The sequence below is a fragment of the Mesoplodon mirus genome (genome assembly GCF_964341445.2).
Source record: "Mesoplodon mirus genome assembly, contig: HAP1_SCAFFOLD_631, whole genome shotgun sequence".
Lineage (NCBI taxonomy): Eukaryota > Metazoa > Chordata > Mammalia > Artiodactyla > Ziphiidae > Mesoplodon > Mesoplodon mirus.
The window spans coordinates 156769-271726 of NW_028295395.1; the positions used below are offsets into that span (position 1 = coordinate 156769).

Sequence of the window (114958 nt, forward strand, 5' to 3'; positions counted from 1 at the left end):
CTGTGCTGTTCCACCTCCTACCATGGGTGTCATCTGTAATACTAAAGACACCATTTTTTTTCCTCTGGTGTGTCTTATTTCAGTCAAAAGTGTAACCTTCTAGACACTGTTTTTTTGTGAGAGCTCATCCACACTCATGCTTCCAAATCTATATCCAGATAATATATCTATCCTAACAGCCAGAGCCAGATTTCTAACTCTGTATATCTCAGTATATCTGGATATCTATAACAAGATATCAAATACAATGTGCTGCAAACTGAACTTATGCTAACTATGTGGTAGTTAAGAACATGCCTTCTAGAGCGTGATTCTTCCACTTACTAGTTGTGACATTGGGCAAGTTATTTAATGACCCATGTTTCATATTCTTACTGAGTAAAGTAGAGATGATTATATTACCTTCCCCATAGTGTGACATGACTAATCCTAGTCCAGCCAGGTCTTTTTTCTTTAGTTTTTCTGAATCTGCTGAATCCCAGCCATGTCCCATGACATCATGCTTCTGAAAGTTCACTATGCTGGATCAGAATTGAGAGACTCATTGCCAAAATTTCACCATGTCTATCTGCACATTATCAAATATTGATCTTAGGTATGAAGGTCTATCAGTTGAATTTTTCTGGCACCATTAAGTACTTTTCCTAATTTGTTACTCAATATATCCATAAAATGTTAAAATTTAAGGAAGTTTAATGTTTTGGTGCATGTGCAACAAAATGTCTGCTGTAGCTGCCTGTTACCTGAGAAGAGCTTCGCTCTGTGCTGTAATGCACCTGTGAAAGAATATAACCTCTAGATTATGAAGAACATTCTTCCTATTTTCCTGAAGAAGACCAAGTTTAAACAAGTTCAAAGTGCTACACACACACAAACACACACAGACTTTCCTCTAGTCAGGGTAAGTCAGTGAGTGAGTCATTGAGTTTATGCTACTTTACGGGACTAACAAAGTTGCTACCCACCCAAATGTGTAATTGAACCATTTCATGCTTAATAAAGTGAACCTATATTTGCACTGATCATTCACTGCACTTACACTACTTCTTTTCTCATTTGATACTTCCCTGTTCATACTTCAAAATCCTTTCCAATATCTCATTTTAATAGTGTCTCTCCTGATCCACTCTGCACAATTATAGCAATTTATATATAATAATAATAATAATAATAATAATATATTCCATAATAACATCAAGTCCTGTGTGCCTAGTGAGGACCAAATCCTTATGACAAGCTTGTTAAGTAGGATCTTTGTTTTACAGATGAGGAAATAGGCATTCAGTGAAACTGAGTAACTTGTGCAAAGCATACAGTTACATGCACAGAACTAAAATTTAAACCCAGTCTCTCTCCCATTAACTCACACATCCTCTTTCACTGCCATTCTTCCCACACGTTCTAATAAGTATTTCTCTCCTTGTCTATTTCACTTTATATTATGTAACCCCAATACCAGGCATCATTTTTTAAATTTCCATTTTTCCCACACAGTATCTATTATATAAAAAGAGTTTTAAAAATATTTATTGAATGAATGAGTCAACGAAATAGTAATCAAATGTCGCATTTGTATTGAGCGTATTTTGACAGTAAAGAATTAATGCCAAGAAAATGTGCTCTCAATTTCTAGTAGCTTACACTCTTCCAATTTAGTAGCAATATGGACCAGTGTAAAGTCACAGGAATAGATATTGGTACATTCAAATTTGTAATTCTGACTTTGCTAATACCAGGGTTGAAAAAGTCATGCAATTTCCTGCTGCATGACTTCATGGCTTCTCGAAAGCCAAAAGGTTACACTATGTAATCAAAAAGCCAAGTTCCCACTCTAACAATCTATAATGCCCTCTAGAAAGTCACTCTTTGATTACAATACACAGTTCATATGTGTAAATCACTGGCATTTAGCAAAAAGTGGCTTAAAGGCTTAAACAGATTCCACTACAGGAAGCACAGGTTTATGAATCTGTTAAAATTTTTGAATGATTATGAGTAGCAGAAGGGATGATCTAGGCATTTTACTTCTGTTATTTTATTTCATCTTGAACCCTGAGCTTCAATATCCTCTCCTTATAATGGAGATTATGTGAAGATGTAAAAAAGTCCTGAGCAGGAATGGAAACATAGTAGGTGCTAGGAAAATGTCATTTTCTTTTCCTTTTCTGCCTCTAACCATTTCTCTTCCCACCTACAAACCTTTAATGTCTTTCTTGTTCATCTAGTCCATTACACACAGAACTGATCTTCAAAACACATTTACATTTAATAGAGCACCAGAAGTGATCAATCAAAACAGGTCTCTGCTTCATTATCAGGGTTATCTAACCATCTGCAGAACCTAGACAGGTGTGTTCTGGTAGATTATTAAGGCTGGTCCAGATTATTTGATTCTCACAGTCAGAAGTGCAGCAACCTGCATTATTCAATGCTATTCACTGCTAGAAAATATGAAAACAAGTGGAAAAAAAGAACCCTCAGAATCAGTAGTTTGATTCTACTGTAGTAAAATAAGAAATGTTAGCATCTACAAATTAAGATTGAGATGTAATTTCGTGAAATGAAATAGCTGTTAATGGTTCCCAATAACTTTAAGTATAGATTATCCAAATTTTGACTAACATCTCCAAGATTTGAAGTAAGACTTAACTTCTTAAGATTTTTTTTTTTTTTTTAGCTACAACATTGTCAAGTAGGTTCTTAAACAGTGTAGATTATAATCCTCTTGATTGGTTGGAGATCGTATGTATGTGGCTCCTTAGATTTTAGTGTCATCCCACAAGATATTGTTTCAAAATATTTAGACCAATTTGTCCAGGATATTTTTGTCCTGCTACTCCATCCAATAATGTAAAAACTAAGAGTATAGTTAAAGAACTCATCCAAAGACCATTTCTGATTATAACTCGAAGATATTTCACATTTCTTGAGTAAAGAAATGATAGGGAAAATTAGTCACTAGTTGATCATAACCTGGCAGAAAATTGCTAAGTATACCAAAACTATATAAGAACAGAGAAAAAAATCTTATTAATGAAATATCACAAAATATCATGGTTCATTAGTCCTAACTTCTTCATGCATACTGAACTGAAGGTTTTTACATAAATGTTTCCTTTTATGCACACTTTTTTTTTTTTTTTTTTTGCGTTACCCAGGCCTCTCACTGTTGTGACCTCTCCTATTGCGGAGCACAGGCTCCGGACGCGCAGGCTCAGCGGCCATGGCTCACGGGCCCAGCCGCTCCGCGGCATGTGGGATCTTCCCGGACCGGGGCACAAATCCGTGTCCCCTGCATCGAGAGCCGGACTCTCAACCACTGCACCACCAGGGAAGCCCAATGCGCACATTTTTTAAAAAAATACCAAAAATCTTAATCAACAAATTCACTAAATACAATTAGCAACTATTGAAAAAGTAATTTTAAAATATATAAACTCCTTACTTGAAGATTACAATGTACAGAATATATAAATTCAACCAAATTAATTACTATGTAACAATTTTAAGCTTTAATTTTAATTCTTGAATTTACTGAACTCAAGAAAGTATTTAGCAACCTGTTTATGTGTTATGTATGTTGTAATTAAAGCTGTAAATGTATTCATAAGCACATTTATAAAAATTATAATGGCATGTGTTTAGCATTTTTCATTTTGTTAATCTTAAAGTTGCAAAAAGTAAAGAACTCTTGAAAGTGCAGTGTCTTTATATCTTAATTTTATCTTTCATTTCCTTGTTGTACTTAAGTAAGGATTTTTTTGGTTAAGTGATATCAAGATTTTCTTATTGCACAAGCTCCCATATGGGTGAGACCTTCTTAACTCCCTAAGTTTAGCTGTCATACACTTACTTAAACTATTAGCTTTCTGATGTTGACATTAAAATTAAGTAAACAGTGGAATTTGTGTGTGAAAATATCCAGGTCTGGTCACACCAGCATCATTTTCTTAATTTGCTCAAAAACAATAAGAGGAAAATAATTTATTAGATTCCCTTATTTTGTATGTCTCTTTCTAATATTCTGTGTGTCTAAGTCATCTGAAATGAAATCAAATAAACAGTAAGTATTCTTCTAGCTACAACATCAAAATTAATTATTGATTTTTATAAATTATTTTGAAATCAACTCCAACAACATTATTCTCATTTTAACATATGTTTGAGAACTAAAACATACTGGGAATAATAATATTTCCTTTGAGGATCTTTCTGCATCTAATTTTTTAAATTAATTGTTAGTGGAGTATAGTTCTTTTACAATGCTGTGTTAGTTTCTCCTGTACAGCAAAGTGAATCAGTTATACATATAAATATACCCACACTTTTTTAGATTTCCTTTCCATTTAGGTCACCACAGAGCACTGAATAGGTTCTTGTTAGTTACCTGTTTTATATATAGTAGTGTATATGTGTCAATCCCAATCTCTCAGTTCTTCCCACCCTCCTCTTTCCCCCTTGACTCTGCATCTACTTTTCATAATGATTTTCTCATATATATCTCTAGAGACCATCCTGCATATAAAGATTACAATTATAAGCGTTTGCTTATAAATATTATATTTTAAAGACTTAAGTCATGCCTATATCTCTTCTTAGGCCATTTAAATATACTTATTCTTGTATATTGATATCACACTTTATAGGTTGATCACTTAACTAGAATATTTTTGTTTAAAACAGCACAAAATCACATATTCAGAACTTGGGCCTGAGTTACTATATCTCAATGTACAATTTAACTAGTAGAATTCAAACTTTTCATTTTATTTTAATGGGAAAGCTGTTTTGTGGTCTATAGTACAGCATTTGCTTAGCAACAGAACCTGCTTCCATTTCATTTTATAATGCCTGATCTAGCTTAAACATTATATATGTATTGCAACTTCAGAAGTATATCAGATAATGTAGATCATTAAATTTTTTCCTTTGTATTATATTCAGATGAAAATCATTCTACCGTGTGAACATAAGAACCGGAGTCTTAAGGGAAAATTGAGAAGTTTTTAGGAAAAGAGCCTCACAAATTCAGGTTTGGCTCAGAAGGTAACTGAGGCTAGACCAAATAATGAGTTACCAAAAATCAGATATCAATGATCTGAAAAAGTAATGTTTACCAAGAAATCCCAGGGGACAGGCTGTATTAGTAGGTGCTCAACATTTGTCTGTTGAATAAAGGGGCAAATAAATACTCAGGGTCAAAGCAGGTAAAGTTTGATTTATAGAGGGTACCTGTCCCTACTCTCTCTTCATACCCTCACTATTGGAAGGACGTAGTACCCAGAGGTGGATAAATGTAGCAAAGAGAGAAGTCACAGACTCACAAAGCTCCTAACTGTTCAAAGGCAGGGGGGCTAAAAATTACCAGAGATTTGTATGTGCACGTTCAGTACCTAAAACTGATATTTTTATAAAGGCAAAAGAAAGTTGTTCAAAAATTCTCCACTGAATACCATGCTACAAAAATGAAAATGATTGTGGAAGTCTGATAGAAAATCGTGGGTGGCAGGATAAACGTTGCCAACTGTTATCTCGCCTCTGGGAAGTTTGATATTTACCATGAGACCAAAAAAAAAAAATGTGTAGACATCTTACATAACTTTGCACAACCAGATCAAGGCAGCCAGAAACAGAATTAAAATGAAGAATAATTACATTTTCAAATAAATAACAATTTTCTTTACAGTTGGGAATTTGCTGTGGAGTTGAATGCTGAATAAGACAATATGTTAGAAAGTGAGTTTGCAGGAAGGTGAAAACCAAAAGAAAAGGATATATTTATAAGTGTATAAATTTAGAGCACAAAATCTAGGCAAACATGAAAAAAATGTACTGGCTGAGTCTTTTTTTCAGTTCAAAACTTCACACTTACTATGAAAGGAACAAAGTGAGTGTTTTGATTTAAGCTAAGAAATAAAGTCACATAAGAATAGTTATCAAACACTGAAACAACACTACGCAGGAATCTGAGTCACGAAGTGAAGAAGAGGAATGTATTCAGCTGAAACTTTAGGGGGAACTGAGGTTATAGAAAATAATTATACAAATTGGAGTCTATCAAGAATACTAAGGCTGGAAAAGAAGTCATGTGGAGTTCATCACGTGGAGTTTGGAGAAAATATATACAGAGCCTACGTGTGGGATCACGGAGTGAAACACACATGTATAAGTGGTTAGGAAAAGCCAACATTCTGTGTACTTCCATATGAGGAAGTGACGCTGCAGTCAATTATATTTTGACTCAGAAGCTAAAAGATAGGCAATAATAGTCCCAATCACTATTCAGTAACTAAAGAGTCATCTAATAGTGACTGCCCCTAATAAAATAAAACTTTATTTCTTAGCTTAAATAATCAAAATGCTCACTTTGTTCCTTTCATAATGTGTGAAGTTTTGAACTGAAAAAAGACAGCCAGTACATTTTTTTCATGTTTGCACAGATTTTGCACACCAAAATTATACATTTGCACCAAAGTTATATATTGACTCTCTTATAAAAGTCACCAGATATTTTTTTTGAGAGATCAAATTTTCTTACTAAATATCAAGTTCAGCCTCAAGCTGATTTCTCTTTGGATAAGCAGTCAGACCATATAAGGGGAAAAATAGAAGTATTAAAATAAAATGTTCTTAAAAGAACAGATTTCTTTTTCAATTTTGCATTTAGATACTTCATTAAAAATGAAATATAAAATAAGATTTATTTGTGTTTTTCAAATTTTCAACATATTCAGCAATTTTATGAAGACAAAAACTTTGTAATTTTTCTTCAGTTTACCAGAAGATGTTTTGATGTATGGGATTCACTTCTCATGTTCTCATTTTGAAATCAAATCTGTTAAGTCATTTTAGTATGACATAGGAAAAAAACCTAAGTGCTTTAGGGTCAGGCATCCTGAGCTTGCATTCTAGCTTTGCCAATCACAGATAAGCAATTTAACCTCTTTGACCTTTAGTTCCATTATCAAGAGTATTGAAATAATAGTATTTAACCCCATAGTATTACCTTGAGAATGAGCCAGCTTGTGGTAGTTGCTCCATTAATGCTGTCTGGTGTACTGAATCAACAAATTATCACTGGGCTATCTCCTGGGAACAAAACGTAAAAATACATAACTTCCTTGTCCTTGTGGGGCCCACTTTAGCAAAAAACATACAGACCAGTGGTTATAACACAGTGTAATAAATTCACTAACACAGCCTTTAGTCCTAAGCCCTTACCAAGTGCTTAGGTGGCCTGGATTCTACAGGCAAAGAAAATTGTAAAAACTGTCCCATCATAGAATATTCCACTTTTCCAACTTTCTTGTCTAAAGTACTGCAGTGATCACACTGGTAAAGAGATGGTAAAAGTCAAGCAAGCCAAAGCAAATCCCAGCTTCTTTGAAGGTATGAGGACATGGAAAATCTCCATTCCCAAGAAGCTGTGAGATAATGTATGATTTAAGTCCCAATCCTAAAGAAGCCAGCCTCATGCTGGGTTTCATGTGTAGAGTTTCATGTGTAATCCCTGTAACAAGGTGATAAGGCCTGTGTCACAGTTAGTCAGTAGCAGGCGATGGCAATTAATAGGATTGCACTAACCTGGAGATATGCCAAGCTGTCAAAAGAAGGATTAGAAAGTAAATGAAGTGAACAACCATGAACCAGCAAATAGGGCTTAATGGACAGTACAAGTCAGTGAGGCAAAGATGGGCCAATTTGCTCTCATTGATTTTCACTGCCCATTGAGCTGCATTCCTCTTTTGCTTTCTAATGCATTTATCTTCACCTAGGCAAGTTCTCTGGCTGTCATCCTGAGGACAATTCCATTGACCACAGCAACTCCATGAATGACTGGACTGGACTGAAGTACCATTTCACCTACAGAGCTCTCTTTTAGGCATCTTGATGTGATGCTCTAATGACCTGGAGAGGTCTTATACCCATGAAATCACTGAGGAGACTTATGAGAGGAATGGAAGTAAATACTGCAGAGTTTCATTTGACTTGTGTGTTCTACTTTATTTATAAATAATTCATCAAAGTAACTGAAAACACTCTAACCTGCCATTTTCCACTAGTTCTGAATCATCTCCAGTGGAAGTGCCAAATGACTTCTGCTATCCAGAATGCATAAACCTTGATGACTGTTTGTTGTTCACTAATTATCATAAGAGGAAAGCCATGAAGCTACTTAAACTCTGAAAATAGGAAATTGTAAGTGTCAGCTCACCTAGGATACTAAGCAGTGTTTCCACCTGAAATCATCCCTTCCTCTCCTCCTCTCCTCTATTCTTTCACGTCTTCTTGTCTCCTGGCCTTTTTTCCTCTTTATTTCTTTCTTTGGCTATATCTCTCCTCTCTCTTCTTCTTCCTGTCCACTAGATGCTCTCTTTTTTCTTAGTCTCCCTACTCCAAAAAATGAATTTACTGCCTAAAATATCAAAAGTCTATCAGAAAATTTCACATTTGTCCATTGGATTATCCAACAATCATGTTCCAGATAATTTCTCCATTGTCCTACCATTTACTCTCAATCTGAGAGTGAAGTGGCTCCTGAGATTTTGAAATTCCATCAGTTGTTTATGGAAAAAACCTCTCTGTCCACTTTCTGGTGAAACTGAATATCTTGCCATGAACCTGAGTCAAGTTTTTCTTTCTTCAAAAGAAACTCAGACAAGACAGAAAATATTTATCTGCCTTTATTGGAATGATCGTATTGTGTTAGGAAGTAACAAACAACGTGCACAGAGAATTGTGGCTATTTGCCTCAGAATGAACCTCACAATGAAAGAGCCCACGCTGGTATCTTCAGCAATTCAGAGTCCTTCATGGTTACAGAGCACAAGGACTGCAACTGGTCACCCATACACCGTGAAGAAGCCTCTGAGTTCTCCCGGGCTGCTCTGGGAGGTCAGACCCCACTTAGCTCAGGAGAACTAATGAGATTCCAACGTGACAAGGAATAGCTCCAGGTTTGAAAAATACATTTTTTCAAGCTAATTAACAGGTATTTTTTAAATGAGTCCAGTAATAATTTATTTCTCTAGTTGCCATTATAAACAATGCCTCATTTGATTATTTGGTAGTAGGACACATGTACCAAAAAATTATCAGGAATAGCTGGTGAGTCTACTAACTTGGCCATAAATATGTAATTCTTTTGTTTTTTGTTTGCTTGTTTGTTTGTTTTGTTCTAAACTATTAGCAAACTAAAAAAAAAAACAGAGGGAGAGAGGGGTATGGGTAAGTCTTGGATGTCACAGGTATTATTGCCTTCTGTTATTGGTTCTCTCTTAACCTATGCGTTGCTTCCCAATGGACCATTTCCCCCTTTCCATCAACTAACTTTACATTCCTTAGATGCACCTTGGGAATTACACAACAGCTGCTATGGTGTTTTCCTGCGGCTGCTACTACAGCAAACGGTAGAGATACCGGGGGCATTTCAAACTCCACAGTGTTAACTGCAGCTGCTAAGCAGAAGGAAAAAAGTCGTCTTCTAAGCTACACAGTGCATGACACGTGCATTTGATGTTTCTTCATATGTTTCCAAAGCAGCATGTGCAGCACATCACACTCAAACTGTCACCATCTGAAACACAGAACAGCACATAGGCAAAATGTTCCAGTAAGAGTCTAGTGCATGCTTGCATCCCACCTGGGGCCCCTGGAAATAACTAAACTTCCAAACACAGTGTAGCTTTGCTTTAACAGAATAGGAAGCTTCTGTTTTGAAATGAATTTAATTTTAGCTGTATTAATTTATTCTTATATGGCACTTTCCGAATATTTTATCTTTCCTGTGGACTACTCCTAATATTCTCTGAATTGATCTCCATTTCTCTATTTCTTTCTTATCTCCTACCTATTCTATCAGATTTCTTCCTAAAAATGCACATTTTTCCATACCACTCTTCTACTTCAAAAACCACCAATGGTTTTCTCGATGCCAAAAATAAAGTTCAAATGCCTTAGCTTGACATTTAAAGTTCTCTACCATCTGGTTTCAACTTGCCTATGGTTTTTGCCTGGTTCCCTGTACATCTATATATAATTCGGCTTCAAAGTGGTCTAATCACTGTTAGCTCATCACCCTATTTCCACAACCCCCAGTAAAAATCTCATGAGTTATTTGAATACAAATTTCTTTCTCCTTGCTTGAAATGACCTCCTCTTTCCTCTCTATCTGCCTTAATTCTTTCCAAATTCCACTTGCTCTGAAAGAATTCTTCCACATCCGCATAGCTCTTGAGGATAGTGGAGTCCACTGGGGAGAGTGTGCTTGAGCGGAAAACAGAGAAATCTAGGAAACTAGGATGAAGGACTGGGTTTTAGTTCCAGGCCCAAGACATAGCAATAACATGACCTCGAATGAGTCCCTAAACCCTCTGGTCCTCATTTTCTTCATTCATACAATGGGCTTACTAACTGCTTTCAATAACTCAGTTTCAAAATCCTATAAAAACATGTCTGAAAAAGTATTTTGGACATAATAAAGTCCTCTTTGACTATAACGTATGATGGCAATTATCTTCTAAACTACTAGCATTTCCTGGCTACTTATAATATGCCAGGCACTGTTCTTCCTAACCCATAACAACACCATGGTTGGTACTATTATTATTCATATTTTATAGATAATAAAGCAGAAAGGTTAAATGATTTGTCCAAGCTAAAACAATGGATAAGAAGAAGAACTGGGATTCAAACCAAGGTAACTGGACACGAGAGCCTGCTTTGATTACTACATTTTACTTCCTCTTATGCTACCATGTAATTAATTATTAACATGCATTAATTTTATGAACTCCTTGACACCAATTACCCCAGCTCCTCTTCCTCATATCTTCCATATGACCTTCACACTGACTGTTCCTTTTGCCTAGAATGTTCCTCACATTGTTCACTCCCTCATCTCTTTCAGATCTTTGCTCAAATCATACCTTCTTGATGAGGAATTCTCTGACCACCATATTTAAAATGATAACCCTCCAGCCTTCTCAATCTACCCCATTCACTTTACTTTCTCCATATCACTTATCATTTGGCATCTTACATGTTTTATGTATTGTATTGTATTGTATTGCTCCACTAGAATGTAAGCTCCACAAAGACTTCTTGTCGAGAGCAGAGTCTGAAACATATTAGCTACCCAATAAATACTAATAATTAATTAATTATTTAGCATAATATGTGGTTGACCAAGTGACTTGGGAGTTTTTTTAACTAAAAACTATTAAAATTTGTATTTGTTTATGTAGAATAAGAATGTAGGCAATGCCTAAAATTAGAGCATTATCTTTAAATGAATCCTTGGATGGTGTCATTTGCATTAAGAGGTTCAATTAATGCACTTTGAGTCGAATAGGCATGTAAGGATTGCAGTTCATTTTTCTTTTTTAACTTGAGCAAGTTTCTATTGTGTTTTAATTTACAAATAAATGTTTAGTAAGAGAAAAATATCTGCATAGGATAAACTTCTATCTTCTGTAAAGATTTTGCCCATTATAACAGCAAATATATCTAGGTTAATTACAGGATAAAGTCTAAATCCCTAATCATGAGCTAAAAGTTCTAGGGTATAGTCTCCATCTACATGTCTTCTCTCACCTCTTATAATTCCCCATTTCACAGGCAGAATAACCCAGTAGCTTCTTTCCCAGCTCTGGAGGCAAGCTACTTGGGAATGAATCCCAGGTCCACCACCAACCTTGGACACCTAATTTCTTTAAGCCTCAAGTTCCTCCTCAGTGAAATAAGGATAGTAAATATTAACTAATTCCTAGAGTTGTGATGGAGAAAAATGAAATGATCCACACAAAACACTTAGCAAACTATCCAGCAAAAGTAAGGTTCATATTATTGCTATTCATATTAATTAACTTTAGTTTACAATCCAACTACTTGCAGTTACCCACCCTCCCCCAAAGAGACTCTCCCATGCATTTATGCTTTGAACATCAGATTCTTATGTGTAAAATACTTTTACTTAACTTATCCAACTGGCAAATTTCTTCTTACCTTTCAGGTCTCAACTCAGGGCTGCTTTCTATAAGTCTTCCATGACTTTGCAATTCAGGCTAAAGAACTACCCCTCTGAAGTCTCAACTTCATATTGTACATATTTTGACTTTGAAAACATTATACTCCATGGTTTGCTCGAAAGTCTGTCTTCCTACTGGATTATAAATTCCTTGAAAGCAGAAAACATGAATTTCGCTTTTGTATCACCAGTGCCTAACACATAGTTATCACTCAATAAAAGTGTATTAACTGCATGAATTAATGGTTTAAATTTTTGTTTGTTTTCAAGTGAGATTCAACCCTGGAAATACATCTACTTTTACCCTATTTATTTGAAGATTAAACGATTATTTAGGTTTTTAGTAGACACTTTTTTTAGTATCCTTTGTTAAGAGGAAACATCCCCCCCATCCTAATGTTTTTCTGTGTGTGCCTGTGGTTTTTGTTTGTTTGTTTGTTTTATGTGAAACAAGTCCTACTTATGCAAATTCCTTGCCTCTCCACTTTATCTTTTATTCCTCCTCATATGTGAGTTCTTAATCAGATGGAAACATTTGGAATGAAAACTGGTTCTGCTAAACCAAGTCCTGTTCCTTCTCTTTCAAGAGCAGACCTACCCACAAAGAGTACGGGTTCTCAATTGCTGTGATCAAATAGTCAACTTAGCCATGAAGATCCTGTTTTCATGGTGGAAGTTTTTGACTGCTCGAAATTCTACCGAGCTTTGAGTTTTAATATGAGGAAGCTGGTCTATATCCCGTTAGAAGCCACAATGGTCAATAAAAGTAATATTAATAATAAAGCAGATATTTTTGTTTTCCACTTTCCTTCCGCTTTTGTCTTATTTTTTTTTCAATTGGTTTAGAATTGAGGTTGGAACAATTAGTCTTATTAACAGATGCTTGAAACCCCATACATTTTTCGAATTTAATTATGTTTGCACTATGACATAAATAAAAATATATTTCCCATCATAATTACCATGCCTGTAACACTGAATCGTGTATCTCAAAGAATCTTGGGTGTATATAAGAGTCTGCACATGGAAGATGTCCACTCTGATTATGAAAAATAAATAAATAAATAAACCTTTTCAATCTGTTGTGATACCAAGGGGAAATATGATCTCCCCCACCAATGAACATCACTGTGGTGGTACTCAAATAATCTGTAGGAGAGAGGAAGTATAAGACTTAGTCACTTAAGTGGCACCTTACTGGAATCTTCAGATTCTTCAGGCAATCTCTTGCTCATAAATTTCATTTCCACAGATTCTAGCATGCTATTTATCTAGTGTGACTTTCATATTTATGCATGTTTCATGGCTCCACTTACTCTACTTTCCATTGAAAATAAGTCTCTAATGAATAAAATGTTGTTTCCACTCTATTAAGTAAAACATTAACACAGTGAAAAGCAACTTTAAGTTGAAGTATCATATCAGATTGTGTCTATTCACTAATCAAACATGATTATAAGTGACAGAAGTGGTTTGTATTTTCATTTTATAACATTATAATAGTATAAAAAATAAGAGGTTAAACAAATTACAGTCATATTAAGATCTATTTTCAAGGAGAGTGGGGAAAATAGTTCCTCATTGCTATCTAATTGCAGTTCTAAGATTTCACTAAGGAAATATCCCAGGGTATCAACTTTTATTTGGCAGTTTACATTTTCCTAGCTGGTTTCTGTATTTCTGTTACTTTTCAGTTTATTTTATCTGGAAAAGCACGAGCCAGCCATAAATGGCACATTATTACTCATTTCTTTAGTCTTTTACATTCAACTAAAATATTTTTCACTCGTGAGGGTTGTTAGTTCAACATTTTTACAGATATCCATTAATATCTCATATATAAATTATTTTTTTCTTAAATCTAAAGCAGGTAATGCAACTGGTGAAATATTTGTAAATGTAAAGCATATAGAATTACTCAAAATATATTGGGTGATATTTCTTCAAGGTATTGTCTTACATTTTGTGAAATTCCATGAACCAAGAACCAAATATTTAGATTCCATCCAAATTTTCTCAACACCCTCAGAAACTTTATTAACTCATCCAGTTAAGTAAGATATTGTAGAGACACCTTTACAGTAATCAGTATGCTACTCTAGTATATATTAATGATTTATATCCTTCATGCTGTGTGTGTACCAGACGATGTCTTTGTACTAAATAAAATGCCTCAAACATCTCTCTTGCTCACACTCTTTCTCTCTATGTATGTTTCTACATACAAAATGTATACATCATCTATTGTGTTTTATTTTTTTTTTGGTTGTGTCATATTTTTATAAACTTCAATAAAAAGGTTATTGCACTCATCTTTGTATTTATTATAGTACATTCTCAATCTAATGTTACTAAAAGTACAGCAATCATATGGGCATCTAAATTTTTAAAATTGAGATATAGTCGATTTATATTAGTTTCAGATATACAACATAGTGATTCAATATTTTTATAGATTATACTTCATTTTAAGTTATTATAAAATTTTGGCTATATTCCCTGTGTTGTACAATATATCCTTGTAGCTTATTTATTTTATACATAGTATTTGGTGTCTCTTAATCACCTACATCTATCTTGCCTCTCCCCCTTTACTTCTCCTCACTGGTAACCACAAGTTTATTCCTTATATCTGTGAGTCTGTTTCTGTTTTGTTATATTCATTTGTTTGTTTTATTTTTCAGATTCCACATATAAAGGATAACATACTGTATTTGTCTTTCTCTGTCTGACATATTTCACTAAGCATAATACCCTCTAGGTCCATCTATGTTTTTGCAAATGGCAGAATTTCATTCTTTCTTATAGCTGAGTAATAGTCATCTATATCTATATCTATATCTATATGTGTGTGTGTGTGTGTGTGTGTGTGTGTGTAATAAAACCGTCTTTATTTTTTAAACTTTTTTATCCATTCATTTGTTGATGGACACTCAGGTAGCTTCCATATCTTGGCTATTGTAACTAATGCTGCTATGACTATTCGTGTGCATGTATCTTTTTGAATTAGTGTTTTCATTTTCTTGGGTTGTATACCCAGCAGTGAAGTTGCTGGATCATATGGTAATTATATTTTTAGTTTCTTGAGGAACCTCCCTACTGTTATCCATAGTGGCTGCACCAGTTTACTTTCCCACCAACAGTGTACTAGGATTCTTTTCTCCACATCCTCACCAACATTTGTTATTTGTAGACTTTTGGATGATAGCCATCTGACAGGTGTGAGGTGATGTCTCACTGTGGTTTTGATTTGCATTTCTCTGCTGACCCACTGATGTCTACATCTCCTTTGGAAAAATGTCTATTCAGGTATTCTGCTCATGTTTTAATCAAGTTGTTTGCTTTTTGATATTGTGTTGTATGAGCTGTTTATATATTTTGGATATTAACCCCTTATCCATCATATCATTGGCAAATATTTTCTTCCATTCAGTAGGTTAATTTGTCTTTTGTTTTGTTGATGGTTTCCTTTGCTCTGCAAAAGCTTTTAAGTTTTATGAGGTCCCATCTGTTTATTTTTGCTTTTGTTTCCTTTGCCTTAGGAGATAGATCATATATATAGCTACAATTTATGTCAAAGAGTGTCCTGCCTATGTTTTCTTTTAGGAGTTTTATGGTTTCTGGTCTTAAATTTAGGTCTTTAGTCCATTTTGAGTTTATTTTTGTAAATGTAAGAAAATGTATTAATTTCATTCTTTTACATGTAGCTGTCCAGTTTTCCCACTTACTGAAGAGACTGTCATTTTTCCCACTTATTGAAGAGACTGCCTTTTTTTCCATTGTATATTCTTTCCTCTTTTGTCATAGATTAATTGGCCATAGGTGTGAGGGTTTATTTCTGAGCTCTCTACTCTGTTCCATTCATCTATGTGTCTATTTTTGTGCCAATACCACAATGTTTTGCTTACAGTAGCTTGGTGGTATAGTCTTAAGTCAGGGAGCATGATATCTCCAGCTTTGTTCTGTTTTCTCAGCATTGCTTTGGCTATTCAGGGTCTTTCATGGTTGTATATAACTTTTAGGACTATTCATTCTAGCTCTGTGAAATATGTCATGGGTACTTTGAGAAGGATTACATTAAATCCATAGATTTCCTTGGGTAGCATGAACATTTTAACAATACTAATTATAATTTTTTAAGGTGTAAAAGGTGTTATATTGGGAAAAGTATGACAAAAATGATATAGAACAATAAACACCTTTAAAAATGACACTAAATGTTTAACCTACCTATCACATTTCTTGCCTTAGGAGAATTGGTAAAAAAAAAAAACTCAGAACTTTGAAATATCTCAATTTATAACTGGAGAAAAAGAAAATGTCATAGACAGAAATAAAAACATCCTCTTTCAATGAACAATCTCAACAAATATTTATTCAAGGACTTATGATGTGTCTGGTACAGTATTTTAGGATACTAATGCCAGATAATTCCTGAATGTTTTTTTTTCTGTTTTGCAGAATTGTTTGCACTGGGTTATACTGTTTGAAATTCCATCATTTAGAAATTCACCTAAGTTAACCAGAGTCTTCTATATTAATCAAGAATCTTTTGACTACAAGTGAATGAAACCCTCCTCAATTCCAACCCTGGATATAGCCTAGGTTATAGATTCCCTGTCAGGACAATTCTTCTGTGTTCTGAAAGTCTTTTTCCTAGAGGCTCAATCCTCTGGGATTTCCAATCATTTTATAAGCATTTAATTCACTATTTAAATTTTTTTCTGCTTAAAATATCTTGTGGTTTCCACTTCCTGCAATGAACCTTAATCGATATATTGGCTTATGCTACACTGAGCTGTAAAGAGAACTTGGATGATGTAACCAAAACACCCAGGCATAAGTATGACCTTAGACAGGATAGATCCAGGAGCACATCGATGTCAACATAACACAGTGCAGCTCTCTGCTTTGCCATTTTATATCTTGGCTGAATTCTCAAGTGTGGTGGAAGATGGCTGTTACAACCCAGCTTCTCATCTTCCCAGATTTGAGTCCAGTGGTTAAAGACCATCTGCCACTTTAGTAACCACAGTAAAAGTTTCAGTGGGTGCTATTGGCTTTGGTTTGTTCACATGCTCATCTCTGATCTAATCATTAGGACAAAAGGAATTTTTTTTAAAAGTCACAGTTACCATATTTGTGCATTATTCACTACCCTTGGGACCGAAACAATAGGAATGGGCTCCACTCAAAAGGAATAGTCAATGAAAATTGGGATTTCCCCAAGGAAATTTGGATGCCATGACCACAAGAGAGAAAACCACGTACTTCAAAGCCAAACAAGAAATGTCCACTGTAGTTTTCCTTTAAAATGCAAGCACTCCTGTAAAGACTACCATTTTTTGAATCATTTATATATTAGTGAAATTTTACTTTCTTTTCAATTTTAATAGAGCATTGTTAAATGGAAATAATTTAAAAATATTCATTAAATTCCTATGAGTCTGTAGACTATATTCTCTGGGACTCCATAGAAACTTCCTGTAAGAATCTTAAAAGCCGGGCTTCCCTGGTGGTGCAGTGGTTGGGAGTCCTCCTGCCAAAGCAGGGGACACGGGTTCGGGCCCTGGTCTGGGAAGATCCCACATGCCGTGGAGCGACTAGGCCCGTGCGCCAAAACTACTGAGCCTGCGCTCTGGAGCCTGTGAGCCACAACTACTGAGCCCACGTGCAACAACTACTGAAGCCCGGACGCCTAGAGCCCGTGCTCTGCAACAAGAGAGGCCACCGCAATGAGTAGCCCCCGCTCGCCACAACCAGAGAAAAGCCTGCGCACAGCAACAAAGACCAAACACAGCAAAAAATAAAATTAAAAAAAAAAAAAAAGAATCTTAAAAGCCAATAGTAAGTTAAATTGCATAGTTTATTACAAGTAGGAAGACAAAACCACCATGACATAAGTAGAGATATTGACACTCAGAGGAAGGAAGAACTACCTCAGTTGGGGAAATTGAGGAAAGCTTCATGGAAACAGTGATGTCTTAAAGAAAACTCACATGTTCAATTGTATTGGGTTCATGGAGATGGAAAGTGGTCAACAGAGGTATATTAAAAATGGGATGAGAAGAAGAATCTACTGAGAATTTGAGAATTTGTAAGGAAGAGTTTTCTGAGAACTGTAATAATTTCTTTATAATTCCCACATTTATACAGTACATAGAGTGATAGCATAGGAATAGAAAAAAAACAGGGTCTTCAGAATATTGGAGAGGATGATTCAACAAGATTTGGTGATTTGATGTTGTCTATTTGGTTTTGTAATTTATTTATACCTAATTTCATTGCAGAAAGGATTGGAGATTGCTGACTTGGCAACCGATTGTATATGTGGGACAAGCGAGAAGGAAGAAACAATGATGACATTCAATAAATATTTGTTGAGAAATAAATTAATTTACTGAGTTTTGGTGAATGGAAGGTAGAAATGCCACAACAGGAATTAGACAAGTCAGGAAGGAGTTGATTTGTAGAGATAATAGAAATTGACAAAAGCATATTAGAGCAGACACTTCTTGTGTTTGTAACTATGTGCACTTATTATACAAAAAATAACACAAGTTACTCGCTTGTGGCAGTCTTCACAAGCTGTGAAAAATGCCCTCGTTGAACTTCAGTTGTGGACAGAAAGCCCAGGATCCTAAGGCAGAGCTTTTCTCTCCCTAAGTGGACAGACAGCAGGCAGAACTGATTTTGCTCATGGTGTAGTAGGACTCCCAAGTAATCCACCTTTTGCAGCTATAATTGGAAAATTGCTTTGAGCTACTTGGAATCAGGAGGCTTATACTGCATTCTGTAAGAAGTACCTCATTGTCCCTTCTTTTTCTTCTCTCAAAACATGTGTGAATGACCACTTTTTATGACTACAGACATCCTGATGACATCATTGCTGACTGTCCCAGGGAGAAGCATTGGACTCCATTTGAGAAGCAACGGTTTCAATATAGTCAAAGCAATTGGTCATTATGTTCTTTAAATGCAAATAAAATATTTTTAATATGCTTATAGCATACATAGAAGGTAGATATCATCTTGAATTTGTAGATTAAAAACAAAGACAGGAAAGAAGTTTAGGAGATTTGCTCACATTAGTGGGACCACTGTAATTTGAGGCATAAATCAGACCTGGGTGCTGACTAAAATCAATGTTTCCTGCTTTGCCCACCACACTTTATGCCCACGCTTTGCACATAAGCAGTGCTGCAGAAAAGATATACCTTTCCTGCCCTCCTATAAACAAAACACTTACCAAACTGGTAATTCAGTTTGGCTAGGTTAGAGCAGGCATTACATATCTAAACTCAAGTTTATAGGATCCAGACATCCCTGACTGTATAGTTAGATAGGTGGCTTAAATCTCAGTTTTCTCACCTGTAAAACAGAGACAACAATAATACCTTCTTCATAAGACAACTATTACTTTCAGAGAACACGCTGGGTTAAGTGTTTAGCATTACGTCTTGACCTATCATGTCCTCTGAAACCATTACTTATTATTCCCAAATTCCTTTTACTGATAAAAGACATTTCTTTTTCTGTAAAAGATAAGGCTTTAGTTTTTCATGCGCTCTTTGCTTGGAAATACTTAGCATGTTTGTAGTGCTCAGTATTATTCGTTTTAGAAAGAGTAGGAAGAAGAGAATTTAGCCCTCTGCAACCATTTCAAGACTAGTCTCTTTAATAAAAACAACAACACTCTGTGGTTTAAATCTTTCATTATTCACATGTGCCTGGTGAATTGAGAAGGATACTTCATCCCCCTTAGATCTGAAAACCAAAATGTGCTCAGCTGCAGGTCAATTATGATATTCAAGTATTTTCAAGATTGCTGAATGGGAAACACTGAACTAACTATACTTGTGTGATTAGCTTCATTGATTTCTATAGAAATGCAGTACTTAACTTCAATCAGTATTGTAATTCAGTAGTTCAAGGAAGTTTACACTTCCTTTGAAATATATAGTACAAAGCCAGCCGTATAAGGGTCCCATTGATGATTTACCAAAACTAGACGTCTAGGGATCATCTGTAATTTGTCCCCTATTTGAACAGATTAGACCATCTCTTAACTCAGACGTGTGTTTTCAGTCTTACCTTACTTACAGAATATACTGTGCAATTACTTGCAAACAACTATTGATTACTTTAAAAATAAATAGGGATCCATTACATGGGAGTCTCCACTGTTTCTTTGGTTCAGAAATGTTTTACTCTCTTCTGGTTGAAATAGTGATGTCTCGGGCCAGGAAGATGATAGCTATTCACTAAAAAAGCATGGAGGCTTTTAACACAATGAAAATGCTTAAGTAGAAAACTGGTGGTTAAGGAATCCTCAACAATAATAGACATGGAACTTGGTGAACCTTAACTTAATCTATTTTCCATCTATCCATTTAATTATTCTCTGGCACCTATTATCAAAATTATGTAGGCCAGCTGACAGAGATTTAGAAGTTGAACACAATAAATGAAGGAAAGAAGTTTTTCCCTGTTTCTTTTTGACTGGAGCTGTATTTGGGGGTATATTAGGGTTAATGACACAATGTCTATAATGTACCTTGAGCCTGGAAGGGAATCAGTTCAAAATTTTAAAGTCTACATATTTATGCTTAACTTACCTTCACCTCAGGGTGAGTCTTTCCTTGCCAACTCAGGAGGTATTTTGTAAATCGGCTGCTCTCAACAACTTAATGGTCATGATGGTCAAAGTCTGGAAGATATTTCTAATTATACAGAAGAACAGTAGTCTGAGGATTGTTCTTCATCCTCCCAGTGTCAAAGCAAAGCTATTCATGGAGAAAAAAACAGAAGCAGTCTGTACACTTCCTCTTCTCATGAAGGTCGTTCTCTAAAGCAGACTCATATCCAAAATAGCCAGCTCATCTGTCCTTCCAACAAATCCCAAATTATAGAGCCAATGATCAATAGTGTGGTGAGTAATTAATAGTTCTAATATATTTTGAAATATTGTTTTCAAACATTTGCACAGATCAGAGTTGAAAATAAATTTTTTTTCCTCAGTGTTATTCTCAAAACTCTTCTGATAAAATGTGGATTTAGTTTTGTTGTGGTATCAGAAGAACTAAGAATTTTAAAGTAAATTTCAACCATCTCCTCTATTTTCTTGCTGGGATTCTACTTCCTCTACTTTTGCTTTTGTAAGATAATATTTATTGAAAGTCTCCAAGACAGTGTTCAAACAGCCAGTTGTTGACCCTTCTGCCTTCTGCCCTGTGAACTGAACTCAATCTGCAGCCAATTGTACCATCCATGTAAGAATGAAGGCCAAAGGATAGTCAAATGTAGCAGATTCTAGGGTTGGTGAATTCTGGGGTTTATTTTCACCTTGGTCATTGTTATAGAAGTAGTAAAGAATAGTCATCAAATTTAATCTTTCAACATTCTTTATGTAGAAATCAGGAAAGCTTCCACAGGCTTCTGTAAGGTTCCATCAAGTTGAATAAACACAATATTATATAAGTAGTCATTTCATAGGGGACTAGCCACTTGGAGATTTAGGACAACATTGTTCTGATGTTCCATTTGAGAATAATAAAATCGTCCTTGCTTGAATAGTGTAGATTATGTTCATAGGAATATGAGTAAGTTATCTAATTCATTCAGTCACTCATGCATTCAATCAACACATATATTTGCATTCAACAAATACATTACATATTGATCTATTCTGATAACAGAAGATTCTTTCATTCCAAAAGGAGACTGAATTTTCATGACAAGCTTATATTTTTTTCTTTTGTCTGCTACTTTAGATTTTAGATAATCAGAGTTAACCTATAAAAAATATTGCAATTTTTTAAAATTTTATAATTTTCATGGGCTTAGAAGTCCTAAATTTTATTTCTATCAAAGAACTGCTTTTAATTTAACTTGACTGTCTTTTTTTTTTCTTTTTGCTTGTCACTGTAATGACACATCGGAGGGTTATTGTAGGTAAACACCACAAAAAACAAACTATTTCACTTTTGAGCTCATCAGTGTTTTTTCAGATCTTTAAATTACTGATAGTATTTTGTCATGTATTCATTGCAATAGCACATTAAATATTCATACACACAAAGTAGATACTTTGGTTTCAGATCTCCTCCCATTTGCTTGAGCTGTCAAATACAAATCTATGTACTAGTACATGTTTTTGAATGGTAGTAGCAAAATTTCTTCAAACTCTCTAGCATCAAGCCATGGCCAGAGGACAAATGTCACAGCATGACCATAAATACAATGTAAATAATGCTCATAAGAATATCTGTTTTGATATAAGAAGATTATGTTTCACAATCTGTTGACTCTGGCAATTCTCTCCTGCAATAAAAGACAATCCTCAAGATCTACCTCAAAGTATCCCTCAGTTATATCTGGAAGGTGTGAGAAATACTCATAGATATTGTAAAATTTTTCATCTTGGTTTCAACTCACCTCAGGTGCCAACTGTAAAACTGCTTTCTGATCATTCTCTGCTCTTTTTGGTTTGTAACTGGTACAATCAATTTATCACAGATGAAAATCCTTCCATTGTATAAATTCAAGAAGGTCAAAATATTGGCTTTAGGCCCAAAATAAAGAAAGAAACCTAATTCTTGAATAAAAAAATTAAGTAGGCACTGCAGAATGTTAGAAGAAAAATTGCTCATGGACCTCTGCTTTGCAACTTGTCTTTTGAGGGATTTGAAAGAAAAATGTAAATGGAGAATTAGCTACGCCAACAGGCCCAAGTGGCGATGACTATAAATGTTGATTGTTTTCTTGCAAAGGAAATGGAACTTGATGTTTAGAAAGCTTTGCCTTTCTATGGAAAAATCAATAAAAATCACTGTATTGTGTACTGCTTTGGTGAAAGGGGCTAAAATCTAGGTGAAATTAAAAGTGAATCAATTTTCTTTTACAAAATTGTGGATGACACTAAAAAGCAAAGTTCATCCTGTTCTTTAGTCAAGAGGTCTGGGGGAACTCTGGAGTATAAGGTTGTTCAAAAACATCTGCAATTGCCAGCAGCTAACTTATGGGAATAAAACCTTTTTTTGTACAAGTGATTAGATTTCTCTGGGCTTCAAAGAGACTTGCGGCATCTTAATTACTTGGAACATAACTACTCCAGTTAAAAACAAAAATTCAAGGTGAAAACACAGTAGAATTAAGCAGTATTATTTCAACCTTGAAATTGAAGTTTTATCTTATCACTGTATTACTCTGTAATGGAAAACTGAACTTGTGTTAATCAGTATTCCTGATTACAAATGGGGAAATTGTGGGGATTTTTCAGAGACTTACTTTTATTTTAAATGAAATGTCATGACCATGATTTAGATACAAATATTTTGCCGGGGATAAAAGGTTTTTAAAATTCCGATAAACACAAGCTAACTTCTGAGATTTATAACTTATTGAACTTTTTAATGCATAAAAACATTTAGGTTAATTCATTTCAATAAATGGTTGGATTGTTCTGCTGTCAATACTTCAGATGTGCCTGCCTGGGCTCTCTTTTCTATGAAGTGCATTTAGTGATTAGCTGAGTACATTTAAATACAGTTTGTCTTGAATAAGAAAAATCTGAAGATAAAGTAGCTGTAAACAAGTAACTAAAGCTATAACAATGCAAAGGAGAGACAAAAAGCTGAGAATTGAATAGATAGGAGAGTTGCAAGCTTTGAATATTGATTCAGGACTCAAGTTCACAGTAAGTGTATCTGCCTATCTTACTTGTTTGCTTCATAGTTTTAACCAGGCTGAAAACAAAACAAAATTTTTAAATGAATATCATTATCATTTTAGTGTATTTTAGTGCATTTAGCCCCCATGTCATTCTAGCAACCCTTGTTGAGTGATGATGACAACCCAGGCTCAGGGCAAAAGACAAAGGAGAGTTTCTAGACCATTTCAATACATACAAGACAAAATGGGAGACTTCCGGGTAAGATGGCGGAAGAGTAAGACGCGGAGATCACCTTCCTCCCCACGGATACACCAGAAATACAGCTACACGTGGAACAACTCCTACAGAACACCTACTGAACGCTGGCAGAAGACCCCAGACCTCCCAAAAGGCAAGAAACTCCCCACATACCTGGGTAGGGCAAAGCGGAGAGATTCCTGCACAGAGGATCGGTGCCGAGCGGCACTCACCAGCCCGAGAGGCTTGTCTGCTCGCCCGCCGGGGCACGCAGTGCTGGAAGCTGAGGCTCGGGCTTCGGTCAGAGCGCAGGGAGAGGACTGGGGCTGGTGGCGAGAACTCAGCCTGAAGGGGGCTAATGTGCCACAGCTAGCCGGGAGGGAGTCCGGGAAAACTCTGGAGCTGCCGAAGAGGCAAGAGACTTTTTCTTCCCTCTTGGTTTCCTGGTGCGCGAGGAGAGGGGATTAAGAGCGCTGCTTAAAGGGGCTCCACGGACGGGCGCGAGTCGCGACTGAAAGCGCGGAGCCCAGTGACAGGCGCGGGACGCTGGGGCTGCTGCTGCCGCCGCCAAGAAGCCTGTGTACGAGCGCAGGTCACTGCCCACACCGCCCTTCCGGGAGCCTGTGCAGCCCGCCACTGCCGGGGTCCTGGGATCCAGGGGCGGCTTCCCTGGGAGAACGCACGGCGCACCTCGGGCTGGTGCAACGTCACGCCGACCTCTGCCGCTGCAGGCTTGCCCCGCACTCCGTGCCCCTCCCTCCCTCCTGGCCTGAGTGAGCCAGAGTCCCCGAAGAGGCTGCTCCTTTAACCCTGTCCTATCTGAGCGAAGAACAGACGCCCTCCGGCGACCTACACGCAGAGGCGGGGCCAAATCCAAAGCTGAGACCTAGGAGCTGTGAGAACAAAGAAGAGAAAGGGAAACCTCTCCCAGCAGCCTCAGAAGCAGCGGATTAAAGCTCCACAATCAACTTGATGTACCCTGCATCTGTGGAATACATGAATAGACAACACATCATCCCAAATTGAGGAGCCCGGAGTCAGTGCTGTGCCTCTGAGGTGGGAGAGCCAACTTCAGGACACTGGTCCACAAGAGACCTCCCAGCTCCACATAATATCAAACGGTGAAAATCTTCCAGAGATCTCCATCTCAACACCAGCACCCAGTTTCACTCAACGACCAGCAGGCTACAGTGCTGGACACCCTAAGCCAAACAACTAGCAAGACAGGAACACAACGCCACCCATTAGCAGAGAGGTGGCCTAAAATCATAAAAAGTCCACAGACACCCCAAAACACACCACCAGACGTGGACCTGCCCACCAGAAAGACAAGATCCAGCCTCATCCACCAGAACACAGGCACTAGTCCCCTCCACCAGGAAGCCTACACAACCCACTAAACCAACCTTAGCCACTGGGGACAGACACCAAAAACAACAGGAACTACGAACCTGCAGCCTGCAAAAAGGAGACCCCAAACACAGTAAGATAAGCAAAATGAGAAGACAGAAAAACACACAGCAGGAGAAGGAGCAAGATAAAAACCCACCAGACCTAACAAATGAAGAGGTAATAGGCACTCTACCTGAAAAAGAATTCAGAATAATGATGGTAAAGATGATCCAAGATTCTATTTCCCAGATACAAAATCTTGGAAATAGAATAGACAAAATGCAAGAAACAGTTAACAAGGACCTAGAAGAACTAAAGATGAATCAAGCATCGATTAAAAACACAATACATGAAATAAAAAATACTCTAGATGGGATCAATAGCAGAATAACTGAGGCAGAAGAACGGATAAGTGAGGTGGAAGATAAAATAGTGGAAATAACTGCTGCAGAGCAAAATAAAGAAAAAAGAATGAAACGAACAGAGGACAGTCTCAGAGACCTCTGGGACAACATTAAACGCACCAACATTCGAATTATAGGGGTTCCAGAAGAAGAAGAGAAAAAGAAAGGGACTGAGAAAATATTTGAAGAAATTATAGTTGAAAACTTCCCTAATATGGGAAAGGAAATAGTTAATCAAGTCCAGGAGGCACAGAGAGTCCCATACAGAATAAATCCAAGGAGAAATACGCCAAGACACATATTAATCAAACTGTCAAAAATTAAACACAAAGAAATCATATTAAAAGCAGCAAGGCAAAAACAACAAATAACACACAAGGGAATCCCCATCAGGATAACAGCTGATCTCTCAGCAGAAACTCTACAAGCCAGAAGGGAGTGGCAGGACATACTTAAAGTGATGAAGGAGAAAAACCTGCAACCAAGATTACTCTACCCAGCAAGGATCTCATTCAGATTTGATGGAGAAATTAAAACGTTTACAGACAAGCAAAAGCTGAGAGAGTTCAGCACCACCAAACCAGCTTTACAACAAATGCTAAAGGAACTTCTCTAGGCAAGAAACACAACAGAAGTAAAAGACCTACAATAATGAACCCAAAACAATTAAGAAAATGGGAATAGGAACATACATATCGATAATTACCTTAAATGTAAATGGACTAAATGCTCCCACCAAAAGACACAGATTGGCTGAATGGATACAAAAACAAGACCCATCTATATGCTGTCTACAAGAGACCCACTTCAGACCAAGAGACACATACAGACTGAAAGTAAGGGGATGGAAAAAGATATTCCATGCAAATGGAAACCAAAAGAAAGCTGGAGTAGCAATTCTCATATCAGACAAAATAGACTTTAAAATAAGGACTACTAGAAGAGACAAAGAAGGACACTACATAATGATCAAGGGATCGATCCAAGAAGAAGATATAACAATTGTAAATATTTATGCACCCAACATAGGAGCACCTCAATACATAAGGCAAATACTAACAGCCATAAAAGGAGAAATCGACAGTAACACACTCATAGTAGGGGACTTTAACACCCCACTTTCACCAATGGACAGATCATCCAAAATGAAAATAAATAAGGAAACACAAGCTTTAAATGATACATTAAACAAGATGGACTTAATTGATATTTATAGGACATTCCATCCCAAAACAACAGAATACACATTTTTCTCAAGTGCTCATGGAACATTCTCCAGGATAGATCATATCTTGGGTCACAAATCAAGCCTTGGTAAATTTAAGAAAATTGAAATTGTATCAAGTATCTTTTCCGACCACAATGCTATGAGACTAGATATCAATTACAGGAAAAGATCTGTAAAAAATACAAACACATGGAGGCTAAACAATACACTACTTAATAACGAAGTGATCACTGAAGAAATCAAAGAGGAAATTAAAAAATACCTAGAAACAAATGACAATGGAGACACGACGACCCAAAACCTATGGGATGCAGCAAAAGCAGTTCTAAGAGGGAAGTTTATAGCAATACAATCCCACCTTAAGAAACAGGAAACATCTCGAATAAACAACCTAACCTTGCACCTAAAGCAATTAGAGAAAGAAGAACAAAAACATCCCAAAGTTAGCAGAAGGAAAGAAATCATAAAAATCAGATCAGAAATAAATGAAAAAGAAATGAAGGAAACGATAGCAAAGATCAATAAAACTAAAAGCTGGTTCTTTGAGAAGATAAACAAAATTGATAAACCATTAGCCAGACTCATCAAGAAAAAAAGGGAGAAGACTCAAATCAATAGAATTAGAAATGAAAAAGGAGAAGTAACAACTGACACTACAGAAATACAAAAGATCATGAGAGATTACTATAAGCAACTCTATGCCAATAAAATGGACAACCTGGAAGAAATGGACAAATTCTTAGAAATGCACAACCTGCCAAGACTGAATCAGGAAGAAATAGAAAATATGAACAGACCAATCACAAGCACTGAAATTGAAACTGTGATAAAAAATCTTCCAACAAACAAAAGCCCAGGACCAGATGGCTTCACAGGCGAATTCTATCAAGCATTTAGAGAAGAGCTAACACCTGTCCTTCTGAAACTCTTCCAAAATATAGCAGAGGGAGGAACACTCCCAAACTCATTCTACGAGGCCACCATCACCTTGATACCAAAACCAGGCAAGGATGTCACAAAGAAAGAAAACTACAGGCCAATATCACTGATGAACATAGATGCAAAAATCCTCAACAAAATCCTAGCAAACAGAATCCAACAGCACATTAAAAGGATCATACACCATGATCAAGTGGGGTTTATTCCAGGAATGCAAGGATTCTTCAATATACGCAAATCAATCAACGTGATACACCATATTAACAAACTGAAGGAGAAAAACCATATGATCATCTCAATAGATGCAGAGAAAGCTTTCGACAAAATTCAACACCCATTTATGATAAAAACCCTGCAGAAAGTAGGCATAGAGGGAACTTTCCTCAACATAATAAAGGCCATATATGACAAACCCACAGCCAGCATCGTCCTCAATGGTGAAAAACTGAAACCATTTCCACTAAGATCAGGAACTAGACAAGGTTGCCCACTTTCACCACTCTTATTCAACCTAGTTTTGGAAGTTTTAGCCACAGCAATCAGAGAAGAAAAGGAAATAAAAGGAATCCAAATTGGAAAAGAAGAAGTAAAGCTGTCACTGTTTGCAGATGACATGATACTATACATAGAGAATCCTAAAGATGCTACCAGAAAACTACTAGAGTTAATCAATGAATTTGGTCAAGTTGCAGGATACAAAATTAATGCACAGAAATCTCTGGCATTCCTATATACTGATGATGAAAAATCTGAAAGAGAAATCAAGGAAACACTCCCATTTACCATTGCAACAAAAAGAATAAAATATCTAGGAATAAACCTACCTAAGGAGACAAAAGACCTGTATGCAGAAAATTATAAGACACTGATGAAAGAAATTAAAGATGATACAAATAGATGGAGAGATGTACCATGTTCTTGGATTGGAAGAATCAACATTGTGAAAATGACTCTACTACCCAAAGCAATCTACAGGTTCAATGCAATCCCTATCAAACTACCACTGGCATTTTTCACAGAACTAGAACAAAAAATTTCACAATTTGTATGGAAACACAAAAGACCCCGAATAGCCAAAGCAATCTTGAGAACGAAAAATGGAGCTGGAGGAATCAGGCTCCCTGACTTCAGACTATACTACAAAGCTACAGTAATCAAGACAGTATGGTACTGGCACAAAAACAGAAAGATAGATCAATGGAACAGGATAGAAAGCCCAGAGTTAAACCCACGGACATATGGTCACCTTATCTTTGATAAAGGAGGCAGGAATGTACAGTGGAGAAAGGACAGTCTCTTCAATAAGTGGTGCTGGGAAAACTGGATAGGGACATGTAAAAGTATGAGATTAGATCATTCCCTAACACCATACACAAAAATAAGCTCAAAATGGATTAAAGACCTAAATGTAAGGCCAGACACTATCAAACTCTTAGAGGAAAACATAGGCAGAACACTCTATGACATAAATCACAGCAAGATCCTTTTTGACCCACCTCCTAGAGAAATGGAAATAAAGACAAAAATAAACACATGGGACCTAATGAAACTTAAAAGCTTTTGCACAGCAAAGGAAACCGTAAACAAGACCAAAAGACAACCCTCAGAATGGGAGAAAATATTTGCAAATGAAGCAACTGACAAAGGATTAATCTCCAAAATTTATAAGCAGCTCATGCAGCTCAATAACAAAAAAACAAACAACCCAATCCAAAAATGGGCAGAAGACCTAAATAGACATTTCTCCACAGAAGATATACAGACTGCCAACAAACACATGAAAGGATGCTCAACATCTTTACTCATTAGAGAAATGCAAATCAAAACTACAATGAGATATCATCTCACACCAGTCAGAATGGCCATCATCAAAAAATCTAGAAACAATAAATGCTGGAGAGGGTGTGGAAAAAAGGGAACCCTCTTGCACTGCTGGTGGGAATGTGAATTGGTACAGCCGCTATGGAGAACGGTATGGAGGTTCCTTAAAAAACTACAAATAGAACTACCATATGACCCAGCAATCCCACTACTGGGCATATACCCTGAGAAAACCATAATTCAAAAAGAGACATGTACCAAAATGTTCATAGCAGCCCTATTTACAATAGCCCGGAGATGGAAACAACCTAAGTGTCCATCATCGGATGAATGGATAAAGAAGATGTGGCACATATATACAATGGAATATTACTCAGCCATAAAAAGAAATGAAATTGAGCTATTTGTAATGAGGTGGATAGACCTAGAGTCTGTCATACAGAGTGAAGTAAGTCAGAAAGAGAAAGACAAATACTGTATGCTAACACATATATATGGAATTTAAGAAAAAAAAATGTCATGAAGAACATAGGGGTAAGACAGGAATAAAGACACAGACCTACTAGAGAATGGACTTGAGGATATGGGGAGGGGGAAGGGTAAGCTGTGACAAAGTGAAAGAGCGGCATGGACATATATACAATACCAAACGTGAGGTAAATAGCTAGTGGGAAGCCGCCGCATAGCACAGGGAGATCAGCTTGGTACTTTGTGACCGCCTGGAGGGGTGGGATAGGGAGGGTGGGAGGGAGACGCAAAAGGGAGGGGATATGGAAACATATGTATATGTATAACTGATTAAATTTGTTATAAAGCAAAAAAATAAAATAAAATTAAAAAAAAAAAAAAAAAAAAAAAAAGACAAAATGGGTTCCATATCTCTAAATTCCACACCAGTTTTACAGCTTGTAAGGCTCTAGTTCAGACCTGAGTTTTTTTCATATTACTCTGTGGCAGAAAACATTCACAGTTTGGTACAGTTCCAAGGCAGCTTAGGTGGCTCAGGTTTTACAGAGTCCATTTCAAGGTGCTTCATGCTTCTGATTTAACCTGAAGAATAAAACAGAAAGTGGAATTTGGCTCAAAGTAAGACCTATAGTTGTGTTCTCCAAAATTCTCCAGTGTAAGACCTGAGCTAGAGTTGACACAGACTGGAACCCATTTCTTCTGTGCAAGTTCTGAGATCCCCATTTCCTGAGAGCACCAGCAACTAAAGAACCAGAGTAGCTCCTGAGATTTTGTGCTAATGGCCATAAGAAGGCCCGGGATACATAGCTGCACCTGTGAGACTTCTCCTGTTATAAACCTCTGTTGTTTTTCATATCCTCTGGCTAAGTACTCAGCATTTATAAATATCATTAAATTTCATTGATTTCAGTTGAATTAGAGAAAAATTTATACAAACTGGAGACATTAGAGCATGAGAAGTACAAGAGTAATGCACCAAGGACCAAAGTTCCTGAGGATGAAAAATAGAATTATTGTAAATCTTTGAATGCTGAAGACAAAGGAAAATAGGTTTAAAACAAATTGTGATCTGCTTTAGCATTTTTTAAATGATTTTTATCCAGTATGTTAATTATTTCTGAAATAAAAATAAGTAAAAATAATTCTTACATATTGGAATAGTGTTGAAAAAGCATTCAGATGTTCCATCCTCCCTTTGTTTATAGACAAAATGTATAAAGCTCTAAAGTGCTGACAAAAGGATTTTAGGGGGCTCAGTGCTCTGAATGAGATTCTACTCAAAAGCAGTCTCCTTTTTGGCAGGAGCCCTACTTCCAAAGATAAAAGGTCATGTTTTTTTCTCCTGAAAATTCTTTATTCTATTCTGACTTTTTACCCTGTTGCTCATCTCCCTGGTTAGCTATTTTGGGTTAGTTATGCAGCTTAATTTTATCATGCTTAGCACAGTCAGAGATCGGGCTAATATGTTTTTCACCTTTTGGACATTTACCGCAAAATGTTCTAGATCCTACAAATTGCAGAATTCCTCTGACAACTGTACACACAAGAAGCATCTTTTAACATGTCTTTGTCTTTAAACTTCCTTATAAATATTAGAGAGTGAAAACACATGTATTGGGAAATCTATTGTTCTCTATGACATAATTAGCTCTCAGTTTCCTGGCATGTTGTTAAATATGCTTTGGATAACACAGGTGTATACACACACACACACAGAATAACCTTTTCTCCTGGTAAAAGAAAAAAACAAAAAACAAAAGGAAAAACCCTCTCAAGACCAGCAATCCCACTACTGGGCATATACCCTGAGAAAACCATCATTCAAAAAGAATCATGTACCAAAATGTTCATTGCAGCTCTATTTACAATAGCCAGGACATGGAAGCAACCTACGTGTCCATCAACAGATGAATGGATAAAGAAGATGTGGCACATATATACAATGGAATATTACTCAGCCATAAAAAGAAATGAAATTGAGTTATTTGTAGTGAAGTGGATGGACTTAGAGTCTGTCATACAGAGTGAAGTAAGTCAGAAAGAGAGAAACAAATACCATATGCTAACACATATATATGGAATCTAAGGAAAAAAAAAAAAGGTCATGAAGAACCTAGGGGTAAGACAGGAATAAAGACACAGACCTACTAGAGAATGGGCTTGAGGATATGGGGAGGGGGAAGGGTAAGCTGTGACAAAGTGAGAGAGTGGCATGGACATATATACACTACCAAACATAAAATAGGTAGCTAGTGGGAAGCAGCCCCATAGCACAGGGAGATAAGCTCGGTGGTTTGTGACCACCTAGAGGGGTGGGATAGGGAGGGTGGGAGGGAGGGAGATGCAAGAGGGAAGAGATATGGGAACATATGTATATGTATAACTGATTCACTTTGTTATAAAGCAGAAACTGACACACCATTGTAAAGCAATTATACTCCAATAAAGATGTTTAAAAAAATGACTGAAAGTATAATAATGTTTTTAATATGCTACATTATATCTGTTAGATGACTCAACTTGCCCTAAAATTTTTTCTATATAATAGACACAGATATTGACATAATTAGTTGCTTTGGCAAATGCATAGATATCTGAGTTGTTGAATTTTTGTTTTTTATGTTTGTGATGTGTTTGGTGCTTTGGTGTGTGTGTTCTCTCTCCCCACTGAATATACATCTTATGTTTCTTAACTGTTTCTACTTATGTATATCATCATTTTTCAGGCAGTTTCATGCCAATGTAACTCCCCAGAAACAATCAACTTAGCATAGACAAAGATGCACATGAATTCTTAAACTGAAATTTTTAAAACTTATTCTAGCTAATTCAAGTTGGGTAGAAAGTTCAACATTACTGTATTTCTTAAACACAAATTTGTTTCAATAATTATACTACAAAAGAAAATATGGAAAAGAGGGAAAAAATTAAAATAGCTAATATTCCACCCCATCACTGTTGACATTTTTTGGTGTGTTTTCTTCCAGCCGTTGCATTCTAAAACGAACAGTTTTCTTTATCACCTTATCTGCAACTATTATGTGCACACAATAGATAGAAGAGCAAGAATCCCCACTTGTACAGGAAGCTCGAGGTCTCCCAGCAGAAGTTTTGGTGCCCTGTATGTAAACTGTCCCTTATCTCTGAACCATCTTTAACCAGAACTGGTGACCATTATGGTCTCTGGTCACATACAATGTCATACCTTTTCTAGTCTTGCCCTGTTAAGTGTTCAGTTGGAAAAAAAAAATTACAACAAAAACTATCCTTGATGCCGTCATTGAATTGCGGTATTAAGCTACCTCTAAAACCTGAATTCTCCAGTCCTATTAGTCATATGTGAACCAATAAAATAAATTTCCTTTTATTATTTAAGCCCTGTTAATCTGATTCTCTATGCTCCTCCAATGTGTCTACCTTAATGAGCAATTAATCTGATAAACTGCTCCGTGGCATGCTATTTATTGAAAAGCTATGTGCCTCATGTTATTTATGAGGAAGCCTAATGTGCCTGGTCCTCCTAAGGTGAAGATGTGCATTTTCAAGGAGGCCTTCCAGTGCTGGTGGCTTTTCTAAAGCCAATCAGGAAAAAGGTTCCCTGCAGGATATTCCTGAACACATTAGCAGTATTTCTAGGGTGTTAAACCCTGTGCAAAGATCCTGTGGTACTTCTCAAAGTCCTGATTTTACCTAGATGAGAATTTAATATTAATAGAGTTGTATGTACATGCCAGTAAAAACACAAGTGTTAGGGGGATCAGGGTGTAATACAAAAGGCTGTGAAGTCAAAATCAAACACAACTGCATTCGAATCTGGCTTTAGGATATTCAAACTTTGGGATTGCAGAAGAGTTACAGCCTCAATTTCCCACATATGAAAAGAAGCAGCAGCATTATGACAAGAGATAATGCTTATTGAATGCTTCCCATGTTCCAGGCATGCTCTTTAGTACTGTGCATATTTTAACTCAGCTACTCCTTATAATAAATTTGAGAAGTAAACATTATCTCCCCATTGTACAGATGATGACATTTAGACACAGAGGATTAAATAGCCTGCCCCAGGTCACAAAGCTAGCAAGTGAAGAGGCAAGGATTTGAACCCAGGCAGTCTGATTCCAACATCTGGGTTCTTAACCTCTACCCTACACTGCTTTGTGAGACTTTTGTGAGAATAAATGATATAACGTACATAAGCTATCTAGAAATGTGCAAAGCATAAAAAGAGAAAACTTTACTTGAAAGTGTAACTAACTGGACTTATGACTTAGAGGAAAAGACAATAAAAAGTTGTTCTATTTTTTTTAAGATGCAAAGAACATTTACCTAAACTTTACTACATTTCTCTGGAGGTGAAATTGTTCTTCCTTCTTAGAGTACTTTAATTCTGTTCCAAATCAGTTTCATGTTTTATTTTCCAGGTTATTCTATTAAGAGTTTTAAAGGTAAAATGAGAGGTAAGTTCAATCGTTGGAAATAGTATAGCTGAAATATACATATTTTAGCATTGTTTTTCCACAAAATTTACAAAGGCAAGGATTATTATGCCTTTTTTGTCATTTATATTCTTAATCAACAATGTTTATTCATTCAGTAAACATTTTTTTCATTAGATGAATCAACATAAGCACTTACCATTTACCAGACAGTACAAAGCCCCGAGAACACACTTTATTTGTATTTCATCACTATGGGGACATTTGTATTTCTTACTTCCTGGGATCTTCATTTTCCTTGGGGCATGATTCCCTCAGTTTAGTTTGGGAAAACTATGTCCTACTCCTCACTGTTAGCTTATGAGCTTCAGGACAACTTGGTATCATTTCCTGGCTTCCTTCACATGGCATCCCTCTGGCTACAATGACTGTTTAGAGATTGGTAGATAAATTAATCCTACCAATCAAACTGATTCTCAGGAGTTTGCTAAGAGTTTTGGGACAAAGACATTGTTTCTCTTACACTAGGTGGTATCATGTGAATATGAAGTCCTCAACGCTTCCAGAAAAAAAAATTCTATCTTGAGGACAGTTCACCTTAGAATGAAACCATCCCAATACATGCCAGTGTATTGAGTGTTCAGATGGAAAAAAGAGTTATAACAAGAAAAATACTTGATGCTATCAATGAATTTCTGTATTAAGCCACCCCTGGAAATCCATCCACCAGTCCTTTCAGCTGTATGTGAACCAATAAATTCCTTTTTATTATTTAAGCCAGTTGAATTTGGATTTTATTACTTAGAAATAATAGATTTCTGATCGCTATAACTTCCTAAAGTGAATGTGATCTAAAGTTTTTGTCTTTTATAGCCATGAGAATGCACTAGCATGGTGAGTTGCTGTTAGTACCAGGTGTCCGTGCCATATATTTTAAGCTCCCTGGAGCTTATTGCTACACAGCTACTTCTCCACAAAAGGTCTGTTACTTAGCTGATTTGCCAACATTTTTGGTTTAGGCGGGGTTTTTTTTTTTCTTTGTTTTACTTTGTTTTATTGTGTTTGTTTTATTATGTTGTTGTTTTATGGTATGACTGCCCAGAAAGAATTCAAGAACTGGACAAATGTCTAAGTATTTTTATAACTTGTTGTAGTGGTTCAACCAGAAATAACATTTTTTTTTTTTTTTTTTCCTTTTTGCGGTATGCGGGCCTCTCACTGTTGTGGCCTCTCCCGTTGCGGAGCACAGGCTCCGGATGCGCAGGCCCAGCGGCCATGGCTCACGGGCCCAGCCGCTCCGCGGCATATGGGATCCTCCCAGACCGGGGCACGAACCCGTATCCCCTGCATCGGCAGGCGGACTCTCAACCACTGCGCCACCAGGGAGGCCCAGAAATAACATTTTTGATAGCTAGAGACTGAATAATAAGAAGTCTCTAGACAGATGTCTTTGAAGATATATTTAAAAATATGGCACTATATCTGCTATTGTCAAAATATCCTACAAAACACTGGGTATATGAGGAAGAACAGTAAGCAGAGTGAGGGGAGAATTATTTCTCTAATTCTATTCATCTTTCCTCCTCCTCACTTGCTCTACCCACCTTCACTAAACCTCTTGGTCTTCCTCAATATGCCAGGCATGTTCCCGCTCCTGGATTTTTGCAGTGACTCTTCCTTCTATCTGTTAGACAGCTGGATTGCTGATGCTCTTAATTTTTGTTCCTCTGGATATTCACATAATCGTCTCCCTGACGTTTTTTAAACCTTTATTCAAATATCTCTTTTCTGTGAAGTTTCCCCTGACATCCACTTAAAATTGTAAACACTCCCCTACAAGTCAGCGAGTTCTACTTGTTCCATGCTTTAAATTCTCTATAGCTTTTGTCCCCATTAAACACACTATATGCTATATTACTTTGTCTGTCTGCACCCACTAGAATGTAACCTTCATGAGGGCAAAGTTCTTTTGTTTTTTTCACAGCTGTGTCCCCAGTGCCTACAAGAGTCCCTGGCACTTATTGACTGATAAGTACAGGTTTGCTAAATGTAAAAATCTGACCTTGTACTAAAACTAAATCATTTTGTATTTCTAGAAGTCTCACTCCAAGAAAGCCTCTAAGAAGAATAAAAATTAAGAAGATAGATTTAGTTATATGTGAAAAAATGAAAATAGTTAAGACTGAGAGACACTGTGATTGAACTATGAAACACTAGAACAAGGAAACATACCTGGAAGTTTGAAAAAAACAAACTTGCATTATGTGGCATGGGTAGGAATCAAGACTTTAGACAGTAAAGTGTAACATATTGTGAGAAAATGTCTGAAAGGTGTAACTCCTGTGTGAATAAAGGCCAGATTAATTGGGGAACGCCTGAAAGTTTGCATCTGCCTCAAGTCTTTCCCATGGTGAACCAGGAGCCCTCAAGGAGAAACGATTGCACAACACCTGCTCCATAGATGGGTAGAGAAGAAGTGACATTTGGATTAACCCCACTCTTATAAATAAAATTACAGGACTGGATTCAAAGGGAAGTTTCCAATTTCTGTCTTCAGAAGAGAGTCAAGAAGCCACCAGCAAGGCAATAAGTCTGTAAGAACGTTGTAAATGTCTGGTAACCTTCATCACATTCCCACATTTGTTATTTTTATCTCTTCAATATTTTTACCAGAGGAATTAGCAGTAAAATCCTTAAAACAAAAGAAGTCTGTGTGATTCTGTAAAAGGTAAGTAAATAAAGGGTCAAAACTGGCCAGACTTCACAAGCTTCTGCCTTCCTTCTTGGTAGATAACAAAACCCCAGAAGATAGAGTGGCGACAGCAGTACTGAAAAGACAGGAAAATGGACTAAGAGGAATCTTGCCAGCTTGCAGCAAGAAAGAAGAGTCCAGTATGAGATGGGCTCTGTGGAGGTTCTGTAGAAAACTTCAGGCTTCCCAACACTGAAAATTTCATCACCTTTAAAAGATAAAGAGTCTATAAATAAACGAGTTCAAAACCATTTTAAATATATTCGTGGTGTAACTAAATTATAAAAGATCATTTTAAGCAAATGAGGAATGCTTGGGATTCTTTTTGGAGTGTGAATTGTGCCAAGCATCTCTAAGAGCCTCAAATATACCTTGATGAGCATCAGAGACCAAATCATAGACTGGCTAGATGATTAACTTGTTTTACAGAGTATGACACATGTGACCTTCTATGATTATGTTGAATAACTGCTTTTAAATGGATATGCCCATGAAAATCTAGCCTAGTAGATCCCTTGGTAGAAGGAAGTATTTTGAAAAAAGACAGAATATCAAATGCATTTTATAATGAAGTCAAATGTTGCATCTTGCCTCAGAAAATATTCAGAAAAATATGCCACACCAAAATGTCTACAAATGTCATCACTTCCTCTTGCCAAATTTACTGAATACATAAATAATGATGTAATGCTATGCAATTGTTTTTGACCTATGCCTTCATATTTAATAAGTGCACAGTATTTAATTATAGGATAACCTCACAAAAACCTCCATTAATATTTCCATTTCTCTCCGAATAATAGATGAATGATTTTGAGTCTCTTGACGGTACACGACTCACTTGTGTTCTATCTCCTGGCACTTGCATCTTGATAGTACATTGTGGATGACCAACAGCCTTCAGGTCAAAACTTTGTTCCCATCAAAGCTTACCAGTAAACAACTCTGTCTACTGACTTCTTAGATGAAAAATACCAAAGAAAACTAAGATAGCAAGAAACGAGGTGAGTAAAGATCTTGCTCAGATCTGTTGTTTCATTTTGGAATAAGTCCTCCATGAAGTGATGAGATGTCCCGGATGGCTGGCCAGACACACTCCTTGAATGATGAGACAGGTCCCCAACAATAGGGAAGTGTTCTATCAATCCCTGAGTGCTGTAACAATATACACGTGCAAACATTCCATCCCCAAGAGAGAATTTCTGGTAAAATAATTTGGCTCACTCTCCCAATTCAAACAACTGCAGATACATTCCAATGTGTCATTTTCAATAAAGACAGGTGGACTGCTGATTCTTCATACCGGAGCTCTACTCTGTGCTGTGAATACAATGTAAACTGCAGTTTAGCCATACATGTATATAAAGTATTTATTGTGACATAAATCAGAGCCTCTTAAATGGGTTTTATACCAAGCATTCTATTTTCTGCACCTTTCACAGAGTTATAGAGTAGTCCATCTTTTTCCCTAGAGTATTAAAACTTTAGTTGGCTACCATCATGTATGTTACAAACTTTCTCACTAGCAGCTGAATTAAGCAGCAGAATTAATACACAGATAAACTGTACTGTGTTCACAACTCCAAGCCTAAATGATTCACTGTATTCTTTTTATGTTTGCCATTTCATGTGGCACCACTTGTACACCCATCTTCATGTTCTTACTGTAACAACCCTATGCTTTTGGAGAAAGCTTCTAGAGAGCCAAGCAGGTATAGACAGAAGTACAGAGGAGTTATGTGAGAAGCATGCAGAACAGATGGTTCTGAAGCTATGATGCCTTCATTTCTGGTTATTAATCAAACTATTGGTGCCAGGTTTCTCTTCTGTGTGGTCAATTCTGCATTAACCTTACCAGTGAATAAAGATTATTAGCTGTACAACACAAAATGGATTATAATCTTGACCCCTTGGTTTGGATTAAAGAGTTTATTGCTGGACTAAAAGAAATAATTCTGCCAGAGAGGGGCTTTGGTTCCAGGACCCATCTTCTGAGGTAAATAATTATTTGCAAGCCTACGTGTATGTGATAGAAGATGACTGGCATAAAAATGGTCTAATTTTTTAGAAAATCTGTAAATATTTGTTCCAGTTTTAAAACCAAAGTACTGTCTTCAGGTTCTACACACCACTGTGAGTTCCTAAACATGCTCACATATACACTCAAGTTCTCATTCCTGTATTCTAGCCCTTAGGAAATATCTGGAGGTCCTTACTAGACCTTACCATGAACTCTCAGTATAAATTTGAGGACTGTGATGAAGAAATTCTACTTGCAATATGTAGTTTATATAAACAGCTTATTGAGAGGTCTTAATGGATATAAATATGATTTTTTCTCAATCAGTGCTATTAGTCATGCCGTATTAAATTGCAATGCCTCAACCCCTAATGAGAGTAGGACAGTCCTCGAATCTCTGGATGTTTTTGACAATTAAAACACGGTTCAAGTTAGTTTAAAACTTCATTCATGTATCTTTGTAGAGTTTTGTAGAACTCTTCCTCTCCCCAGAGAGGCTGAGCTTCCAGGCATGAGGAATGTGAGTGGAGCTAGAAGCATTCATTTTATTTTACACACCTCCCTTCCACTTCCATTTTGGACGTTGGGTTAGGGGAGAAAGATGAGGGGAAGAGGGCAAACATCTTGTTTTGCAACAGGGCAAGAGTGTTGTTTTTTCTTTGGCTAGCATTGTGCCTTCTGTATCATCACTGCCTGAATGTGGACCTTCGTGGGCAGCAAATGTGCTCTTTGGGCAGCCCATGGAGTTTCCTCAATACTGGGCTCGGATTCAGGCTCAAGTTCAACTCTTCAGCTCCTAAACAAGAGTATATGGGCTCTCCACATCCAATATGCAAGTGACCTATCTTAAGTGAGATACCAGCAATGCTACTTTAGCTCAGTTTACCTTCCATGGTTCCAGACTCAAAGGAAATTCAAATGCCAGTACTCTTGCCAATCAGACTTTGGTAATGCTGGCTGAGTTGAAATGACAAGTTATCTAGCATCTTTCCTTTTCAGCTTTGACTTTGACGTAAAAATCAGATTTAATATCCTATAATATTTAAATTTTAAAAATACATGAGACACTATATAAATAGCATCAAACTGACTAGAGTAAATGACAGCTCCACAATTTAGTATCTGTGTAAGCTTGACTAAGTCACAACATCTCTGAGCCTAGGTTTCCTCAAATGTAAAATGGATAATGATAGTCCCTACTTCAAGGTTATCTTAACTATATGGATATAGACAGGTTAGCTATATGCACAAAAAGTTATTTTTTGAAATCCAGGTATCTGTTTATGCATTAAGAGTAAAATTTCAGCAATATAAAAAACATCAAAATTTTACATCTGAAGTGATTTCACACCTAGATATTTTACACCAAAGCTATTTGTTTCTCTCTGAATGCCTTCCAAGTAGATTGTTTTTAATGCTTCTCATTTCCTGGGATAAACTGTAATTTTGAAGATGATATAAGCATATCAGCATTTTCTAGAGCAGTGAGGCTCAAGTTTTACCTAAGAATTACTCACAGATATATTCAAATGCATCTAGCTAGGCACAACCCTCAGATATTCTGATTTAATAGAATTACAGTGGGGGCCATGGATCTGTGTCTTGACAAACAGCCGTTGCTTCCTAAGGAATTTGAAGCAGGTGATCCCCAGACCACATTTAGAGTAACATTGTTTTAAGACAAATATAAACTCTCACCAGTGGATTCCTGTGAATATTTGCAGCTATGTATACCTTAGTTTGCAAGGAATGCCTTGCACAATAGAAAAGACACAGGAGTAACTTGTATGAAGACATTAAAATTGTGCCTTGATCTTTGATTCTATAGTTACAGAAATTATGATATTTTCAAATAATTATAACATTGCATACTTATTATGCATGGGCAACTGTATTACCAAAGCAGGGTTTCTTAGAGGCAGAGAGGAGAAAACTGACCTTGAAAGCAATGCAGCACTGAATTATAACTATATCTAAGGGGAAAATGACAAATATCTATTTTTATTGTCTAAATAAAGGACATTTAATAAAAGACATGAAGTCTGCAAAAACAAATGAATTTTTCCTAAGCACGCTTTCTTAAAAAAAATTTATTACGTTTTATCTCTATGTTAAGTAAGATGGCATATGTAAAATCATGTAATAACAGGTGCTATGCTAATTATTTCCCTGGAAAGTTTTAGATTCTTGATTTAAATTTGTGAGTTTCTTCCTCTGTCTCTGTCTGTCCTTTTCTGATTCAGAGCACTTTCCTTAAACCAGGAAATCATCAGGAAAATCTCTTTAGCATTTTGATGCAAACAGTATTTGTTTTTCTTTTTGATCTTTCTCCACTTTCCCCCTAAAGCCAATAGCACTGTCCCCCAACAGGTACAATGAATGAAATATCCTTGCTTCCAAGTAAGAAATACATTGAAATGGTAAGTGGCAATAAACACACCAGTGATCATAATATTGAAATTTTTAAATAAAATGATGGACTTTCTAACCACTTTGCCTGCAACAAGGCAATGATGCTATAAAAGAGTAGGTCTTTTCTTTTAAGATAAACTTCTCTTTATCTCTAACTGAGGAGAGACTACCCTATCATCCAGATTTTTCTGCAGGAAACATATTTGTACATGAAATTTATTGGAGGAGTCTCTCTGCTTATCCTGATATCTATAGCAGCTCATGAGCTTGTCCTCATTTAAAATTTTTTTGTGTCTACACCAGAAAAATTGTGTTGTCTAGACTCAGTATGATTTCCCATAGTACCTCAAATCATTATTAGAAGCATTGTATAAAAGACAGATTTGTTCTTTTGTCTCTTCATGTACAAAGCATAACTCCATCCTGCCGAGAATTCATTGCATTCAGACAACCAAATAGCATGTGTGAACCTTATGTTATTCTGCCCTTTCTCAATATTTAAAAACTGATACCTATCCCCTTAAGAGCATAAGTGTTTTCCTAAGTTAAAAAACTTTCAGTTCAGGCTTGGCCTGCATTAACTCTATTGAATTCTTCAAATACATACCAGGTTAATGAAGGCTAAACTGTGGTGGGCTAAATTTTTTGATAAATATCGAGGTCTTCTTTGATCCTGATAACCCACAAATGTTCAGCAAGAGTAAGTTTTCACGGTCAGCATGCAGTGATTTTGATATTTAACTTAAGCTCTAGCCCAGTGTGGTTATTTCACTTATATGGATGGTATGCTTAGAACTAAGAAGCAGGAAAAACTGGAAACAGCCCAAGGGCACAAGACATGAGGTAGAAGGCACTTTCCCATTGGGCTAAGGGTCTGCATCATTTACTAGTGGCTTCAAGGGTTGTCTTTGTAGGTAAGTTTGTTTGAAGTAAAACAAAACAAAAGCTCAAAGAACATTTATTCATTTTATTTTATTTACCAGCCCTTGTGTGCTTTCTTTTATGAATCTCCGTCTCCCTTTTCCATCATGGTAAAGGTTCTGACTCTGATCAGAGAGTAGGTCTTTCCATCATTCCAACAAATATTAAATGAGATAGGGTGAAGGTGTGTAAACAGATACACATTGGAAGTAACTACTTTCACTTTCATTACTTAAGTTATAATAAATAGCAACCCGCAATAAATGCATTGTAAACTCAATTTTTCCCTGAGTCAGAATAAATCCTATCTCCAATTTGTAGGATTCAATGGCCCTTAGGATCAAATAGAAAGAGAGAAGTGTGTCTATAGAGTTTATGTAACATATATATGTAACTTACTCTGTGATTCCATTTGGATGTCTTTAGAAATCAGGATAACCCCTTTGGAGGGGTTACGGGCTGGAAGGGAGCATGAGGGGGCTTCTGGGTGTTGATCATTTTGTTTTACTTGATCTTGCTGTTACTTAAATGGTTGTATTCAATTTGTGAAATGTGTTTAAGTTGTGTGTTTATGATGTGTACACTTTCTGTATGCCTGTACTTAAATTAAAAATAAATATGTACATATATAGGTAACCCAGAATTTCTTAATCTTAGCACTACTGACATATCGGACCTCATAATTCTTTGTTCTACAGTGTTGTTCTAGGGTGTTGTTCTGTGCATTGTAGAATATTTACAAGTATTTCTGGCCTCTACCTATTAGATGCCAGTAGTATTTCCCCTCCCCAGTTGTGACAATCAAAAATGTCTTCAGACTTGCCAAGTTGCCTGGGAAACAAAATCCTGAGAATCTGTAATGAAACCTATCATTGTAATGATATCTAGAAGAAATAATTCCTTAAAATAAGATTATTACATCATGGCAACGAGTAACACTATCACACTTGGAGTGACTTATGTAGGTTGGCTTTACTTGAAATTAATAAAATCTTTATGAAAGTGCCTTCAAAATCATTAAATTTTATTATAGTTTTGATACACCATGTTTCCTTGCTTAACGTTCATGTGTAGCTTCTATAAATCAAATACAGACAATTCAGAAATGCTTTTGACAACTGATTGATTGATTAATCTCAGTTTTAAGCAGAATAATTGGCAAGAAAAGGGAACCCATTACAGGACTACTTTATTTATAGAAAGAAGAGGGCTCAAAATTACCTGCAAGACAAATATATGAGGGTATTCCCGGTTCTAATAACAAAACCTTTCTTTACAAATGGATGTTGAGGCAGATAAGTAAGTAACTGAAAAGAATGTAAGTTGCCAAATCTCTAGGCATGAAGAATTATTAATACAAGTTCAGATTGTTCACAACAACTGATAAAATTAGTAGTAACTAGGTTATTATAGAGACAAGCCAAACAAGAAATTCTGAGATAAAGTGCTCTGGATAAAGATTCAAACGGCGAGGTGTTTTAAAAATGCATGTTAATATTCTAAGCTAACACTTTAAAATGCTGCAGCACCAAGCTCACAAACACCACCAAATCTTGATAGCTCTTTTTATCAGGCAAAAATGCTTTCTGATTAAAGGGCATCCAACATGTTTTTGTTTGACTTTTATTTTTAGTTTTTTGTTTTGGTTTTTTCTATGTGTATTTTTTAGAGACGACTTATGTCTTGAAAGGAAAAAAAATGCCATCAGAATTCAATGTTTTACCAAGAACTGTTTATCAGTGTTTCATTCTGTGCACTCAGAGCATAAATGCTTTCTTTTTTCCTGAAGCCAGATTTGGATCACTCACTTGAGCTGGGCCTGGGGGAGAAACACAGTGTGTATGATGAGCTGATTAATTATCAGAAATCAAATGCCTTGCAGTCAGGAGCTCTGTGCTTGAAAGCAAGCACCAGGACTAGAGGAATGGTGAGACCACATGCATGCATGGACAAACAGGAACACCTCGGGGATTAAGTTTCAGTGTGGCCTGAAACAAAGGACTTAAGAATGATTGTTTATCCTTGGCAGGGTGACCTGTGCGATCTTTTTTTACAAGAGCTTTCAGCATACGACTTTTAAAGTCAAAGAGTCCCTATTAAATCAACCTCGATTTTGTCATCTTAAAAAAAAATCTGCCTGATTTTCTCCTTGCTTTTCCACCCCTTTTCACACTCCTTGAAACTTACGTAGTAATTCATAATTAAAGGTTAGGATATGTCTTATTTCAAGTCTGTGTGCATAAATAGAATCCTTTACAGCTGTTTCTTAGAAAGAGCTCCTCATTTAAAGTGGAGTGTGTGTCTACCTGGGAGATATAAACAAAGACAGAATAATATAAAGTGTTGGGGACAATATACTGTCAACCTCTGAAACCTTGAAAGCCATTAACAATCATAGATGGGCAAGATCTGCCTGCTGACAAACTTTTCTCGTCTTCAAAGCTCACAGAAATATGCAACTTATTCCCTGAATTCACTGTGTAGCTTGGTTTCTTTTCCATGACTAACATCCATAAAACCCGCATTAAAATCACAGATCCATTTGTGTAAGAGGAGGAAGGTCAAAGTGTCCAGTACTGAATTCTCACACTGGAGACTATGCCTATTTTTAGTTGCTGGGATTTTTAACTTTTTTGTTGTGGAGATCATTTGTTCCCCCAAGAAATTGCTTATGCAATTTACTCTCTGCCCCCAAAGAAGCACCCAGAGATCCAGAGCTGCAGTGCAGCTGTGCTGCTTCCCATGGAGGCTCATTTCTCAGAAAGTTGTAACATGAGATACTGTAGATCCCAGCTTCACTACTTCAAGTCACTGAAATACCTGAGCCCTTCTCTCAAACGGGTAGATTTTTTTTTTTAATCAAAACTGTTGATTTAAAAGAGCACTAGGCCAAATTATTTCTAAATCACTCAAGTTTGTCTAGAAAACAGGTGAATTGTGAGCTCTGAAAGTAAAATATAAAACTATTCCTTAGTATTCTCTTTGTTCTCAGGTTGCCTTAGAAAGTTCTTTGGCACTAAGCCAGTAGAGAAAGTGAGAGGAGAACTCCTCAAATTTGGATGAAGGGAAATAAGTCAAATCTGTACTATAAATATTTTAAGATTAACCAGTGGTGTAAGTAGGATCCATGTTTGAAAACTACATACAAGAGAAAACCAACACCAATGGGAGAAAATATGGGATGGAAACATTTTAAGATGTGTGTGGTGTTTGTCCACTCTTGTTGTCCAGTGGGTTTTCTGTTTGGGAATACCCATCTTCTCGTGACCCGCCAGTCTAGCATCCACTGGCACAGAAAGGCTGTGGGCAGAGGAGGGCAATTCAGCCTGGAAGTAAAGACTCCAGTTGCCCTTTTTTGGCAGGACACTTATTAGGAACCCAACTGCCATCTGGATTGGTGATCCTTTTGTTGCTAATTAGAAAATTGTTCATCCCTCCTAGGCATAAACTTCAAGACTGAAAACATATACAAGTATGTGAATTGCAGACGAGCATAACAGATAGAATTAATTTGACTAGAAAACACTAGAAAATAGAAAAAACCTAGAAAATAACCATAAAAATAACAATGACCTGAAGTTTATCTATAGGACTAAAAACAAACAAACAAAAAGAAACCATTTTTACAAAAATGAAATTTGTTTTCATTACTCATAAACCTTTTACTTTCTGCCAGCTTTTTACTTTTTTTTTAATATCTGGATTTCAGGCTTGCTCTGTTCCTTGCCTATCCTATTCTACCCTTCATTCTCCAGTGATTTACTGAGGCTTTCCTCTATTTGCTGGAGGAATATAATGATGAAAAAGGCAATCAGTTCCTGGCCCCAAGTAGCTCACAACTATACTCTCAGTGCCCAATTTTCTATTCCTATTCATTAAACTACCCCACTGCTATTCTCCCTATTTACCTTTTCCCCATATATCTTTATTTTACTTTATTTTTTTCATTTACCTGGAATGCATTTTATTGATATTAAATATTTATGGAGTTCTATATGTTTATCTGTGGTGTTGCAATTTGTTGATAAGTTGGAGGGGATTTGTTGACTATTTTGCAAGAAAATGCAGGTTTAGTCACTTTTAAAATATTGTTTTCAAAGATACTCTCCTCATTGGACAAGTGGTAATCATTTAGGGATGATATCTAACACTGGGCTTCTTTGATATGATATTCTGGAGAAGTGTAAGACATAAGTTTTTTTTTTTTTAATTACATTTGAGTTTGAAATACATTGTAGACTTCCCCCCTTTTGGCAGAAAATTTACCCTTCTAATTATGTTTACCTTAGGCTAATATTAAAATTGGTTTGCATCCCTTGACATAAAAACTGCCTCGGGGAGAGGGCACAGAAAGAGGGACTTGACCCAGAAAGATGCCGACAAGGGAGAAGTCTGCCCAGGGGTGCAGATTTAACCTAGATAGTACAGAAAGTGGATAAGCCACAAACATAAAACCAAGAGGCACTTGTCTCTAAAAAGTGAATTAGAAACCTTAACACTTTTCTTTTTGCTATTTTTTTTCTGTTTTTTTAATTCTTTATCCTGTTCAGATAAAAATCACATAAAAAACTATTTCTTAGTCTCACCGTCTTATGTTAGCTTTTTTTTACCTTTTCAGAAGAAAATGTTATAATTTTTGTAATCCGAAACAGAAATAATTCAGTTGGCTTTACTTGGCAAGAATTTTAGTTATGCTTCCTTTTTCTTTCTTTTTTTTTTCCTTTTGCCCCTATCTAGATGCATTTGAATATAATTTGGATAACATCTCTTCTTCCCCCATCATCATTAACACTCTCTAGGAAATAATAACAATTGTGATTAAACAGTGCTTTTCTCCAGTGAGCTCCAAATGATGTATAGCCATTATCTCAGGTGTGAACTTAATATCCCTGTGAAGTAGGGAGAAGATAGGTACTATTATTCTCATTTCACAGATGGAGAATCGGTGTCACTGAGAGGTTAAATGAATTGTCCAAGGTCACACAGTGTTCCTCTTTTAGAACCTACTGTTTAGAGAATTGGCCATGTTATATCTTATTAGCAATACATGTCATTACTAATGACTATGATCAACATAAAGGCATCCATTGAAGTCTTCCAGGTATAAGGGAATCAAATGTTATCTCAAAAGATATACAGATAAAGAAAATATATTCTCACTAGAGTTTCAGAGACACTCAGTCATTCAATAGCACAACTTTTATTAGCCTCCTTTTATGTGCCAGCTACTGTCCTCCCACTGGGTATATAATTGTGAAGACTCAGTCCTTGCCTCAAGGAACTTAAAATGTGTGGAATAGAGCTGGTGTTTTAAAAGATGCTTATATTTATTTGTAAGGAAATATATCAGGCTGAGTGATCATATATTAAAGGGGTCCAAAATACTATTTTGATCTTGAGTTCTTTGGTATATATTTTAGAACTTTGTGATTTTCCCCTTAATGCCTAAGTCACATACTACACAGGCCATTGAATTTACCTCTAATCTCTTTCTACAGGGATCAGTTTTAATATTCTAAAATATTATATTAAATGAGAACTAAATAGCAAAAGTTATTCACATTATATGTTTTTTTAAAAGATTTCATAATTCCTATGTCAGTACTTACGGGACTTTTATTATAGTAGACAAACAAGCTATAGAGTCCAGACACTTCAATTTGGAGATTTAAAGATGTTTCAGTTTGACTGTTATTCTCTCAGCATCCAGATTACAGATCGAGTGTCTTCTCAACAACTATGCTTTTATGGTCATATTCTAATACATTTATTATTTAATATATTTGGTTATCATCATCAGTCTTCACAATGCTACATTATTTTTTAACAACTTTATTGGAATATAATTACTTTACAATGGTGTGTTAGTTTCTGCTTTAAAACATTTAAAACAAAGTGAATCAGCTATATGTATACATATATCCCCATATCCCCTCCTTCTTGCATCTCCCTCCTACACTCCATATCCCACCCCTCTAGGTGGTCACAAAGTACTGAGCTGATCTCCCCATGCGATGCAGCTGCTTCCTACTAGCTATCTATTATACATTTTGTAGTGTATATATGTCAGTGCTACTCTCTCACTTGGACCCAGCTTTCCTTTCCCCCTCCCCGTGTCCTCAAGTCCATTCTCTACATCTGTGTCTTTATTCCTCTCCTGTCCCTAGGTTCTACAAAACCATATTTTTAATAGATTCCATATATATGAGTTAGCATACCATGTTTGTTTTTCTCTTTCTGACTTACTACACTCTATATGACAGACACTATCTCTATCCACCCTTCTACAAATAACTCAATTTGATTTCTTTTTATAGTTGAGTAATATTCCATTATATATATGTGCCACATCTTCTTATCCATTCACCATTTATTGAAGAGGCTGACTTTTCTCCATTGTATATTCTTGCCTCATTTGTCAAAGATAAGGTGACAAATGTGCGTGGGTTTATCTCTGGGCTTTCTGTCCTGTTTCTTTGATCTATATTTCTATTTTTGTGCCAGTACCATGCTGTCTTAATTACTGTAGCTTTGTAGTATAGTCTGAGTCAGGGAGGCTGATTCCTCCAGTTCTGCTTTTCTTTCTCAGGATTGCTTTGGCTATTCAGGATCTTTTGTGTTTCCATACAAATTGTGATATTTTATGTTCTAGTTCTGTGAAAACTGTCATTGGTAGCTTGATAAGGATAACACTGAATCTGTAGATTCCTTTGGGTAATATAGTCACTTTCATAATGTTTATTCTTCCAATCCAAGAATATGGTATATCTCTCCATCTGCTTGTATCACCGTTAATTCTTTCATCATTGTCCTATACTTTTCTGGATACATGTCTTCTGTCTCCTTAGGTAGGTTTATTCCTAGGTATTTTATTCTTTTTGTTGCAATGGTAAACGGGAGTGTTTTCATAATTTCTCTATCAGATTTTTCATCATTAGTGTATAGGAATGCAAGAGATTTCTGTGCATTAATTCTGTATGCTGCTACTTTACCTAATTCATTGATTAGCTCTAGTAGTTTTCTGATAACATCTTTAGGATTCTCTATGTATAGTATCATGTCATCTGCAAAGAGTGACACTTTTACTTCTTCTTTTACAATTTAGATTCCTTTTATTTCTTTTTCTTCTGTGATTGCTGTGGCTAAAACTTCCAAAGCTATGTTGAATAATATTGGTGAGAAAGTGCAGCCTTGTCTTGTTCCTGATCGTACTGGAAAAGGTTTCAGTTTTTCACCATTGAGAATGATGTTGGATGTGGGTTTGTCATATATGGCCTTTATTATGTTGAGGTAAGTTCCCTCTATGCCTACTTTCTGGAGGATTTTTATCATAAATTGGTGTTGAATTTTGTCAAAAGCTTTTTCTGCTTCTATTAAGATGATCATAGGGTTTTTATCCTTCAATTTCTTAATATGGTGTATCACATTGATTAATTTGCGTATATTGAAGAATCCTTGCATTCCTGGGATAAACCCCACTTGATCATGGTGTATGATCCTTTTACTGTGCTGTTGGATTCTGTTTGCTAGTATTTTGTTGAGGATTTTTGCACCTATGTTCATCAGTGATATTGGCCTGTAGTTTTCTTTTCTTGTAATATCTTTGTCTGGTTTTGGTATCAGGGTGATGGTGGCCTCATAGAATGAGTTTGGGAGTGTTTCTCCCTCTGCTATATTTTGGAAGAGTTTGAGAAGGATGGGTGTTAGCTCTTCTCTAAATGTTTTATAGAATTCACCTGTGAAGCCGTCTTGTCCTGGGCTTTTGTTTGTTGGAAGATTTTTAATCACAGTGTCAATTTCAGTGCTTATGATTTGTCTGTTTATATTTTCTATTTCTTCCTGGTTCAGTCTCAGAAAGTTGTGCTTTTCTAAGAATTTGTTCATCTCTTCCAGGTTGTCCATTTTATTTGCATAGAGTTGCTTGTAGTAATCTCTCATGATCCTTTGTATTTCTGCAGTGTCAGTTGTTACTTCTTTTTTTTTTTCTAATTCTGGTGATTTGAGTCTTCTCCTTTTTTTTCTTGATAAGTCTGGCTAATAGTTTATCAATTTTATTTATCTTCTCAAAAAACCACATTTTAGTTTTATTGGTCTTTGCTATCATTTCCTTCATTTCTTTTTCATTTATTTCTGATCTGATCTTTATGATGTCTTTCCTTCTGCTAACTTTGGGATTTCTTTGTTCTTCTTCCTCTAATTGGTTTAGGTATAAGGTTAGGTTGTTTAATTGAGAATTTTCTTGTTTCTTGAGGTAGGATTGTAGTGCTATAAACTTCCTTTTTAGAACTGCTTTTGCTGCATCTCATAGATTTTGGTCATCGTGTTTTCATTGTCATTTGTTTCTAGGTATTTTTTGATTTCCTCCATGATTTCTTCAATAATCTCTTGGTTATTTTATAGTGTATTGTTTATCCTCCATGTGTTTGTATTTTTTACAGATGCTTTTCCTGTAATTGATATCTGTTCTCATAGCATTGTGTTTGGGAAAGATACTTGATATTATGTCAATTTCTTAAATTTACCAAGGCTTGATTTGTGACCCAAGATATGATCTTACTTGGAGAATGTTCCATGCGCACTTGAGAAAAAAGTGTATTCTGTTGTTTTGGGGTGGAAGGTCCTATGAGTATCAATTAAGTCCATCTTGTTTAATGTGTCATTTTAGCTTGTATTTCCTGATTTATTTTCATTTTGGTTGATCTGTCCATTGGTGAAAGTGAGGTGTCCAAGTCCCCTACTATGATTGTGTTACTGTCAATTTCCCCTTTTATGGCTGTGAGCATTTGCCTTATGTATTGAGGTGTTCTTATGTTGGGTGCATAAATATTTACAATTGTTATATCTTCTTGGATTGATCCCTTGATCATTATACAGTGTCCTTCTTTGTCTCTTGTAATAGTCTTTATTTTAAAGTTTATTTTGTCTGATATGAGAATTGCTACTCCAGCTTTCTTTTGATTTCCATTTGCATGGAATACCTTTTTCCATCCCTTCACTTTCAGTCTGTATGTGACCCTAGCTCTGAAGTGGGTCTCTTGTAGACAGCATATGTACAGGTCTTGTTTTTGTTTCCCTTCAGCCAGTCTATACCTTTTGGTTGGAGCATTTAATCATTTACATTTAAGGTAGTTATTTATTTTTTTTTTTTCTATGCAAAAACCATGGAGTTTATTCAGGGCATGTTCACCAGGAAGCAGTAAATCCTGAGGTCCATTTTAGAACTCTGCTACTACATGGCTATCTCAAATCCATTATATAAGAAAATATAATGCATTCAATTGTCATAAGTATGTAGAAACTATTTTGAAATATACACAATTTTCTGTGTAAATCATTAAAAATATGGTCAAACATATTTCTTATTTTGAAGTTGTAAAAACAAATTAACTCAGTTTCTCTAAAAGCTTAAGACATAGAAGTATCAGAAGAGAAATTACATCTAAAATTATGACAAATATGGATTAATACATCAGAACAATAAAGTGATTTATGTTGAAAACCTGCAAAAGTATACTCTATCACATGTTAAGAGCAATCAGAATGTCCAACCAGGTGCAAAGAGTTTAGATCAAAGAAAAAATTAAACACATTTTTAAAGATTTTAGAAGCTGTTTAAAATAATTCATAAATATAAAAGATCAATCTAAGCAAACACATTCCTAAGGTAGTTATTGATATGTATGTTCCTACTACCATTTTCTTAATTATTTTGGTTTTGTTATTGTAGGTTTTTTCCTTCTCGTGTTTCCTGCCTAGAGAAGTTCCTTTAGCATTTGTTGTAAAGCTGGTTTAGGTGTGCTGAATTCTCCTAGCTTTTGCTTGTCTGTAAAGGTTTTAATTTCTCCATCGAATCTGAATGAGATCTTTGCTGGGTAGAGTGATCTTGGTTGTAGGTTTTTCCCTTTCATCACTTTAAATATGTCCTGCCACTCCCTTCTGGCTTGCAGAGTTTCTGCTGAAGGATCAGCTGGTAACTTTATGATGTTTCCCTTCTATGTTATTTGTTGCTTTTCGCTTGTTGCTTTTAATATTTTTTCTTTGTATTTAATTTTTGATAGTTTGTTTAATATTTGTCTTGTCTCCTTGGATTTATCCTGTATGGGACTCTCTGTGCTTCCTGGAATTGACTGACTATTTCCTTTCCCATATTAAGGAAGTTTTCAACTATAATCCCTTCAAATATTTTCTCAGTCCCTTTCTTTTTCTCTTCTTCTTCTGGGACCCCTATAATTCTAATGTTGGTTCATGTAATGTTGTCCCAGAGGTCTCTGAGATTGTCCTCAATTCTTTTCACTCTTGTTTCTTTATTCTGCTCTGTGGCAGTTATTTCGACTATTTTATCTTCCAGGTCACTTATCCGTTCTTCTGTCTCAGTTATCTGTTATTGATTCCTTCTAGAGAATTTTAAATTTCATTTATTGTGTTGTTCATTATTGTTTATTTGCTCTTTAGTTCTTCTAGGTCCTTTTTAAATGTTTCTTGAATTTTCTCCATTCTATTTCCAAGATTTTGGATCATTTTTGCTATCACTAATCTGAAGTTTTTTCAGGTAGACTGCCTATTTCTTCTTCATTTGTTTGATCTGGTGGGTTTTTACCTTGCTCCTTCATCTGCTGTGTATTTCTCTGTCTTCTCATTTTGCATAACTTACTGTGTTTGTTTTCTCCTTTTGCAGGCTACAGGTTAATAGTTCCCGTTGTTTTTGGTGTCTGCTCCTAGTGGGTAAGGTTGGTTCAGTGAGGTGTGTAGGCTTCTTGGTGCAGGGGACTGGTGCCTGTCTTCTGGTGGGTGAGGCTGGATCTTGTCTTTCTGGTGGGCAGGACTGCATCAGGTGGTGTGTTTTGGTGTATCTGTGAACTTATTATGATTTTAGTCAGCCTCTCTGCTAATGGGTGGGTTTGTGTTCCTGTCTTTCTCATTGTCTGGCATGGGGCGTCCAGCACTGGAGCTTGCTGGTCATTGTGTAGAGCTGGGTCTTAGCATTGAGATGGAGATCTCTAGGAGAGCTTTTGCCATATGATATTATGTGGAGCCAGGAGGTCTCTGATGGAACAATGTCTTCAACTCAGCTCTCTCACCTCAGAAGCTCAGGCCTGACACCTGACCAGAGCACCAAGACTCTTTCAGCCACATGGCTGATGCCAGTAGCATGTCCACAGCTACAGTGTGTTTATTCGAATTGATGTCTTTGAATTAGATGCCTCAGCAAACTTCAGTGTCAGGGATTTGTACTCAGACCCTGAGCTGAACAGAAGGGTCATCACCTTGGGCTGCTAGTGACTGTTGTGAGGAACACTCACCACACATGCACGACCACAGTGTGAATCCTGAATTCATTTCATGTATCTGGGATTCCATGTAAGATTCTATTTTAGAAGAGTTGCACTGGCAGCAGACTGTGGAGGGCCTGAGACAGGGAGGAAGTCCTGGGTGGTCTCAGGGGCCCTGGTGGAGGGATGTGTGGCCAGCACAGCAGGGTCAGAGGGGCAGCACTGCTTGTTGCTATGTGGAAGAAGCCATAAGCCTTGGAATGTGGGTGCTTCCAAATGCTGTTCCTTCAATGACTCCACAAAGATACTTTAAAACTCTTTTATTCTTTTGAAATATTCTTCCTTTCTCAGTCTCCATTCAACCATAGATCAGATTTCAGGAATCACTCACTTGTGTCCTCAATGATGCTGCACCTCACCATCTTGGAAACTATCCCATGTGCTTTCTACACAGGAGTGGGTCTAGAGCATGTGGAATTCATTAAAGATATTTAGGTAGCTAGGAAAATCAGCACATACCAAGGGCCTAAACAATATCAAAAATGTTACCTAAAATTCACAAGCTTCTCTTCACCATTCCACTGCCTTTTAGTCATTTGGTTGGGAAGTGAGTACTGGTCGGTAATTTGTGCTTTCAACTTTTGTGTTGCTCTACAGTGAGGACCATCTATCTATGTGCGTATTGTGATTCATATGCAAAAACACACACATTAACAGATATGTATAAAAAGACAGATTTGTGAGCATGAGTTTACTTATTAACTAAAAGCCTTTTCCTTAAAATGCAATGTAAGGTCTACTTCCATCTTTAAAAAAATTTTTTTTCAGCTTTATTTCAGTATAATTGACAAATAAAATTCCAGAAGTTGTGCCATTTATGATAACATGAACAAACCCAGAGGGCACTATGATAAGTGCATAATCCAGACAGAGAACAAATACTGCATGATGTCACTTATGTGTGGAATCTTAAAAAAATAGAAGTCAATTTTAATAAATGAATCTATCATCCACCTCAATTTTTCTCCTTTGGGGGATTTTAAGTTTTGTTCTATACATCTTTTCAGGTATCTTTTCTTCGTTACTCCAAGGTAGTAAAAGTATGTGAAAATATACTATCTTCCAAACAGATAATAAAATTATTTTTATTATTCTATTATTGTTATGCTTTTCTGGACACAAAGACAAAAACTTAGGCAAAGAAGTTTGAAAAATTTGATTTTGAAGAAATCAAATATTCTAAGAAAAACTGCAATGTCCATATTGTCTGCATTTATTAGTCAGTATCAATTTTCTGCTCTGTTTTGTCTACCCAAGCCTAATCTCTTATATTTACGAAAGTTAACTGTTATATTTGTATGCACTCTTCAGTCTTGTTTGTGATCAATAGTGTCCTTGCTCCTTAACATTCAAAAATGAACTTTTCAGAACCTTGGGGACAGCATATCTTGATGTGAGGCTTAATTATATACCATTGTTCACAGTTCCTTTACTGACCAAAGTGCCTTCCTTCTTTATGGTGAATACAAACTATTTAGTTATAGTAACATAGAACAGTTGTGTGAACTGGTTCCTTTCCTGGGGTGATGGGGTTGGAGGAGGGGCATATATCTAAACTAGAAAAACCAAACAATCTTCCTTCATTGAGCATATATGTAATTAATTTGAAATATAAACCTTAAAGAGAGAGAACAGAGATTAGAAGAGAATCTGTGATTGTATTTAGTACTAGCATCTATCTGCATGTTTTTTTAATTATTAAATCCTTTTTAAGAATTTGTTCTCCAAAGAAAAGAAACACAGATCATCAACAATTCTAAAAGTAGTTAATAAATGTAAAAGGAACTATTCTTGTCTTTTGTTTTTGAAGTTCTGCTCTGTTACCAACTGTTGTTTAAGTGTGTAGATGTGGTAGAAACAAAATGAAGTATGCCCCTTTAGCTGTCGGTGAACCTTAAAAAGATCAGGTCTGGGCTTCCCTGGTGGCACAGTGGTTGGGAATCTGCCTGACGATGCAGGGGACATGGGTTCGTGCCCCGGTCCAGGAAGATCCCACATGCCATGGAGCGGCTGGGCCCGTGAGCCATGGCCACTGAGCCTGCGTGTTCGGAGCCTGTGCTCTGCAACGGGAGAGGCCACAGCAGCGAGAGGCCCGCGTACCACAAAAAAAAAGTCAGGTCTATAAGACCTGTCATTTTTGTGGTTCTAATTGTTGAAAAGGTAGAAAGAATCATTTGAAGAATGAACTCTTCTTTTCATTCTTTCCTTTTTAACATATTTTCCAGCCCCAGTTAACAGAGCAAAGAAGTACAAACTCACAAATCTCATTCATTGGGTAAGCTGTAACAAATATTTAAGGTTCCACCATGTGCCTTCATTGTTCTACAGATTGGGGATACAATGGGGAATGAAGATTCTTGAGATTGTTTAGTGTCTATTTGAGTGGGAATGGGGTGGTGAGATAGAAAATAAAATTATTTCAGATAGTGACCATTGTCATAGAGAAAATAGACTGTGAGATTGGGCTTGAAAGTGACTGGGTAGGGGGGGAATCCTTAAGAAAGGGTAGTAGGGAAGGCAACCCTGAAGAGATAATATTGTCTGACATCTGAATAATGAGAATGAGTTAGAAGGCAAAGGTCTAGGAAAAATGTGTTCCTGATGTAGGGAACCACAGGTGCACAGGCTTAGATGTACTAAAAAATTGTCATGTGTGAGGAAAAGAGAGATTGTAAGAAAATTGAGCAAGTGCAATACATGGAAGAAATGATACCAAAGAGCTAGTTGGAGACCAGATTAGGAGGGCCTTGAAGACTATGGTAAGAAGATTGGATTTTATTCTAACAAAGAATCGAAAGTCTTTGTATGGTTTTAAGCAAAGGCGTGCTATGGTAGGGTTTATATATTTTAAATATCCATTTGTTGCTCTGTGGAAATGGACCTTAGGGAAATGAGACTAAAAGGGAGGTCAGAAAACTACTACAATAGTCCATATAAAAGATGATAGTAACTTGAATTTGAGTGTTTAAGAGTAAAAATCAGAAGTAGTGTAGTTCAGGAAATGCTTTGATATTGAGCCCAAAGTGCTTGCTGATGGATTGTGTGTAAGGCATGAGAGAAAGAGAGGAATCACAAACAGCTCCAGAGATTTAGACCTGAGCAATTTGGTAAATGAAAGTCCCATTAACTGACAAAACAATGGGGAAGGATAGGTTCAGAAAGATGGGAAAATCAACAGTTCTGCCTCCTGACACAGAATGGCCTTTGCAATCTAAACATGATATAGGCATGAACCCTAGTTACTGCTTGATAACTTCTAGGGATAAAAGTTTCACTACTTTCAAAGTAGCCTTAAGCACATTCCATCAAATCACAATTAATTCTTACAATATTCCTATGAAGAAACCGTTGTTATTATAATCTCTCTACAGATGAGAAAATTAAGATTTAGAGATATTACATAATTTGTGAAAAAAATCACAGCATTAATGCACTGAGAATTCACACTCAAATTGACTGACCCCAGAGCCCAAGCTTTGAAATACTATGTGTCAGAAAAACAGCCCCTGATAAAGGAAACGTTTTTCCAGTCAGGATTCCAAGGGAGAAAGCAATTCCCACATTCCTGTGGAATGGATATGAATTCAGGAGATTTGGTCATAAGGATGAAGACAGAATCCAGAAAACAGATCCAGTATCCAAGATGGACTAGCAGCAAACTGCCTTTGGCTCCCTTCCATGCCACTAGACTAAAGAACATAAGTTTCTTCTCTCTGGGAAGAAGATTGTTCCAAGAACCAGAGATGGAACTTAATAAGCCAATTGGCTGTTAAGTGATTCCCGCTACATAGATTGAAAAGATGCTGGTTCAGGAATCATTCAGTCAGTTTGAATTTAACATGTTATACTAGGCCTCACTAATTGGACAGAATATGAATAAATTGCCCAAACAATTGCTTCTATCAAGGTCTAGCCAGGTAGGATCCTGAGAATGGTAGAGTTAAACTGGATTATTCTCCAAATTCTAAGTTGCTGAGGCTGAAGGAATTATGTTTAATATTTTTGTATTGGAAGTTGCCTGATCATCTTTCTCACCAATGGATGGCTTTTCTCTTTAGTCTCTTCAGAAAGAGATTTCCCTTCAAAAGCAGTTTAAAATACCCTCCCTGCAATTATGATAAAGGGGAGACTGCTGATCATTGTAGATCAAGCAAGACAGAGCACTGGTATTTGAAAGACAAAAAATCATTTTAGGGTTAATAAGTAAGACCACAAGACAATTTTTAATACTTGGAAGGAAAATAATCTAAAAAATCTCATAAAAGTGGTTAAGGTCCTATTCACATTTCTTAATTGAAGAGATTTAAAAATTTATATCCGGACCACATGCTATAATTTATGACTCAATGAATTAATTAAGTTGCTTATTAATATAGCAACTAATTAGTTAATTCACTCAACAGATATTGTATAAGTATCTACTGGGCTTCAGACCCTGAGCTGGTTGTTGGATATAATGCTGGGACAAGATCTGGGCGCTCTTGGAATTCAGTTTGATAAAGCAGGCAAGCAAACAATTAAACATGTGTAATTGCAAATTCTGTAAGTGGAAGGAAGAAAAGACTAAAACCCAGTGGGAGAGAATAATAAGGAAGACCTAGTTTAGACTGGGTAATGTAGAAGATTTCTCTGTGAAGGGAAAAATTAGGCTGAAATCTGAAAAATAAAGATTCAGTCAAGTGAAAAGTTGTGGGGAGAGGAAAGAAATGCATGCTGTTAGTCCAGCCCATGCAAGGACTAAGGACATGGTGAATTCAGGGAATTGAAAATAATGGGTGTGGCTGGAAGAAAACAGGTGGAATGAGATGAATTTGAGAATAGGAGCTAGATCATGAAAGGTCTTATTAAGACTTGTGTGACCTTTAATTTGCTTGCTTCCAAATGCAAGAGTAAATAAGAATGTGACACAATTTGGTGGAGGTTCTTCAAAGGTCACTCTGGTTGTTAATGTTAATAATAGATTAAAAGAGAGCAAGAATGGAAGTAGAAAGATATACAATTCAGCTATATTTCAAATGAGGAATAGTGATGGCTTAGCTTAGGAGGGATAGTGGCAGTAGAAATGGAAAGAAAAGCTATAGATTAGACATTCATTTTGAAGGTAAAATAAGCAGAGCTTAGTAATGTACCATAACTACAGAGAAAAACATGGGTAAAAGGATCAATTTCCAGGCTCGAATCCATGGGTAGTCAGAATTAGTATAAAGAAAATCAGCACCATTCTCATGCTTGTATTCTAATTCAATTATTTTTATTTAAATTTGTATTGTTTTGTCGAGTAAACTGAATAACTATTTCTCTCATTTTTTACTGAAAGAATGAGACACCCTTTCCCTAGTGAACTCACATAAAGAGAGCAGCCAAGCCTTTTTCTTAGAGACTTTCTCCTTTGTCCTCAGGAAGCACTGACAGAGTTCTCTTCCTATTCCTCTAGCCCAGGCCCGTAAAGCATGACTGCCCACCAGGGAAGATACTGGGAGGGTCTACTGTATTTTCAGATCAAAAAAATATAGCATGCTTCCTTTTTTTCTTTTCTTTATTTCTTTTAAACTTAGCAAGGCTGTCTGTCTTATAGCTACCCAGTTATGAAAAGAAGAAAAATAAAAGAAAAAAAAGAAGAAGAAGATAACTTAGCCTAGTTATTAAGAGGATGCCAAAGAATAAGTCTCAGTTTTTATTTAACAATGTTTATATTCCTCATGAGAAGAATATATTAGAGACAGAGAGAGAGAAAATTTTATTTTTATTCCATTAGAAATAAGAAATTGAGCTTAGGTCCTATGATCTAGTAGTCTGTTAAAATGCGTCCCTAAGCATAGCTTAGTTTTTTTTAAACTATTCTATTAATCTGGTCTCTCTCCCTTCCTCTCTCACTCTCTCTCTCTCTCATCTCGTGTGTGTGTGTGTGTGTGTGTGTGTGTGTGTGTGTGTGTGAGTGAGAGAGAGAGAGAGAGAGAGAGAGAGAGAATCTTTACACATGCACATACAGAGCATGGAAATTTCTATGCCATACCTTCTGCCAACTTGGAAATAATTCTGAATCTGTCCCTAAATGTGATGTATCAATATTATATAAGTTTTCTGAACTTATCAACTAGATACAAATACTGAATTAAATATTTGATATCTAAGTACAGTAGCTTTGATTAGTTGTCTTGCATAATGACTTCAAGGAGACTTCCACTCCTGATTATCTGATTTGAATTGGAGTTCAAGGTTAGGTTTATTAGGATGGTTTTATAGAAAGGTTAATTCAGTTTTGACCTCCTCGATCCCTTATTCTTGGGAGAATCTGTAAAATATTCCATTTATGAGCAGAAGATCAACACATAAACAGCATTTATTGAGCATATTTATGAACAGAACCCTAGGGACTGTAGATCACTGTGAAGGAAGTAGAAGATTTAATTCTTCTCCTTAAGAAAGTTACTGTGTAATGAAAAGAGACAAGTATATTATATATTGACCTAGCTGTCTCTCACTTATGTAACCATAACCCGAGGTGACCATATGCACAAAATCAAAATAAGAAGGAATCAAGAAGCCTTGAAAATTAAAGAATAGAAGGAGAGGATGAGATAAGTTCCCACAGCGGGGTAATAAATGTTGTTCACTTTCTACTTGGCTAAACCTGGTTTTTTGGTTCAGTGAATTTGAGACAGAAAGAACCTAATCATAGAGCATGTAGTACCTCCGTGGGCCCCCTGTTTTATTCCCTGGTTTTAATAAACATTCCCTCAAACCTCTCCCCCAAATTAGGAATATAACTACTTAAGATTTTTAAGTGAAATGCAGAAATGTTTTTCATCAAATCCAGAGTACTTATCAGGTGATTATGTGAGAAGCTATTCATAGAGGTATTCAATTACAAGCAGCCAAAACAATTGTTCTAAGAATTATTCGATCAAAAAAAAGAAAATGTGTCACCTGCAACAAGTATTACCACATACTCTCACTCACAGGCACACAAATGTATCCACATCCTTCAGCCTCATTTATTTAAATTCTTGGAGTTCATTTTAACCTTTTACCGTAGTTCGATTATCTAATTTCCATATTCATTACTCAGTAAGGAGTCTGATCACATTAGATGTTATACAACCCTCTTGAGCATGGAAAAAAATAACTTTAATGTCATGATTCCTACTTAACTTGAAAACCCGGTGGGAGACACTCAGTAAGCATATATTCATCTGACTGGAAGAAGGGGGAGACTAGAGCTGTATCTGGAGGCAAAACTGCATATTCATCACTTTTCCAAATTTGGATATACAGATGACTTTCTCAGTGAAGCATTCCCCAAGAATCCTGTGGAGTATAAATGATAGAAAAAGAATGAAAGGACTCCTTAAGGTTGTATGTTTCCCTCATCTGACCCCTTCGCTTTTGTCCAAACTCTGTTATACTCAGAAGACCTTCTCTTGCAACAAAGTAGAAATGCTAGGAAATGTGGGTGAATGTTATGGAGCCACAGGCCCCTACTTTAAATCCTTTGAAGAATACATAAAAGCCACTTTTGTACCAGAAACAACCTCCAATAAAGTCACTCCTATTTGTGACCTTTTAGTAGGTCTTAGGATAAGTTTAGTAGATTCTGACTGGTGGTTTAAGAAAATGAAATAGAATATAATGTTGTCCTTCATTGTTAATAAAATCATATTCAATATTAGCTGTGATTTTTGTTTCAGTTTTAGGGGTAAGAATTGTTGCATAAAACATTCATTTCAGATATACACATATACTTATTAGGTCACCAAGTAAAATACATTTCTTCCTCTTTGTAGAGGTGTGTAGAGTCTGCAAACCCTTACTAGGATAAGGTATTACATCTTTGGAAATTTCTTGTGAAAGAAATAAATATGTTGCCTGACCAAGAAGAATAACTCCAGAGTACTTCTTAAGGAGAGATGGTTGAGGGAAGGTGCTGTATTGCGGAGTTAAGGCCATCGGGACACAACACTGGAGATCTGAGGAGTGGATTCATAGCAAAGAGAGAAGTGCAAAGATTGGCAATGTCAAACACCATTTACTTGACAGTTTTGTTCTGGTCCAAACCTGGAAGGATGAGACAAACCAGGCGCTTTTATCTTTGTTGAATAACAGAATGGCTGTACCTCTGAAAAACTATATTTTGCCTAAAACCTCTACAGTTACTGCAAATATAATACAGGGACAGGTGATAGTCACGAACAGAGAATAATTTCCAGAAATTGAATTAGGGAAAAAAATCCAAATTATTTGAAATGTTTTTTTTTTTTTAAATTAGTCAATAAGTGTATTCTAACCCAGTGAAGTAATGAAGTATATCAAACAAAAATGGAAATAATGAAGTTAATATGATATTTTAAATGTTTATAATTTTAAAGAAATTTTGACCTAATAGAGTCATAGTTTAGAACCTAATTCCAGTTTAAATGTATCATTGATGTATCTTGTGTTTTAAATTATAATTTCAAGTTAAAATTAAAATTTTTCTAGGTTTATAATTGGCATTGGAACATTTAAAATAAATTAATATTTAAGTTTATTCATGAGTTGGTCAGACATTGAAATATTAACCAACAGCCAACATTTACCTGAAACTAGATGAGGCTTGAGAAATAAAGGGAAAAAAACCTTTATTCATCAGGAATTTAAATTATATTCTAATTCTTATAAGGAATTATAAAAATCTTGTAAAATGAAATGAAAACTCAACATTTAAATATCTCCATATTCCTCTCAGTCCAACAGCTTTCAATTTCTGTTTCAATCGTTCTTTTAAAATCTTTCTTTCTTTCTTTCTTTCTTTCTTTCTTTCTTTCTTTCTTTCTTTCTTTCATCAGTAGATACATCAGTCAGTGTATGACATTGCTACAGTTGTGGTTATAATACAAATTTTAATACATAGATTGTGATATCAAGAAACATGTCTTGGGAGGGGGAAGGGCAAGCTGTGACAAAGCGAAAAAGAGGCATGGACATATATACAGTACCAAACGTAAGGTAGATAGATAGTGGGAAGCAGCCGCATAGCACAGGGAGATCAGCTTGGTGCTTTGTGACCGCATGGAGGGGTGGGATAGGGAGGGTGGGAGGGAGGGAGATGCAAGAGGGAAGGGATATGGGAACAGATGTATATGTATGACTGATTCACTTTGTTATAAAGCAGAAACTAATAAAAAAAAGAAAAAAAAGAAACATGTCTTGATTAACTGATATAGCTGGGGAGAAAAGATATACTAATAAAAGCATAAATAACAATGTAAGAGAGAATCTGATAAAGCTCCAAGTATGTGATAAGACTAAGGTTGTAGGAGTTCAGAGGTGGGAAGTACTACATGGTTTTTACCTTGAAGCACTGATAATAATCAGAGGAGTTGAATCATAAGGACAGATTAAATTCCAGGCCAGAAATATAGGACAAGTAAAAGCACTGATAGAAGAATGCCTTAAATGTGTTTAGAGACTAATGAATGTAACCGGTTGATTACTGCAAAGGATTTGTAGAACAGGTATAAAAAGAAAGGATAAGAAGGTAGGTGGAGGAAGATGCTACCATCGCATCTAAATTCTTGTACCTCTTCTAAGAATCTAGAATCTAAAAGGATAGGTCTAGCGTGTTTGCATAAGGTCACCCAAACATGCCCTTTTCCATTCTTTCCTCTCCCTCCTTCACCTAATTGGGTCAGCGTTAGATACCTGATGCAGGCTGGATGAACCAGATTATCTCCTCCAGAAATTTGGAACAGAAACATTGTGAACCTGAGTCACTTAGCTCCAGGAAGAAAAACAGCAAGATCATGAAAGCAGAATAAGTTCTGTGGCAAATTGAAGACAAATACAAGCTGTAGTTATTATGGGGTAGCAGAAGAGGTCCAAATGGAGCCAAACACATAGAGAAATACACGGTAGAATGTCTAAATATGTGATTTCTGGGATTAGACCACCAGGAGTCAATCCCAGCTTTTCCTTTAAAAGGCATGTTGATATTGGGAAAGTTACTAAAACTTCCTGTAAAGTAGGATGCAATAGAAACAGTAATTACCTTGGGCTATTATGAGAATTAAATGAGATAATACACAGAAAGTTCTTAGAACAGTACCAGGAACATGGTAAGCAATGCCAACTATTATTATTATTAAATCATTATTTTCCAGTCCTGCCTATATTTCCCACACATGAGACCTTATGTTCTTAAAATTAATTCACCTCTCAAAAAAAAACCTTGCTTGAGCTAGTTTGAGCAGTCCTGCTTTCCTTGCAATCAAATACTTTCTGACCTGAATGACTTAAAAGCTAAACTTGTGTGGGACAAGAAAGACTCCAAATATTAGGCTAAGAAGTTTGAAATCAGATCACTGAAATTTCCTTCTTCTAGATCTTCCTCTCTCAGTCAATCCAATTCCCAGAATTCAAATGTATGCTGAATCTCCCACTTGCCTCATATTTCCAGTTTGGTGAAGTGCAGTGAAATGGAGAAAACTTAGTTTAAAAGCTTATAGCAAATCTTTTTGTGGTTTTGCTTTTTCTGAATGCAGTTTGAATTGGGGAATTTTGTTGAGCATTTTCTGTAATTTTCAAGATGCTTAGTAATAAAGAAACTTGAACTAAGAGCATACCTAGATTTTTTGTGATCATTGCCAAACCCACACTATTCAAGAAACCTAGTATAAATTTTCACTTCTAAATGAATATAAGAAACTTGAGTTTTCTGAAGTGGTTTGTCAGAGGTGAGTTCTTAAGTGATCTGTAGCAATGTCTCATTTTTTAGATGTTCTGTTCCAGGTAAGCTCACAGATGGGACCTGGAGAGGATTTTATGATTTTACCATGAATGCTATTTTAAATATATATATATATATATATATATATTTTAATCAGGCAATTTTCATTAGCTGTAAAAAGATATGCCACTTTAGTTAGGTATTCTGTGGTTAATTTTGTAAGTACTTTACAAGAGTAGTTTTTGATATCCATTTCAGGTTTTGTGGATTTATACTCAGGGAAGTAAACAGGGACCCTTACATAACCATTTGCAACCATTTGTGGGTAAAACCAAAGCCTGCAAAATTGGTTATTCTTGAAGAATGAAAAAGTATATAGCAACCATATTTCTATTATTACGGTTTGATCTGAATATGATAATCCTAATTATAATGTCTTTAAATAAATATTTGAATTCAAGAACAAGGTGCTTTAAATTTATTCCATGATGTAATTAACAATACAGAAAATTCTTGTTTTAAAACAACAAATCATATAAACAAATTTGTAATTATATTTAATTCTGTTTCTAAATCCAAGAAACAGATTACTCAAATAATGAGTAAATTGTTATTAATTTTAAAAAACCTAACATTTTAGGGGGCTTCCCTGGTGGTGCAGTGGTTGAGAATCCGCCTGCCGATGGAGGGGACACGGGTTCATGCCCTGGTCAGGGAAGATCCCACATGCCACGGAGCGGCTGGGCCCGTGAGCCATGGCCACTGAGCCTGCGCGTCCAGAGCCTGTGCTCCATGACGGGAGAGGCCACAACAGTGAGAGGCCCACATACCGCAAAAAAAAAAAAAAAAAAATCTAACATTTTAAACTTTTGATTTTAAAATAAATTTAGATTTACAAAAAAGGTGTAAAGATAGTAAAGTCCCTGTATACCCTTTACCCACCTTCCACTAATGTTCACACCTTAACATAACCATGGGACACTTTTGGAAGCTACGAAATTAACAGTAGTAGAATATGTTTATCAGAGCCAGAAACTTTATTCAGGCTTCACCAGTTTTTCCACTAATGTCCTGGTGTGTTCAAAATTCCATGCTGTATTTTGTTATCATGCCTCCTAAGGAACCCCAAATCAGTGATAATTCTCAGTCCTTTGTTGTTTTTCATTAGTTTGATACTTCTAAAGTGTGCTGATCAGGAATCTTGTAGAATATCTTTCTATTTTGGTTTGTCTGATGTTTTCCCATGATTAAACTGAGCTTATGGATTTGGAAGAGAGCATCACAGATGTGAAGTGGCCTTTTCATCACACTGTATCAGGATATACATATGAACATGACTTATTCCTGGTGATGTTAATCTTTGTCACTTGGTTAAGATGGTGTCTGCCAGGTTTTTCTGTTATTTTTGCCTTTCCATACTCTATTCTTTGGAAGCAAGTTACTAAGTCCAGCCTATACTCAAAGGCTGGGGAATTAAGCCCCTCCCACAAACACACATACACACATGGCCTCTGAAGGAAGGAGTATCAACAATTTGTAATAATTAATAAGTATTTGGGGCAGATACTTTGCGTCTATGCAAATGTCCTCTTTCTCCTTAAAGTTTTACCCACTAATTTTAGCATTCATCAGTAGGTTTGGTATTCAAATTGTGATTTTCTATTTCCCTCATTCCTTATACATTTATTACTTGAAACTCTGTGAAAAAGAGATAGTCTTTTCCCACTTTCTATTTACTTATTAATCATTTATTTATATCAGTATGAATCCATGAGTATATAATTTTATCCTCATTTTATAACTCAATATTATCATTATTCATTTTATTGTTCAAAATGTTGCAGCTTTGGCCATTGGAGTCTCTTTTACATTGGCTCTAATATCCTTTTTGACATAATCCCATTCTTTTTTTTCCCTTAAGCTCTTCTTTACTACTCCAGGCTCATATTTATTTCCTTCCCCAGCCCTAGACTAAGTCACTTCTCCAAGGAACACTATCTCTTTTTATTGGAAAATGGTACTTAGAAACCAAGATTTGGGCTTTCGTTGTGCTTATTACTAGTAGGTGTCACTGCTTAGGGTATACCTCAGGGGACAGAGCTAGAAAACATATATATGTGTATACTCACCTATGGATATAATTATATCTGTATCTATCTGCATATATTTGAACTAAACATGAGGTCAATCTGATATCTTTGAGACTGACAAAATTTCCAAATGCAACTATTAAGTCAGCACAGATTTCATTCAAATATCCACACATTTAGACTGTGAGTTTTTTAAAAGCACTCTCAGAGTAGTCAGAGTTATAATCAAGTTCACTCTTGTCTAATGTTTTAAGTATTGTATTACATTGAACTTACTTGAAACAAAATAAGCAAATGTTACTTTACTAAAGAATTAAACTGACTACACATTCATTCCACAAGCATTTACTGAACACTTACTAAGCACAGAGAAAAGTAACAAGAGTAAGAATTTCAAGGCCCCTTAACTCATAGAGTTTTATTTAGAGAGTACTATGCAATATTTCTATTGTTTTAATCGCCCATAATATACTGAGTTTTGTTGTATGTTTCATCATAAAAATACCTTCAAAATTCTTCTTGACCTCAGAATATTTGTGCTCCAAAGGGACAATATAAAGATGTCATAAAACTTTTACCTTCATCATATGAACATATATGAACATAATTTTTTAGATTCAGTTCCTATTTAAAATGTTTTTTGCCCTGTTTAATTCTCCATTTTTCTTAATAAGGTCTTAACGATCAATCAAATCAAAAGTATTGAAATGCTTGTTAGAATAAGTAAGGTCATTTATGCCTTAAATAACTGATTAAACCCATCGCAACAGCTTATATGAGATCAGGACTAACAGACTTCTTAGCAATATCAGTTGGAAATGAAGCCTTGATACCTATAGTTGTTGTATATACTTGGCCTCTTGACTGCCAAACCCATACCCATCTGTTTAGATGGCAGGTTGCCTACTCATAAGTTGGCTAGCCTCTTATACTAGACATGAGTTCCAGCCAATGAGAGCTAACAAAATGCTTCAGGAGGCAGCTCTTCTTACAGGAGGTCCTTTCTCATACCAGAGTTAGAAGCAGTTGGCATTATGCATCCATTTAAACTTTATTACACCTGTTGACAATTTTGTGCCAAAAGCAGACAATGCAACAAACGAACAAGAGAAAGCACAATGGATTTAATGAAGCTTAAAAATAACCCTTCTCACCCTCTTAGAAATAGATGCTTACTTTCATTGCTGATTACTTACACAGTTGACATTTAATTAATAGTAAGTGAGGATTGCCTTCTAGGTGACCAGAAAAGAGTGTGCAATAAGGTTCCTACATCTCCAGGATTTGGGCCTTTAACACTCCATATTGTGTCATGCAGTGAAAGTCAATAGTTACACTAAATATCTCTTTTGAATATCTTTCAAAAAATGCAGACATACGTCAATCAAAGAAGATCTCTTTTAAGGTATTTTTCTTTTACTAGAGAATTAAGGTAATTATTCCAATGATTCAGGCTCTCAAATGTACTGAAACTTAGATCGTCTCTTTTCTAGAACAGGTAAAGGCCAGTAGGTGGGGAAGCGGGGGAGGTCCGTTGTAACACTGTTCCAGAACTTCATTTTAACAAACATCAGATGACCACTTAAAGTATACATATTTCAATAAAATATTATGTTCAAATATAAGAATAAAATATGTTTATTTACGATTATATTCATTGCTTATATTGTTTTAATTAGCTGTGATTTACTGAGTTTTGTTGTAGTTTTTATTACAAACATACTCCAAAAATATGTCTCTGTAGATCAAATGAATTGTGTTTTCAGCAAGCGCTTTAATTAGGAGAGTGAAAAATTCCTCACCCCCTGCCTTAATTCTACTTAAATTGACACAAAGCTAGCACATCAGTTTTCTATTCAATGTCACAGAAACAATTCTGAGAAACAGGAAAAGTATTCACTTGTAATAATAATGATAAAAAAACCATAAAATGATTACAGTGGCAATACATAACGTCTCAAAGGTTTTAGGAAGTGGATGGGGTATCTAGTTGCCCTGCAAGAATCACAGTGGGCTCTTCCCAGCTTATTTCACAAGTGGAACAGCAACAGTAACAACGACAGCAGCAACTAGCATTTATTGATGACTTATTGTTTATCAATAAACAATTTAGGTTCTATGCTAAATTCCTTAGATTCATACCTCATCGAATGCTCAAAACACCGATTGAGAGACCATTTCTCCCTTTCACAGATAAGTAAACTGAAGCCCAGAGAGATTAAATAACTTGCCTCAGTGTAATAAGGAATAAGTGACACAGTACACCTTCAAATTCAAGCAGTCTGTCTTTTGAGACGCCAATCTTAATGACTGTATAACTCCAACTCATCTCTCATCGCTTTTATTTCATACTCTGTACTCCAATGGATACTGAACTATTTTTTTCCTTTGATTTAATTGAATTTTATTTTTTAATAGATCTTTATTGGAGTATAATTGCTTCACAATACTGTGTTAGTTTCTGTTGCACAACAAAGTGAATCAGCTATATACATACACGTGTCCCCATATCCCCTCCCTCTTGAGCCTTCCTGCCATCCTCCCTATCCCACCCCTCTAGGTCATCGCAAAGCATGGAGCGGATCCCCCTGTGCTATGCTGTTGCTTCCCACCAGGCAACTAGTTTATATGTGGTAGTGTATATATGTCGATGCTACTCTCACTTCGCCCCGGATTCGACTTCCTACCCCATGTCCTCAAGTCCATTCTCTATGCCTACCTCTTTATTCTTGCTCTGCAACTAGGTTCATCAGTACCTTTTTTTTTTTTTTTTTTTTTTAGGTTCCATATATATGCGTTAGCATACTGGTATTTGTTTTTCTCTTTCTGACTTATTTCACTCTGTATGACAGACTCTAGGTCCATCCACCTCACTACAAATAACTCAGTTTTGTTTCTTTTTATGGCTGAGTAATATTCCATTGTATATATGTGCCACGTCTTCTTTATCCATTCATCTGTCGATGGACATTTAGGTTGGTTCCATGTCCTGGTTATTGTAGATAATGCTGCAGTGAACATTGTAGTACATGTATTTTTTTAAATTATGGTTTCCTTAGGGTATATGCCTAGTAGTGGGATTACTGGGTCATATGATAGTTCTATTTTTAATTTTTTAAGGAATCTCCATACTGTTTTCCTTAGTGGTTGTATCAATTTACATATCCACCAACAGTGCAGAGAGGTTCAATTTTAAAGTTCTTCCAACATACCATTCTCACTTGAACCCATTTTTTGCCTGAATTATACCCTTCCCCCCACTCACTTCTAAGGGATAACTTCTATTTGTCTTTAAGGTCCCAAAACTGATATCACTCTCTTCCTTGGTTTGATATCACTGCCTTCCTTGATGCCTCAAATTTTGGATCAGTATTTCTCCTGCATGTTCCCATTATACATCTCTAAGAGCGTTTTTCATGTGGTATAGAAATTGAGTAAATTAATGTCTCTCTTCCAATCTAGATTATTGGTATTTTGAAGAGGAAGACCCCATCTATCTTGTTGACTTTGTAATCGCAGCACCTATCAAAGTGAACAACACCTAACCTATTCTTAGTAATTATCTGCTTTTCTATTCAATCATTCAGCAACTAGTATATGGCAGGCAGTGTTCTGGGGCTTAGGGATACAACAGTGAACATGATAGATAAAATGCTTGTTCTCATGAAGCTTATTTTTTTTGTTAAGGATTGGGTTAAGTAATAAAATAAATATGTAAACTAAGCAATAGATGGTAATAAATGCTGTAGAGAAAAGTAAGACAGTGAGCGAGAATAGAGTTTGTTGTTGGTTGAAGACTAAATAAGGAAGTTAAGGAAATCTTCATGGGGAAAGTGACATTGGAGGAAAGACTAAAAGGAGTAAGTGGTGAGCTGTATTAATATCTAGTGAGAGGGGCAGTTCAAAGTTGGAAGAAAAGTCAAAAGCAAATGTCCTCAAGCAGAAGCATGAATTGACTCATGGATTTAGCAACATGGCAGTCATTGGCACCCTTGGCGAGAACAGTTATGGTGGAGTGGTAGGAGAATCCTGACTGGAATGAAGACATGGAATAGAGATAACAAGGAGTTTATCTATGAAGAACAGCAGAGAAATGACAGTTGGAGGAGGAAGGAAGGTCATGAAAAGTTTTTTTTTTTTAAGATAGTAGGAATAACCTTATGTTTGTATAATGATGGGTAAATTTGAGCGAGAGTGAAAACTTGTTGATAGAGAGAGAAGGATTGCTAAACCTATGTACTTGAATAGATGAGATAGGAGAGTATCTTTATATAGAAGATCTGATTTGGCAATTACTTTTAAAAGATTGAAGTTTATTTTTCATCCATGTAATTGTCAATGTTCCTTCCTGGATACATCTTTCATATGAGAAGTATAACAACTTATACTTCAAGTTATTAATGTAGCAATTATTAATCACATGGTGATTTTCTGTTTATATGTTTTCCCATTAGATGCAAAGAAATATTCTTGAAAAATATTGACAAAAATATTAGATAGATGATAGATAGATAAATAGATAGATAGATAGATGGTGTACTCTATAGAGGTTGATTGTGCTTATAGTGTTATGTGAAGTCAAGTTCAAATTCTAACTGTATTTTACACAGATTTTTGACTATGCAACCATTCTCTCTGTCTCATTTTACCCATTTATAAAATACGAATATTAATGTTATCTTTGTTATGGACTTAATGTTTGTGTACCCCAAAATTCATATGTTGAAATCCTTCCCGCAATGTGATGGTATTAGGAGGGAGGGGCTTTGAGAGGTGACTTGGATTAGATGAGGTCATGAGACTAGAGCCCTCATACATGGAATTAGTGCCTTTATAAAAGTCAGGAGAGAACTTGATGCTCTTGCTTTTGGCCATGTGAGAATTCAAGGAGAAGTTGGTAGCCTGTAAGCTGGAAGAGGGCCTCACCAGAACTCAACTATGCCAACACACTGATCTAAGACTTCTAGAAGCATCCAGAACTCTGAGAAATTTCTTTTGTTTATAAGAACCAGTCTCTGGTACATTGTTAGAGCACCCCAACCAAATTAATACAATCTTATGTTTGTTATGATTAAATAAAATAGTAAATAATAACGTCTTTATTCAATTCCCAATGTATAAGGTACATAATGTATTTTCACTTAACTATATCTCCTTTCAGAAGATTGTATACCTCATGAAGGCAGAGATTTTATATTACTCACCACTGCATCCCCAATTAACAGTACCTGAATACTAGGTGCTAAATAAATAAATGTGAATGATTGTGAAGCCACTGATTCTAGCATTTTTTGCAAGCAGTATGAAAACATGACCCAGAGCCTGAGGTCTTTTTCCTTTCCAGAATTTTTTTATTATTATTACGTAGCTTCTGCCACTATACAGGCCCATTGCTCTATTATCATCACCTAAAAATAAGTGGTCCCATATCTTTGTTTATTGTATGTACATCAGATTGACCAACCTGATATCATTTTAAGTCAGTTTGTACCAATGTCAAAGGGCTTGAAGTTGTGCTGTCAGTATCTTTGTGTATCTTGTACCCATTGTGCTTGGATAACCCAGAGATCATTCATACTCCACAAAAGCCAGCCCAGTGGATTGTTTTAATATGAACTATAGGGCACATTTCTTTAATTAGCCTGGTCAGGCACCACCTGCTTGGTGCTGGGAAACTTTTACATCAAAGTAGAGAAATACTGGGATGCTGATTAAAATGTTTGAGAGACTGGATGTTAATATCTGTGACCCTACCAGTAGACCAGCAATATTGAAGGATAGAAACTTGTACTGCTCAGTGGACTATTTGCTTATTTTTTTAGAAATGGTCTATTAATGAATCAGAAATGAATTATCTTATATTTTGCCTTTATTCCTCTTGCTTAGTCAGAATATTAAATTCCATTTTGTGAAACAATATTTGATTAGTATCATTTCTGAAGACGTATGAAGTATTACTCCAGTAGACTGAGGTTCCACATTTTTGCAAAGTACTTGTAAAAATGCCTTCCATTGCAAATCTTCACCTAGACTCCTTTTACAACTGTATTTGAAAATTAACACTGCTTTTTTAATGGCATCATAAATAAAATATATTTTACTCCAAAAGTAAAAATGATATAAAATATTTTCAGGAAAAAAAAAAAAAAAACTACAGGGCTTCCCTGGTGGCGCAGTTGTTGAGAATCCGCCTGCCGATGCAGGGGACACGGGTTCGTGCCCCGGTCTGGGAAAATCCCACATGCCGCAGAGCAGCTAGGCCCATGAGCCATGGCCGCTGAGCCTGCGCGTCTGGAGCCTGCGCTCCACAACAGGAGAGGCCACAACAGTGAGAGGCCCGCGTACCGCAAAAAAAAAAAAAAAAAACCAAAAAAAAAACTACAAAAGATTTTTTTTTTCCTGGGCAGTTATAAATTACCAATACTGTATTATAGTCATGCCTGCTTTAAAAGAAAGGAGGGAACAATAGATCTTGTTTATAAACTATGGTTTACACTTAGGGTAGGAAAGAAACTATATTTTAAAAGTGTGTGCTTTCCACAAATTTCACTTTCTCTAAACCCTTTCCTCCCTTTATGCATCAGAACAAATCTCACTTTTACCCTGAAGGGAAGCTTTACATTCCACAAAAAAAAAAAAAAGAAAGAAGAAACCAGCTGAAAACAACTATTCTCTAAACAAAGGAGTCTATATGTCTGAAGGCTTTTTCTTTTTTTAATGACTTTTTTTACTAAGAAGGGAACATCTACTGTCTGGGTAGAGGTTTTGTAAGTATTTTTTAGTCCATATTTGTTACACTTTTATTAGCCTCAAAAATAGTTTCCATGGTAATAGCTCCATTTATATCTAATCTTAGAGCTGAATTATAGAAAACCTTCCCACTGGGTTGCACTTAATACCATTTGACGGTTTCATCTAGCCTATTATTTAGAGTAGGAATTATTTTAAATACTATCAAGTTGTTATATTCTATTCATGACTTCTCTTTTGTAACTCTCAAGTTAGTGAAATCCTTTGGTGTGTAATTTTGGAAGAACTGTGTTTAATTTCAATATGTATTCTTAATAATTTTTATTACTTCTCTTTTTATAACTGCTTTATAAGCTTAGACATAGATGATAGTTTATTTTCTAACTTAAAACTCAAAAGGAATTATCAAAAAAACACAATTTTTAACATAAAATCTGTATTAAATCATTATATTATCAACTTCTAAGAACTCTTAGATATAAGGGAATCACTTTCTCTAAAATGTACTCATAACTTATGAACAAGAGTCATAAATAAATGAACCATGAGCATAGATCCACAGGCTTTAACAGAACTTTGAGAGGTCATCTAGTTTATTCTTCCAAATTTAGTCTGAACAGAAATTAAATCATCCAATATGACCCTTTTCTAAAGAACATTCTGTAAAGATGACATTTCTATCTTCCATGATGATATATTTCAAAGTTTTACAACCTTTATTTTTCAGAAATCCTTCCCAGTTTTTAACTGAGGTGCATCCTGCATCAGTTCTACTACACCTTCCCTGGCTCTGTGTTATATTTTCCTACTGATGTCTCTAAAATGATCCTCAGAAAGTCTCTAATATGCTTTAAATTGAAATGTTGTTAACAACAGCAACCAGAAAATGAAGAAATGTAAAGAAACCATGTATTGGCAATATAAGATTACTAGGAAAACAGATAAATCTACATACTAAAGAACCTCTAAAACTATTGGTTAAAAAGACTATTTTCAAATGAAAAGCCTTATGAAACATTGTAAAAGAAAAGGAGTCTATCACATTGTAGCATGAACAGATTTAAAAACATGTGCATATAGAAACAGAATAAAATGATATTTGCTCTGTTACAATATTGAAACAAGATATTTTTTTCATATTCCATTTGCCAAGTTTTCACAATGTTCAATTATTTTATAATTTTTTTTAAAAAGAGTAAGCTCTTGGGAGCTTACTAATATTAGCTAATATTATTAATATTAGCAATTATTAAAGACATGCAAATCCAAATTACAAAATTACAAAAACCTATCAGCTCACACCAGTCAGAATGGCCATGAGCAAACATTCTGCAAACAATAAATGCTGAAGGAGTTGTGGGAAATTGCACACCCACGGTGTTAATTGGGATGTGGTAAGAGCCGCTAATGAACACACAATGCAGGTGCTTTGAAAAGGTAAACATTGAGCTACCAGTCAATGAATCGTACCCACTGTTGGGCCTATCACCTGAGAAAATGAGAATCAAAAGTCACAGCTGGCAACACTGCACTCCAGCAATATTTACCATAGGCAACACTTAGAAGCAACGAAAATGTCCATCAACAGAGGAGTGCACAGAGAAGAAATGGTCCATGTACAGAATGGAATATCGCTCCACTAAAAACTATGAATTAAATTGAAAAAACAAACATAAGTAAGGAGACGTAAGCTTTTGGGTGTATATCAGGGCACATTGCACTCTAATTTATAACTGAGGAGCACCACTGGCAGGAAGATCTGTTTCCCTAGGTGCCAGAGTGGGGAACGTAGAAATGCTGCCGTCCTCTGGCCGATACCTGCAACAGCAGCTTTGAAATCTGTGCTAATGGGCACTTCATATGCACAAGTACTGCAGGGCTGCAAATGAAACCTGCCCTTAAAAATGTCTTGATGCAGGTAAAGGCCAAAACATTGCAAAATGTGGCACATACTTCAAGAAAACAATTTGAAGAAGTCAGCTGTAATACCAGTTTGAAAACTAAAAGGACATGCCTGAAAGCTCAATTTCAAGGGAGTATGAGACACAGGCAAACCCAACCACAAAGAAGTACCAGCTTACACCCCTCAGAATAACCATCAGCAAAAAAAAAAAAAAAAAAAAAAACCTACAAGTGATCAATGCTGAAGAGGTTTTGGAGTAATGCATACCCTCAATTGGAAGTGGGACGTAACCTGCTAAGAGCCACTAATGGGAACAGAATGGAGGTGCCTTTAAAAGGTAAACCTTGAGCTACTATATGATCCAGGAGGCCACTTACCGGGCTAAATCCTAAGAAGACAGAATTGGAAAGACACAGGAAGACAAATCTGCACTGTAGATGTATTACAATAGCCAACACATGGAAGCAACCGAAACGTCCATCAAGAGATGAGTGGACACTGAAGAACTGGTACGTGTACAGATGGAATATTAGCCAAGGCAAAAAATGAAACAATGCCATTTGCAGGACCATAGAGGAGTCTAGAGGTAATCATTGCAACTGGTAGTAAGTGAGAAAGCAAAAGACACATATCCTATCATATCACTTATGGGTGTTACCTAAAACTTGATACCAATGAAGATATTTCCAGAGAGAAAGACAATCACAAATTCATTAAACCAACTTATGGTTCACCAAATGGAAAGCTGTGAGGATTGGATACATCACGATATTGGGGTTTTCAGAGATATACAAACACATGTGAAATATATAATCAGCAAAAACCTACGGCATACCAAGGGAAGACTGCACAACGTCGTGTCCTAACCTACATGGGAAAAGGATCTGAAGAAGAATAGATATATGTATATGTGTAAAAGAACCACATCTTGCACGCCTACAACAAACAAAACATTTTACTCTAATTTGCTGTGATAAAGAATAAAAATTAAATTAAAAAACAAACAAGAAGTAATGAGACATAATCTTAAGGGGCTTTTCTTGGCACATTCCATTCTAATTTACAAACTACAACACAAGTTCCATTATGGCTCTGTGGCCCTAGTAAGCAGATTTGGTAAGGAGAAGTGCTGCCGCCTTCTGGTCGTTTCACACAACAGCGGTAATGGTCATTTAATATTCAAAATAATGGCAGGCCTGTAAATGACACCTGCCATCAAAAAAAAAAAAAAAAAAAAAACATCCTGGGGTCGTAAATGGACCAGAACATTCAAAAGACGTCAACATTTCAAGAAGACCATTTCAAGAGGCATATCTTATGCACATTTTGTCCTTTCTTTTTTTTTCTTTAAAATAAAAGGGAATAGAAAAATGTGCAACATCAGCAATTAATAAAGCCATGCAAATCCAATTACAGAAACATTCACCTCACAGCCGTCAGAATGCTCTCAGCAAAAAGTCTACAAAAAATAAATGCTGAAGGGGTTTCAGAGAACTGTGTACCCTCTAGCTGCTGGGGGATGTAAACTGGTAACAGCCAGTAGTGAGAACATAATGGAGGTGCGTTTAAGGGTAAAAACTTGAGCTACCATGTGAACTGGTAGGTCCTTTGATGCGCCTATCAGCTGAGCAGAGCAGAATGGAGCAGACAGAGGCTGGCAATCCTGTACTGCAGGAACTTTTTTTTTTTTTTTTTTTTTTGCGGTACGTGGGCCTCTCACTGTTGTGGTCTCTCCCATCGTGGAGCACTGGTTCTGGACGCGAAGGCTCAACGGCCATCGCTCATGGGTCTAGCTGCTCGGCGGCATGTGGGATCCTTCCCGGACCGGGGCACGAACCCGTGTCACCTGCACCGGCAGGTGGGCTCTCAACCACTGCACCACCAGGGAAGCCCTGCAGGAACATTTAACATTGCCAAGACTTGGAAGAAACCAAAATGTCCATCAACAGAAAAATGCACAAAGAGGAAGTGGTCCATGTAAACAATGGAGTACTAGCCATGGAAAACAGTGAAACAGTGCCGTTTGCACCATCATGTAATGACCTAGAGATAATCACCCAACTTGAAGTAAGAAAGAAAGTGAAAGACAGGTATCCTATGCCATCACTTATACGTGTTACGTAAAAATTGATACTCATGAACTTATTTCCAAGAGAAGGAAAAGCATGGATTAAGAGAAAAAAATTACGTTTAACCAAATGGAAAAGTGTAAGGAATGTATGAATTACGATATGGGGGTTAACAGACATGTACTAATACATATGAAATATATAATCACAAAATACATATGGAATGCCAAGACAGGTCTACTCAACGCTCTGTAATAACCTACACGGTAAAGGATCCAAAGATAAATAGACAGATACATTGATATAATGAACCAGATTCTGTACACCTAGGAGAAACAAACTAGTTTTATCAAATTTGCTCTGATAATTAATAAAAATTAAATTTACAAAACAAACAAGAAGCAAGGAGATATAAGCTCTTGGGGATGTGCCCTGGCACTTTCCACTCTAATTTGCAGCCTACTAACACGATTTCCAGGAAGGCTCTGCTGCCCAAAAACGCAGAGTTGGAAATGTAGAAATGCTGCCGCCTTGTGGCCGTTTCCCGCAAGAGCGGCTTTAAGCCCACAGCTAATGGTCTCTTAACATTCCCAAGGACTCAGGGCTGTAAAGGACACCTGCCCTAAAAAATTGAGCTGAGGTAGGAAATGGACAAGAAAATTCAAATCTGGCCAAATTTTCACGAAGATACTATGAAGAGGTAAGTTTGACTGACTCTCTTTAAAAAAAGCAATACAGGAAAATGGGTAAAAGCTCAACCTCAGGAATTATTAGACTCAGGCAAATCTAATCTGCAAAAAGGTTTCAACTCACACAGGTCGACTGACCATCAACAAAAAGCCTACAAATAAAGAATGCTGAAGTGGTTTTTGAGAACTGTGTACCCTCTAGCTGCTGGTGAGATGTAAAGTGGTAACAGCCAATAATGAGAGCAGGAAGGAGCTGCGTTTAAAAGTAAAAATTGAGCTACCGTTCAATGCAGCAGGCCCACCGCTGTGCCTCTCACCTGAGAAGACCAGAATCCAGAAGACAGACGCTGCCAAAGCTGCACTGCAGCCTTATTCACAATAGCCAAGACATGGAAGCAACCTAAATGCCCATCAACAGATGAATGGATAAAAAGATGTGGTCCACATACACAAAGGAATATCAGCCATGGGAAACAACAGAACACTGCTCTTTGAGGTACCACAGATGAGCCTAGAGGTAATCACAGAACATGAGGTAAGTTGGAAAGCAAAAGTCGTATATCCTATGATATCACTTACACGTGTTACCTATCAACTGACAAAAATGCACCAGGGAAGCCCCACTGGACCCACTGTGACATCAACTTGGGTCAAAACTCCATGTTCCCCTGACTCCATGAGCTCACATTCTGAGCACAGTTATACTTAGCATCCCCAGGGATTAGGCTTAGCACAGAGCCAGTGTCCAATAATACTCTAAATGGCTGCCCTTTCCACACTGCACAGCTACTCTTTAAATGTTCGCATGTTCTCCTGGGAATCATCTCTGCATTTTAAAAGTACATTCTTCACAATGCACCACGAATGCATGTGTGCTTCTAATGGGGGAGCTGGCCCATTCTCCACACCATCCTTTGCTTTCTGGACTTTTCCTTAGACCCTCCTTCCCCTCAGAGCCTTAGCCTCTGGTGCTTTGAATTTCTTCCTGTGCTAGCCTGTGAGTGGGCCACACAGGCTACTTCTAAGGAAATTATCAGACAACGGGCCACCTCCAGCCTAATATGTCATGAAAATCATGACCTCATAGGGAAGGCAGCTTGGCTGCATTCATCCTATTTCTAAAGGCAGGACTAAACAAAAATGTAAAATAACAGTGGATCAGGCCAGAATAAGGCTTTGGTGGATCAGGAAGGAAACCCCAGGGCCACCCAAGAGAAAAGGGCTTTACTATGCTGCCTGCTGACAATCTACAAGGCAGCAGAGGGAATCCCAAGTTCAAGGGCTCCCGGAGGAGCCAGGAGTTGCTCTTTCTCCATCTTTGAGCAGAAGGTTCGCCGGGGGATCCTGGCACTAAATGAACCAAGAGACTAAGCAGAAATGACATTCTTTTCTGCAGAGGAGGCACCAAAAGGAAAGGGCTGGGCTTGCTTACTAAGTACCCTCCCCCCACCCCCATAATAAAGATCTGTGTCTGACTCTCACCTCCTGAGGACCACAGACCACTTTCCTTAGGGATAAATGAACAGACATTACAAGATGCCTAGGGTGTGCCAAGCACTTCCACTTGTCTCAGCGTATCCTCATAACAAACCCCCGAGGTACATAATGTTTTCCCATTTTACACACAAGGAGATGGAGAGTTGAAAGAATCAGGTCACTTGCCCAAGCTCACAGAGCCAGTGGGCGGCCACAGTTGACATTCACTGCCAAGTCCACCTGTATTAAACCCAGACTCCCCTCCCCTACACTGTGCAGCATCCTGGCACCTGTGGGGGAGGTGCTCTTCCCTCTCAGCCCTGCCCTGGAAGCCACCGGCAGAGGAATGGGCACAGGGGTCAGACCTGCCCTGTAGGGCTCTCTCTCCTGAGACCCTGAACCTCAGGCAGAATGACACACCGAAAAACAGTTGGTGCAGACACATCCAAGAGACCTCTAACTCCCCGGGGGACTGCCCCTCCATTCCTGCTGCCTAGATTCCTGCAACTGCCCCGCATCCTGTCCTTTCCCAGCCTCCTTCCTCAGCATGCATTTCGTTTCTGTGAACTCCCTATTCATCTCCTTTGCCCGTTCTTCCACTAAAGTATTTGACTTTTCCTTATTCTTTTGCAAAAGCACTTTATATCTCATGAATATTAACCATGTGCTTGTTATGTAGGCTAAGTTTTCAGTTTGCCATTAATCTTTAAACTTTAAGGTGGAATTTTCTTTCTAGACAGAAAATTTAAGCTTTTAAGCTTAAATCATTTAAGAAAACATTTATTCTATAGCAGAGTTTTTCAACATTGGCACCATTGACAGTTATATTTTGGGGGATCTCCAGTACATTGTAGAATGTTTAGCAGCATCCCTGGCCTCTACCCACCAGATGCCAGTAGCACCCCACCCCTCAAGTTGAGACAAATCAAAAATGTCTCCAAACATTGTCCAAGTCCCCACGAGGCAAAATCATCCCTGGTTGAGAACTGCTGTGTTATGGTTTCTGACTTCAGTACCAAGCTTATAAAGTCTATTTCTACCTATAATTTTAAAAAGTGACCTGTTGTATTTTTGTCTTGCCTTCCATGGTTTTATTTTTCACATTTAAATCTTCAACCTATGTGGAATATACTTTGGCATAAGAAGAGAGCTAAGAAACAAAATATTATGACGGCATTGAACTTACCCCTGGGAAGAGGCGGTCCCACCATGTGAGTAGCTCTTGATATGCGAGACATTTAATAATCCCAATGTACAAAGTTATGTGACACCTCACGGGGTGAAGAGTTGCACCTGTCATCCAACGGCTGGCATAGAGTTGGCCAAGATGGGATCTTCCCACAGCTTTGGGGAGTCTCTACTGGGTCTAAACCAGATGTGCTCAATAAATTTTGGGTGAGTGGGCATGTGTTTGCTAGTTGCTATTTTACCCTTTGCATAATCAACACCACCTTCTGAAACAAACAACACACCACTCTATTCTGGAGTCATCTGGAAAATTCTCAGTGATCTGTTTTAGTAGAAAAAACAACAGAGTGAAAGGCTAACTTTGTATTTCATTGCCCTTGGTTTGAACTTTTGTGTACTTTCTAATAAATATTTTAAATATTAATTATCATTTTTTAAAATCCCATTAGATTTCTACAGAATTTAATGAATTTAATGAATATAGTGGGCTCCCTCTAGTGGTCACAAGAAAATCTCCAATTCCCAAAAGTCAATACATAACCTCTTGTAAGTATGGAATTTACATTCAGACTTCAATGCAAATTTTTGTGAACTTCCCTTTGCCAAAAGTTTACATGTAAGATTGGGAATAAAGTTTATATATCAGTGCTAATAACTTCCTAATATGCAAATGGACATATGATAGCTATAAAACACAAAAACTTATCTGAAAGCAACTAATTTTGTTCTTCATGTTTTTTTCCTTAAAGTTCACTGAGAATGGCATGTGTATAAGTGGCTTAATTTGTGTATCTAAGCATGTCAATATGTCTTCTTAATAAATATTCTGTATTGAAACAAAAAAACAAAAGAAAAACCCAAAACGTCTTGAGTGCCCCCAAGACGTTTATTTACAGGACACAGTACATTTTACAATGAATAGGTTCAGAGTGGCTAGATGATGCCTTAAGAGAAGACTTCTAATTATTTTCTTCCATTCATCAGTGGGTCTACAAATTGGTTCATAAGGCCACTGTCCAAAACTATGCTTATCATCTTCCCTTCTAAATCCCTCTTTGGGGATTTCCTGTTTCTGTTCAGGATATCACCCTCCCCCGGGCTTCCAGCTTCGGGCACCTCTGTCCCCTCCCGTGCCCATCCATCCTGTTTGTGAGTTTTGTCCACCACATGGCCCAGTGCCTCTCACAGCTGTTCCCTGCCATCAATTCTCATGGCCCTCATTCAAGTTCTCATGACCTCTCCTCCAGGGCAGGCATTCAGCAAATATTTATCAGCCCTTCTCCACATGCCCAGCACTGTTCTAGGCTCAGGGGACGCATCGGGGAACAAGACAAGATTGTCCGCATGCAGAGCACCCTCTCAGTGGGCTTCTCTGCTGAAGCAAACTTGTGATCCAGTCCGTCCTCCATGCTGTTTCTAGAGTCCTCCTCTTAAACCTGAACTCTACTCACATACCTTTCAACTGTGTCCCATGGAATGAAGCTCACATCCCTCCATAATCAAGACCCACCCTCACCTCTCAGTATCACCTTCCAATGAAACAGAGCTCCCTGACACTCCCAGAGCTCCCCTCTGCCTCTGTTCAGTATGCCAGTTCTTGTGGAATGTGTCCCCCATCCCAGCTGGCTAAGATGCCAACCAGTCTTCAAAACCCTGCCCAACTGTCATCTTCCCCCACCCAGGCCTCCTTGATCTGAGGTGATCTCTCCCTCCTTTCAATTTCTGTGGGACTTTTTTTTTTAGTATTCTTCCCATTCTCTATATATCATGGCTCCTGTATGTGTGCCATCATGCTCTAACAACTGGGTACGCAATTCCTCTAACAATCTTAGTCAATGTCACCCACAGGACAAGCACAAAATAGGGTAGAGAGAGATGAATGTATGAATGAATGAATGAATTCTCCAGAGAATTCTGGTCAAAAAAAGTCAGACACACAAATTATCTTCTTCAACTTTGTACAGTCTGACATAATGGGATAAACTGCCATTAAGCTACTTAGTTTTACTATGAACGCAAGTCAACTAGCATTTAACACATTCAAAAAAGCATCATTAAAAAAATCCACAAATAAGAAATAACTCAAAGTAGGATAACCATTTTTTGCTTCAACCTAGTAAGAAAGTACCCCAACCCCCACCCTGCTGCCCTAAGCAAATTCCTAAACCTACAAATACAGTAAACAGGCTGAATAGAGTAACTGACCATTTCTGTTCCACTCTGCGACATTTGCCATAAACTGTCACTGAAATGTATCAGGTTCTGTATCATTTCCACATTTTACTTCATGCCCTCCTACTGCAGAGTTTCACTCCTCTGCTCAAACTTCCAAACATTTTCACAGAGCAGCGAACTTCTAACTCTGATAAATCTGTTTATTAATTTCTGGAAAGTCACCCTACACTGCAAGCACAGTCCCTATCATTTGGAAACCACACGCCATGCCTCTGGGATATTATGCAAGAACACAAAAAGGCACAGAAAGGAAATGAAAAGTATTACTGTTTTTCTGAAAAGTTCTTCATACTCTCCAGGGCAGGTTGAGCCCAGTTAGAAACCAGTGCAAACTGTGCAAAAGGGCAGAGCCACAGGCTTTGCATGATGAGGCCTTCCGGATGCTGTTAGTGGATGACGAGAGTTCACAGGACACACGTTTTCTTTTCCTTTCCGGTTCCCTCACTTCTGGGCTCTGTCACCAGCATTTTCTCACCCACATCCCAGAAGAACGTGCCATGGAAGTCTGTCAGGCCTTTGCTCGTTCCCTCCAGGATATTCCCAGCCAACCGCCAACTCTGAATCGCCTTGTCCCTACCTCTCTGGCAGCCCTGGCAACAATCAGGAAGGTAAGAGGCTGCACGCAGTGAGTCTGGACTGGCCTGGGGGCAAGGGATCTGGGTTCCTGGTAACCACTAACTCACTTTCAGGAAGCAGTGCCAGGCCCTGTTACAAACTCTCTACAAGCTCATTCAATCCTCGCACGATTCTATGAGGTGGGAACTATTAGAAATCCCGCTTCACAGATGAAAAACTGAGGCACAGGGAGGATAAGTTCGAGGTCATGGAGTTGGTAAGGGACAAAGAATTTGTTTTTTTGTTTTTTAATTTATTTATTTCATTTATTTTTGGCTGCATCAGGTCTTCATTGCTGCATGTGGGCTTTCTCTAGTTGCAGCGAGCGGGGGCTACTTTTCGTTCAGGTGTGCAGGCTTCTCATTGAAGTGGTTTCTCTTGTTGCAGAGCATAGGCTCTAGGCACACAGGCTTGAGTAGCTGTGGCACACGGGCTCAGTAGTTGTGGCTCGTGGGCTCTAGAGCACAGGCTCAGGAGTTGTGGTGCATGGGCTTAGTTGCTCCGTGGCATGTGGGATCTTCCTGGGCCAGGGATCGAGCCTGTGTCCCCTGTATTGGCAAGCAGATTCCCAACCACTGTGCCACCAAGGAAATCTGGGACAAAGAATTTGAATCAGGCAGTCTGGATCCAAAATTCAAGTGCTTAATCACTGAGCTGCACTGTCTGTTGGACCAGCTCAACAGAGGGAAGAGACTTATGTGCTTGAAGAGGAGGCAAGCCTCTGGTCAACCTCAGGGTCTGTCCGTAGTCCCCGCTTAGGATCACCTGGACATGTCTGGACAGCTGCCCCCGGAGCCGGACTGAAGTGGTCATCTATTATTTATGTCTGCCCAGCTGCATCCCTTTTCTCTTTTTCTGGGAATAGCACCCTACTTTTTTTGAGGTAACCACCCTCCACCACTCTCAGCCTACATGATTCTGGTAGTGTCAACCCTCCCCCACAACGGCCTCCCTCCGTGTCCAAGATCATTCACATGACCCACACCTGGCCAATCAATGTGTCCCATCCTCCAGGAACAGCAATTTGTACAGGGAGAGGCATCTGCCCCAAGACAGGCAAATCAGGGTCAATGCTGGGACTTCTTTCTTCAATCACAGTAAAATACAGACAAAATTTAAATACCATTTTAACCATTTAAAAGTGCAGAATTTCATGGCATTTAGTACCTTCACAATGTTGTATAACCATCGCCACTATCCATTTTCCAGAACTTTTCCATCTTTCCAAACAGAAACTCTGTACCCAGCAACAATAACTCTCTGTATTCGTCTGCTTGGCCTGCCAAAACTAAGTACCATAGTTTGGGTGGCTTAAACAACAGAAATCGATTTTCTCACAATTCTGGAGGTTATAAGTCAGAGATCAAGGTGTCAGCAGGGTTGGTTTCTCCTGAGGCCTCTCTCCCTGGCTTCATGTCATCTTCCCTCTGTGTGTGTCTGTGTCCTAATCTCTTCTTATAAGGACACCAGTCATAGTGGATGAGGGCCCACCCTAATGGCCTCACTTTACCTTATTTACCTCTTTAAAGACCCTGTCTCAAATACAGTCACATTCTGAGGTACTAGGTGGGGGTTAAGACTTCAACATATGAATTTGGAGGGGGATACAATTCAGCCCATAACACTCCCCATTCCCTAATGCTGACACCTTTGAGAAAGGGGAGTGCTCTATCTGCTCGGGTTGCTGGGAAGGTCTGATATACTGCTGGGGCTGTTGGTGGCCACTTTCCCACCCCAAGGAGACAGTGTCTGAAAATGACTCAGGGAAGAGCTGAGAGGCAGACAGAGACCCCTGAGCCCAGACATACCTGAAACTGGCTGTACCTCTGACCTCTCTATTCCAGTTGTGTAAGCTAATAAGTTTCCTTTTCGTTTCTTTATTTTATTAACGTAATTAAAAGACTTAGTTAACATAAGGAGCTTTTACACCAGAATGGCCCTTATCTCCAGGATGTGCAGGATGTGCCCACTCGGCAGCTGTTTAAGCAGCAGAGTCAAATCCAAACCTCTCAGGCTCCAGGGTGCTGGCCCCGACCCGTCCCTTGGGATGCTCACATGTTCACAGCACAGTGGGGACTGGGTCGTGCCCGAGTCTCCCACAGAGCAGACTTCGGGGACACCCCCTGCAACATTCTAGAATTGTTGCTCTGGTGTGGTGCCCCAGACTGAGGGCTCCTATCCTTTCAGCCCAGTGACCCAAAGCCCTGCAGCAGTGCCTGCTTCATGATGGGCTTCAGTACAGAGCATGAGGAAGGCAGGGAACGGGGCAAGACAACAGTTCTCCTTCCCTCCAACAGTTCCCTGAAGGACAGTCTGTAAGAACACAGGATGGGAAACAATTCAAACGGCCTTGGGGTGGGGACTGGCCAGGTACCTCACAGGACAGCCCAACAGGATTTTGTCTTTTAACCCAAAACAAGGTAACACCTGCTCTCTGATACATGGAATGATTCAGACCATCTCAGAGGGAAACTGCAAACCGAGAGAGCAACACCGGGACAACAACATATACCATTTGTGTAAAACCAGGAAGGGAGCTTCTCGATGAAATGTAATTAAATGACCTCAAAAATCTCAAAAAACTGTCCTACACCATAGCCACCAGCCACACTTGGCAATTTAAATTAAGATTAAACAAATTTTTTTTATTGAAGTGTAGTTGATTTACTAAGTTGTGCCAATCTCTGCTGTAGAGAAGAGTGACTCCGTTATACAGCATACACTCTTTTTTTATATTCTTTTCCATTATGGTCTATCACAGGATATTGAATATAGTTCCCTGTGCTACACATTAGGACCTTGCTGTTAATCCATTCTAAATTAAACAAAAATTTTAAATTCAGTTTGTCAGTTGCATTAGCCATGTTTCAGAGGCTTGGTAGCCCCACATGGCTAGTAGTGGCTGCTCGATTAGCAGAGAGATAGAATATTTCCATCATCACAGAAAGTTCCATTGGAAAGGACTCCTCAGAAGGACATCAGCAGAAGGGTAAAGGGCCCCTGGAAAGAGGAGCAGGAGAACCGGAGAAGAGGAGGGGAGGGGAATTAGTTTTCACATGTAATCTTCTGTAGTACTTGAATCTTTCATCACATATTATTTCCTATTCAAAAATAAACATTTTAAAACTTTAAACACATTTTAAAAAAGTAAGTACATAAGTAATAAGAAAAGAAGATGTTGGAATCCCCAGGGACATGGGTAAGCCACATGAATCTACAGCCCTGAGTTCTCCACTGAAGGAAGAGAAGTCTCCTTTGAGGCAGGTGTATGAGGAACAGCAGCATGAGGGTCTCCCAGGTGGCAGCCCCACACACGTGATTCAGACCTGGTGGTGTAGGAAGTTCCTATGTCCCCCAAATTTTGATTATCACAGCAACCTTAAAATTAGGGTGATTAATGGTCCCATTTATTTTAGTTTCCTAAGGCTGCCACAACAAATGACCACAAACTAGGTGACTTAACATGACAGAAACCTATTGTCTCACAATTCTGGAGGCCAGAAGTCCAAAACCAAGATGTTGGCAGGGCTCGTTCCTTCTGAAAGCTCTTAAGGAGAATCCCTTCCATGCCCCTCTTCAGCTTCGGTGGCTGCCGGCAATCCTGGGTGTTCTTAGGTTTGTAGATGCATCACTCTGGCCTCTGCCTCTTTCTTCCCATGGCCTTCTCCTCTGGGTGTTTCTGTGTCTCACATCTCTTACCTCTGACTCTTATAAGGACACTCATCTTTGGATTTAGGGCCTACCCTAAACCCTGGATGATCTCATCCCAATATCCTTAAATTAATTATGTCTGCAGGGCTTCCCTGGTGGCGCAGTGGTTGAGAGTCCGCCTTCCGATGCAGTGGACGCAGGTTCGTGCGCTGGTCCGGGAAGATCCAACATGCCGCGTGGAGCGGCTGGACCTGTGAGTCATGGCCACTGAGCCTGCACGTCTGGAGCCTGTGCTCCGCAACGGGAGAGGCCACAACAGTGAGAGGCCCACGTACAGCAAAAAAAAAAAAAAAAAAAAAAATTATGTCTGCAAAGACCCTATTTCCACATAAGGCCACATTTACAAATACCAGGGGTTAGGACTGGGACATATCTTTTGGGGGGTGGGGGACACAATTCAACTCACTATACCGTTTTATAGACAAGGAGTTCAAGGTTCAAGGGCCTCTCACTTGCCTGAGGTCACAGGGCTAGTTCAGAGCACAGCTCTGCCAGTCCTCCCACCACTGACTCCAGCAAGAGAAGAATCTTGACCTTCCAGCCCGAAGCCTGCCCCTCCCTTCAGCCTCAGAGCTCCCCGCACCCACTTCACAATGGGTAACACATACAGAAGAGCCGCCCCCTTCTTTGGCCTCGCTTATCTGTCTTGCCGCATCTTAGGATCTGACAAAAGATTACACTGTCCTCTGGGCCGTGGGAAGGAACTGGGCTAGGGGGATCTGCGGGTATCTCAGATGAGATGGGGTATCTCAAAAGAGGGTGGTCTGCATGTCCAGACTCCAAAAGTCTGCAGGGCAGATCAGAGCCAGGGAGAAAGGGAATGAGTTAAGGCTTCTGGTGTTGGAGAAAAAGCCCTCTGTGCTTTTTATGGCAGAGGAGAATGTGCCAGCCTATGGGGTTTTGCACTGATGAAGGGCTCTAGTCTAAAGTGCTCAAGTGAGTTCTCCAGCTCAAGGTGACAGCAGAGGAAGAGAAGATGTGGACATGGGTGTGCACTGGGGCCTGGCAGAGGCTGCTACACCCCCTGGGCCACACTGACCATACCTGCCAGGACAGCCTGATCACAGCCACAAGACCCTCGGACAACGACAGCACAGCACTGACTGCTGGGCACCCCCAGAGAGGACGGCAGGTCACCTTCCCTCCTCTCAGTGGAACTGAGGGTTCTGACCAGGATTTTGGCTTCCATGGTCATCCCAGAGGCCTTCTTGACACCTCTCCTGGTGGGTCAAGAGACCTCGAGGGAAGACAGACACAAGACTATCTCCAGGTCCTGGGCTTTGTGTTTCCTCCACGACATCAAAAAGCCTAGAGAGCCCACTCCAGTATTGGTACCATTTATTAACACAAACAGTAAGTGCCTGACCAAGATTTGGACCTGGTCTGGGTTTATTCAGGAGCTCCATGTCCCCTCACTGCCACCTCCTCCCTCTCCATCTATCATCTGTATTGGTGGTTTTCAAACTTTCAGTCAGCAACCCATAGCAAGGAACCCATTTCACACTGCCATTTACAAATATAAATGGCTGATACAAAAACTTCACTCCAATATTTTTTATTGTAGTCTCTGCTAGTTCAAAATTTCAGAATGCTGGCTGCAACCCACATAACTGATTTCATGTCTCATAAAGGTGTTGTGACTCCCCGGTTTGTTTGTTTCTTTGGCCGCACCGCTCGGCTTGTGGGATCTTAGTTCCCCAACCAGGGATTGAACCCAGGGCCTTGGCAGTGAAAGTGTAGAGTCCTAACCACTGGACTGCCAGGGAGTTCCCAGTGACTCCCAGGTTTACAAACCCTCATCTACATAACTCATATGAATTTACAACCATTCAATACTGAGAAAGAAAGAACAGGGGAGAAGCAAGAAGAATTGTTTTATACATTTTGCAGATCAGCCAAAACTTCATTGGTGGAACTGAATATTTTTCCCCCATTGAATTGCAATTTCTGACTTCCTGATCTGCTCATGATGTCATTACTTATCATGTCCTTTTCCCTCCTATTAAAACCTCAGAGTTCCTATGAAAGGCTAACTCAAGCTCGACTGTAAAATCCTCTTCCACTGGGTCCCCAGAGACTGAATGTTCACACCATGGGTCCATCTTTGCACAAATCTCAGGGCATCTCCCAATCTCGAGATGTTAACCATCAGTAAGCTTGGTTTCTGGACCAGGTGAAGTGGTTTCAGAAATGCCAGACAACTTGGCTAATGGAAGGCATGACAGCAAGGAACAGGGCCCCTGGGTCCAGCTCCCATGTTCTCTCACCTCGTCCGGCATGGTGGGTCATCTGGGAATTGTTACAATTTTCCACTCATTCACTGGTATTACATACTGTTCTATGAGAGGATAATTCTAACCCTGAAAACACTGGGGATGAGACTACACCCCTAAATTCTCAGTCATAATATGTGCAAAGTTCCAATGAGGACAACTGGAAGACCAATATGAACCAGGATTTGAGCCACATGGGTTAGAAACCAACAAATCCTCAATTCTAGTCACAGCTGTCCTGGTCTACACCATCAAAACCCAAGACACATGATTATTTGAACAAACCAGACCATGTTTCCTGCTCCTTTCCTCTACCTCCACCAAAGAAATGAAAACCAAAAAAAACTATATTTGCCAGATTATTCCTCTACCCACCACCCCTCACATTCGAAACAGAGCTAGGGTCACAATGTTAACACTGTTTGGTTGGTTCATGTCTGTTTCTCCATCTTTAAAAGGGGATGGCTGCTACTTTCCTAGCATCTAAGAATTTATTGTAAGTCATCCCAAAGAATTTCTTAGGTCCTCCACCAATACCATCAGCCTCATCAAACCAAGTCAGTTAATTTTGCCAGAATCTTTAACAACATACCTACCAGGGAAGATGATGTAGGAAGAAAGGCTCCAGGACAGTCCACAAGGTACCACAGACAGCCTGAAACCCATGGTGATTCTCTTGACCATGGCCTTGGCAGTTTCGGGTAGCCAGGAGAGCGAAGACCAGGCCTATGGAAGTCAGGAGCCAGCAACGATCGAACATCCACTTACCTGGGGGACAGACACAGTCCGTCGGTGCTTCTCGAACTGTCCGGAGCTTGACTGGTCCCTCCATCTTCTGAACCAGGAAGAAAAGGGGTGAAAAATATGGATGAGTTTTGGAGTGGAGAGGGTAGAAGTGGAAAAACAGCAAAAAACAACATATTTGAAAGATCTACAGTGGTGGTGTTGGTGCTTTCAAGAACAGTTTTGTAAAGGTCATTAAATTCTACAGGCAGTTTTAGAATGGGAGGAGAAACAGAAATAAACATTAAGCAATTACTTGGGAGTCCCTGAATAGAAGATGACAGGTTTCAGCTTTGTTAACAACATTTTCAAATACAAATCCAGGAATGACAAAGGGATCCGGTAGTCCCTGGCATGAAGATAGGAGGGCAGAGCAGAGAGAGGCCATGTAGGGCCAATCAAAACTCGCTCTTGAACATCTTTCCCTGCTCCGGAGACCACCCCTATCCAACCCCAGGAAGCCCCAGAGGCCCCTTGGCTGCAGCCTCTCCCAGCCCACTGGCTTCAGACCCAATGGTCCAGGGCTAATCCACCCTGATGACATTTTCCTTTCTTCTTACCAGTGGGGATCCTTGGCCTAGAAAATTTAGATCAGTAGAATTTAACAAGAATCTCTACACATGCCCAGCCCTGTGCTAGATTTTGGTGAAGGGAAAAGAACTACCACAGAAATGTAGTCAAAAGTCACAGCTCTGCTATTATGACAACTCACAGTACAGCCCTGGCATAATCATCACCTTATGTGACACTCGGGTAACCTCTGGGGCATGAATTATTGTCCCTGCCTCACAGACAGGGGATACAAACTTGGAAAAAATAAGAAATTAATCCGCAATCCCAAATCTAGGTTTAAGGGAGTGAAGCAATTGGCCCATAATCCCCAAACTAGCCAAGACTTGAGTCCTGACAAGAATATACAAAGTATTAACCTTTCCCTAGGGAAAAACAAAAGAAAAACAAAAAACAAAAAATATTCCTAAAAGCAAAACAAAGCAAATCCCAAATGTGTTAACTTGAGTTAAAAATGCATACTACCACTAAAAGGGTTACTTAAGGTTCAAACCTAAAAATGTAATTTTTCTCAATAAAAAACATAGTAAAAATGCAAATACAAACACCTGGAAAATAGCACAACAAACAAACAGAAATGTAATTTTCGAATCACTGTTTTAGAGGAGGTGAGAAGGCACTCCCAGTCTTGAGCCCTTGATCACCAAGCCTGGAATTTTCACATAAGAAGGGGCTCAACAGGGAATTCCCTGGAGATCCAGTGGTTATAACGGACTCCACGCCGAGGGCCTGGGTTCAGTCACTGGGCAGGGAACTAGGATCGCAGAAGCCGTGCGGCATGGCCATGAATGAATAAATAAATGAATAAATAAATAAATAAGAAAATAAATAAATACATAAGAATGGGCTGAACAGCCCAGGACCAGGAGCCTGAAATAAAAAATGTAACCAGGGGAGGCTCTGGCCCCTGCAAAGTACTTCCAAGTTCCACCGCCACTCTAATCTGCCAGCCTTGCCCTCAATTTCCAGATGGGCCACAGAGGCTGATACTGACAAGAGATGGAGTTAAGGCCAAGGATTTAGAGAACTGGAGGATGTACGATTTGGAACCTTGTGGTGGAGGTGTTTGTGAAAGCAGTACCACAACAGAACTTTTCTATCCACCCCATACCTCTTAAACCCCCCCAAGGCCTTGGTTTGTCCCAGAAATCAGAACCTGGCTAGGCCTCTTGGCCCTGGGCTCTAAGCTCCTGTCCAGACCCACACCTGCCACTCACTCCTGCTTAAGCCTGGGGCACTCTTCCCTAGAACTGCCCACCGGGACCAGAGCCACCCTGCAAGCAGTCCGTGCTGGCCCTGAGCCTCCATAGGTGTCCCCCACAGCTGCCACAGGTTCCTACCAGGCGGGTGAGACACAGCAGCAGCAGATACCACCCCCACCCCCACCCAACCCCAGGCCATGTGCACTGGAGTCTGGAGCATCCAAGCCTTGCCCATCCTCACTGTACTGGAATGCTGCAGTAGGTGCCTGCAAGGCAGGTGTGAGCAGGACCTCGGAACTCACTTTCCCCCATTATACTGGCAGGTACAATTACAGATTTCAAAATTCACTTGGAAAAAGAATCCAGCCTTCTAGTTTAAGCCAGTCAATTTGTATGAGAAGCTCTCAGCTGTTTTTATCATTTCTAGAAAGACTAGAAGCTACGCTAATTTCTTTTTAAAAAAAAATAACAAAAGCATTTAATGCTAAAAAACAATTCGCTTTCAACAATTACTCTCACATCTGGGCGGCTCCCCTAAGGGGAAGGGGGCTTTATCAATTACTGATAGGAAATACAATTACTTTTAAGCTACTCTTATCTTCAAACAAAAACTAAACAGAAAACTATTCAAGAAAGGAAAAAACGTATTGTTAATGCTAGTAGATGGGATCATAAATAACTGACTGAGTTTTTGTTTCGTTATTTATTCTAACTCCTTTCATGCATTTGTTTTTTCTGGATTAGATAGTGAATCTGCAAAGCTTTATCTTAGTCCTCTATCCTCCCCCCCACCCCCCACCCCACCCCCAACTCTGGAGTTGGAACGCCCCTACTAGGAACACAAAGTGAAATGTCTGTATTAGAAACCCAGTCCCGTGATCTTTATTTCTTTATTATTTTTTTTAATTCTAAGAAAATATTCTTCTGTGTCCTGGTTTGTAAAAATGATCCAAAAGCCTCAACTTTCTACATTCAATTATCTGGCAGCACCCCTAGCATCTGCAAACAATATGGTCCTGGTTTTACAAATGCAAACAAGTCCTGACTCCAAAAGGAAATAAAGAAGGAGTTTCCGAGAAATGACGGGAGACTCTGGGAGTGTTGCCTCCAGAAGTAGTAAGAAGGAGAACTTGGAGTTGGGGGGACAAGAGCTGAGAGAAATCTAATCAGAGAAAATCATGGTTTCCAAAAAAGCATTACATGGTCAGATGATAAATTTATCAATGATCTGTTGAAGGATTAATCTCAAACTCTTCACCAGATATTTGATCACATCCCTGAACAGCTGTATTTTGATGAAATATAGATTAATATATAAAAAAGGATGTAACGTTTTATTTCTGCAAAATGCTACAGATAAAGCCACAAAGACATTCCTATCCTTTGACAGAAAATTCCTACTCTAGGGAGTATATCCCAAGGAAATAAATCATCAGGAGCAAAAAAATGATATTCATGAAGTTGTGCCGCAAAACAGTGGGAGTACTCTAGTGAAGGATGGTGAATCCCCTTCATGAAACTGTCATATCTTCATCAAAAATCTTTATGAAGACTATGTAGCAACAAGGAAAAATGTTTATGATACAATAAATAATGTTTACATATGTGTAAATGTTCAGGAGTGGGATGGCAGCAATTACCAAAACATCAACCCACTTGGGTGCAGGGATTACAGTGATTTACTTCTTTAAAGTTCTTTCTATTTTGTAATATCATCTCAGTGAAAAAAAAAAAATCCTGGTGAGGAGAAAAGCCAAAATGAAGCCCTAAAATCTCCCTGCCTAGGGCAATTTTTGAATGACAGACAGATGATTCTGTCTCCTCAGGAAGTCATAACTAACTCCAGGATCAACCCGGATAATACACACAGGCACCACAAACACCAGAGGAGGACTTGCGGAGGATCAATCCTGCCCTGCTGCAGTCACATCCTCTCTGCCTTCTTTCCATCCTCTGTAGGGAAGGGCCCATGTGTACATTCTTATGGCCACTAGCAACACAAGACGGCAGCATTTCCTGGCCTCTTTAATATTCTTTTTTCATATCCCACCATGGTGATGATGAGGATAGCAAATATAAAGTATTATTATCATCAAGTTTATTGATTACTTACTATGTGCCAGGCACTGTGCCAACAACTGTTATCTTCTTGAGTCCTCCATAGAACCCCCATGAGGCTAGGAATATTGTTTTTATACTCATTTACAGATGAGAAAATTGAGATTCAGGGCAATGTAAGTGTCAGGACTGGACTTGAATCCTGGTATCAACTAACTTCAAACACAAAGTAAAAGAACCTCTGCTTACCAGCAATTTTAATGTCTAATAAAAAGAGTTGCTATAAAAAAATCCAGGCCATACAAAACTGTAGGGACGGAAATTAGGTCAGTGGTTGCCAAAGGTTGAGGGAGTAGGAGGAATGAAACACAAGGAGACTCATGGAGGAGCTGTGAGGTGATGGAACTGTTCTGCATGGTACTGGGGTGATGGATATACTCCAAGCATTTGTCAAAACTATTGGACCATACATCACAATGAGGAAACTTTAATGGATACAAATTTTAAAAAATATCCAGGATGCTGGAAAATCCCAGGGTGGAATGCAGGCTGAAACAAATGAATATAACTATATTAAGATTACATGACATAACCTCACTGAAGGTAGTGGGGAAAAACATGTAACTGACCTAAGTCACTTTGCAAAATACTGTTTCAACTGAGACCTGTAAGGCTGAAGACCAAAGGAACTGTCCATAAATGCTGTACTCTGGTAGGTATAGTTGTTTCACACAGGGGTACAGGGTAGCAATTTTGAAATTACTATACATATATATTGGGGTTGAACAAGTGAGTAAATAAACTATGGGTAATGAGAGCCTGGTTTCTCACTGTCCAAGAAAGAAGTTATAAATAAGCAAAGGGGGAAGCTGGATTAGTCAGAGACATTACTATGAGGTCATGTTTATGTTATGTACACAGACAGATGCATACAGAAATAATTACAGGACCCGGAGGAAGATGGCAGAAGAGTAAGACACGGAGATCACCTTCCTCCCCACAGATACATCAGAAATTCATCTACACGTGGAGCAACTCCTACAGAACACCTACTGAACGCTGACAGAAGACCTCAGACCCCCCAAAAGGCAAGAAACTCCCCACATACCTGGGTAGGGCAAAAGAAACAAAGAATAAACAGAGACAATAGGATAGGGACGGGACCTGCACCAGTGGGAGGGAGCCGTGAAGGAGGAAAGGTTTCCACACACTACAAGCCCCTTCGCGGGCGGAGACTGCAGGTGGCGGAGGGGGAAAGCTTCAGAGTAGCGGAGGAGAGCACAGCAACAGGGGTGTGGAGGGCAAAGCGGAGAGATTCCGGCACAGAGGATAGGTGCCGTCAGGCACACACCAGCCCGAGAGGCTTGTATGCTCGGCCTCCGGGGCGGGCGGGGCTGGGAGCTGAGGCTCGGGTATCAGCTTTCAGTCGGAGCGCAGGGAGAGGACTGGGGCTGGCGGCAGGAAGAGAGCCTGAAGGGGTTAGTGCACCATGGCTAGCCCGGAGGGAGTCTGGGGAAAGGGTCTGGAGCTGCCGAAGTGGCAAGAGACTTTTTTCCCTTTTGTTTCCTGGTGCGCGAGGAGAGGGCATTAAGAGGGCTGCTTGGGGAAGCGCTGGAGACAGGCGCGAGCCACGGCTAAAGGCGCGGACCTCGGAGACGGGCGTGGGACGCTGGGGCTGCTGCTGCCGCCCCTGCTGCGGGGCCTGTGTGTGAGCGCGGGTCACTGTCTGCCCTGCCTTCTGGGGGGCCTGTGCACCCCGCCACTGCCGGGGTCCCGGGACCTGGGGACGGCTTTCCAGGGAAAGCGCACGGAGTGCCTCGGACTGCTGCAACATCACGCCGGCCGCTGCCGCCGCAGGCCCGCCCCACACTGCGCGCCCCTCCCTCCCCTGTGCCTGAGTGAGCCAGAGCTCCCGAATCAGCGGCTCCTTTAAACCCGTCCTGCCTGAGCGAAGAACGGACGCCCTCCAGCGACCTACGTGCAGAGGCGGGGCCAGGTCCAAGGCTGAGACCTGGGAGCTGTGAGAGCAGAGACAGGGAAATCTCTCTGTGCAGCCTCGGAGGCAGCGGATTAAAGCTCCATGGCCCATTTGATGTGCCCTGCATCTGTGGAGTGCATAAATGGACAGCGAATCATCCCAAATTGAGGAAGTGGACTTTGAGGTTAAGATTTAAGACTTTCCCCCCTTTTCCTCTTTTTACAACGAATTATCCCAAATTAAGGAGGTGGACTTAGAGAGCAAGATTTCAGACTTCTCGCCCTTTTCCTCTTTTTACAACAAATTATCCCAAATTGAGGAGGTGGACTTGGAGAGCAAGATTTTTGATTTTTCCCCCTGCTCTTTTTGTGAATGTGTATGTGTAATCTTCTGTGCAAGAGTCTCTCTGTATAGTTTTGTTTCCACCATATGTCCCAGGGTTCTATCTGTCCGTTTTTTTTCAATAATTACTTTTTAATTTTAATAACCCTACTATATTTCATACTTTATTCTATTTTACTTTACCTGCTGTTTCTTTTTTTTTCATACCTTCCCTTCCTTCCTCTGCTCCTCCTTTCCTTCTTTTTCTTTCCTCCCTCCCTCCCTCCCACCTTTCTTCTTTCCACTTCCTTTTTCTTTCCTCCCTCCCTCCCTCCCTCCTGTCTTTCTTTCTTTCTTTCCTCCCTCCCTCCCTCCCTCCCTCCCTCCCTTCTTCCATTCACTCTTCCTTTTGCTTTCTTTCCTCCCTCCCTCCCTCCTCTCTTTCTTTCTTTCTTTCCAACCTTCCTCCCTCCCTCCCTCCTTTCTTTCTTTCTTCCTTACTTCCTTCCTTCCTTTCTTCCCTTCTTCCTTTCTTTCCCTCTCTCTTTCTTTCTTCTACTAATTCTTTCTTTCTACTTTTTCCCCCTGTTATTCTGAGCCGGGTGGATGAAAGGCTCTTGGTGCTGCAGCCAGGAGTCAGTGCTGTGCCTCTGAAGTGGGAGAGCCAACTTCAGGACACGGGTCCACAAGAGACCTTCCAGCTCCACATAATATCAAGCAGTGAAAATCTCCCAGAGATCTCCATCTCAGCACCAGCACCCAGCTTCAGTCAACGACCAGCAAGCTACAGTGCTGGTCACCCTATGCCAAGCAACTAGCAAGGCAGGAACACAAACCCACCCATTAGCAGAGAGGCTGCCTAAAAACATAATAAGGCCACAGGCACCCCAAAACACACCACCAGACGTGGACCTGTCCACCAGAAACACAAGATCGAGCCTCAACCACCAGAACACAGGCATTAGTCCCCCCCACCAGGAAGCCAACACAACCTACTGAAACAACCTTAGCCACTGGGGACAGACACCAAAAACAACGGGAACTACGAATCTGCAGCCTGCAAAAAGGAGACCCAAACACAGTAACATAAGCAAAATGAGAAGACAGAAAAACACACAGCAGGTGAAGGAGCAAGATAAAAACCTACCAGACCTAACAAATGAAGAGGTAATAGGCAGTCTACCTGAAAAAGAATTCAGAATAATGATAGTAAAGATGATCCAAGATTCTATTTCCAAGATCCAAAATCTTGGAAATAGAATAGACAAAATTCAAGAAACAGTTAACAAGGACCTAGAAGAACTAAAGATGAATCAAGCATCGATTAAAAATACAATAAATGAAATGAAAAATACTCTAGATGGGATCAATAGCAGAATAACTGAGGCAGAAGAATGGATAAGTGAGGTGGAAGATAAAATAGTGGAAATAACTACTGCAGAGCAGAATAAAGAAAAAAGAATGAAAAGAACAGAGGACAGTCTCAGAGACCTCTGGGACAACATTAAATGCACCAACATTCGAATTATAGGGGTTCCAGAAGAAGAAGAGAAAAAGAAAGGGACTGAGAAAATATTTGAAGAGATTATAGTTGAAAACTTCCCTAATATGGGAAAGGAAATAATTAATCAAGTCCAGGAGGCACAGAGAGTCCCATACAGAATAAATCCAAGGAGAAATACGCCAAGACACATATTAATCAAACTGTCAAAAATTAAACACAAAGAAATCATATTAAAAGCAGCAAGGGAAAAACAACAAATAACACACAAGGGAATCCCCATCAGGTTAACAGCTGATCTCTCAGCAGAAACTCTACAAGCCAGAAGGGAGTGGCAGGACATATTTAAAGTGATGAAGGAGAAAAAAGTGCAACCAAGATTACTCTACCCAGCAAGGATCTCATTCAGATTTGATGGAGAAATTAAAACCTTTACAGACGAGCAAAAGCTGAGAGAGTTCAGCACCACCAAACCAGCTTTACAACAAATGCTAAAGGAACTTCTCTAGGCAAGAAACACAACAGAAGGAATATACCTACAATAACGAACCCAAAGCAATTAAGGAAATGGGAATAGGAACATACATATCAATAATTACCTTAAATGTAAATGGACTAAATGCTCCCACCAAAAGACACAGACTGGCTGAATGGATACAAAAACAAGACCCATATATATGCTGTCTACAAGAGACCCACTTCAGACCTAGAGACACATACAGACTGAAAGTAAGGGGATGGAAAAAGATATTCCATGCAAATAGAAATCAAAAGAAAGCTGGAGTAGCAATTCTTATATCAGACAAAATAGACTTTAAAATAAAGACTATTAGAAGAGACACAGAAGGACACTACATAACGATAAAGGGATCGATCCAAGAAGAAGATATAAGAATTGTAAATATTTATGCACCCAACATAGGAGCACCTCAATACATAAGGCAAATACTAACAGCCATAAAAGGGGAAATCGGCAGTAACACAATCATAGTAGGGGACTTTAACACCCCACTTTCACCAATGGACAGATCATCCAAAATGAAAATAAATAAGGAAACACAAGCTTTAAATAATACATTAAACAAGATGGACTTAGTTGATATTAATAGGACATTCCATCCAAAAACAACAGAATACACATTTTTCTCAAGTGCTCATGGAACATTCTCCAGGATAGATCATATCTTGGGTCACAAATCAAGCCTTGGTAAATTTAAGAAAATTGAAATTGTATCAAGTATCTTTTCCAACCACAATGCTATGAGACTAGATATCAATTACAGGAAAAGATCTTTAAAAAATACAAACACATGGAGGCTAAACAATACACTACTCAATAACGAAGTGATCACTGAAGAAATCAAAGAGGAAATTAAAAAATACCTAGAAACAAATGACAATGGAGACACGACGAGCCAAAACCTATGGGACGCAGCAAAAGCAGTTCTAAGGGGGAAGTTTATAGCAATACAATCCCACCTTAAGAAACAGGAATCATCTCGAGTAAACAACCTGACCCTGCACCTAAAGCAATTAGAGAAAGAAGAACAAAAAACCCCCAAAGTTAGCAGAAGGAAAGAAATCATAAAAATCAGATCGGAAATAAATGAAAAAGAAATGAAGGAAACGATAGCAAAGATCAATAAAACTAAAAGCTGGTTCTTTGAGAAGATAAACAAAATTGACAAACCATTAGCCAGACTCATCAAGAAAAGAAGGGAGAAGACTCAAATCAATAGGATTAGAAATGAAAAAGGAGAAGTAACAACTGACACTGTAGAAATACAAAGGATCATGAGAGATTACTACAAGCAACTCTATGCCAATAAAATGGACAACCTGGAAGAAATGGACAAATTCTTAGAAATGCACAACCTGCCAAGACTGAATCAGGAAGAAATAGAAAATATGAATAGACCAAACACAAGCACTGAAATTGAAACTGTGATTAAAAATCTTCCAACAAACAAAAGCCCAGGACCAGATGGCTTCACAGGCGAATTCTATCAAACGTTTAGAGAAGAGCTAACACCCATCCTTCTCAAACTCTTCCAAACAATATCAGAGGAAGGAACACTCCCAAACTCATTCTACGAGGCCACCATCATCTTGATACCAAAACCAGGCAAAGATGTCACAAAGAAAGAAAACTACAGGCCAATATCACTGATGAACAAAGATGCAAAAATCCTCAACAAAATACTAGCAAACAGAATCCAACAGCACATTAAAAGAATCATACACCGTGACCAAGTGGGGTTTATTCCAGGAAAGCAAGGATTCTTCAATATACGCAAATCAATCAATGTGATACACCATATTAACAAGTTGAAGGAGAAAAACCATATGATCATCTCAATAGATGCAGAGAAAGCTTTCAACAAAATTCAACACCCATTTATGATAAAAACCCTGCAGAAAGTAGGCATAGAGGGAACTTTCCTCAACATAATAAAGGCCATAAATGACAAACCCATAGCCAACGTTGTCCTCAATGGTGAAAAACTGAAACCATTTCCACTAAGATCAGGAACAAGACAAGGCTGCCCACTCTCACCACTCTTATTCAACTTAGTTTTGGAAGTTTTAGCCACAGCAATCAGAGAAGAAAAGGAAATAAAAGGAATCCAAATTGGAAAAGGAGAAGTAAAGCTGTCACTGTTTGCAGATGACATGATACTATACATAGAGAATCCTAAAGATGCTACCAGAAAACTACTAGAGCTAATCAATCAATTTGGTAAAGTAGCAAGATACAAAATTAATGCACAGAAATCTCTTGCATTCCTGTACACCATTGATGAAAAATCTGACAAGGAAATCAAGAAAACACTCCAATTTACCATTGCAACAAAAAGAATAAAATATCTAGGAATAAACATACCTAAGGAGACAAAAGACCTGTATGCAGAAAATTATAAGACACTGATGAAAGAAATTAAAGATGATACAAATAGATGGAGAGATATACCATGCTCCTGGATTGGACGAATCAATATTGTGAAAATGGCTCTACTACCCAAAGCAATCTACAGGTTCAATGCAATCCCTATCAAACTACCACTGGCATTTTTCACAGAACTAGAACAAAAAATTTCAAAATTTGTTTGGAAAAACAAAAGACCCCGAATAGACAAAGCAATCTTGAGAACGAAAAATGGAGCTGGAGGAATCAGGCTCCCTGACTTCAGACTATACTACAAAGCTACAGTAATCAAGACAGTGTGGTACTGGCATAAAAACAGAAAGGTAGATCAATGGAACAGGATAGAAAGCCCAGAGATAAACCCACGCACATATGGTCAACTTATCTTTGATAAAGGAGGCAGGAATGTACAGTGGAGAAAGGACAGCCTCTTCAATAAGTGGCGCTGGGAAGACTGGACAGGGACATGTAAAAGTATGAGATTAGATCATTCCCTAACCCCATACACAAAAATAAGCTCAAAATGGATTAAAGACCTAAATGTAAGGCCAGAAACTATCAAACTCGTAGAGGAAAACATAGGCAGAACACTCTATGACATAAATCACAGGAAGATCCTTTTGGACCCACCTCCTAGAGAAATGGAAATAAAAACAAAGATAAACAAATGGGACCTAATGAAACTTCAAAGCTTTTGCACAGCAAAGGAAACCATAAACAAGACCAAAAGACAACCCTCAGAATGGGAGAAAATATTGCAAATGAAGCAACTGACAAAGGATTAATCTCCAAAATGTATAAACAGCTCATGCAGCTCAATAGCAAAAAAACAAACAACCCAATCCAAAAATGGGCAGAAGACTTAAATAGGCATTTCTCCAAAGAAGATATACAGACTGCCAACAAACACATGAAAGAATGCTCAACATCATTAATCATTAGAGAAATGCAAATCAAATCTACAATGAGATATCATCTTACACAAGTCAGAATGGCCATCATCAAGAAATCTAGAAACAATAAATGCTGGAGAGGGTGTGGAGAAGAGGGAACACTCTTGCACTGCTGGTGGGAATGTGAATTGGTACAGCCACTATGGAGAACAGTATGGAGGTTCCTTAAAAAACTACCAATAGAACTACCATATGACCCAGCAAACCCACTACTAGGCATATACCCTGAGAAAACCACAATTCAAAAAGAGACATGTACCCAAATGTTCATTGCAGCTCTATTCACAATAGCCCGGAGCTGGAAACAACCTAAGTGTCCATCATCGGAGGAATGGATAAAGAAGATGTGGCACATATATACAATGGAATATTACTCTGCCGTAAAAAGAAATGAAATTGAGCTATTTGTAATGAGGTGGATAGACATAGAGTCTGTCATACAGAGTGAAGTAAGTCAGAAAGAGAAAGACAAATACCGTATGCTAACACATATATATGGAATTAAAAAAAAATGTCATGAAGAACCTAGGGGTAAAACGGGAATAAAGACACAGACCTACTTGAGAATGGACTTGAGGATATGGGGAGGGGGAAGGGTAAGCTGTGACAAAGCGAAAGAGAGGAATGGACATATATACACTACCAAACGTAAGGTAGATAGCTAGTGGGAAGCAGCCGCAGAGCACAGGGAGATCAGCTCGGTGCTTTGTGACCGCCTGGAGGGGTGGGATGGGGAGGGTGAGAGGGAGGGAGATGCATGAGGGAAGCGATGTGGGAACAGATGTATATGTATGACTGATTCACTTTGTTATAAAGCAGAAACTAATAAAAAACTAAAAATAAAAAAAGAAATAATTACAGTTATGTGAATAGAGAGTGAATAATAACCCTAGCTGCCTGCAGAGAAGACCTACAGCCAGTGACACCCTCGTAGCAACAAGCACATTCAGCACCTAGATCTTGGTTTCTAAATATCATTCTCCAATAAAAAGAACCATGACTCCTTGGAGAAATGACTGATTCTAGACCCAGGGCAGGAAAAATACAAGATAAGCCTAGAGTATCTTGCAGTGCCAGAAAATAAGGAAGTGCTTTAAAAAAGGGGGGGTGGTACATCAAAGGAACAAAACCAAAGCAAAAGAATTCAGAATGGTCAAAGCTGGAGCAACTTAGGCAACAAAATAAATGATGTAGTATTGAATTATAATCCAAAGAATAAATTAAATATCCATGAGTGCATACTGATATAAATGATTAGATAAATAAATAAATACATAGGGAAAAGAGACAAATCTTCCTTACAGAAGAATTCCAAGTAATATATGTAGATACTTCCCTCTCCAGGAGGTGGAGCTAAATTCCCCTCTCCTTGAGTATGGCCTGGACTTAGTGACCTACTTCCAAAATGTAGAGGAGGGAAAGGAAAACAGTAACTTTATAATGGAGAAATCTAGCAGATACCACTTTAATCAAGTGATCAAGGTTAATGTCACCAGTGATAGGTCATGTTGACATCATAGACCACTGACATGATGTCATGATAGTGTCAATCCACCTCAGTGGTATTCTTCCCAAACACTAGTAACCCAGTCTAATCATGAGAAACATCAGACTAGCCCAAATTCAGCAACATTCTACAAAATACCTGACCAATATGTCTTAAAATTGTCAGTCATAAAACACAAGGAAAGACTGAGGAGGAGACATGACCACTAAATACAATGTGGTCTCCTGGGTGGGATCCTGGAATAGGAAAAGGACATTAGAAGAAAAACTGGTGAGAAGATCTAAATAAAGTCTGTAGTTCACATTAAAAATGGATAGCAGAATTACAAAGTCATTTACCACTGATTAAGATATAACTTTATTCTTTTGTATAACAGATTCTTCTTTTTTAAAAAAAATTAAGGTCAAACTCACGAAGTATAAAATTAACCATTTTAAAGTGAACAATTCAGTGGCCTTTAGGGGATTCATAATGTTGGGCAACCACCCCTTTTATGTAGTTCCCTCTATCTAGTTCCAACACATTACCTTTACTCCAAGAGGAAATCCTGTACCCATCAAGCAATAGCTTCCCTTTCCTCCCTCCGCCCAGCCACCAATCTGCTTTCTGTCTCTATGGATTAACCTATTTTGGATATTTCATATAAATAGAATCACACAGTATGTGACCTTTTGTGTCTGGTTTCCTTCACTTAGCAAAATGTTTTTGAGATTCATTCACTTTGTATCATGTATCAGTATTTCATTCTTTTTTACGGCTTAATAGTACTACATTGTATGTACATACCACAATTTGTGTATCCATATATTCCTTGATGAACATGTGGGCTGTTTCCACCTTCTGGCTATTGTGAATAGTGCTGCTATGAACATAAGTGGACGTGCATGCATTGTTTTAATACCTGTTTTCAATTCTTTTGGGTATATACCTAGGAGTGGAATTGTTGGGTCATATGATAATTCCATAGTGAACATTTTGAAGACCCACCAAAATTTTCCACAGTGGCTGAACCATTTGACATCCCCACCAGCAGTGGATGAGGGTTCCAATTTCTCTCCATCCTCACCAACAGATCCTATTGGATGGGAAGCTGTATCTCATTATGGGTTTGACTTGCATTTCTCTAATGACGAATGATGCTGAGCACATTTTCATGTACTTGTTGACCATCTGTATATCTTGTTTGAAGAAATGTCTGTTCAAGCCCCTTGTCTATTGTTAAATTGGATTGTTTGTCTATTTGTTGATGAGCTCTAAGAGTTCTTTATATATCTGGATACTACATCCTCATCAGATATATGATTTGCAAAGATTTTCTCATATAATAGATCCATTCTTGATCAGAATTCTAACCACCTCCAACTGACACACAATATGAGAGTGTGAAAATCATCTTGAGAACTGGAGGTGACGGGAGTGCCCATGGCTTCATGCTCGTCTTCACACTAGTCTTCTTTTTTTCACGTTAACCTTTATTGAAATCTTGCTAGATGAATAGTGGGTTATTGTTACTCATGAATTTGACCTGGTTCTTTTTAGTTAATAGTAATTATATTCATTTTCCATTGTTGCATAACAGATTTCCACCAAATCAGCAGTTTAAAACAACACAAATTTACTATCTTACAGTATTTGTGATCAGAAGTCTAGACACAGATGAACTTGGTTCTCTGCTCAGACTCTCATGAGGCTAAAACTACGACCAGCAAACTACAGTGCTGGACACCCAATGCCAAACAACTAGAAAGACAGGAACACAACCCCCCCATTAGCAGACAGGCTGGCTAAAATCATAATAAGTCCACAGACACCCCAAAACACACCACCAGACTGGACCTGAACACCACAAAGACAAGATCCAGCTTCATCCACCAGAACAAAGGCACTAGTCCCCTCCACCAGGAAGCTTACACAACCTGCTGAACCAACTTTAGCCACTGGGGACAGAACCCAAAACCAACGGGAAATATGAACCTGCAGCCTGCAAAAAGGAGACCCCAAACACAGTAAGATAAGCAAAATGAGAAGACAGAAAAACCACAGCAGATGAAGGAGCAAGATAAAAACCCACCAGACCTAACAAAGGAAGAGGAAATAGGCAGTCTACCTGAAAAAGAATTCAGAATAATGATAGTATATAAGATCCCAAATCTTGGTAACAGAATAGAGAAAATGCAAGAAGCATTTAACAAGGACCTAGAAGAACTAAAGATGAAACAAGCAATGATGAACAACAAAATAAATGAAATGAAAATACTCTAGATGGGATCAATAGCAGAATAACTGAGACAGAAGAACGGATAAGTGAGCTGGAAGATAAAAGAGTGGAAATAACTACTTCAGAGCAGAATAAAGAAAAACACAATGAAAAGAACTGAGGACAGTGTCAGAGACCTCTGGGACAACACTAAAGGCACCAACATCCGAATTTTAGGGGTTCCAGAAGAAGAAGAGAAAAAGAAAGGGACTGAGAAAATATTTGAAGAGATTATAGTTGAAAACTTCCCTAATATGGGGAAGGAAATAGTTAATCAAGTCCAGGAAGCACAGAGAGTCCCATACAGGATAAATCCAAGGAGAAACCTGCCGAGACATATATTAATCAAACTGTCAAAAATTACATACAAAGAAAACATATTAAAAGCAGCAAGGGAAAAACAAATAACACACAAGGGAATCCCCATTAAGTTAACAGCTGATCTTTCAGCAGAAACTCTGCAAGCCAGAAGGGACTGGCAGGACATATTTAAAGTGATGAAGGAGAAAAAAGTGCAACCAAGATTACTCTACCCAGCAAGGATCTCATTCAGATTTGATGGAGAAATTAAAACCTTTACAGACAAGCAAAAGCTGAGAGAGTTCAGCACCACCAAACCAGCTTCACAACAAATGCTAAAGGATCTTCTCTAGGCAAGAAACACAAGAGAAGGAAAAGACCTATAATAACAAACCCCAAACAATTAAGAAAATGGGAATAGGAACATACATATCGATAATTACCTTAAATGTAAATGGATTAAATGCTCCCACCAAAAGACACAGACTGGCTGAATGGATACAAAAACAAGACCCATATATATGCTGTCTACAAGAGACCCACTTCAGACCCAGAGACACATACAGACTGAAAGTGAGAGAATGGAAAAAAGATATTCCATGCAAATGGAAACCAAAAGAAAGCTGGAGTAGCAATTCTCATATCAGACACAATAGACTTTAAAATAAAGACTATTAGAAGAGACGAAGAAGGACACTACATAATGATCAAGGGATCAATCCAAGAAGAAGATATAAGAATTGTAAATATTTATGCACCCAACATAGAAGCACCTCAATACATAAGGCAAATACTAACAGCCATAAAAGGGGAAGTCAACAGTAACACATTCATAGTAGGGGACTTTAACACCACACTTTCACCAATGGACAGGTCATCCAAACTGAAAATAAATAAGGAAACACAAGCTTTAAATGATACATTAAACAAGATGGACTTAATTGATATTTATAGGACATTCCATCCAAAAACAACAGAATATACATTTTTCTCAAGTGCTCATGGAACATTCTCCAGGATAGATCATATCTTGGGTCACAAATCAAGCCTTGGTAAATTTAAGAAAATTGAAATTGTATCAAGTATCTTTTCCGACCACAATGCTATAAGACTAGATATCAATTACAGGAAAAGCTCTGTAAAAAATACAAACACACACTGGGCTTCCCTGGTGGTGCAGTGGTTGAGAGTCCGCCTGCCGATGCAGGGGATACGGGTTCCTTCCCCGGTCTGGGAAGATCCCACATGCCGCGGAGCGGCTGGGCCCGTGAGCCATGGCCGCTGAGCCTTTGTGTCCGGAGCCTGTGCTCCGCAATGGGAGAGGACACAACAGTGAGAGGCCCCCGTACCGCAAAAAATAAAAAATAAAAAAAATACAAACACATGGAGGCTAAACAATACACTACTTAATAACGAAGTGATCACTGAAGAAGTCAAAGAGGAAATCAAAAAATACCTAGAAACAACTGACAATGGAGACACAACGAGCCAAAACCTATGGGATGCAGCAAAAGCAGCTCTAAGAGGGAAGTTTATAGCAACACAATCCTACCTTAAGAAACAGGAAATATCTCAAATAAACAACCTGACCCTGCACCTAAAGCAATTAGAGAAAGAAGAACAAAAAACCCCCAAAGTTAGCAGAAGGAAAGAAATCATAAAAATCAGATCAGAAATAAATGAAAAAGAAATGAAGGAAACGAGAGCAAAGATCAATAAAACTAAATGCTGGTTCTTTGAGAAGATAAACAAAATTGATAAAGCATTAGCCAGACTCATGAAGAAAAAAAGGGAGAGGACTCAAATCAATAGAATTAGAAATGAAAAGTAGAAGTAAGGACTGACAGTGCAGAAATACAAAAGATCATGAGAGATTACTACAAGCAACTCTATGCTAATAAAATGGACAACCTGGAAGAAATAACAAGTTCTTAGAAATGCACAACCTGCCAAGACTGAATCAGGAAGAAATAGAAAATATGAACAGACCAATCACAAGCACAGAAATTCAAACTGTCATTAAAATCTTCCAACAAACAAAACCCCAGGACCAGATGGCTTCACAGGCGAATTCTATCAAACATTTAGAGAAGAGCTAACAATGATCCTTCTCAAACTCTTTCAAAATATAGAAGAGGGAGGAACACTCCCAAACTCATTCTATGAGGCCACAATCACCCTGATACCAAAACCAGACAAGGATGTCACAAAGAAAGAAAACTATAGGCCAATATCACTGATGAACAGAGATGCAAAAGTCCTCAACAAAATACTAGCAAACAGAATCCAACAGCACATTAAAAGGATCATACACCATGATCAAGTGGGGTTTATTCCAGGAATGCAAGGATTCTTCAATATATGCAAATCAATCAACATGATAAACCATATTTACAAATTGAAGGAGAAAAACCATATGATCATCTCAATAGATGCAGAGAAAACATTCGACAAAACTCAACACCTATTTATGATAAAAACCCTGCAGAAAGTAGGCATAGAGGGAACTTTCCTCAATATAATAAAGGGCATATATGACAAATCCACAGCCAACATCGTCGTCAATGGTGAAAAACTGAAAGCATTTCTACTAAGATCAAGAACAAGACGAGGTTGCCCACACTCACCGCTCTTATTCAACATGGTTTTGGAAGTTTTAGCCACAGCAATCAGAGAAGAAAAGGAAATAAAAGGAATCCAAATCAGAAAAGAAGAAGTAAAGCTGTCACTGTTTGCAGATGACATGATACTATACATAGAGAATCCTAAAGGTGCTACCAGAAAACGACTAGAGCTAATCAATCAATTTGGTAAAGTAGCAGGATACAAAATTAATGCACAGAAATCTCTGGCATTCCTGTACACTAATGATGAAAAATCTGAAAGTGAAATCAAGAAAACACTCCCATTTACCACTACAACAAAAAGAATAAAATATCTAGGAATAAACCTACCTAAGGAGACAAAAGACCTGTAAGCGGAAAATTATAAGACACTGATGAAAGAAATTAAAGATGATACAAATAGATGGAGAGATATACCATGTTGTTGGATTGGAAGAATCAACATTGTGAAAATGACTCTTCCACCCAAAGCAATCTACAGATTCAATGCAATCCCTATCAAACTACCACTGGCATTTTTCACAGAACTAGAACAAAAAATTTCACAATTTGTATGGAAACACAAAAGACCCCGAATAGCCAAAGCAATCTTGAGAAAGAAAAAGGAACTGGAGGAATAAGGCTCCCTGACTTCAGACTATACTACAAAGCTACAGTAACCAAGACAGTATGGTACTGGCACAAAAACAGAAATCTAGATCAATGAAACAGGATAGAAAGCCCAGAGATAACCCCACGCACATATGGTCACCTTATCTTTGATAAAGGAGGCAGGAATGTACAGTGGAGAAAGGACAGCCTCTTCAATAATTGGTGCTGGGAAAACTGGACAGGTACATGTCAAAGTATGAGATTAGATCACTGCCTAACACCATACACAAAAATAAGCTCAAAATGGATTAAAGACCTAAATGTAAGGCCAGAAACTATCAAACTCTTAGAGGAAAACATAGGCAGAACACTCTATGACATAAATCACAGCAAGATCCTTTTGGACCCACCTCCTAGAGAAATGGAAATAAAACCAAAAATAAACAAATGGGACTGAATGAAACTTCAAAGCTTTTGCACAGCAAAGGAAACCATAAACAAGACCAACACATAACCCTCAGAATGGGAGAAAATATTTGCAAATGAAGCAACTGACAAGGGATTAATCTCCAAAATTTACAAGCAGCTCATGCAACACAATCCAAAAATGGGCAGAAGACCTAAATAGACATTTCTCCAAAGAAGATATACAGACTGCCAACAAACACATGAAAGAATGCTCAACATCATTAATCATTAGAGAAATGCAAATCAAAACTACAATGAGATATCATCTCACACCAGTCAGAATGGCCATCATCAAAACATCTAGAAACAATAAATGCTGGAGAGGGTGTGCAGAAAAGGGAACACTCTTGCACAGCTGGTGGGAATGTAATTTGGTACAGCCACTATGGAGAACAGTATGGAGTTTCCTTTAAAAACTACAAATAGAACTACCATATGACCCAGCAATCCCACTACTGGGCATATACCCTGAGAAAACCATAATTCAAAAAGAGTCATGTACCAAAATGTTCACGGAAGCTCTATTTACAATAGCCCGGAGATGGAAGCAACCTAAGTGTCCATCATCGGATGAATGGATAAAGAAGATGTGGCACATATATACAGTGGAATATTACTCAGCCATAAAAAGAAGTGAAATTGAGTTATTTGTTGTGAGGTGGATGGACCTAGAGTCTGTCCTACAGAGTGAAGTAAGTCAGAAAGAGAAAGACAAATACCATATGCTAACACATATATAATGGAATATAAGAAAAAACATGTCATGAAGTACCTAGGGGTAAGAGGGGAATAAAGACACAGACCTACTAGAGAATGGACTTGAGGATATGGGGAGGGGGAAGGGTAAGCTGTAACAAAATGAGAGAGTGGCATGGACATATATGCACTACCAAATGTAAAATAGATAGCTAGTGGGAAGCAGCTGCATGGCACAGAGAGATCAGCTCGGTGCTTTGTGACCACCTGGATGGGTGGGATCGGGAGGGAGATGCAAGAGGGAGGAGATATGGGAACATATGTATATGTATAACTGATTCACTTTGTTATAAAGCAGAAACTAGCGCACCACTGTAAAGCAATTATACTCCAATAAAGATGTTAAGAAAAAAGAAAATAAATGTAAAGTTGTGAGAGGAAAAAAAAACAAAAAAAATAAAAATAGTGACAGGGTAAACAAAACAAAACCAAAAAAAAAAAAAAAAAAAAAAGGAGAATGGCAGAGAATGACCTGGCACCCAGTTATGGCCAAGTCATTGAACTAACCCAGCATCTGCAGGCTGACTTCCAGGATTCTCAGGTTATGCAAGATAATTCAATGACTGTACTGTTTAAGGACTCACACTTGGGGATTTTGGTACTGACCTTCAAAGACTTACTGACCACCACTTTCCTCTACATTATCTTATTTGCTCATCAGTACACAGGTAGTTGTGACCATCGTATTAGGGAAGAGGAAGCAGGAGCTCAGGAAGTTGAAGAGGTTAGATGCCAGGACTAGTAAATAGTGGGACTGAAACCCCATTTATCATCTACCCCTCTCTGCCTGCTGGTATAAATTCATTCAGCTTTCAGATCCCCGAACTTCAGGAGCGATGTTGCAAATCTTCAAAGCTAATGTGTAAAAGTCCAATTCAACAATTCCAAAATATATCTGTGAAAGGAATGTCCCCACAGTTGGCTCATTCGAAACATGCTGCTATTATTATAAAGCTCTCCTAAACTTCTGCAAAATAAAACAAGAAAAAATAAAAGAGTGGAGAGATAAAGTGAGCATGCCAGGAAGTAACTATAAACTTCTTTGGTTTGGGAGCCAGGAAATGTCAAGGAAACAAATGTAGCTCTGATTTATACTCCATCTCCAGTTGTGCCATGGGATTCAAAAATTGGCATTTTTATTAAAGCATACACCTTAGAGCAGTCCTGATAAGTGAAAAGCTGCCACAGAGGCCAAAAAAAGCTACATTTGATTCTGGGTTTTATGGTAACTTAACCAATATATATAGTTGATGGTAGGGAAGGAAAGGACTTGAATTTTACCCTGAGTCTCTGGGTTTTTCTTGTTTTCAAACTGATTGGTCTGGAGAATGGAAGACCAACAGCCAACAATAAATCACTCGTAAGCTGAAAATAGTTTCCTCTGAATACAACTAAATAGTTCTTTAATTCTTGCATTAAAATTTTTGCTGTAGTATAGCAGCTATTTTATTTACTCTAAAATTTAAGCTTTTGTAATACTGTAACTATAGGTATAACTAATGGGGGGGTTGATGACCGAGGCAAGCTCTTGAAAGCACTTTAAAAGCATAATATCATATGCTTGTTTTGCATTTATATTTTTGGGTCATACTGAAGATACTATTGTTAATGACTCTTGCTCAAAAATCTTGCTTTTATTTTCTGAAAACCATTTCTTTATTTTGTACCATGGGAAGGGTCTTTAATAATGATGAGTTATCATGAATATCCCTTTTTTGTAGCTTCTATATCTACATTATCAGGCACATCAGCCAGTCCCAAAGAAGTTATTTCACAGTTCTGTTCCCAAGGGAACAAAGACAGTGGGTCCCATAGTAACAGTGGCTTCTGTTGGCTTATTGTTTCCTTATTTTTTTCTGACATTAAAGTTGTGTATGGTTGGTAAGGATTTCTATTCTCTGAAAACAAGCTTGTTGGTAAAAGGACAAGCTGCAGGCATCCTCACATACACAACTACTTCAGCACAGGCTGAAAGGATGCTTCACTGAGAACAAATTAGAACTGAAAAACATGTTCAAGTACAAAGGTTCTTTCTTTAAGAGATTTTCAGTTCATTATTTATTTGTCCTTCATATCGAAGAGTTTTCCTAAATTATCTTCACATCTATTTAAACCCAATTACCAACTCCCACTATGCACCTCCCATGAGTCCCCTCATCTCAGCCAGGGACTCTCAGGATCACTGGCCAGGCCATGCACATTTCCCATCCAGTGACATTTGTAAGAAGAATGGCTAGGAGCAGGAACAGATTGGTGCCCTGGGAAAGAGATGCCTTTTCAGAGGGACACTCAAACAGCCAGAAGCTGAACCCCAACTGCATTCATAGTGTGGCATCTCAGATGCTCCAAGTAGAGACTCCTCCACACCAACTTTGGTTAGCTAGTAGCACGCAGTGTTAAGATGTGTCCTATGCTAATGGTACAGCCTGCAGAATGGTATAGCGAATTTCAAGTGGAAATCCCAGGATTTCAAATTTTCCCTTCCCCTTACTAATGAAGAGGAAAGAAGTGTGGGGGGTGCGGGGGGAGAGTGGTTTGGAGAGAGAGAGAGAGAGAGAGAGAGAGAGAAACAGAGAGGGAGAGGGGCAATACTCTGCCCAATAACTCCTTGGAAGCAGGATGAAGCCTCCTATGATCTGCATAGTTCAGGACTTGAAAATCTCAGCAGTGGCTGCTTTCCCAGGACTCCCCTCCCTATTAATGGACACAATTTGCAAGTTCCTTCTAAAAGGTTTTACTGCGATTTCTGATTTACTCAATCAAAGCTTGCAGTTTATTTTTTATTAAGTAAAAGGGGCCCCGCATTCGAAAGAACAGCCTCAGTTATATCACTAACAGGGAGAAAATTTACTGGCCCTCCATAAATCAATTCAACATCCTTGTCTCTAAGGACTTGCCTAAAGGTAATGGGCTGCAATTATGAAAACATCACCAGGAGTTGCCAGCAGGGCTCCAGAGAGATTTCTAAAGTCTGCAGGCACTTTCAAGAGGAACATAGGAAATCATTTCATGAAGCAGCAATTTTGCCCAAAACCAAATTAGAAGAGATGTGATACTGGCTTCAATTAAAGTGACTAAGAAATAGGTATGGTGAACACAAAGGCATGGTACAGTCTTCTCCCATTCACCTTAAAGAATCCAAATTAACTCAAAAATGGATACACAGCTACAGTAATAAAGATCACAGCTGGGCACAGCTCAGGGGAAATGGTAGTAACAGCCCTGCCCATCCTCTCCTCTACCTTGAAACACTGTGGTGCTATTCATACTACAGTTGAGGATGCCCCTTTGGGGAGTATGCTTGCCACCTTGGGGTAGCTGCCTTTCCTAGGAAGAAGAGGATGGCTCAGGCAAGGGAGGCCAGCACAAACAGGGGCACTCTGGCCAGTCTACCACCACTGTTCTATGGGGAGGTGCCCTGCTGGAGGTTTTGATCAGCATGATGGGTGAGAGATTTGAAGTCCCAAATGTGGCTCCTGCTTTGAAGACACATAGCAGCAACCTTAACAGAAGTGTCCGAGAGTCTCATATGATGCTTCCAGCAAGGAAACTCAGCATCTGCTGGGTCCACAATGCCCAGGTGGCATCGCCTAGGTGGCGTCGACCGAATCCAGAGTCTGTATTTTTTGGCCCGGACTGTTTTTGATTCCCCTCACCCTGCCAAGCTGATGTTGGCACCCCCTCAGGTCTGGGTTGCCCTGGGTGAGCGCTGAGCCCAAGCAACCCCAAGCACAGCACAGCATCTCCAAGATGGAGCTGTTCTGAAACAATTTCCTGAGGGGCCGTAGGCTGGACAGGGCAGGTTGGATTGACCATGTGCCTCCAAGGGCCCCGGCCAGGTTCTGACTGAGGTTTCCTGCCACCAGGAAACCTCCGGTCTGCTGGGGGCCCCACACCTCTGCAGGTATATCAGCGTTGGGAACTATAGCTGCTACCAGTGACAGAAGTCACCACACACTTCCCGCAAGAGCTTCTTCATTATCCCGGCACAGGTAGGAAGGCAGGCCCTTAATGCTGGCGGGAAGCCACCGGTCCGAGTGCACACACCTGTGGAGACTCGCCCCCAGATCTGTTATTTCAAAGCCCGCAGTCTTTCCTCTTCCTCCCCCTGCTCGTCCCCGAAACAGCCCTTCTAGGTTGTTTTTCACGTAGGCCGACCCTGAGGCTGGAGCAGGGACAGCAGGACCCCTCGGCCGCCAGCACCCCAGCCTCCCTCCCCACCCCACCCCACCCCCGACCCCGCGCAGGCTGCTCGGACGGACTCAGGCGCTCACGGCTGGCCGGCGGCCGCTCCGCACCGCGACAGCTCCCGGTGCACGGACAATCCCAGCCCCATGCTCAGCGACTTACCTCGCGCAGCAGGTGCTCCAGTTGCGGCTCGGCCCAGGCGACCAGGG

At 38.3% G+C, this 114958-nt stretch overlaps 1 long non-coding RNA gene across 1 annotated transcript; it reads right to left on the reverse strand.

Annotated features, from left to right (window-relative positions):
• Window positions 1-20674: 20674 nt before the first annotated feature.
• LOC309797490 lies at window positions 20675-90596 on the reverse strand. The gene is made up of 3 exons (XR_014292662.1): window positions 90535-90596; window positions 30651-30773; window positions 20675-20814 (listed from the first exon to the last, which is right to left on the reverse strand). It is a non-coding gene; the product is annotated as an uncharacterized lncRNA (long non-coding RNA).
• Window positions 90597-114958: the final 24362 nt, after the last annotated feature.